The sequence below is a fragment of the Columba livia genome, chromosome 1, assembly GCF_036013475.1.
Source record: "Columba livia isolate bColLiv1 breed racing homer chromosome 1, bColLiv1.pat.W.v2, whole genome shotgun sequence".
Taxonomy (NCBI): domain Eukaryota; kingdom Metazoa; phylum Chordata; class Aves; order Columbiformes; family Columbidae; genus Columba; species Columba livia.
Window position 1 is genome coordinate 144285747 of NC_088602.1, and position 144179 is coordinate 144429925.

Consider the following 144179-nt stretch of genomic DNA (forward strand, 5'->3'; position numbering starts at 1 on the left):
GTTGGGCATCTGGGCATGAGAGGATGATGCACATGGGGCAAATGAAGTGACCATGGAGCAGAAAACTGGTATCAAATCAGTGGATCACTGCTCCTCTTGATTTTCTGGTACCATCCCTTCTTAGTCTCATCTTTTTACACAGGCACAGCACAAGAAAGGCCATGTAGGCAACTCAAATTTCTGGCTGGTCTGACCTTTGCCTTGACAATCTGCCCCAATGCATGTTGCATATAAAGTATAAAAGAAAGAAATATGAAAGGCAGAAGGGCCTCGAAGAGCACGATGAACAAAGAAAGGGGCTAAGGAAGGATGGAAAACCAGTGGTGCAAGTGAGCATGAAATGAATGTAGGTCCCTGAAATGGGGATGCAAAAATGGGATAAGAGAGAAAATAAATTCAAGAAAATAAACTCATAAAGGAATAATCATCATGTGAGAGGTCACAAAAAGAAGTCAAAGTGTATTGCACAGCATGCTGAATAGCAAGGTGGGAAGGAAGCAGGTTGGAGAAGAGACAGGCATTGCATAGGCAGCAAGTTCTTTTTGGCAAGCATAATTTCTGAGCTATTTTATATCTTCTCAGTGGGATGCAGAAAGTGGAAGAACATGCTTCCATCCTGGCTGGGACTCTTGGGTGCCATTATCATAATAAGACTTAATAATATTAATAATAGTCATTATGGTTGTTTTCCCATCAAACACCACACTTGCTGGGCTTTGAGAGAGCCTGAAAATTCGTCATAAAAATGCAAGCTCTGTGTGCTTTAGTTCAACTGCTTTTGATTGAAAACTGACATCCTCTACAGGCTTTCAGTGTTCCTAAATTATTATGGAAGAAATAAGAGGAAAAAGGCTAACCTTTCTGCATGAACAGGAGCAAAAGTTTAACAAGACTCAGGTGGTTTTGCAAGTATTCACTGTGGTACTGGTGCAGCATGTGTCCCTGCAGTGTCCCTGCAGAGTGATCACTGCTGACTGACCTGCAGCTTAGTTTTAACAGCCATTCCTTTTTCCTGAAAGAAATCAGCACACTATTCACACAGCTCAGCATGCTTCAAATTCAGAGTGTTTAAGTGTGTCTCACCATGAATAAACAGTGATTTGTACTTGGAAAAGGGAATTTAGTAATTGCAATAGGCATGCCTTAGTGTCCTCTGACAGATAAACAAGTGGCGCATGTGACATAAGATGTCTGTGATGGGTGCCACAGTAAGAAATAGTATTTCTTTTCACTCTTTCACCTTAAATATTAAAACAAATTCTGATGCCTCTAAAATACTGAAGTTCAGCAAAAACAGACTGAGTTCCATGCAATGAAGTAGTACTAGTTACAAACATTCTCTATAAAACATCCATGTCCAGGAAAGGCTCTTGTCACTAAAATGTTACAAAAAGCCCCTCAAAATCTTCAAACCAGCTGTTCACAGATGAAAGATATGAGAAGCAGACTTTACAGCATATGCTAAAGGAATGAGGTCAAGACTTTACCAGACCCAGGAATCTCAAAATTGTCTTTCTTAAACCATGTGAAAAGGCTGAAGCTTGTAGCTTCAGCAAGGACAGACTCTTTTGTTTCTCAGGGAGGCCAATTTTCCTTCTGTCCCTGCCACTGACTGGCTCTGTGACTTGGAGGAACTCACTGAACTTTTCTGGTTCCACAGTTGGCCTGACTACAAAATAAAGACACTTAGAGCACTGCTTTCCTTCAGGCTGCAAGGCTTTATTTTTCAAGACCTGTAAATAAGTCTCAGCTTGTAATAGAGGTTTGTTTATTAATTATGATCTATTTTTATTGACTAGTACTTTTTGTAATCAGTTGAGGACAACATTAGCTCTCTAATATGAACATGGAAAAGGTAGAGAAAATAAGATCTCCCTCTCAGGTGGCATTCCAAGACACTTATTTTTAGGTCCAGAAGTACTTGACTGGGGATAGGAGAGTGAGACATAGTTGCCAAGCCTCATGCTGCAATAAGGCTTCCACAGAAAGTAGAGAGCTTTGTACTTCTCCTCCAGAGACTTAGAATAAATGTGGAGGGTCCTGAAGAATTCCACAAGCAGAAGGGCGATTGAGTAAAATGCAGCAAGCTAGTGGAAGGAGAGATGTGCAGATACTTCCCTGAAGTAAAGAAACATTAAAAAGCTTCAGTAACCTAAAATGTACTCTAAGTACATAACTATCATAGGATACACATCTCATTTTCCACCTGAATCACTTTTTCCACTTGAATACCATAGGCACCATTCAACACAGCTTTACAATTGCTTGCCATTATCTACATCTGCATGTAAATAAATGTTCTACACATCAAAATAGATCCAGCATATGCCTGCTTTGCACAGGTGGATAGAAATGACTGTTAAGTGCAAGCCAGAGGAGAGCAGTTCTCTCTCAGAGAATATCTCTGTATGAAAACTACAAAAGCTTACACAGTCAGTAAGAGAAATATAAAACTGCACTTTCCATTATGAATACGTGGCTTGCTAATATATTGTGCACAGCTGGAGCTGTGGTTGTATAGCCATCACCACCCATCAGTGGAGTCTCTCTCCGGTGGTTAGTATTTTTCTTAAATCTCAGACCACAACAGTGGAAATTGTTAGGAAGCATCTACTATACTCTCAGCCCATTCAGTGATGCCTTCTAAAACGTTTACTCCAACCTCTGTCAGTCCTCCTACTCTACTTCTTAAGCATCACCTGGACCTGCTGAGAAATCATTTAGGGAACTGTTATGCTGTGCTCTTGTAGGAATAAAAAAAAACTAAAAATGGAACTATCTGGAAAAAGGGCCCTGTGTAGGATGAAGAATTAAGTGTCACAAAGTAAGTGGTGCATAATAGATCAGCTTTTAAATCCTGAGTTCCACCATTCACTAGTGCCATTAGCTGTGGCTGTACACAGGACTTGCCTCCAAGCTTTTGATGTTGCATAGCTTTCCTTTTATTTATGTTTTTCTGCACTACTCCTTTTACCGCTTTGCTTTTAGGATATGTGTTTCTATACTTCATTAAATGTCCCAGTCCTTCACAGTTCTCAGGGCTGGTTTATACATAGTTCATAAATGAATGAGGTCTGTCCTCTCTTTCTGAGACTTTTTTAACTGTGAAAATTTGAAACACATCTTGTGTTCCTGACTGCAGTATAGAAGTAAGTATAAGTCCTTTAAAAAAACCCAAAATGTTCATTAGCCAGCCACTAAAGCTGTCAGCAACGACACTGCTTTGACCAGTATTGTCTTCCTCTGTCCTTTCAGCAGCACTACCTTGTAGAGTAGACACTAGGAAGTCTGGGATATAATTACCAAAGCAGGTGAAAGCATCGCATCAGTTTGAGGGAGGTAATCCTTCTCCTCTGTTCACTGCTGGTGCAACCATATCTAGAGTGCTTAGTACAGTTCTGGGCTCACCAGTAGTACAAGAGGGACATAGACATGTGGAGTGAGTCCTGCCAAGGGCCACAAAGGTGATTAAGTGACAGGAACATCTCTCATACAAACTGAGAGAGCTGGGATGTTCAGCCTGAAGAAGAGAAACCTCAGGGGAGATCTTACATATGTGTATAAATACTTGATTGAGACGAGTAAAGAAGACAGAGCTAGACTCTTCTCATTAGTGCCTAGGAAAATGACAGGCACAAACTAAAATGCAGGTAATTATTTTTAAACATTGAAACTACTCTTCTTTACTGTGACAGTGGTCGGATACTGGGACAGGTTGCCCAGAGACTTTGTGAAGTCTCCACTGCTGGAGATTTTTAAAACTCAACTGGACAGTAGCGGAGACAGACTAGAAACCTCCTGGGCTAGAGGTGCCTTTACAGCTCATCAGTTCTGTCATTTTATGATTCTGTGATCAAGGAAAATATTTTTCAGGTTTTATGGAGACAAAATAACTAGACTGACAGGTAAAGAAAACAGATGCTGCAGAAAAACATCATTTTTTAAAAAAATAATATTCTCTCTGCACTTGATTTGCATTCAGTTAAACTGAGGCATGAAAAAGTTGTCAAAAGAAAATATTCATTAGTAGATCATTGCAGGAAAACCTCAAGAACAAATTCACACACATTTATCCAACAACCCACTAATCTGTGTTCATTAACCATCAAAACAGCTTTCAATGAGCTTGGCTTTTATCTAGACCTCTGGATTTCACCTTGAGAGAAAAAGATTGTTTTACTTGGTGTGTTTGTCAACTATTTGGAATTAGAAAATACAAGAAATCTCTCAAGAATTCTTGGTCAAGAGATCCGAACCCTTATTTATGACACATGAGAGTCTCAGATTAAAGTTTAAGGCTACATCACAAAAGAATAATTCACTGAATCACACCAAGCTCTCTGTTGTGTGTTATGTGTTTTATAGCCGATAACATCCTTATCCTAAACTTTGACCAGGCGTGGTACACTCCAGTTCCTGCCTAGCACTCCTGGGATTTCAGTGGGACTGTGAACCAGTGTAAGAGATCAGGCTGAAGGGTAGTCTCAGTAGTTATCCAGGTGTCATGCTAGTGTCCCCTGACTCAGAAGTGCTCAGGACATCCCAGTCTCCACAGCATATAGAGCCATGAGAGTGGGTAGCCAGCTGGCAACCTGGCACATCACCCATTAGGGGACACATCAGACTTTTTCAGTATTGCAGTGCGCATGCTCGCCAGAAGGGGTCAAAATGTCAGCAGAAGATGAGGGACAGAAGCACTGGATCAACAAGATGAAGGGCAAGGAAAGCCAGAGCCAGGGATATATCAAGTATGTTTTGCCCTCATTTTTGGTTCTGTCTTGTTTTGCATTTTTTGGGGGTAGGCTAATCTCATTATTTCTTGTAAAGACAGCGTTAATGAATACAGCATTGGGAGGCAGCCCATAGCTTGGATTGGAGATTTGAAACTGGGAGGAAGGTTGGGTTAGGGCCCCTTAATTTTGTTTATGCTATTCTTACCGAAAAATATTTTTCACGAGGTTTCCACATCTTTCTCTGCATGCTTTAATGGATGAAGAAGGAAATGGGGAGTACATAATATTCTCTGACCGGAATCTGAGAATTCTTACAGGGCTCTAGAGATAATTTAAATATTTGTTGGCTTCCAATACGTCTATACATTTTCATAAATTGTCACTAGGCAACAAGCTCAAGTACTAAATGTGTGGTCAGCCACATTATGTAATTTTGGGGGCATTATCAAATTCTCTTTTGGTATCATTCAGTTAGCCTTCATTAAAATGAAACTTGGAAATCATTTGACCCATTAAATGAAAGCGTGTATCCAACAAATGACCAAGTACATGTGGGTATGACTTTTTCCATGTGGAACAGATTGAGAAGGACTTAATAAAGCAGAAGGTAATGGCCAGCTTTGGACCATGGGAAGGGCCTGGGGACAAGTGACCTGTTTCTCAAAGAACAGTGTCAGTTCATTGCATTAAGCATACATGTGATCTTATGCGTGTTAAACTTAGCAGCCTGTTGGCAGCCCAAATACGGATTTATGTCCCTCTGACCTTTTTTTTGCATTTGACTGACATTATAAATGATAAGTTCTCCGTAATTATATTTATCTGTGTATTTCAAGTTTATAATATGCTTGCTTTAATGCTGTGTTAATTACAAATGAAGCATCAGGACCCTGATATGCAGATGTTACACAATAACTGAATTACTCTGATGAAATATTATAGTTATGTATTTGAGTTAAACTAAACACTTCATGCTTGTTTTAGTAAACTTTGTGCATTTGTAGGATTTCTAAAGTCTCATTATGTTAACTGATTATTCAAATAACAAAGCAGCAGGGGATCACACAATGTAACGACCATCTTCCAGTTAATGAGTAAAAAAAAATAGTGTTGGTTTCAGATATACTAAGGCTCTGGTTTTTGGCCTTCCACATCAAATAAGAAATGTTCCATATTCTCTGAAGTATGGACAATTTTGAAACCAGCATACAAGACCAACGGATGAGAGGACATATTTTAAATACAAATACAGGTTTTAATTACAGCTAAGCCTAGATGCATGCATATGTTTAAACACAAACACAGGCACCCAACACACAAAAATGCACTTTCACTGAGTTAGCACTGTTGCAATCCTTTTTTTTAAGGATGTTGTGTATGTAAGCTTTCTGCGTCCAGCTACCTCAGACTCACAGTTCACAACCCCATGCCTCCTATCCGGGAACCCATCTAGGTTTGACAAGTGAGGGCAAGTTAATAATTATGCTATGCTTTCTGAATTAATCTGAATGAAAAAAATTATCATGTAGACAGATATGTGACTTATTTTTCTTGTTTCATGAAATAGCATCGTGGACTTGCAGTAAAAGGGAACACGTATCATCTCAAATAAAGCAAAAAACGTATTAGTTGAAAAAGCCAATTTACTCCACATTAAACTCTTTTTTATGATAGTGCAACACTTAGGAAACCTTGAGCAGGGGCTTAGATGAGGTGTACTGAAAGCTCTCCCTGTTTACCTGATGTTGAGTCACTATGGTTTCCCTGTCTCACTCTTATTAGCAGTTGCAATGGGGAAAGGCTCCAAGAGTTTGTTGCAGAAGTCAAACAACGCAAGACTTCAGGAATGATCAATAGGTTCAAAAAAGTACTGTGGCTAGAAAAAGGCTGCAGTTTTGGTCAGAAAGGGGCTGTTGGAAATTTATTTGTGGTGTGAGAAGACAGGAAGCTGGAGTGGAGGGTAGAAAGAAAATTCAAATTCTCAAGGACAGGTATGAACCAAGAGGATGGAAGATGAGACCCTTTATGAACACAGCATACAAGACGATCTGAAGTAATTTTCATGTTGTTGAAGTGGTTTTTGTTTTTGGTTGGGGGTGTGTGTGGTGTTTTGTTTTGCTTTTTTCCCAAGTTTTATCAAAATAAACAAATGTAATTGGGTGTGACTAATTATGTTAGTGTAACTAACATGCCTTAATTCACTATAGTTCTATCCGTCACAACATCTGCAATGCCACTGAAGTTTGGGAACACTTGCTGCTTAAAGTTCTACGCTGGCTGCTAAATTAATGAAGTGAAGATGTTTTATAAATTCTTGCAGCTATTAGAAAAATTTAATTATTGAAAAATATTACCAAAACAGAGAGGTGTTCTGTATGAGCACTGAGGCACCAGGGGATTTAAATAATTTTGCTGAGTACACATAAAATATCATTTTGCTTCTTCAGAATTGCCTCAGAGCAATCAGTGAACTGAATGACTTTTCAATGAACATTGGAAACGAGCGGACCTACTAGGTCCTCTGTTGATGTCCCTTGCTGGTACAGGTGAGCATATCAACTAATATTTTCACGTATTTACCAAGTTCTCAATTAAAATAAGTTAGATTTTCACTGTAGGAAGGATATTTCAGAACATCTCGCAGTCTCAGAAGCTGTAAACTAACTCAATATAGCTGTATTTGTAGTTATTTAGCTTCTGTTTTCTTCAGACCAGTATTAATTAACATAAATGAGTCTTTTCCCTCTCTCTTGTTTAGCCCATGCAGTTTTAAAAATTTACTCACTCAGCTAATTAAAACTTAAATGCTTTCTGTTCCTCCAAAATTTTGACCAGTCTTTCTCTGAGCTCCTTAGCCTGAATTTATCTTTTTCATTCATTGCATTTTGGTAAATCAGAACTCCAAAATCCAATTTGCTAGTGCCTCCTATGAATGCCAAGACTTACATCTTGACTGATTATCTACTGCCAGGTTGACACAGAAGTACCTTCTTTTCCCTGTCCCACATCACAGCAGGAGTTGCAGAGAGATGGGAAATTGAGAGTCACCTTCTGATCGACATTCTGATTCACCGATACCCCCACATCTCTCAGCACTTTTGTATTTTCTAACTGGTAGCCTCTCAGTTTTCATTATTAATTCCCTGATGGAGGTATTTTCATGTTACAGTATGAAATTTCATCCTGTTTCTCGAATGACTGTCTTTAAGGCATCTAATTCTTCTTGACTGTGCTGTATCTTGAACAAATGCCATATTCTTTAATAGTTATTCTAATTAAAATATTAAAGAAAAAATTGTCAGAATTGTATAATACAAAAACTTCCTTCTAGCAAAGTAGTTCCTATTTCAATGCAGTATTAACACCTTCCCTTTGGTCTACTTCTTGCTTGCTTTGCTACTCGTGTAATAACCCTCATGTTCTCCAGTTTCACTAACGATTTCCTGTATTCTTGTATTAGATATAAACTGAATGAATAGTTTAAATCTGCTGTATTTGCTTGTCTAGAAAATATGCACTGTTCAAACAGGGAGATACCAGACTAGCCACGTATTCTGTGTCATTGCTGCTTTCTAGCTTATTTGTTTCCACATCTTTACTTATTCTCTCTCGCAGTCTTCTGGTTTCTGATCCCTGGCTTCAAAGGCCTAGCACAGAATGTATCAAGAAAGAAACAGTCCCTGGGTTCATGGCAGCTGGTACACTGTTGATGTAGCTTACTTTATACTGCAGTGAGCCAGTACCCGTGATACAGGCAGCAATACATATGTGGATACTAAAAAACTGGATGCAAATTGTTTTGCCTGATGTCCATCTGCATGACACATAGTCATTAAAAATTCCTGAGCCATAAACACTAGTGTAATATACATCACATAAATTGAGTTTTTAAGTATTATACTTACGTGTTGCTCGTTCTTCATCATTAAGAGAAGAATTAATGAAAGCTGTATAAACTACAAAGGCAGTTTGAGGTATTCCATCATGTTGCTGTGTGGGATTTTTCAAAGGAATCAGGGAAGCAAGGTCTAATGAATCACAGTGAGATTTGGGTAGCTAGTCTAACCCAGTGCCTTTGAAAAATCCATCTTTAACAAGATCACTGAAGTTAAGTCTTTGTGGCAGATTATATCAATGGGAAGAGCTATTCCACATATCCTTCAGGCTCACTGCTCCGCAGGAAGAGCAGTAACTTTCATTATTACCCTGTCTAGAGGGCACAGTCAGCCTCCATCTATTAAAAATGCAGACTACGGAGAGCTGTGGTCGATCTCAGAAGGCATGATTACCATTTTCTTTAACATTATTGGTACACTGTTTCTGGGCTTTTAAGAACTAGGCATAAAAAGATCTGGTTTAATTTGGAACTAAAAAATATCTACTCTGCTTGCATCATATCATTGGAGGAGGTACCAATTAGCAGTAATGGACAATCATACTCTGAAATTCTTTAATAATTTGTTTTAGATAGTAAATATCTGTATGTCTACTGTCTTGCTCACATATATAAAGGACCTGTTATTTGTGAGTCTACAATAATAACTTAATAAAAAAGACAAGAAGTAGATGACTTGTTTATGATGTGATTATTAGGAAGGACATATATTGTATAAATAGTATTGCTGGGAATAGTTCTGTATTAATGGAAGATGTGTCATAATTTAATTTAATTTAATTTCATAATGTAATTCTTCCCCACCACCATCCTTAAAACTACTACAGATAACTTTGTATGTTATAAAATACTTTCTTACTGAAAAATATCATAGAAACACATTGCCTGTTTCTCTAAACTTTCTTTGGGAAAAGTAGAAGATCTGAAAATTTAACTTCCTAGCTGAATATTTTTTTCCTTTTCAGTAACAGGATTTTATGGATTTGTTCTCCCCTAACATATTTTAACATATGAAGGCTATTCATAGATAAACTAAATAAGTGATTTTTAAAACAGTTAAACATTATTAACAGCTGTATGCCAAATTGTACAATAGAAAGTTCAATTTCACACTTGAGAAAAAATATTTTGTCAAATGACATAAGACAATGTAGAAAATATTCCTATATTATATAAACAGTGTATTATTTAAGTCTATCTTTGCATTAGCGGATTAAAAATTTCTATCTATATTGGGTAATATAGGTTTTAGGATGAAATTGTAGACTAAGAAAGGCCAAAGGTTCAGTTTCAGAAGGTACGTATTAATATATTTGTCTTCCCCTCATAAAGCTGCTGGCAAACTGAAAAAAAAAATAGACCAGTAGGTAAAATACATGGCTAGTAAGGACAGAATAAAAGACAAAGTAGAAGCTAAGGAATTAAAGTAGTTCTGGTCTGAAAGTAATTTTAGACTTGGTTTTGTTATGTATTTACTGACTCCAGCGACAAAATGAAGGGCAGCCTCACAAAATAAGAGCAGCTGTGCTGAAGTGAATGAAGCCTGAATCCTTCATGCACATCATCAAATAGTTGATTGCTAAATCCTCATCTGTAACTTCTAGACAATCTCTCTGCTCTTGATGGATCACACCGGTTGTTACTGGGAATGTAGTTTTAAGAAAATCTAAGTGCACAATACTATCTACTGTCTAGTTTGGACTACACTGCTTTTATTAGTCGTGACATCTGAGGAAGACAAGTCTCAGTTGCATTTGTGTATCTGATATCCTGATGTCTGGCCAGGCAGAGTTGTTTCTCTAAACATAAGAGATTTGATTCCCAGATACATCAAATTTCATTATGCCAATTAAATAGTTTCTTTTCCAGGAAGAACTGCATTTTAAACACTGTACCACTATCAATTATTCTTTGTAAATTATATGATATTTTATTGCAGATTCAATATCTTCAATATCCTCCCACAGATTTTTTTCATAGATAATGGAGCAACTGAAGCACATCTATTGAATTGGCATAAACATTATAAACTGTTTCCGTTTGTCTTTCTTTGGAAGGTGGCAGGTGTAAGATAAAGTCAGGGGAAGCCTACATTAGAATTTGGTTGAGATCAACAGTGAGTGATTTTGAATTTCTTCTTCCGGTCATTCCCATCTCATAACAGAGTTTCTGAGTGCATGACCTGGTTTCTTTCCAGATGAACCCACGAACTCATGAGATGAACTTATTCTTTTCAGATAACTGGAAGACACTCACCAACTCTTAATGGGCCATGGGTTAATTGTGCCTTGAGACAAGGCCACAGGACCAGGCTGGAGCTCAGCTTTCAGAGTTCCCCACAAAACCCATGTCTGATGTGTTCGCTGCATTCTCAGCACTGACGGTTTAACCATTAACATCTGCTCCTTTTTTGCTATGGTACTTTCTAGTGTGGATATAACCTCTTTTGTGAATGTAACCTTTTATTGAAGGTATTGGAGTTCATGTGCTGGCCAGTTACAGACTGGTTTACCGTACAAAGGAGTACACTGCAAAAATCAGCTGCAATACATTTTCCTGTACCGTCCAGTGTATCTTAAATGGAAAGGACACTCTGAAGAATCTCACTGCTTTATTTTTTTATTCTTAGTTTTAATATATAGATATATATTTATGCTTATCATTTATTGTCTTCTCAGAATCTTGAAAAATACTACCACTTTGTCTGAAAAATCGGTTTCCTTATTTATCGTCAGTTGGAAGCTTCTGATAAACACACCATGTATTTCTTTATATTTCCTTCTTGGTAGCAGGTCATCAATTTGTGGGTCTGTTAGTTGAGCTTTACTTCCTTTTCTGTGCCTAGGATTAACATTTACAAGATATTTTGAGATCTGCAAGGCTGGTATCAATTCTAAAAGATTAGGTGCAGAATTCCCTTTTAGACGTAATTTATTCTAGTCTAACAGTAATTTTGAAAAATTACACATTGAGCTGCTTCAAATTTCAAATTTGTTTTGTTATGAAACATAAATCAGTGTATTCCAATTTCCCTCTTTTCAGTAAATTTTAGTGATGCTGAATATTTGAGATTGATAATACGTATTACATTCAGAATTAATGATAACTTGTCATATAAGATTAGGGTTGGCACAGACACGTGATTAGTTCATGGCTCCTCTGAGACAAGAACTTTTTTCAAAGGAAACAGCTCTCACTACAAAGTGCTGAAAAACTAGAGCAAGACAAGCAGAACATCATCACTGCTTACAGCCAAAGGACAGGAATGAAAGATATAGTGCTCCATCTCATTTACTCAAAAATGGTCAGTGAACTCCAAACCAAAAATCTTATTCCAAACTCTCAGGCTATCTCATTTCCTATTGAGCTATCTAGGTGAACGCAGCACTTGGTATAAAAAGATAGAAATTATGATAAAGAACGGATATGGGTTTCAAGCACTGTTCCTCTTGCCCGAATTTTTGTAGCTTGTTTAGGATTGTGAAAGGTGAATGCAGTATTTGGTTTAATGTGATATGATCTGCTTTTGCAGACCAGTAATACAAATAGTTGTTATATAAAAGCAGAGGTGGAATGAAGAAGCAAGGAACATGGCACCACAAATCTCACACTTACTGCGGCAGAAAAATTGTTTATTCTACACATCTACTATTTAATTACTGAAAAGAAAAAAAAAGGAATACTAGTAAATATCTACAATCCTGTGGTTTGCAGAGGACCAATGTAGTATTTTTTTTTGTGACAAGTCAATCTTTAGACAAAAGAATAACTTGTTCTCAAAATGCATTGTAAGGCTTTTGAATCCTAAAAGTTCAAAGAAACAGAACAAAACAACTACTATTCAGTAGGAAATAAGTGTTGACAGCCATTCTTTCAGGTTAAGACTGCATTAGAGCTACTGCCCTGACTGATGTTTGCATAGATTTAAATGAGCAAGCATCGCACTGACTGGCCATGAGTATTTCCTTTAGTATTTTCATAGCAGTATGGAATTCAGTATGGTCCTGAAAATCTAAGCAAGAAATGGAGCTTCTGTGTAACCCATACTGAGCTTTCTGCTACTAGAGTTAGCTGCTTTCAGTAAGAATCAAGGAGTTTAGATTTGTAGATAGAGGTGATGAAAATATCAGAGCCTCTTATCAAAACAAAAGTTTGTTAATCTTAACTGTGTTTAGCACTCAGAAATCACAAGGATAAATGCCCTGAACACTACAGATAGAAAAAGCAAATATTCAGTTATATTCTGTTTGTCTCACTGTCAAAACACTCTTAATTCCAAGAATTATTTAAAGTTTGTTGATATTTGCATTTATAAACCTTTGTTAAATAATTAGGGAAGTTAGTGTATGCTTCAGCAACTGCTTTTTGTGACTAAAAGCCTCATTTAGTTACTTTCACTATACATGTGATCTCTTGTTGTGTTTCCTTTACATTCATCTGGAGAAATTAATCTCTACAATGTAATTTTCATCAATAATTTAGCATAATGTTAATATAATAACACTTTGTTATAATAACCCTTGATCAATCACCATTTCCCTATGCTGTCATTGCCATTCTTCTCCCTAAAATTTGTCTAGTATTCATCTATGAATAAAAACCTGAAAAAACAGACATGAAGGATCTATTCCAAGTCTTTCTACTGAGAAGCTGAAATTTGTTCAGATATAAGGGAAAAGCAGAGATATTCTTCAAAGAATTAAGAGTTTTCTGTGAATGGTACATTAAAGCAATATTCTCAAGTACAAAAAAGTCTCAAACAATGCTCCCCCATCACCTCCCCAGTCCCTGCAAAACAAAAGAAAATAAAACAATAAACCCCGAATTTTAAAAATAAATAAATAATGCAAGACCAAACCTATATACTGAGTCTTCTAAAGAAAAATGTTAGTGCCATACTCCCATGCATGTTTGAACACTCACATCTTCTCATCCTTTCTTTCAAATTGGAATATCAGTGAATAGTATTAATACAGTTTCTTATGAGTTTGTAATTCATCATGTACCTTTAGTGCCACTGTAATTTTTGAGACTCCGTGGCCCTTTTCTCCAATCAGATGCCATTTCAGAAGGTAACTAAGCTGCCCAAACATGGCCTGAACTATTCTGTGTCTGTTATCCAAAAAAAGGTAGCTGAAATGTTGAGAAGGAAAACTATATTCTACTTGCTGTGTTCCCTTAATACAATCTTGATATCCACATAGATCAAGGATTTGAAACTCACCACTGCCAGAGCCTCTCATCTCAGAGACACACCTGCGGGCTTTCTACAAAACACAAACCTCTGAAACATTACAATTCTTCATTTTGATCTCATGATAGAAAGTGGTTATGAAATCTAGAAGAAGATTTCAACACAGTGTCTGCCTAGCAACCCACTGTCTGCTGATTTTGGACTTGAGGGGAAGAAGGTTCTCGTCTTGACTGATGAGAAATGGTCCATAAACCAGAGACTGGAAAAGCATGGCCTTGTAGTGCAGCACTTGGTTTGATATAGTAAATTAAAATACCTAGCTAGCTGGATTTACCAGAAGATCTATTAAAAGGCTACTGGCCCTGCCCAGGAAAAGCAGCTTCCAGCCTGCTGGCTGTGGACAGTAGGAAAGTCATGGAGTGGGAATTTTTAGGGGTACAGAGGTATTTGGTTACATTTTTTTTAACAGGCTGGTGAATTACCTTCTTTTCCATGTGTCAATATCACCAGTCACACACATAGTCAACTTTTAGCTTCCTTTAAGCTGGCATTGTGTGCTATGTGTTAATATGGGTTCTCGTCTGAAAACAGTATTTGTCATCAAGAAACAGTTTTCTATTTAAACGTATTTTCAGACTCTAAAATCCATCTGAAAAAAAATTTCCTTGAAATTCTTTTAAATGAAAAGGTTTCCTCTAACTGATTGATTTGTAAAATACTGAAATGTGTTGAATTCAAAACTTAATTTTGTCTCTTAATATTTTTACATTGCTTCTCATGAAATGTTAGCATTCTGCATTGCTATTTTTACTAGTGAAAAGGATGGTTAGTAAAATAACTGGAATATGATTTTACTAGTTTATTTTATTTTTAAAATCATAATAGGCAATTTCAGCATTTAAATATCTTCTCAGTCATTATTCTACTTATATTTTAATGAAGCAGCTTGACACTAGCAAAACAGAGAACACATAGGAGACACTTCACGATATACTGCATTACTGAAATAGTAGAAAAAAACCTGAAATAATAATTGCAATCATTATAAAATTAAAAATTATGCTAAATTAAACTTTTGATTATCCTAAAGGACATGCTGGGCACTCAGGTACAAATGTCCTTGGAAAGTCATTTTGCAGGGAGGACAAAAACATTTAATTCAGGTTCAGCTTAAAGTAGAAGCAATTTTAAGAGCTATTTCCTGCAGAACAGAAATTACAAGTTTTGATGGATTTAATCAAAACATGATCTCATCAAAATATAACCCCATTATCTTTTTTTTTTTTTTTTTTTTAAAGTATAAAAAACCACAACACCTCAATATTCTTGCTGTCTATTCCCATTAGGATATACTTTAATTAGGTCTTGACTGACTGGGTATAGCTAGCCTGTCTACTGACTCAGTCTTGATTCAGTCACAGATAGAGAAGAAGCTGTCATTTCAGTCTAAAATAGAACCTTTCGCCTGAGCTCAAACAAAACTGGACACTTGAAGGCATGTAGAAGTGTTACTTAATTAGTTTTTTATGGTATTTAATTTTTAAATGCCTTTGCATGTCTGAATGCTGTTTGGATTACAACGAGGGGCAAGGGGCAGGGAGGAGGAGTGTGAAGGAAGTAAATGAGAAAGGAATCTCATACTATGGTGCTTCTAATTTGAATGCAGCCAGAGTGAACTGTACATGTCATGTGAAAGTTTTAAGATATTGTAATCTGATGGTAATGCTAAGGACCTAAGTGTTGAATAGCTGTTTTGGCAAAATTAATCTGAACAAAACCTCCAAAGTTTTTATGGGTTCCTCGGAGCAGTTTAAATCATATTGGTTTAAAAGAAGTAGATCGAGAGAGGTACTCCTTCCCCTCTACTCCGCCCTGGTGAGACCACATCTAGAATATTGTGTCCAGTTCTGGGCCCCTCAGTTCCAGAAGGACAGGGAACTGCTGGAGAGGGTCCAGCGTAGGGCAACGAAGATGATTAAGAGAGTGGAGCACCTCCCTTATGAAGAAAGGCTGAGGGAGCTGGTTCTCTTTAGTTTGGAGAAGAGGAGACTAAGGGGGGACCTTATTAATATTTATAAATATGTAAAGGGTGAGTGCCAAGAGGATGGAGCCAGGCTCTTCTCGGTGGCAAACAATGATAGGACAAGGGGTAATGGGATCAAGCTGGAACACAAGAGGTTCCACTTAAATTTGAGAAAATGCTTCTTCTCAGTGAGGGTGACAGAGCACTGGAACAGGCTGCCCAGGGAGGTTGTGGAGTCTCCTTCTCTGGAGACATTCAAAACCCGCCTGGACATGTTCCTGTGCGACCTCACTTAGGCGTTCCTGCTCCAGCAGGGGGATTGGACTAGATGATCTTTTGAGGTCCCTTCCAATCCCAAACATACTGTGATACTGTGACTGTGAAAAGTCAAAAGCCCAAACACTGTGTTTTGGAGGGATATCAACAAATTAATACTGTCAAGAATTTATAGGTTTTCCTATATGGTCACAGTTTCTTCATAGGAAATATATAGTTCCATTTGTAATAGGTCATCTTTTACTAAATGATAAATTGACTCTTTCAGAGGAAATATTGTCCTTCACTGGTCCTGTGAAACAAACCTAAGTCTTCAAAATTGTATTTCGACTAGCAGTTCGTGTTACGAAAAGGGGCAAGGAGAGCCATGGAGACATCAACTTACCAGAGGTAAGCGCATGTGCAAAATGAAGACATTTTGAGAATGTCTCTGTGAAAATTTATCCCTTGGCCAACTTACTGAAAGTAAGATAATTCCTTCAATAAATGTTCATATATCTGACCTTTTTAAAAAATAATATTTAGCCATTCCTAATTGGAAGGTAGAAGGCTTACAATTTTTATTTTTTTGTTTTCAGCAAAATATCTGGAAAAGTCCAGAAGATTACGGAAACAACGAGAATGCTAAAGAAATTGAGGAAGTTACGACGCCTTGAGCCCAAAAACAACAGATCTGTCTGAAATCTGAAGAAAGCAACAAAGGGCTTTAAATCAAACCTGGTGGTAAAGAAATCTTTATGACATCTGAGGCAAGTGGAGACAACTTTTGAAATTCTCCTTCCCTGGGGAAGGAGGAATGACATGATTTAGCTGAGGACTGGGACACCTCAGTCAAGGGAATGGCAGTACACAGATCCTGCCATTAAGTACACTAGATGAACATGACATGTCACCATTTGCTCTTCTGCGCATACTCCAGCAATAAAATGAGGCTGTAGTATTTGGAAAAGATGGCTCTGAATTGAGTGTTTACATAGTGCAAACTTACAATAAGATTTTTCAAGGCTAAATATTTCTATTTGAACCTGTAAGTGGAGAACAAGGAGGGAAAAGGGCGCTTTATGTACCTGAATATTGTGTGTGGTATATTTGCATGGGACTTCATAGGCAAGGTACATATTGTTTACTTTCAGTGGCATATGCCACTTTGTAAAATAAAAATATACCAACCAAGAGTAAATATTAATGTCTCTGAATGTGGTTAGAGTATTAAAAAGTAAGTGCTATAATTAAACTCTGCAGAAGCCAGATCACAAGAGCTTTCCAAACTCAGACGCTACTATCAGAATATAACCCACTTTGGTTCAAGAAGCTTAAATCTAAAGCTAAAAATGGAAAACCAACCTCAACTCATGCTTCCTTGGGATCCTACAAGCAAGAATAAGCAAATATATACATCTTAAAAACAGCAGTATGGCTTTTTACCCTGATGCATATTCCCCAGTTCAAACAATATCTTCCCTCAGATAGTTCAATGGGCAACGATCAAGATGGTCCAGTTTTATTGACTTAGTGACTCCTGCCCAAACACTAATGTAGCTTCAGGGCTAACTAAAAAGTAGTGAGCTCAGACTGCAATCTTTTCCACAGGACATATTAATACATTCATAGCTGGCTGCCTGTTTTTACTTTGTCGCAGGAATGCACCACATATGAAACTTGTATTCCCTTGACAAATCTGATTTAAACCAGCAAAAGAATTCACAATTTATTACAGACAACAGATATGTGTGTTTGCAGACACAGAGGATAGGAAACTAGACTGAAAAATAACAAATCAAAAACTGCAATAAAAGCATAGCTTTAATGTCAGTTGGAAATTTCTCTTCGGCTGGTGTTATTCATGACAAAGTAAGGCTTTAGTTTCTTTGCTTTGGTTTGTTGTTATTTGGTTTTGTGGGAAATTTCTGTTTTTTGTTGTTGCTTTTTATTTTCTTGGGGGGGGTTAGGTTTGGGGTTTTTTTGATTGGCTAGTTGGTTTGGGTTTTTTTATACCACTTTTTCTTCCTTCTTGAGCAAACAAAAGCTTTAACCCCTCTTATCAGTGAAAGAAGCCCCATCCTGTAACCTCTGCAAATCTTCATCTGATTGCAATTGATCAACACAACTCTTCATTATCTTCCCCTTTGATCTCTGCTAAACAGATTACAAGCAACACAGTGTGCTTTAAGCTATTTTCTCCACTCTGTTCTTCCTCTGTAACAGTATACCAGCACTGCCCACCTTGTGCAGATATTCCCAGAATGCATACTACGATTTTTTCAGTATTCAGAGATTTTATTTCTTACTTGTTCATGCTTCAGTACTTTTGATAAGCCAGGTCTTAGTAATTAAATCTTGTCTGCAGCTGGCATCTTAAAAGCAATACCACTGTCACTGGCTGCAGCGTGAATTTATGCGGAAGCAGGATATTTTCGTCGCAATGTCTTGTCTCACTTTTGACCAGAGCTCCTGTCAATGTTTGCCCAAAACACTTTCCCAGCTCATACAACATTAGGTGGTAGACAGTAGATCTCCGGTGTTATGCTGAGTTCCGCAACGTGTAAGTAGTATGTAAAGTTGACCGGGTTTTAGATGTCTCCATAGCAGAGGTGGCTATTATATGCACCACTTCTGGCTATGGGGAGTAGACCTCAGCCCTCAGCCATGGCTAAGTGCATTTTATTATTTTCTTTATTCTTTTTTTTTTTTTTTTGCATAGCCAAATTGCTGCTGTTCCTGGGGCTCTGTAGCACATTGCCATGGATGACAGGTTCTGCTTCTGGCATAGCCTCTACATAAGTCATATCCAACACTTTCATTTTGTAGCCTGCTGGCCCAAGGAAATAACTTTGAATTTTCCATACTTTCATTATTGTACCTTGATGCTACACACAGAACACTGTTAGTCACCTTCCTAGCAAATTTTTGTTACTATTATTTGAATTCCTGCAGCAAACAGACATTTCCAGGGTTAACTCAAGTTTCCTGTTCTAGTAAAGCATAATTTGGTCTTTGTGGTTTGCTTGGTTGGTTGGTTGGTTGTCTCAAAAGTTCATAAAGTACCTTACCTGTAACAAAGCTTTTCCTCATTTCCCAGGTCTTCCTCAGCTGTCAGAGGAAGATCATTAGGAAAAAATCCTGCAGGCACTGAACTTCACTGTCTTTACACTCCTTAGAGAGATGCAAGCAGAACATTACAAATTCACTGGACTGTTTTTTTTTTCCAATGGCTGACAGCAAATGTGCCACTGCCAGGGCTAAAATCAAGAACACAGTCTTAAGGCTGGCTGCTGCCAAAATCCTCATTTATGGTTCCAACATTTTAACTGTAATTTATGACCTGTACTGAAGTAACTGTTCCTGAATGGATATCCATGAAATGTAGTTATATCCTCTTTCTCCAAGTTCCCCAAGCAATACCTAAAGCTTCTGTTTCTGTACGGGGTTATTTTTCCAGAGCTCTTTAGAATGTTCTGAAAACAAATACTAGGGAGATTTCACTGCCATCTTTGCAATTAACAGCTGTCAGCATTTATCCCTCTTTTTCTTGCTTCATTATTCTCTGAAACACGGAAACTTTACCTGATTTCTGCCTTTCAGAGCTTGTTAGGCAGGTTGGGTATGTTCACTGTCAGGAGCCTCTCTGGCTCCAGTTCACGCTACCTGCTAGCAGACGTAGGACAAGTTCAGTTGAGGAAATTCTGTCTCCTTGCCTGTCTACTGATGCAATTTTTCATTTAGGAACAAAATGTAGATCCATTTCTGGCCAGAACTTTAGCACTGTTTAATGCTATTCCCCTTTTACAACACTTCTAATTGCTCTAGAGAACACACACATCCAAATGAACTTTACTGAATCATTCCATGATTTTGCAGTTCATTCAGCTGAAATTCAGAGCCTTAGATTCTTGCTGCGCTGCTGCGTATATGACAGGGACTTAGCTTTAAGTTCACCACTTCTCTGCCAAGTCCAGGTTTTTGTTTTCATTCTGAAATCCTCACTTGAAAGCGAAATCCTTAGTTTAAACTAATAGAAGCAGTACATGCCCACCACAGAGTGGAGGGGCAGACCATTGCTCTTCATTTATCTGCTGACAGATGTCTGCAGGTTGCAGTCATTAAGGAAACCACTCTGCACACTATCTTGTTTGTTGGGAGTTATGAAAAAGTGTTATTTCATTTTTATCTTAATATAAAACTTTTTTTTTTTTTCATATATCCTCAAAACTAGAAGTAGCTGGTCTCACATCTACTCCCATTTTCAGCATTTGGTGTTTGGGATCCTTAAAGATGATGTCCATAAACAGAATTTACAGTCAGAAACTTTATTACAGCTATAAAAAAATATGAGTAGAGTCCATTGACTTGAATTCACTCTTCTGAAAAGTATTCAGCCTCTTCACTTTGCTCTTCATTTTATAACTCTTAAGGGAACACATATTTCTTGTGTTCCCTTTTTATGTATAGAAATTTTTCCCATAATGGTCTATTATATCGTACAAATAAGAAACACACCCAACTATCTACACCATTAAATGGTGTCCAGTCAGTCTTTTTTTCTGAGTAAAATGTATTTTTGCTCATCCTCAAAGATGTATCTCATTCGCTACCTATTTCTGCCTGTATCTGATCTTCAGTGGGTCTGCATGGTCCTCAGTTTACTTGTAGAGGCTGTTTCTTCAGATTACTCTTTCCTATACCATCACACTAACCTACATACAGCATCACACAGCACCTTCATTTTCCATGCACACATGTGTTACTCCTCACTTCTCACTATCACCCCCATGAGAACCAGCACCTGCCTCTCCGTGTGCTGTCGGCAGTGCACCAGCTGGCAGGGACCACCCCCTTTCTTCGTGTTGTTCTTGCACCAACACTTATAAACGTTGCTCAGCTTCCTGTCATGTCTCAGACCACTTGGCTGGAATCCGTGTGTTGATCAGAGCTCAGTCACTGTGCTCTTCACCTGGGGCCCTTTGCTGCATCTGAACAGTTTGTTCCCAAGTGTCGGGACTTTTCCTTTGTGAATTCAAATGACATGACTGTCACTTTGACTCAGCATAGTAACAATTCTTTCTGATAGACAGTGTTTAACAGCTTCTCTCCAGCTGTACCACACCCTCAAAAAGTTAAATTTAAAAGCAGAATATTTAAATATTTTAAAATATAGTATTTTGAAGGCTATCAAAACACAAGACAGACGTTTCATTGTATCTACATGAAGTATTTATAGGTCTTTATATGTTTAAAAAAAAAAATCATAGGTATGTGTTTTTTCTTAGTGGTTAATTACATCTTTCTGCTTTGTCTCATGGATGAAGTCTTTAAGTCATTGGAAATGGCATGTTTCAGACTACAAAGCCAGAAATTCACCCTTTGTTTGTCCATATCTTCTGTAAAATTTGTGCACAAGTATTGTTACAGTCTCTAAATATAAACTGGAAGCATCCTGTTTTTCTTTAAATAGTTACTTTCCAAAATTATAGCTATTTAACTTGTGGGCTTTTTTTCTTTTAAATCTTCTTCCTCATGATAAGTTTTATCTTTTTGCAGTTTTGCCAGACACAGGAAAAACATAAAACAAAACAAAATGAACAACAGCAGCAACAATAACAAAACATACTTCCTAAAGAGGGATTGACAAAACAATCTTACATTTGAACAGAGTTCTAAGCAATAACTTCCACCATCTCTAAATGAAATGCAGCACTGCACCAATCCAAAATATGACCGAAGCTAAAAACCTGGCCCTTGCAATATGCTTCCCCAGAACTCTTTAAATTGTAAGGAGGACACAGACAACTTCTTAAAATGTTAATTGTTATCTCTGTTTTTTCTCAATCTAGCAGTGGACAGACACTGTGATTTATGAAGGCTTTTTGATAGAGTCATTTCATTACTTCTGTCACACAGATTTCAATGTAGTCTGGCTCTGTAATTATTTTCATGGACTTCTCTTATCTGCTGTTCAAACTAATAAAAAGCTGCTTCTATTTCTTTGGAGGGAAACATCTTTTATCTCCTGAAAATAGCTGAAACATCCAACAGGAAGGGGAGGAAAATAACTAACATGTTGAACTGAGTGAAACTAAAACAATTGGAAAGTAATTTACACTAAATTATTGGTTATATTGAACTTCTGTTTCTTTCATCTTTGGAAAAAAAAAAAGAATCAAAGTGCTTCATATCTTTCCAAGGTACCTCTGGCATCGCATATTGCGTTATCATGCAATCATTCCATTCAGTTTAGATGCCTCCTTTTCCCCTGCAAAACCCCAGGGAGGGTTTATGTCTGGGGTACTGTGAAGTGTAGTATAGTCATATCAGCCCTTCACACATGGTGCACAAACTGTGCCTGCTCATTGCTTTGCCACTGTGCTTCGGTAGCAGCTGTGGCCAGGCTCTGGAGCACAACTGTATGCAGGCTATATTTCAGGCTAGACATGAGGAAGAAATTTTTTACAAGGAGGGTGGTGAAACACTGGCACAGGTCGTCCAGAGAGGTGGTAGATGTCCCATCCCTGGAGACATTCAAGGCCGGGCTGGACAGGCCTCTGAGCAACCTGATCTAGTTGAAGATGTCCCTGCTCATGGCAGGGGGTTGGACTAGATGACCTTTGAAGGTCTCCTCTAACCCAAGCTATTCTATGATTCTATGCAGTGGAGTTCCAGGGGCTCTGGGAGGTCCCTTCACCCAAATGTGGTGCTGTGTTTCCTTTCACCGGGCAATAAAGGCACCTTCGGCAAGCAGCTCTGTAATTCTTGATCCGTTATGCCTCAGGGATGAGTGAAGTTTAATATCTGCTCTTGAATGTTTGATGGCCTATTGAAAACAAGCTGATGCTTTTCATTCTTTAGGTACGAGATGTGTATCACATAATTGGCATTAAATCAGTCACCTTTGCAGACACATCAGGTCCTCGGTAGGCATGCAGATATCTGCTGCTGTATTCTTAAGGATTGCCCCCTTCACCTTAGATCTGAAATAGGTCAAGATTGCTATGAAAAACCCTTCTGCTGTTCTCGAAGCACTTTTCCTAAGGTGAAACACAGTATTTGCCTCAAGGCTACTGGAGATTGAATGCTGCTTTGGCTTTTAAAGGAACTGAGTATTGGTCAAGGTTTCCAAAAGACAGCTCTGCATTTCATAGGAGGGATTGTAGACCAGTTTTTATTTTCTGTTATAATTAGAAGCAAGCTAACTGAAGAGCCTCAGTTAGCAAATAAAGTTGGTTTTAATCTCAGGGAACAGTGCACAGACTGTTGCTGACCAAGAGACTCCTCGTCATGCCCTGGTGAACTGCAGAAATTATTTTTAAGGGAAAATTTCTTGCCATAGTGAATATGTACAGTTTTGTGAATGGCTTAGGATAGTTGTTCTCTCCCACATGGAAGTACTGAGAGACAAGCTGTGTCCAGTTGTTCTGAACAAAGAGAGCTGACACAATTAATTTCTCCTTGTTTTTGCTGAGATAGGGTTTATTTTCCTCTTAGTAGCTGTTATAGTGCTGTGATTGGGTTTAGTAAAAGGCTCTAGTAGACACCAGTGGCACAGTGTACCTGAATGCCACCAAGCTATAAAAAGACAGAACCCACCTGTATTTCTGGAATGATGGGGATGCTCAGAGTGATGATGTCTGTCTTCCAAAGTAACAGTTATGTGTGACTGAGCCCTGCTTTCCTGGAACATGGGCCTGACCATGGGAAGTAGTGAATGAATTCCTTGTTTTCCTTTGCTTGAGTGTGTGGCTTTTGCTTTACTTATTAAACTGTTTTTATCTCAATCCATGAGTTTTCTCACTTTCACTCTTCTGATTCTTTCCCTCATTTCACCAGGAGGTAATGATTGAGTAGCTGTGTGGTGCTTAGTTGCTGGCTGGGGTTAAACCACTGAAGTCCCTAAACAGGACAGCAGGGCAAAGGATCTATCTTTATAGACAGGATCAAGCTTTAATGGCTTGAGGCATGGTAAACAGACCTGTAAAAAGACATTTCTGCAGAACTGGATAAGTAGTTAGTATTGCTGGCAATCAGCTATCACCGGTTTGCAGGGTTGATTATAAGTGATGGTCCTGTGATTTATACTATGTAATTTAATGAATTCAATCAAAACAACTTGTAATTCTGTAACAGGCAGGAAGAAATCATATTTTTGTCAATGAAACCATCTTCTTCTTTCAGGTCAGATAATAAAATATTAAGCCAACATGACCTCCATATACTTTGAATCACCCATGCACACACTCTCTTGATGGCTGCTCCTTGCAGTAGTCTCTACTTTCTCATTTTTCATCTGTATTGCTAGTTTATACCCCTCTTGCAACCACTATGCCACTGTATTTTTTAAAATACTTTGTTTGAGTGGCCACTCTTGCAAATACTGTTAGAATATAGTCATGTCCCTATAAAGGAGAATATGTGGCAGACAGGAAATTCTACATTTACCTCAGTCCTTATTAGGAAATTTATTTATTTTAAGGAGAAGCAAATGCTGAAACACCTCAGAACACAATAGTTAGAAGTACTTTCAGTTGGAGAATTAATTCTACATTGAGTATTGCACAGCTGTTGAGCTAAAAGACTGAAAAGATCAGTCTGTTTCAGTATTGTCCTCCTTCTTAAAAGTCTTCTTTTTTTCCAAAAAAACTATACTCCTCCTCAGTATTTGAAGATACCATAGTTAAAACTGTTCCATCATAGATGTGAGAGTGTGGACAGGCATTATCAAAACGATTTTACAAATGAATAACCTCAAACATGAAGTGTCTAAAATTCACTGCAATAAAAGCTGAGAGAATTACCTGGTTCTCATAATAACCAAGTTAATGTCATACCCATTGAACCGTACTGCTTCTTTGAGACACTAGTGAATCAGAGCTCTTAAGGTGCTTCTGTAATTATACATTCACATGTTTTCATCTGAAATGTTTTGTTTGATAATTATACAAAGGATGATGTGTCTGTTGCAAAATCCATTTGGATGTTTCTGTCAACGTTACATCATTGACATATGGTATTGATGGCATTTAAAGCAACTGTGAAGTTATATGTTTTTCTTTTAAATAATAGAGTGCAGGTTGATATTTTTCCCATTTTAAGACTTAGATACTAAAACGATTTTCTCACCAATAGTAATTATTTTTAAAGGTATACTCTGAGAAACTAACAAGCACTTACTATAGAGAGTTTCAAGCTTAAAGCCATTCATGAACTTTTTTTTGCGAGAACAGGAAAAAAATATTTTACAAATATAAACATAACTTGCAGAAATGCAGAGCAGTTCTGTTTCTGTTTATTATTGCTCTTTGGTACTTTTCCTGTGCAAGTACCTAAAGACTAAGAGTGGTAATAAAACAAAAATGAAGAGAGCAAGGTGAGTAATGGAAGGGACAGAGGGAGAAAGAAGTAGTTGAATTAATAAGGACAAGACTCAAGCTACTGGATTCCCATGATTAATGATTTGATATAATATAGAATGTCAAGTATCAGAGTATTCATACAGGTTAGTTCTTGTCAAGAGGATATTCTTCTTTATTACAAGAGTTCTTATCTCCAGGTTAACTCACAGGAAGAAAGAGGAGGTTGTTTTCCCCATCATATATGCAGGAAAGAGACCCCTAAAACATTAGTAGACTGTGGTTTTTTATCTCTTTATTATCATAATTTAATCAAAATTGATCAAAAGCAGGTAATACATCAGATATTTATAAGATCTCTTGTGGTGAAAAAGACAGTTTAAAAATGTTTGCTTGAAAAATACATGAATAAACTTTCTTAATTGTTCAAAGTGACAGTCGTATTTTATCATAATCTGAGTTTTGCTGGAAGATGGAAGTTGTGCAGAATTCAGACTCTCTGGAGATGGAGCTCTGTAGAAAGTTTGCTTTGCTTTTCTTGGCAGTTGATTGATACCTGCAGAGTTAATCACATTTTAATGCAATTTATAGAGTCGTGCATGTCACAGAAAGCTCAAAAATTTATTAAGAAAACATCTAAAATACAAATTAGATAAATAATGAATTTATTAACTGATATATTGTTCCTTTAAATTATTAAAAAAAAAAAAAACAAAACACAACACAAACCCCACAAAAATGTGTCATAAGACCGTGCTTGTTCCTGGTTTCAGAGACAAACTGACATTTTTTCCTCCTCCACTTCTTTCTTTTTTAATTGAAGCAAGTTACTTGTGAAAGTGTTCTGGTTGATGGAACTCTGCCAGCCTATTTTATTATAGCACATTTTTATTCACAAAGAAAGAATGGGTTATTGTACATGTCATATCTTTATTATACTTGACAAGCTGTAAAGCATGTATCCTAAAAGGAAATAGAAAGTAATATATCAGATTACCTTTCCATTATCCACAACAAGAGCCGAGATGCTGGATGGGGAAACAGTGCTGAGTGGATACTGACATTCCATGGTAATTGGCTATTTTTGCATTTAATTCACAGAAGAAAGAACATTAAATACACAGTTCCACAGGAAAGCTTAGAGACTGATGTAAGTGGTGTCTTCATCAGTGAGGAAAGTTCTTACACCATTGTTGGACTTCCTCACCCAACTTGAACTGGAGACGAACTCTGTAAAAATAAGCAAATCCTTGTTACTCTGACCAAAGCCTTTATCCGTATGTAGTGTGGCTGAACACAAGTTTAACAAATATTGTGGGGGAAAAAAAAAGTTGAAATCCTTTTCCCAAAATATGTGAATGGAAAGATGTTTTGGATTTTAAAAGAATTTCCAATTAGTAATGTGCATGTGTTTATGCGACAGTATAACAAAGACCTCTTTTGATTAAGATCTCTGAATACTACAATAATATTATTATTTTCTATGTATTTTTCGCTTTGATGGTAACTGGCAGATATAATTCAAATACTGCAGGGTAAATGTAATCTCCATACATATTCACCCTGTGCCATGCAAAGAGAAAGCATGCAGGTACCAAGCAAACTCATAAATTAAAAATTATTAGGTGTGTAAATTGTTCAGGACACTGGGGTGTGATATGCTAATTGGGCTCCCTTTGTACTCAGAAGACCTTTTATTTGGTCTCAAAATGTTATTTCTACCTACGGCCAAAAAATATAATGAAAAATTATATATTACAACGTTTAATGCTCGATCAGGAGAAACTGATAAAACTATGAGGCAGAAAAAGTTATTAGATCTGAATTTGGGGAGAATATATGATTTTTTTAAAAGAAAAAATTAACGGCAAAGACAAGCAAGCATGGTATGTAGTTTTAGGATTGACAGACACCCACAAAAAAGAGGAAATAAAGCCTGCAATATTTCATCTGTGCAGTAGAACATTTTATTAGCTGAGTTTTATGACCCTGTTTGCAATAATGAGCAGGAACAGCATAGTGTCCAGATTAGCAGGCATCAGTGCTACCATAAATCGTTTTAAAACATGACAATTCTTCAAAGAAACATTAAACTTGTCAGTGGTCCACCTTTTAAATAACATTTTGTATTACTTTTAGTGCCACAGGAAGAGCTCTTAGAAGCAGGTATTTCTGCATGAAGAATCATATTTAAGATAATACATCCAGAATAGAATTTGGAGAAAAAAAATCTATAGCCCTGTTATGTGAACAAGCCAAACCATAATGATCTCTTTTGTACTAGAAGGAAATAGAAAGGAATTAGACGATTTTGCCATTTGTTTTGTTTGTCTTGGCAACAAGGTACCCTGTCATATCACCAGGAAAAGAGATTCATAAATATGCAAGATTTTAAATAAAAAATGGGAACATACATGTTGTGTATAGATTGAAAGCACTGCAGAAAGTTCCAGGAAACATCTGCATCAATATGTTTATCATTATGTGAACCTGCTGTTGCAGGATGCTGAAAAAAGCAGGAGATTCATTTTGATTATGGTTATTTGTACAGTTCAATTGATTTCATGGTAAATGTTTATTAACAAGCAATAAAATTGGTACAATGAAGTTTCAAAAAGCCAGGATCCACAAACCCAGTGCAAATATCGCACTAACATATGATACATGATGACAGGAGACAGGGCCTAGAACTATAAAAATGCTGAAGGAAATAACATACAGAGTTTCTTCCTGCCCTTTTGGATTTGTGGAAAGGCCATTCAAAGACATTTTGTGTGAACGATCAAAACAGAATTAGTGACTTTATGTTTTTTTCTCCCCGCAGAACACAAAAGGCAAAATTAATAAACATTTAAAATGCCTTTCTTTGTGAAAACTGATTCATTTTGGTAGCTAGGATTATTCCTTAAGAACTTTTAACCTGGAATAAGCTTCAAAAAATCAAAAAGAAAGAGAAATTTGTGCCTTTGAGTTATTCTTTTGGTCAGCCTTCATCTTCTGGCTTTTTCAACGTGCTACAAAGTCTTCAAACACTTGAATGCTGCATCTGTAGCATCTGAGGGACTGGACCTGTCAACCCTGTTCAATCACATAGCTGTCAAATAGACCTCAGGCACTGTTGTTCTTGGCTTTTGGATATTTATTTTCATGTGAAAGGACAAACTTGGCCTCTGTATATGCAAGATTCTGCATGCTATAATTTATAGACACACTTCATAACATTTGCATTTGCAAACCAGATACCAGCATTGAGCAAATAAATGACCTTTAATACCAGTAACTTCGTCATCTACCTGCTGGTTTCCACCACTTTTTTTTTTTTTTAACCTGATGAATGTAACTATATATAGTTATGTTCACATTTTCAAAGGTCTCCTTACTCCTGTTTCTATTTATGGAGTAAGAGAAGATTTGATGGACTACAAGACCTTTTATGTGAGGAACCAAGCTGTGTTCCTGTACAATGTCAACTTCTTTGATCAGCAGAGAAGCAAATGGAAGGCTGATTAGATGGAAATTGCCTATTTTCAGATGGTGAGAACCCATTTTGAAATGGCTTATCTGACTGGCCTACTTTGGCTGATGCTCATGTCCTTCAGTACGATTGTCACTGTATCTGTACCCATGGATTAGGATTTGTTTCTCCACGTACTATGTTTGCTGCTACTTTAATCCACTGGGCATATATGAGTATACCCTACAACAAGTCCTCAGCAGATGTCAATTGACTGTAGCCAACTGAGTTGCAATGTGCTGAACCTGCTGATCCTTTACCTTTATTACCCACTTAGCAGCATAGACTCCAAAAAGCCTGACAGCCACAAATCTGGAAGCTGAGCAAAGTACACAGATCTTGTTCTAATGCCTCTGAAAAGGAAGACCTTTCAGTATTGACACTGTAATGTAAGATAATTTTATACCAGCTTTGTGCTGACACAATGAGTACCTGTAGTGCTTGACAGGAGAAAATTTCTTTGGACCTGGCAAGTGTCTCATCTCTCCCTTTATTCTACTTGGGGATGGAAGCTGTGAATGTTTTTCCAATTTCATAGAGTGTACTGAACCTTCTATAACAAAAATATTTAGATCACTAATAACCTGAGAGTTTGGGATGCCTCCCCTCAGCAATAGTTATAATTAACCTTCACCTGCAAGTAAGCATCACTCATTTGTGGCAATATTTTGGAAAATGTGCATGGTAACCACAGTGCTAATGTATTGCAATTGTCCTTATTAATTTGTTGATTTTGAAAATCTTTGTTACCTAAATCTCTGATGTTTTCTGCTGGCACATCTTGGTTCAGGTGTTTGAAGTGTTACTGGCTGAAGAAGTTTATGTTCTGCCAAAGCTGCATGGGATGGTTGCCTGGTAACCATACTTGTGGCATAAAAATTATTGCATCAGGCATATGCTTGTTCCCATTTTTAGGGGACAGCGAAGAGTTATAGAGGAGATATATTTTATTTAAGGAGCTTCGAAAATCTAGAAGAACTGTTACCTGAGAGAAGAAGCTGAAAACGAAATGCTGTGAAACCAATATATCATTGGAGACTGCCTTCAGTAAACCAGTGCAGATTAAATTAACTTCCATTTTAACAGTCCAGATAGCTGCTAAGGGAAAATTACCTGTGTCCAGCTGCTTACTGGGAGTCTCAGCCTAGCAAGGCAGCCAAGTGCTTTGAAGAACAGTTAGGTATAAAGTCTTCTGTGCTTTGGCCTTTGGGGGCCTTCCAATGTGTTTACACATCAACCAGCTAGACCATATGTTGTTATCTGCAGCTGAAAAACTCACCGGGCACTACACCAGTCTTGAGGTAAGACACAACACCACACAGCAGTCTGAGAACTTGGTGACAGGTTCTGCACAACTCCCATTGCTCCCATGACACATGCAGATCTCTGTGGCAAGACAAAATTACTGCCTCTTATTGACAGTGAATCCACAAACTTGGCCCAAATCCTCTTAGTGACCCAAATCCACAAACTGACAAAAACAGTATCAGTTGACCAGACAAGACCTTTATTAAGTCTCTGTCAGGGCTGGATGGGACCTCTGTTATTGCATCCTCATGTTCTAAGCTGTTCCACCATTTTATTAGTACATTTATTCCTGTGTCTATCCGCTTGTTGGGGGAGGGAAATGAGGAGGAATTTACATTCTTTAGTAACTAATAAAGGCTAAACAACGAATAAGTGACAGAAATGCTCAGATTGAAGGTGTATTTTTCCTGCCCACTTAATGGCATCATAGGCTATTACCATGGGTGTCAAGCTGCAATCTGGAAAACAGTGAGCATCTGTGAAAGGTTTGCCGGCCCTTGTTAAAGAAAGACCCCTACAGCATTCCAAGCTCCACTTTGAGGACAGGCAGGGGTCTGCTGGTTCCAAAGGGTTAAAGATTGAGCTTGGAAAAAAATGTACAAAACCACAGAATAGCTGAGGTGGGAAGGGACCTCTGGTAATTTTCTAGTCCAACCCCACCACTCAGGGCAGGGTCAGCTAGAGCATATTGCCCAGTACTTTGTCTAGTCATCTCAGAGGAACTCTGGTCCACAGCTTTAACTCTTTTCAAGTATCTCTGGAGCCCTTAAAGGCTTGTTCTGACTGACACCTTAAAGCTAGATGTGGTAAGGTCAAAAGGAAGATATAAGGTCTTCTAGATAAATTTCCTGTTTATCAGTCAGAGATGTTTGCCTGTTAATTGTGGCATCAAGTCAAATAACCTGTGGTTGATTATGGCAAAAATCTCAGGCTGACATTTTAATCTTGACTTTAAAACTCCAAGTGACAGAGAAACCAGAATATCCCCTGGACAAATTATTCTACTTATTGATTAATTACTCTTTTTATTAAAAAAAAAAAAAAAAAAAAAGAAAAAAAAAAGTGCAGTATCTGAATTTTTCCATGGATGGATCTTGATATGCATATCAGCTAGATTAAAAATAATTCTGTTGTCAGGATTTTTACCTCAGATAGATATTTATGGACCATTATATTCACATTTTATATGCTCTTGCATAAGATATATCTACTAGCAGTCATGGCATAGTATTCTATTGAATTTTAATAATTATTGAATCACTATTTTGCTGTGCTACTACTTAAGTAGATGTGATATGATCCATCACAGCATATTCTATAAAGAACTGAAAGAAAAGTAAGCAGTGCTGGTTAGCTACCGTGAAGTAGTGAAAAAAAAGAAAAAAAAATCTAGCTCTTGCAGTGAAGTTTATCCTCAAATCTCCTGTGGCCAGAGTTCACAATATCTACATTTCATTGTCATTAAATGGAATCTTAACCTTGGGCATAAAATGATTTCAAATAAACAGCTGCTAAACACTAAAGAGGCAGAAAGTTGTACAATACTTGTGTGCTCAACTCTTGCAAAGTTGTTTTATTTTTTTTATTGCTAACCCAGTTGAATCTAGCCTTACTCATATTTTACAATTTCATAACCTGAAGGGTAATAATAACCCATTCAAGAAGGGCCCAGAATCTGTCATACTCTAGCACCTGTCACTCCCCTCTTTCCTGACTCCCTCCCAATGCCAAAATACTTCAATCACATCAACAGAAACCTGAAAAAGAGCGAGCCTAGAAGTATGTTAAAGTTACAACAGAAGACTTCCTCACATGATCTGCTCTTTCCTTCTGAATTAGCTAACCGTAGTTCTATCAGTTCCGACTGCAGATCTATGGCACCAGCATTTTGTTTGCTTTTAGAGAGCTGGAGGCTTTACACATCAACAATAGTAATTCATTCCTTCTGGAAACAACACCAGGTGTAGAACATTGGCTAGCTGCATTCTTCAGAAATTTGTAACATCTGAATAATGTTGAAATTATGACAATCACTCAAATTGCTTTCTTATTTGCATGCAAGACCTACACCCTTCTAGCTAAGAACAGATGCGGAAGGTCTTCATGGAGTTTGTCCCTAAACATCCACAAGCAAATAAAGATCACACATTAAGCCAAAACTGGGAAACTCAATATCAGACAGTGAATATATCTGGCAGTGATCATTCTGTCAATCCTCCCTCCATGCTTGAATACTAAGTGGTAATAGCTACGCTGCATGTCTCTGGAACACACTTCCACAGCCAGTTCTTGTGAGAGAAAATTCTCCAGCACCTCCCACTACTTGTTGCTGGAGGCAGGTGACGGGGCTGGATGGGATGCTCAGAGACATGAAAGTACATCCACCTTCTTAGAAAGGCCGCTTAAAAATAGTTTTCTGAATAAATATGTCTAGTAGCATTCCAAAACTCACTGAAGGCTCTGAAATTTCACGTTAGTCTCAGTGTTTATAATTTTTAAGAAAATTTACCTTCCTCTGGGCCAGTCTCCAATGAGCACTACCTGATGAGCTGCACTGGTAGGATGCTTGCAGCCATAGCCTGCCTGCCTCTCCTCTAGCTGCATCAGCCACATGTAGCATCACAGGCAGGCAAACACTTACCTTTGAGAAATCAACACCAGCTAATTAGTATTTACTTTTTCAATTACAGGTGAGTAGGAGTGAATTACTCTTCTCTTTGCAAATCCTTAGATTATAATTAAAATATCAGCACCATTTTTAAGAGCTTCTGTCTCCAGTCACTGTACCAAGCCTAGTAGATAACCACTATCATTTCTCAGGTGATCACATGTTCCCCTCACAGCTGTGCTCTCTGTGGTATGTGGTGGAGGTGGTTTAAACAAAAAACACAGGAGAGGAACTCTGTAACCAGCCTGGAATAATACGCAGTTGGCTGGAACACCCGAGGCACTTGACACTGCCTGGGCTGCAAAAGCAGATATAAACACTAACATAACTAAGGTCTTCTTTGAGGCAGAATAGAGGGACACACTGGGAAAAGGTCTATAAAAGACAGCCTTCTAAGAGACCCACTTGCAGATGTTTGTTCAAGCCAGAGATGGATATTTCATGAATCACAGAATCGAAGAATCACAGAATGTTAGGAATTGGAAGGGACCTCGAAAGGTCATCTGGTCCAATCCCCCTGCCGGAGCAGGAACACTTAGATGAGGCTACACAGGAATGTGTCCAGGTGGGTTTTGAATGTCTCCAGAGAAGGAGACTACAAAACCTCCCTGGGCAGCCTGTTCCAGTGTTCTGTCACTCTTACTGTGAACTGTTTATTCTCTCCCTGTTTTTTTCACACACACACATGTGGACTCAACTTTTGCCTGGCCTCAAACCCATTTCCAGTTACTCGTATTTGGACTCATCCTTAATGAACTTTCTCCTTCTTCACTGACCATGGTGCTTACTAACATGGTGGTATGATACCTGAAGAGGGAGACTTGATCCCTCATCAGAAGATTCATTAAAGAAGACAAGAGTTGCCCGTTTCAAAGGAAAAAGTACAACTGTGCTTCTCCTTGCCACCGCCCCTCTACTTTTCCTTCCAATCTTCCTGATTACCCACAGATAATCTTTAGGCATGTGCTTCCCTGACACTGGGGAACTGTCACTCATAAGATGTGCCTCTGCTTTATATATACAATTATACCCTATATTGTTGACTAGTAGCAGAAATGTGTGCAAATAGACAGAGGTGAATGTCCATGTTTCAGTCTTCTTCAGCAGGAAAAGCAGAGGATTTCCTCAGAGTAGTTGGGAGAAAAGAAGCAGCAAACTAATAGGAGAAGTAATTTACTAGTAATAAGGAGAAGGATCCAGAAATGCTCAATCTCCATGTGGGCATAGAAAACAAAATATGAAAATGCTGCAATTTCCTCATTCTCAAGAGAAAATTCATCAAGTTATTATTTTTTTGCTTTATATAAATACAAAAATCCTGCCTTTGCTTTATTTTAGCAGAACATAAACAACAGAAACTATGTCATGACTCGTCTGGAATCATCCTCAAAATGAACTGTCTAGAGAAAAGTACTGTGTGCTGTACTAAAATCTGTGTTTTTTTCTACTTCAGAATATTGCAGCAAATATCCATGCAAAAGATCTAAAGCCAGCTCCCACTCCATAATGCTGTCCTTGTTCATGGAGAGTTTTATTTCAGAATTTCCAACCTCTATCAGAACTACAGCATCAGAAACTTTATATTATATGTAATAATTTGTTAGCACCATAAGTTTACGTCTTTGTTGATGTCACATCAGTAATACATTAGGAGAAACTTCTAAAGGACTGATGTTGATGCTGAGAGTTGTCAATTTTTTATTTCTTCTTGACAGCTGAATGTGTAATTCACATAAGTTAAGATTCTTGATTTCTGAGTCCTCCTAAAAAAACCCTGACATTAGAAAGTTGTTTCCTGTTTAGATGTTTACTTTTACTCAGAAAAATAGGTAGGTGGATGTGTTTGTATATAAAGGTTATTTAAATGCATGTATATATATATATAAAATATGCATATATTTTTCCATCTGTATAAATAAACATTTTAATCAACATTTTGGTTGTAACGTTTTGGTTATATATTATCTATCACTGTTTGTGCTTCTTCAGTGTTTTGTCTTACAATATTTATAAAACTTGACTATCCAACCTTGCTTCAATGGTTTAACAGAGCTAATGCTGTTGTTGGCACTACTGACAACCAAAAGCAGATGGGTCCTTGCTGTTTACTGAGACAGCGGCACAAGACTATCACAGATCAAGGTTATTACAGAGTCATACCAGCACAAGCAATGCTTTTTGTATCTGTAGCTGCCTGAGCCGGCTGGTGAGATGGAGTTTCTGGCTTCAAATCTTCTTGGTGTGTCCTATATGAAAACAAGCTGCCCACAAAAGCACACTTGGCTCATATAATTACTTTCCCTTTCCATCAGAAACAGTAGAAAAACATCTAACTATTAACTAAGACTGTGTTTTTCCTTGTTTTGGTTTTAGACGGATAAACAAGCAAAGATGACAAACTGCATTGTCAACAGGAGGAATTTTCCATCCAGCAAACCAGTACAGGAAAATCCAGCAAAGTTCTCCCTAAAGAATTCTTGCTCTAGACAGCTGAGAGCTCAATGAAGTAAAGTGAAAACTGGCTGGTGTTATCACAGGTTGTTTACAGGATAATAAAGATGAGATTCCCTTTTCGTCCTTTCATCCTTCCATTTCTGTTACTTCTTTTTAAGGCCAGGCTGACAGGCAAATGAGTTCTTAACCTTACTCTCTCCTTTTTGTCCTCCACCCCCTTATATATAAATATATATATATATGTATTTGTTTACGTTATTTCCAGGTTAAAAACAGGAGAAGTGAGCAACCCCAGTGGCTGCTATGCTAGGTACTGTGCAGAGACTTGAAAGAGACAGACCCTAACTCAGGCTATCCATGAAAGATGGATAAAAGAGTAGGTAGAAAAGAAATAGTTTCCTCCTCCAAGCTGTGTGTGTGCATGTGTTTGTCCTGAGGTGTAGACAGCTCTGAAACTGTAATGGTTTTCCTAAGCCTATGCAGCAAATGTATTGCAGAACCATAGACTAATGCAAGATCCAGTGTCCCACTCTTAGACTTGAATCATGAACCAATCCTTCGCTTCTTAGTCTATTTCTTTTGAAAAAGATCTTCAGTGATCACAACATAGGCACAGCCACCCAGGCACATTTCTTCTCCTCATGACAGATAAATGTTGTGAAAATATATACATATGGAATTTAAGTTTGCTTTTGCTCAAAGACTAATATGATAAGGGATTGGATTAGGCTGCTTTCCTTCAAAAGAGCTTCAGGCTAAACCCCAGGACTGAGGTACCCCAGAGACATTGTGAGACAGCAAGGAAGAACAAATTCTGGAAAGCAAGCTATTAAAGCCACAAGATTGTTCTGGTTTTCTGTTGGCCTTTATCTGCATTTATTAGTGTTTTTTTAGAGATTAACTACAAGGATCAAATTGTCCAGCAGACTCAGATTCCTTTGGGGCTTTGCAACTTACATATGAAGGTAAATCACCACTCTCCCAACCTAAAACAATTTCCGTGCAAAACGAGATAACTTTTCCTACATCTGATTGCTTTGCCCCGTTTCTTGTTTTGTGAGGTCTTCTTGTTTGTTTTTCTTTTCCATCCAAACCTGTTTATTTCACTGACATTCTTAAGGATGTAAGGCTTGCCCTTAGGATAGTTTTGAGGTCTGTCTAACCCAAATAGTCTGTCTTTTCAACAGCAGATGCCTCATTAAAAGGGACAAGAAACCCACTAATCTATTCTTCCTTATTTATGTTAGAATTTGGTTAAATCCTCTAACATAAAATTTGTATCCTTGTTAAAAATTTCTTTCCCTCTGTAGCTTCCAAGAGTTCTGAATACTGGTTTAACTTTTTATTCCTGGTTAAAAAAAAAAAACAAAAACGTACACCAGAAGTAAGAATTTCCTGTCAGTTTTAATCCTCTCTCGCTGTTTCCATTTTTCATATATGTAGCTTTTGTATATATATATATATTTATATATATAAAACAGCTTTTCTTTCTCTAATAAAGGGAGATGAAACTAATGATAATATAAACATTTTCACCTAGAGAAAAACGAAGTAAGGTAGGAGCAGGATTTCTCTAGGTGAATATCCTGAATTCATAAAATTGCTCTTTAGCTTTCTAAACAATAAATTGCCAAAGTGCAATTTTAAAGAAGCTCTACAGGAAGAAATTGGCATAATTACTCCTTCTTAAACAAATAGCACAGGCACTTCAGCCTTTATTTAGTTATGGAGGCTTTAAGCAATGTACTTTTCTACATTCGTTAAACAGAACCTGAAGATCATGCATTTCCTGCCCAGAAGCAATCAGAATCATAACAACTAAACTGTATCTTTGAAAGCTAATCATCCAGATACCCATGAATTAAACAAAAATTCAGTAGTCACAGATTTCCTTTGTCCTTCATTAAGATGCAAGTGAGATACAATTTGTTTTTAAGTAATTGCATTCACTTGAAGTGATTTTTAAAGATTTTTTTCTAAAGTAAGAAGTCCATTCATAAACTTCATCAAAATTGATAGACATAAATTCCCTGGTGACACAGATCTTGGTCAACAACTGAAGTTTTATATTCATTTAGAAAATCGGTTTCTACCTAAAATCATGGAGCAGCCTAGATGAAATAAACTGAATCAGCAAACAAAACTTGCTATTACTGAATGAATTATTGATTATTACTCTTCCTTTAAGAGGTGTTTATTTATTCTTTTCATATTAGTTATATGTGTATGAATTAAAGACAATGCACACCCTTCTGTTTGCATAAGAAGTGCATCATAACAGGTCCGGTACATAACAGCTTCCCTAGAGCATCTGTGTGTACTCCAGACATTTACCATTCCCTAGGCCACCACACAGCATTCCTTCTTTGCCTGTAACCCAATTTGGGTGCAAATTCAATGAATTTAACCTCATCTCTAAAATCCTGAATGAATCAGTGGTAAATCAATGAGGGATTATGTCTCATCTCTCCACTTGCATGAGCATAGAGAATATGCCTGATAACTTCTGTGTGTTATTTATAAGGATTGAGGTAACAAAGCTTTCATCAAACAGTTATGTAATGGGAGAATAACACATGAGGACTCCCACATAACACACACCCTTAAGAGACCTGGCTTAAAACAGCATTTTCCCATGTGATTATACCAAGGACTCATTGCAGGGGAATCAATTGTTAGTCTTTCTTTCCCACTCTCATTTCTCTCTCTTGAGAACATACAGTGTTGAAATGGTATTATTTCCCTTAGAAATGTAAGATCCCACAAATGGGTGGGCATGCCTCCACCAACACATGTAAGAGGCCAAGGATCTCAATAAATAAGTTGTTAATACCAGTTCCACTCTATAGTTACTCTAGGTAGGAATGTCATAGCAGTTTCTGGGAAAAAAAAAAAAAAAAAGAAAAATAAATCAATTATGGGTTAAAAGGAAGTGTACTTGAAGTTATTAGAAATGATGATGAACATCTGCCAGTCACAAAAATGGATTTATGATGCTTCACTTCTGTCTTTAAAATGCAATTTACAACACCATTCTGCATACCAGAAATTAGTAATTTGTATGTATCTTTAGCTTGTCTAACCTTTTGATCCAAGAGGCCATTAATTAAAGCAATTATTTCCATTACCATTTCAAATGGTTTTGTACATGAAAAAGGACAGCTGAATAATTTTTTTTTAATACAGCCAGTATTCAAAATAATTTATGACTTTATGGCTTTATGAGATAAATACACTGATATTAATCTCTACCCAGAAATTAATTGTACATCAATACAGTCTGTAAGATCTTCAGTACAGCTTTCTGATCTGGGAACACTTTGAATGATTCTAGCCTCATGTCCTTCTCTACTGATTCATATGTACTTTGCAGGTTTTTAGAAAGTTCTAGTTTCAGTTCTTTCTTGGGAAAACTTTGCTCTTAAGGATACACGACAAATATAGGAGTAGATCTGTTCTTTATCTAAATCAGCAAAGCTCCAATAGTTCAATAGGCAGTATGTTGATTTATCAGAGCTGGGCACATCCTGTAGTCCCTGAATTTGTCTTCTTTGTATGATCTAAAGACAAATCAGAGTTAATGCGCAGTAGATATGTCTGAAAGCTAAATTTGTCCCTTTATCCTGACATACATCACCACTTACTACACCCTGTGCACCTTAGCATTGTTTCCAGATTCCATTAAGTCCAGCAAAATGTGTAGTTAATGATTGATTCCATTTGTTTTCTGGGACTGTATCTGTAGGGCTGCTGTCAAATGAGTGTTGCTGAATTACACTTTTACTTATTCATTTACTTGTTTCAATCTCAGTGGTTTAATGAGCCTGCATCACCTCCAGAAAACTGATGACAGGACAGTAGAAAAAATATCTGCTTTGAGGGACACAGCTTGTAGTATTTGGTAACCCTGCCCTTGCAATGTATGCATGCTCATGGAAAGAGCCAAACATCTGAGCATAAAATTATGGCAACTTTAGGAATATTTTTTTTTTAACTGAACTATATTTTTACCTTTTTTTAAAAAAAGCACAACGGTATTTAAACTAGTTTAGAAATGAAGAGTGGCTGCTTTCCCTACCCATACACAGCCTGCACTTAGTAAGAGTACATTCCAGTTCTCCATAGATGTTAGGAAAATAATATGTGCCTTAATATAACATGTGAGACTAGAAAAAGTAATGTATATTCTGCTCTCTCACAGATTCAGTTTTCCAGAGAGGCTAAGCCAGCATTTCCAGTGAATGTACTCAATGCCCAAGGCCAGATCTTCAACAGCTATAAAGGGATGTTCCTTTGCCTCAGTTTCTCATATATCTCTCTAAAATCTTCTGAAAACTTGCCTACCCACAATTATGTAGCTGGAATTTTTCTTTCACAGGATGTCTGAAGTGTAACTATAAGCAGAGGTCATTCATGCCTTTCGTAAAACATGTCGTCCTCAACAGCATTCGTAGGAAAGGTCTTAAGAAGAGTTTTAGTATACTCCTTAAGTGATGGCTTAATTTATTTAACATGCCCACTGTGAAATTACATATTAACTCTGATTATTTCTATAAAAGTACATGTTTTAAGGGATTTAAATATTGGCTAATTTTATATTGAAGCTGAGAGTAACACATTTTTTCTATTGTAAAAACAATGAGTTGACAAAGCACAATCTAAATAACAGTATTATAGAATTCATACAATCTTATATTTGATAAAACCCTAACATATATATTTACAGTATTATTCATACATGACAGTTTGACATGTTCACAACTGAAGGACGAGCTAGTGAAAAGTTTAAATTTGAAAACACAAATGATAACTAAGATGTATCTGCAGCCCACATTCTGATCACAGTGTTCTTCTCCTTTTCTCAAAGAACTGTCTCTGCATATCAGCCACAAAACAAATGGTAGCTGAATATTTTGTTCCATTTAAGAAAAGGCAATAAACACACACAGAGTCACTGTGAGAATATATAGGTTGATGCAATGTCCCAACCCACTGATGAAGCTATGGAAGTAACAGGCAACTTAGCCTGCTAAGAACCTCTGAGGCACCCACAGCCCCAGGAAGGAGCTGCAGCTAGTGAGCATAAAAGGGACGTGCCTCAGCAAATGCAAAGTATTTTCAAAGTGTGTTGGGGACTTAAGTGCTCAAGAGATTCCCTCATCTTTTCTCTGAAGTGGAATGGAGTACCATTCCCATTTATCCCTCTGTATCTTTGTAGTGGCTTTTAGGCATAGCATTAGGGCAACCACTATAAAAGATACGAAATAATGAAGAACTGGAGGTGGTAGCAGTTGCCCTATAAGGGACCTTATCCTACACTCATGACCTTGAGCTCTCCAGTTCATGACAATTAGTTGTATATGAAATGCTGAGTTCTTATTTTATGGGAGGAAAATTCTCTAATGGAGAAATGAGAGAAAGCACCATTAGTTCAAACTCATAATTTCCATTCCTCTGCATGAAAATTACCTGTCAAGGGAATAATAAGGCCCGTCATTGTGCCTGTAGAAGTATACTGTTGCCAGGAATTTAAGGAGGAAAGCTGAACAAGCTGACCTCATTTAAACTTCTGTCTGCCTAAATTCTGAAAAGCACTTTCATCTATAAAATGACATTCGGTGGATAAAAGGGGAAAAGACTGGAGGAAAGAGGTTTTCCTGTCTTTTCCTCTAAAATGCCAATTATTGCTCAGATCGCACATTATTTTCAAACCTGGCTACTCATAACTTTGAATATCCAAATGTTCACCGCATGGCTGCAAAGACTTGCTTTGTAATGGACTACATAAAGGAGTCTAGTCAAAACCCAGGCTTAATTTAGATTCTACCACTGACTTGATTTAAGACTTTCCTCCACTAGTCCTAGAAAAACTGTACATAAGCAAATCTGGAAATAATGTATGAGGACTGAACAGAGAAAAGAAATCAAAGGTCCAGCTCGACAGTATTCAGAGCAGTCCCCCTCCAGAAGAGTATCACTCTTGGGTTATGCCAAGCAAACCTGGCACCAAATTCCTGAATTTTGTGCTTTGACCTTTTTGTTTAGAAATTCAATGTGATGTTTCTGTGCTTGTCATGGAGAAACCAGGAGTGAAAAGGAAAATGCTGACAGCTCTGACTTCATTCATAACTCTTGTGTTGTCTGTAAAGTCAGGCTATTCACCATGTTAGTGCAGGTGTGTATGCAGACTTCCATATTGATAACAGAAGGCGAGAAACCTGTGATCTCCTAAGAGACAGGAGTTAAACCTCTTAGATTTACATGACCTTTATACAACAGTGTGCACTGAATCAAATCAACTGAGCCTTATCTTATTCATGGCCTTAATTATTCAATGGGGAGTCTACACAGGAGAAAACAAATACACTTTCTTATTAATAACCAGTCATACTGAGATAGTGGGACTGCCACTCATACCTCATCAGGACATGCTTTAAGTTTTCAGAATTTCATTGACCACTATATGATTATCATTTCTATGGAGTTACTTAATGGAATAGTCCTTGCTGTGATCAAGCGTATTTATTATTAATTATGTGAATGTTTCTTTTGTTCACTCTTTTGTTCAAGTGGCTCTAAATCCCGATAATAGAAAACACAGTTGGTCAAATTCTGGTCTCAGTGAGACTATCATAACCCAACATATTTAACGACATGGAAGCTAAAGAAGCATTCCAACTTTATGAAGGCACAGAATAAAAATCTGGCCAACTATATCAAAGGTAACCAAGCATAATATTCATTGCTACATCCTCCTGAAAACACAGCAAAGCATAAGGATCAGTGGACTTTCTTGGGGATAAGATGAATCAGTGGGTAATTGATCCAGAAACAAAACAAAATGAAACCAACCTTTACCAACAAACATTTAAAAAGTGCTGAACTACCCAGAACATAAAGAATATTGCACACAGACAACATCTTCACTTCAAATGAAAAACCTATGAAATCAAAGCCCCATGTGAATAAAAAGCAGCTAAAAAGTAAACAAATCCCAGTCCTGCCAGAATAAGGCAAGATATTGAACAGATTTAGGGAAGCAGGTAGACTCCGGAGGTTAGGCGAAACATTAGTAAAATTAAACATAATTTTGAAAAGATTAATTTCTAAACTTCAAAATTTTTTAGTGCATACTTCTTAAAATAAAAAGAAACTGCTGCTTCTGAACAACTGTAAGCAGTTAGTTTTTTTTCTTCCAAGACAAAAATTGTATATAAAAAAAAGGTTCTGAAGCTGAAAAGCGTGGCTGTTCTTCTTCCCCCCACCCATTTCCTCCACCATCAAAATAAACTAAATACAGACATTTGTTTTCTTTGAAACTATTCAGATAATGGTTGGGTTTGTAATCTTTTCTAGCACATACTTCCACCCAAATTTTAACCCACTGTGTTTGTGTGTTATCTGAACTTTGGGACATCATCTGTGTGCTGCTGTATGTAAAAAGCAATAGCAGATTGATGTGGACTCTTCTGATAACTACGGCACTTAAAAGATAAAATACTATTCAGCTGCCTATGGTTCTCAGGAAAAATCACACCAGAGCTAATGCCACTCATAGATGCCTTCCTTTCTTCAGCTTGGAACTGTCAGGTGAGGAGTTTTATGTACAGACATATAAAACAAAGTCTGTGAAATGCTGATCTTCCTGTATTGGTTAGACTGGTAACCCATTTTCCAAGATCATATTCTTGACCTTCTCTGTCACTTAGCATAGACTAAAAGACAGTAATAAAGTCACAGTTCTACCAGTGAATTTCTTTGAATTCCTGGCACTGTAGATGTGCAGACAGAAGCTTCTTACTAGCTCTCAAAGCCAATCAAGACTCCCTGAAGTAGAGCCCTTTCTTGCTAGTGGGCTGTACATCAGAGGGTAATATGGTCAACGTGTCTTCCTAATTGTCTAGAAATAGTTGACTGCTCTTGGTTGCAGACAGTAAGGTAAGAACATTACAGGTTGCAGAAGGTAAGGACTCTCCTTTGGATACTGCAGGTTATCTCAGCGTGAGCAATTTTTCTGCCACCAAGGTCACCGTGCTTTGATGGATTTTTTAGTCTCTAACACTTAACCTCTTCTGGGAAATCTTCAGATGGACAGTTATCTTGACTTTTCAGGTTCCTTGTTTCACCACAATCTTTCAAAGAGAAGCAAAAATCAGTTCTCTGACCACTTAGTATTGCTCACTGTGGTGAGCATTTGAATTTTGCATTTGAACATTGCTTCTTCACTTTTTTCCTAATGTGTTTTTAAGTGCTTTCTTTCATTCAACGAATATTATTTCCTTGTTTCTCAAATCTACTCATATTTTAATATTTAATGTTTTCTAGCTTTGAAGAAATTAGATAGAAATTAAATAGTATAGTAGAAGTATTGTTTTGTTATTAAAAGTCAGTCTATCATGTTATGCATGTTTTGAACTGTTAAGAAGGCATAATGCTACCCAAAAGTCATTAAATTATTGTGTTTAATGCCCTACACAAGCTTTTCAGTCTGGCTGTTGCTAACTCTGATATTACAGTATGTTCTATTTTTTCCTGTACAGCGTAATGCAGATTATACTGCAATTCTATCATTCCAGATCTAAGAGGAACATTTTTTGAAGCTGTCACTTTATTAATCATTTTATAGAAGCTATCGAAACAGAGAGAATTTTTTTTCAGCTGATTGTGACAGACATAATGAATTACCATTTATGCATAACCTTTTCATCAGCAATATTACAACAACTTAAAATCAAGTTATAGCATATATTATCTAATGCCTGCACCTGGGTTTTCAGGCAAAGCTGTCCTGACCATTCTTCACTTGCAGAAAAACCCAAATGATGTGATTGTGCTTTCATCATCATCCAGCTGTAGTGGAATGGACTCGATGATCTCTGAGGTCTTTTCCAACCCAGTCGATTCTGTGATTCTGTGATTCTGTGATTCTGTGATTCTGTGAATAAAGAGGTGAAAGTCAGGCCTACACAGAACCATCTTGGAGACCCCTCATGCACTCTAGTTCAGTATGGTGTGATTCATCTGTAATGTTACAGAAATTGAGACTTTATTAACAGGTTATCAGCCTCATCTCTGCATGGCTTGTGCTACATGTACAAGGTAGGTAGCAGGCAGAGGACAAGCTGACTACCTTTTCTTATCTTTTCCCTTAGGAAGAGTGTTATTCAAAAGATCTAGGCTGGTGCTCAGAGCAAAACTAAGGGAAAGAGAAAAGTTCCTCAATTCATCATTTTCCTGTCATAATGCATGGAAAGAGAAGAATTATTTGTAATTTGCATTTAAAAGGATTTATCCCAGATATAAACTTGGATCATGTTGGAGAAATGATGACAAAACAGTGGATGAGGTCTGTCTTAATTTCAGTAAAGCATTTGACACAGTCTCCCACAGTATCCTTGCTGCTAAACAGAGGAAGTGTGGTCTGGACGATCAGTTAGCGAGGTCGACTGCGAACTGGCTGAAGGAAAGAAGCCAGAGATTTCTGGTCAACGGGGCAGAGTCTAGTTGGAGGCCTGTATCTAGTGGAGTGCCTCAAGGGTCAGTACTGGAACCAGTACTATTCAATGTATTCATCAATGACTTGAAGGAGTGAATAGAGTGTACTATCCGCAAGTTTGCTGATGACACCAAGCTGGGAGGAGTGGCTGACACGCCAGAAGGCTGTGCTCCCATCCAGCGGGACCTGGACAAGCTGGAGAGTTGAGCGAGGAGAAATTCAATGAAATATAACAAGGGCAAGCATAGAGTATTGCATCTGGGCAGGAACAAGCCCAGGTTCCAGTATAAGTTGGGGAATGAGCTATCAGAGAGCAGCATAGGGGAAAGGGACCTGGGGGTCCTGGTGGACAGCAGGATGACCGTGAGCCAGCACTGTGCCCTTGTGGTGTATTAGAAGGTGTGTGGTTAGTAGGTCGAGAGAGGTTCTCCTTCCCCTCTACTCTGCCCTGGTGAGACAACATCTGGAATTTTGTGTCCAGTTCTGGGCCCCTCAGTTCTAGAATGTCAGCTTGAGAGAGTCCAGCACAGAGCCACATAGATGCTGAAGGGAGTGGAGCATCTCCCTTATAAGGAAAGGCTGAGGTAGCTGGGTCTCATTAGCTTGGAGAAGAGGAGATTGAGGGGTGACCTCATCAATGTTTATAAACATGTAAAGGGTAAGTGTTTCGAGGATGGAGGCAGGCTGTTCTCAGTGACAACCAATGATAGGACAAGGTGCAACGGGTACAATATGGAACACAGGATGTTCTCCTTAAATATGAGAAGAAACTTCTTCACAGTGAGGGTGACAGAACACCAGAACAGGCTGCCCAGGGAGGTTGTGGAGTCTCCTTCTCTGGAGACATTCAAAACGCGCCTGGACACCTTCCTGTGTAACCTCATCTAGGTGTTCCTGCCAGAGCAGGGGGATTGGACTAGATGATCTTTTGAGATCCCTTCCAATCCCTAACATTCTGTGATTCTGTGATTCTCTGTGATTCTATGTAGTTGCTAAAATGTCTGAAGAACAATGGACCCTCACTAGGTCTTCATACAGAAATTATATATAATCCATTTTCACCTATTCTGCTTTTGTTTCCAAATATATTCTACTGAAGATCTCATTCTGCCACCATGTCCTGTGTGTTATACTTCCTTTTCCGACTGCTTGTCCCAGAAGATCTGGTCACAAGAAAAGTAACACATAACATGGGAATATGTGGCTCTGTTAAGCACTAAATATCCAAGTTTACCCTACATTTTCTCCCATTTGATTAGTGCCAAATGCTGCCAGTGTTGGCCAGATTCTGCCAACATCATTCTTACTAAAATGTGACATATCTCAGACAATGGCCACATTGATTTTCTCATTGCAAAATCTGAATGTACTTCAGGAGTGACAGAATCTGGTGCTTCCTGTGTGTAACCAGCAATATCTTTTGCAGAAATCCTGCAGAATGGAGCAATCTTATTCCTCAAGTCTGGGGCAAAACACTGGTAATAAAGATCAGTAGTTGAAAGTTGTTGCTAATTAATAGATTAGAAATAGATCAATTTCATAGTGTTATTTAGCAGACATTGCATCTGGATAGACCTAAGTTTAGGGCAAAAAATGTACAGCTTTAGGATTAAAATCTCTGCCCTGGGATAGGCAGTCCTAGTAGCAAATCAGAGGTGCAAGTAACATGGCATCAAGGTCTTTGCTGGGTTCCGTGGAGCTGGTCTCAAAGCTCATTGCAGTCACCCTACTGCCTTTCGAAATGAGAAGACAGGCTTAGATTTTTTACTCCCTTATTTGACTGGTATTCATAACTGGATTATTCACTGCAGTATACTCTCCATTCTGTAGCTGGAGTCTTGTAAAAATGTTCTATTTCCTAGCCACTGACAATTAGCAGTTTAATTGTTTTGCTGAAATAGTATTAAGCTAGATAGCCACAGAGCTCATGTTATGACTCTGCTGCCAGTCCCCTCAGTGTTTATTTCAGCTCCAAAGTCCCTTACATCATTTGGTCTTTGTTCCTAAAGAATGGTCAAGGAAATAGTTTGCTACATTACCAAAATGAAGAAATTGTTTTAATAATTCAACGGTAAGAAGCCCTTGAAAGACACTCATTTGCTTGCACTGGTGCAGTCTGCCAGGGATGGCTGGGATCTGCCAATCTTCTGGTCACTGTCCTCTCCTTGTTAATAACACTGGTATATGGAGCCAGATCTACAAAGAGTCCTAATATTTGCAAGGTTCAGTACATTAATACTTTCAATGCTTCAGGGCTTGGCCTACAGAGAAGGATCAACAGTCCTGACTTAGGCCCCTGAGTTCCATTTATAATAGAAAAAGGGAATCAACCGCAACATCTCTAATTTCAGAAAAACCTTCATTTTCCATTTTTAATGCATTTATCCTATGACCCAGTTTCATAGGAACAATATCTTCTGTGAAGGAGCAGAAGGAAAAAGAAATGTTAAAGTGCTAAATTTTAAGGAGAGCTCTACTTTCTTTACATTTCTGAAGAAGTGCACTAGACTCCTGTACATGGCCACAGAAAGTATTAAAGGAAGCCATTACTGATGCAGCTGGAAGTCTCCATACAAAGAAAGAAGTGAGTTCCAAAAGTAGAAGCTCTGCAGACTTTCTTGTCCTGACTCTGGGGAAATTTAACCTCCTTACTAGCACTGCCTAGTTCAAAATGTACTCTCACATCTATAACACAATTTTAACCATGCAGCTGCACACTATTCTCCCCTTTTCTTTTTTTGCATCCTGATCAGAATGGCATCCACCTGGTATTATGAATAACAAGTACCTCACACAGAAACACATACTCCATTTTTCATTCATTTAAGCATAGTACTTTGTTCCTGTATCAAGAAGAATAATGAATTCTGGAACTCATGTAGAAAATCCTGCTATTTTCTGTAAAAGGAAAATCTCATGCTATATCACCTGTGTGCATAATAATCTTGTTACCTCATCAAACCAGAGCTGATAGCAACCTTTTTGACTACATTTCTCAGCAGTGGAAAGGATAGGTAAGCTTTGGCAGATCTTGCTGCAGTAGTTTAAGGCATGACACTGTCTACAATTATACGTAATTCAGTCTTTTAAAGTTCTTGCTTTCTTCCCTCAAGCCTTTCAACAAAGATGCCATGGGGGTGGTCATGATTCATATTCTTCCAGTCACTGTTCAGCATCAATGTTGAAGGTGAGTTTGCAGTGTGCTGCCATGCCGCAGTTCAAAGTGGGTGGACTACAAGTACACAAGACTGGTGTGACCTTGCTCTGCCTAGTGCTTTGCACCAGCACAAAGCTGGATCTGATTGCTTTGGTGCTGTGATTTAAAGTTTTGTCTTGGAAATACATGAAAAAAAAAAAAAGTACATACTAAAGATTTTTATTATGAGCCTAAAATATGATCTTCTGGAGAAAAATATCTTAATTTCTTTTTTCTTTTTTTTTCTTTTTCAAATAAGAGGTATGGAGCTAACTGACCTGAAGGGTCCTGACACTAGATCTGGATGAGAAAAATTCAGGAAGGAGAAGTCCTTTAGTGGCTATTAACACAGTAAATTGGATGCAAACCTTAGATCAGGAAGGTGGCAAGAACCTGGCAGATGGTGAACAATCATACTGCTTTTGACATGTTTCTTCCACTCTTTCTCAAAGCATCAAATACTGGCTACTGTCAGAAAGTAGACATGGAGCTAGATGGACACTGGTATTAAGCAGCTTAACAGTGCTGTGACTGCATTCCTTTTTCTTCCTTATCATGCATATGCTGGTATGATTAGGCTAATATGAATATGCACAAAAAAATACACTTTTTTTTTTCTTTATTTCTGCTGAAATGTTTGCACTGATTTGTGTCAATAAGGGAATGTAAAAAGTTACAGCATAGTCAAATATAATTCAAACATAGGAAAGGTTACAAATGCTTAATATCTACTCTGGAGGTATAAAAATGCACTCAGGCCCATTGTCTCTTCCCCAGAGCCTGCAAAAGGCATAACCCATTCTAGGACCGATGTTATTTTAATTCTGTTACTAGAAATTAAGAAATAGGATGACTAGTTGAGATAGACTTGAAACTACAAGCATTTATTTGGATATATCTAATTTGAATGTCCTAAAAACCTTTCTTCCAGAATGTATTATTTCAAGGCAAGCTCTAAATAGAATTATAAAAGGCAAGACTAAAAAAATATGTATATGAGTAATGGGCACATTCATTCATCACACAAGAACTTAAGGTGTGTATTTTTTTCAGGTACGTCAGCAAAAGTTGGTGTGACAACAATTCTATCTGAATGCTGGAAAATAGAAGGTGATAAACAACACATGACTGATTTTATATAGCTTGGTAATTGTTCTGCTTTATGCGTACCATTGATAAACTGAGCCATTCAACCTCTAAATCTCTTGAATATGGATTAGGTGAAAAGATCACTTTCTTTAAAGCAGTGCAAAGACCACAGCTCTGCAAAAGGCTTTGTGCTGGCGAGCTACTTTACCTACACAGAGACCCAGCAACAAAGCATCATGTAAAACAAAATTGCAGGATAGTGTTTGCTCTTCTGCCAATACATTTTGTTCAAGAACTAAGATTAAATTAAAATGTATCCATATAAAGAATGTTCCTTGCGATGCCTATAACTCCTTGTGAGGCCTAAAAAATCCATGCTTTTGTGGCATCCATTAAAACTTGTGCGCATTTGGAAACTTTTTGATGGGAACAGGCAGTTACAGTTTCTCCTGCATTCCCACTTTTATTCATTTATCTAAGCAGGTATGGTGTCTTAATAGAAAAATACCCATAAGACAGTTTACAACTGTGTTTGGATGAGGGATATGACATATAAAGTTAAATGGGAACAGACATTTTGAAAAATAGTATTTTCAACAATGTAAGATGTGTTGTGTTAGAAAAAAATGTTTTAAAAAGTCTTCTCTTTTGGTATTTTATTTTGTGGCTACAGTTCATGCCATTATGCAAAAAGACAACGATTCCTCCAGCCGTCATTAACGTTTTATTTTTTGAAGTAAAGATAATCAGTTTTCCTGTGGTTATTAATATACTAACATTATAAATTTCTATTAAAATAGTCAAAACTATGTTTTATGTTGCTGAAAAAGCATGCAGAACAAATTAGTCCTGGCCAAAGAATGTTAAACTGTTTCTAAGAAGATTATTTTTCTCTCACATGGCTTATAATCATAAACCTTTTTGGTTTTGACTATTAGAACAAACTTGCTTTTTGACAGAAATATATAAAACAATGAACTTTAAGTGACCACTGGAGAATATTTGTGGAAAACAAACTGTGAATTTATAAACATAAATATTCCATTCCCATCCTCAGTTAATCAGGATACGAAGCTTACCATCTGATCTGAATACACATTCTAAATCAACCAACACAGCACAAATTTCAGCTTTCAAATGTTTGTGATAAACTGCCTCTGCACAGTTTGTGAACCAAAAAATACTAACAAGAATTTTTAAGATGTCTGAAGTATATAGATTTTGGGTTGTTTTGGCACTGCCTGTGTTAGCAAACAGCGCATCACAATAGGAGAGACCAACAGGGTGGAACCTATGGTACTGAGAGCCCAATACCCATGTCATTTGTTTCAGGAGGTTTAAGCTGATGAATGAAGGACTAATGAGTACTCATTAGTGACTGAAGTGTGCTGAACACACTTCTGGATCTCTTCTTCCAAGTTCATTTCTTTGGAAAGGAACTCAATCCACAGTTCTGAGACCACCCCAAGATGCAAACCAAAGCACAGAGAAAGGGGACAGCTAGAATTGCACTTCTGATCTGCACAAAAACAGGGCTGTAGGTGCATCCTGTGGGAGTTGCTTGTTGTTAGAATTTATAAAGTAAGGTACTTCTATGCAAAATAAAACAAAAAATACTCAATTTTTCTATTTAGTATGTGAATTCCCAAAGCAGTCTTACGTGTCCTAGTGGGAATCTAAAATACTAGCACATATGCATAAAATACTATATACAAATACATATTTCAAAGATGTATAAATTATTTATTTTCAGGTCACAATTGACGCACAGAAACAACTTTACAACCTGTAAAGTCATAAAACTTCACAACTCACAAGGTTATAAAGCAGATATGTTTATTTGACATTGGGGGCAAGGGCGGTTGTTCCACCATTCATTGCCACCTTCTAACAATAGGAGGTGTGTTTAAATACAATATCACAGTATCACAGTATCACAGTATGTTTGCGATTGGAAGGGACCTCAAAAGATCATCTAGTCCAATCCCCCTGCTGGAGCAGGAACGCCTAGGTGAGGTCGCACAGGAACATGTCCAGGTGGGTTTTGAATGTCTCCAGAGAAGGAGACTCCACAACCTCCCTGGGCAGCCTGTTCCAGTGCTCTGTCACCCTCACTGAGAAGAAGTTTTTTCTCAAATTTAAGCGTAACCTCTTGTGTTCCAGCTTGATCCCATTACCCCTTGTCCTATCATTGTTTGCCACCAAGAAGAGCCTGGCTTCATCCTCATGGCACTCACCCTTTATATATTTATAAACATTAATAAGGTCCCCCCTTAGTCTCCTCTTCTCCAAACTAAAGAGGCCCAGCTCCCTCAGCCTTTCTTCATAAGGGAGGTGCTCCACTCCCTTAATCATCTTCGTTGCCCTACGCTGGACCCTCTCCAGCAGTTCCCTGTCCTTCTGGAACTGAGGGGCCCAGAACTGGACACAATATTCCAGATGGGGTCTCACCAGGGCGGAGTAGAGGGGAAGGAGGACCTCTCTTGATCTACTAGCCACCCCCCTTCTAATACACCCCAGGATGCCATTGGCCTTCCTGGCCACAAGGGCACAGTGCTGGCTCATGGTCATCCTGTTGTCCACCAGGACCCCCAGGTCCCTTCCCTCTACACTGCTCTCTAATATGTAATTTCCCAACCTATACTGGAACCTGGGGTTGTTCCTGCCCAGATGCAGGACTCTACACTTTCCCTTGTTAAATTTCATCGGGTTATTCCCCGCCCAAATCTCCAGCCTGTAAAGGTGTAAGGTGTTACATATTCATAATAACCCCAGGAATGCCTATACATATTCATAACCTTTCCCCGCTTCTTCTTAAAATGGGTCCCAGGTAATAATTTCCATAGTCTCCTCCTTGACCCCTCCCTGTTGCGCCTGCGCAGTGTCACTTGGTCTCGAGGAGGGGTCTTTGGGGGTCTTTGGATGAAGGCTCCTTTAGCTTCGTCACAGTCAACTTTTTACCTTTATCTCATTATGTTGAATTGACTGGAACCCAAGCTGCCAAGTCGATTGAAAGCAGACTGGTTCCCCCCTTTTGCTGTAAATCTTCGTTATCTCGTCTTCTCAAGTTTACAGCTAGGTGCCTCAAGTTTACATCTAGGTGCTATAAAACTTCTTATCTTGGCATTCGATGAGGTTCTGTTTTTTCTTAACATAATTGGTTACATAAACCTCTAAACTAGGCACCCTTAAAGTGTTAGTTAGTTAGTTCCCTCTATCACAATCTTCTTCAAACACAACATGTACATTTATAAAACATATTAGATGACTTTGTGATAAAGATTCCCCCCCCCCCGCCTCCTAAAGCCAGAGCACAGACTAGCTTCTTTTTCTGAGAAATGGTGTGTTACTTTAATTTCACAGTATGTACTTTTCTGACATGAAGGAGAGATAATATAATAAATTTTCTTCTAGGAAGATCTTTAAAGTCAATATCTAAATCACCAGAGTTATACATTTAAAAAAAAATTAAAAGCCTTGAATTATGTCACACAGCGATACAGCACTGGCTAAACCTTCAGAGTTAGCAGTATGGTAGATTAGCTTTCTAGCTTTTTACTTCTACAGAAGCAGCTTCAGTTTCTGGTGCCAGTTCAGTTCAGAAATAAAATGAGTTTGCAGTTTTCCTGCTAATACCTAGTGGTTAGTCGCTAAGAACTGATGCCTGGTTCCAGATGATTACCATTGCTAGTTTAATAGAAACTTATCACTAGCACAGCAAGGGTAGTGCAGTATTAGTGAGGTGCATTACATGGTAAAATAAATTCATAGCATCCATAGCTAAAGTCAGTACTTCTAGTCACTGACTCTCAAAAATCATGAGCTAACGATTCACCTTAGCATGGCCATTTTTCAAGAAGTCACGCCCCAGTAAAAAATTAGCCTGCAGATGGAATTTCCTTCTCCTTCAGCAGATAAAATTCGAATTACGCTTTGGGAAAAGTATAAGAAAATTTACTGCCTTGATGTATCCCTTTTGTAGGTAAACTGTAGCAGTTTAACATTCCACAAGGACAGAAAATGTATAAAAAAGGTATAAAATCATCATTTGAAGAAATAATTAAAATTCTGTGAGTGACGTTTATTTCTATGTAGATACAGACCTCACACACACCTCAGTTTCTAGATTTAATCCAGACATAGTAGATGATAGATGTTAATCTCCATGTAAGCATGGAAGCCCTTCCTGAACAAAAACTAACTAAACCATATGTTTATGGAACATATACCATATGCATATGTTAATATAATAAATTCGCAAAGCATTAACTTCATTGAATACCGATACATATTCTAAGTTTATATGTTTGTACAAATATGAAAACCCCAAAGAAACATAGTTGTTATTTTCTATTTCTAGAATCAAATGGAGCTCTTATATAACTGTATGAAAGGTATCAAGAGTTTTCATTCCTGAAATTTGTTATGTTTTACATCCCCTTGGAAATGTCTTCTAAGTGACAAAGGTTGATTCTTTTCTTGAATGTTATTTTAAATATTAGCATTTTCTGAAAAGCTCATTTGACTCTGCAGTGTTTCTTTACAAAATGTAATATAATCAAATTGCTTATCCAGATCCACACTGTATTACTCTTTTTATAATGGTGTGATAGCTGCATTCATTAGACATATACTGGTATAAAAGCTAGATAAAAACAGCCAGGAATCGGGACCCTATTTTCTTTATTAACAGATCAGATTTTGCTGAAAACAAAGCCTGAATGTTTTCTACTTTGCATATTTTAAATTATCTGTACCAAAAAGAGAATCATGCCTATTGCCAAGACCTATACACACTATTCATTATGTCTGGAAAGAGAGGACAGGCTTAGTTCATTAAAAAGTTGTTAAATTTTTTATTAGACCCCGACTAGTTAATCCATAAAAATGAACAAACCACTCTTTCTCAGAGTTTAATAGCTTGCTTACATCATGCTGTGAAATACGTAAGAATATGCACAAGCGACAGCTCAAGTGTTGTGAAGTTTTGTCTTTTCATACAGTTGCTTATCATATAAAACATATGTAAATATAGTAGTTGTTTAAGACACAGGAGTCTTTTTAATAAATATCTTGAATTATGTTTAGTGTCTTTTCTACATTATTTTGATATATGATTTGTTCTGAGTGCCCTCTACTGAAGAGTAAGATGAAGTGATGAATTATTTAGTACCCAAAGATATAATGCCTTCAAAACATGTTAGACAGTTGTACATTATTAAAAGGTATATGTATTGAGATATTAAAGGCCTTAGAGTAAATTTACTATTTCAAAGATAGGTGTATTACGTGTATGTGGACACATATATATTAAAAAATGTTGTGTTTCTTCCTTCTGTTTCTGCTTTTCTGAATAAGATTTTTTTAATGACCTAGGATTATATAACAGCAGAAATCCAGAGCATTTGTTGAGCAACAAACATCTCTTGAGATCTTCCTCCGAAACCCCTAGAAGTCGATAAGAACCTTTTCATTAGTTCAAGTGGCCTTTTATTGGTCCTAAGTACATACTGTATCATATTTATCAGTTTCACAGACAACTTCTAATACTATAGGACAATAATAAATTAGGGAAAGCAAAAGCAGTGGGTGGTCGAAACTTGGACACTGAGAAACCAGTTATAGATACAGATAGATACAGAAAGATATAGATAGTTGTATATGTATGCATATATATATCTCTGCAACAGTCAAAATGAGATGTCCATCTTGAATGCCAATTGAATTCTTACAGTTCAGCAAACTTGTCATCAACCATGAACTATCATGGTTCTATTCAATTGAGATTAAATAAAATACATACTTTACAGCCCTGTATTATTGTATTTTTTAAGTGTCAAATATATCATTGTGTATAGTATTTTAATCAGTGCTAAAAAAAATTGGTCAAGAACTGTAGGCATACATACTGTTTTATTTGGATAGTATAGGCATGTTTGTGTTTCAAAGTAACCAGGTCATCTCTGATATGATCTAACATTGCTCCCATCCAAAGGATGTACAGATCTTTTGGTTGAGATGATTGATAAAAACAGCTAAACATGATGCTTCCTCAGCATACTTTTTACTAAGTGTGGGTAAGCATGAAAGCTATCTGGTATCGCCAACCAAAATGAATGAGTTAGACATCTCCTGCCAATAGAATGTAACCCCAAACTCTCTCCATACTGTAATAAATATGTTGTGTCACCAGCTCTTGAATCAAAACTAAGCACTTCTGAATTTTATTAGTCAGCTTCACTAATTCTCTCTCTACTCAACACGCTGTTCCCTAATACATTGGTATTAACCTCGGCCTCCTGTTCCAGCCTGCCTTTCTGCTTTATTTTGTGTCTTATAATTCCCTTTTAAGCAATGTTTGCTGCTTATTTTGATGTATTGGTGTTTTTTGGTAGTCAGAGCAGGCATAACTTCATGCATTGCTTTTTCTTTTATTTCCCCAGTTTACCCACCTTTTGTTTGGTTCTGTCTTTTCAATGGCATCTTTTCAAATGTTTTTGCTCAGTTGCTCTGAAGAATCTCTTCTGGTTGGTAAGTCTCACCACTCAAGTAGCTGACTGACTACCACTCATACTCATGACACTTTCTTCTGTTTTACACTTTATTTTAATCAGATTTGTTCACCATATATCACATAAACATTGTGTACTGCAAGTTTTTCTAAATTTTTTATGACAGATTCCTGAGATTGCAATTTCCATTAAGTCTGCATGCTGATTTTCCCAGGAAAACCACTTTCAGTTCATGAATTTCACCATCACTTCCACAAAAAATACCAATATAAAATAATTAGTTCGCTACCTACCAGTCTTACTGCCCTCTCTAATGAACTCAGATTGTTACTATTTAGAAATGATATTATCTTATTTATGATGTAGAAAATTGCAGCAAAGGTAATTACAACTTAGCTTTGTTCCTCATATGCAATGCATGTAACACGCATACAAGTGCAGGCACACGCATTTGCTTTGTGGGTCAGTTCTCATCTTCAGTCCAAATTCTGCTGTCATTCAGGCAGCTTAACAGCCTAAGGAATTCCTGGTTCTTCCTCATTGCTCTAACACACTGTCATGCAACGCTTAGAATGTGTGGCTTCAGCGAAAATAACAGATTCCCTAAGAAGGTAGTTCCCCTTTGTAAGCAAGGGTTGTAATTGCAAAGCCACTGTATAAACAGTGGGGTCTCTACACATCTCGGAGCTGCCAATTGTAACATGTGCAGCCCATGTGGGCCCATTTATATGCAGGAATTCTGTTACTTTTTGACTGTTAAGCTCATGAGACCTGCATGGATCAACCGTTCATCTCACAGACAGCTAGCCATTGCTAGGGAGCTTTAGAAACCCTGTGGTCTCAATCATGTTTCGTAAGGGACCAAACCCTGCTCCTGCATGACAGATCTATTAGAGCTTGTTTTCTTTTGCTCAAGCAACTTAAAAAGGAGAGTGTTTCCTGGTGAGGATGGGCACTATACAAATATCATATCAGTACTTAATAATCTAGTTGCTATAACAATCTTAGGACCCACAATGGAGCCTCTGTATATTCCTTCCAGTCCCAATCACACCTTCCATAAATGAAGTATGTTTGCTCCAGAGAAGAGAGGTTAGGCAGGGAGACCATAAATTGTTTTAGTCCTCCACCCCAAACCAGTCCCATTTCCACCCCACTTCCAGCCATACCACCGAGAAGCTATTCTTCTGCCTTTCTATGGCTGTGGCAGTCTGTCAAAGCAGACACTGTGTGCAGGAGATCAGTGGAAGGATTTTGGCTTCCCAGAAGATGAGTAGCTGAAGGAGGAGGTTGTGCAAGGGGACAGAGGGACTGTCCTGGCCTGTGGCTTCCATCATGGATTATGTTTATCAGGAAACAAATCCAAGCCCCGCCATGAGATCAAACTGTGTGAGGAACTGAGATGCTAGTGAAAGCCAAGTCACTTTCCCCAGAACATCTTGGTTCTACGGTTTCATGGTTCAATGCAACATTTTGATGATTTCTACAAGTGCCAGTAGCTCAGAAAACTGACATTCTAAATCACAGCACTGGACTTATTACCCTGTACTTGGATTCATGTGCCTGTCTGAGCTTGTCATCCCTTTCACAGTCACTGGAAAAGAATAGGTATGCTAAGGAACAAATTTACCTCATCTTAAGGTAAACAAGTAAGAGGGCTCAGATAAATCATGGTACAGTATCCACTTCTGTCCATAAGCTATAAACAAATGACAGGTGAAATACATGCATTTACACTGCAGATAATTAAATGTAGGTAAGATTAATCCTACCCATAAATTCTTCTACAGTCTTCTTTTATAGACCTAGGTCTTAAGCACTCATGAGCTGTGAATTCCAACTGATCTTTAGCTGATGGACTGGCACAATAGTGTCATAATCTGTTAATGTATTTTTAAAAAGCTTTTAGGCTGTTCTGAAATAGAGCAAAAACTCAAAACCTCATCAAAACCTGAATATAGTAGCAGTCTCACGACTAGACCTAGAAGTGGGTTCTTTGCAGGCTCCTTTCCATTAAATCAAATGATTACTAGATATAGAGAGGAGCTTGGCCATATTTTTATCTTTACTGGGAGGAGAGATTGCTGCCTCCAGTGCCAGATTCAGAATTTGTGTAAAAATTTTTAAGTTTACAAAAAATCTTGCTTTTATTTTTTTCTCCTTTTGCTTTAAAGCCTGCATTTTTAAAGTTCACTTTCTCAGAGTTTTCTCCCCAAGGGCATCATTCACCGTTAAGTAGGGAACACTAAACACTTAGTGTTCACAGTTATTTGGCAATGTTTCTACCCTGAAACTGTGACTTGATTTCTGAGTTTTACAGTGAATGGGAGGGTGCTGTATTTAGAGTACTACAGAAGTTTTTTCTCAGTCATTTAATATATGACTGATTTAAATAATAATTTCATTATTTTATCATTATATTTATTGCCTTTCAGTGTGTGCCTTGTAAACTATTTGGGAAAAGCTCAGATTTTTAAAATAAAAAGTACTTGTGAAAACTAATTCTGAAAAAATGTAGGAGTGCCATTTTGCAGGTATGGATTTTCTTAAGGGACTTTGAAATGGTAAAGCATCCTCCACAGTTCTGTCATGTTCCTTCTCAGATAGGTATTTTGTGAATGAATTACATATTACGACACCTTTCTCTAGGGACACAGACACCAGATATCAAGAGAAGTTGCCTGTGAAAGTTAGTGAATCACATGGTTTAGAGACCAAGATGTACTAGCAAGAATGTTTGTCTCTGCTCACACCCTTTTAACTATGTGCCTCACCAGCATTTGTTTATTTAAATACTACTCATATATATACTCAACAATTAAATTGCAAGTTAGAAATCCTGATATAAAAACTTGATACGAATATTTGTGATTCAGCCACATTTCAAACATTGGCTTACTTGCTTGAGTTGTTACTATGGGTATACTGTCCTATATCCAGATGTACTCCTAATCTGTGTATACATCACAGAAATCCTATCATTGTGGTGGGCCAATATGACAGCAAATTCAAAATAACTGAAAAAAATATTTTTCCACAAACATGAATACATATATATATATATATATATATATATATACACACACACACACATACAGTGCACTTAAATTAAAACACCCCTGAGATAGCCTTCACAATTTTTGTGACCTCTGGGCAGGTTCTGCTGCTGTTAGTTTCCTCAGTGCTCGCATACTAGATCAAGAAAATTGTAATTATTATACATTGTGATATGATAATTAATTGAAGATGGGTAACCAGAGTTTCGGGTGGAGTGGAAGGAATCAGCATTCCTTGCATTCATTTATGCCATTTGCAAAACTACAATTACTATATAAGGATGAGTCCACCAGGAAATTTGACTTCCCTCAGGCCAAGTGGAAATTAAAAGTCAACCTTTCAAAGAGGTGCAGCAGTGCACCAGACTTTTTGTCAATCAGTACTGGACAGACATTTTGTCAATCAGTACTGGAGGAAAAACTGATGCCATGGCCCTGTGTGCTCCATTCCCAACCCTTCTGGGAAGCCATACACACTGCCAGCCCCTATCCCTACCAAATTCTTCAGTCAGTTGCAATTGCATGTTTCTTGCTAATGAAAGACCCCATAAACATGGCTCCACATTTGCTAATACAGTGTCTCAAAGCATTGTTTCTGGTTTATTCCCCTGACTGTAAACTAAAGGGAGAGCAGTGATTACGGGCTAGGAAGAAATCCCTGAAATGACTGATTATGCAAAATTGAAGTTGTGTCAATTAGAATTATGAGAGATTAGTTCCTTTCTCTCACTGAACAAAAAAAAAAAATACAAATTATTAGAGAATAGAAAACATCCTTCTAAGCCTAACAGAATTTATTTACCGTGACCTAGGTGGAAAACAGGCTCTCTCATATTCATGATTGGGCACATTATTATGGTCCCATGATCTAGCCAAAATATTGTTCAGCATTTTTTTAAGTACAAAATATTTAGGCACAGCAGCAGGGAGAACGTAATTAATTTTTAATTACCTAAGGGACTGCTTTGGTTGAGGATGACTGAGGAGTACTGCATTCCTGTTGCCACAATCAGACCTTCAAAGAACAGATCTCACCATGCAAACAGCACACCTGGCTTGTAGGATGTCAGACACCCTTTTAGGGCAGCTTTCCTTTTTCTCCATCAGAATAAGGACAGGCAGCAAGGAGGAAGATAGCAGGGTAAGGCTGATCCACAGATGTGTATTGAACAGCATATTCTAACTGTAAAAATTAGTTTTCTAAGTACATTTTCCAGCATCTGCTGTGAACAAGGAAAGTAAATCATGAGGTACTGGTTAAGAGCTGAGAACTGAGAATTAAGGTCAGTACTGACACAAATGGATATAATTTCTGTTGTGAGTAAATGGGATTGTACCCACTTAAGCCAAAACTGAATTTGGCCAGTAACATATCACAAGCCCCAAACTAGTGATGACAGAGACAATTAAGAAATCATTGCGGTGGAATAGAACAATGTCACAGGATAAAGGTCTCCTGCCGCTCAACAAATGCTGAAATGAGGCTCATTTATCATGAATGAATGTCGAGGCAGAGCTGGTGTCTTTTAAAACCGTGAAGCTTTACTCTTTTGACAATGCTGAGTAGCAATTATTTGTTTCTGTTATGTGGAACTAAATGATTGATATAGATGTAATAATTTTGTTCAATGGCTATTGGTAGCATAGATGAACAGGTGTTCACTTTATAAATTGTTGACCTATTTTATTCTAATTAGCTTAGACAGTAGATATCTTAATGTATTGTAGCAAATGAGTGCAGTCCTCCAAAATAAATGTTTTTGCTGAATTTCCACTACCACAAATTATTACAGTGAGTTTTGTACTGCTCCATTAGGACCTAATCATACATTCACCAAATAGTGTTGCTGTGAGAGGAGGATACAACATAGTGGGCCAAAAAATCCTTAATTTATTAGACTTTTTAATGAAATATTTTGAAAGCAAAACTTTGAGCTGTTATAGGAGGCACTCTACCATGAAATTATCAAGTACATAGGAACAAAACCAGAACAAAACTTATAGTCACCAAACAAACTGCTTGTGGCTGGATTCAGGTTGATAATAGCTTTTGAAAATCAATAAGGAGCATGCCATCTCACCAGAAGGCACACAGAGACACAAATTCAATAGACGCAGATGAATAGCTCAGATTTATCAGTAAAATCTGGCTGCACTGAACCATTCCAGTAGCAAAGCATACCTTATTTCATCAAGACTTATGGTTGGCTTGTATCACCAGAGGTAGTCCATTTTGAAGAAGCTGACTTAGAGGAAAAATTTTGAAAAGTCTGCTGAGGAATAAAAAAAAAAAAAAGAAAAAAAAAAATTTCTATTATTCTGAATTCTTCACATCCACCTACTTCGCAAATCACAAGGTTATTTCAGCATGACTTCTTATCTACAGCTGAAGAAACCTTTCTAATGCCAGTCACAACCTCATTCCTTAGTAAGTGAAACTAAGAGAAAGAAAGGAAGGTAATAGGAGGGAAAAAAGGCAACAGAGGTTATTAACATTCTACCATTCAATAAAATGTGTCCTTTTAAGGCACCATGTCACACACACTCAAACACGTTGCATCTCTGTGACCTTACCTTTCCTCTGTTTCAAAAAGTAGGTGAAAAATGAGAAAAAAAAATGAGAGGCTGTGTGATGCAGGTGATACAGTCAGCTGTCACAGAGTGGAGACAAGAAAGCCCTTCAAATGAGAGATGGCAGATATAAAAGGCTTATTACCCTCAAAAATACATTCTCTCCAGTTGGTTCTTCTCACCTCTTCCAACATGCAATTAGCCATCATACAACAGGAGACACTGCTACCTTGCTCCACTGTCTGTTGCCAGCCGGGAGCCACCTCCTCGCAGTGCACCACATCTTCAACCCACCCTGTTTAGAACTGAAGATTAGTCTGATGAGGTTTTCTAAGCACCCTCTACTTCTTTCTCATAACAACTATGACCTCTTATGTACCCAGTGTAAGCGCCCTGAGGGCACTGCCAGGCCAGACCACCCCTACCCATGCTCTGGAGTTCACCTCACCCTGCCCACATCCCAGGACTCCATTTCAGTCCCTGGGGCCGTCAGGGACACTGCAGCAGGACCAGCCTCCACCTTCCCACAGCCCTGCCCTGCTTCACTATGGGCCTTGCCAAGTCAGGCCCATGTCCTGGCCCAGCCTCAGCCCACCCCTGTCCCCAAGGAGGTCCCGTATGTCCAGGGCTGTGGCTGCTGCTGGTGCCCTCCAGCTGCCCTGCTACTGGATGGGGGCTGGGGTGGGCCCTGGCTGCCAGGGTCTACCCTGCTGCCACCCACACAGGGAACCACGATCGCTCCCAGCTCCATGGCCCTCAGTGAGCTATCTGCCCTTCCCGCACTCTGGCATCAACATACTTGTTCATTTTGTGGTCACTAATCAATGAACGTTCACAGGTCCTTTGCACGTAATTGGGTAGGAAGACCTAAAATCTTCATAGGGGACAAATGGCATGCCAAACCACACAGTCATTCCCTGAAGTGGCCAGGATGAGCTCTCAGCATCTACTGGCTTCCCAGTTAATTGTTGCATTTGCTCAAATACCCACAGAAAAGACCATAGTACGTGTTTATGACTTTGCAGTGGGAAGAAAAAAAAAAAAAGGAAAAATAAAAAAGAAAGAAAAGAAAAAGTATTTTATTTAATTAACAGCTAGTAGCTGAAAAGCAAACAACTCGCAGTGGATTCAGGACTCTGAGACACCAAAAACTTCCCCATCTCGTGTACCACGTACTAAGCATGATTTGAAATAAAATAGAATAGTAATCACTTTGCCCTTTATCCCTAACCAATTATTCTCGAGGAATTATAACATCTTAAATCTGCATAAATTATTCCATACCATACATCTTTTTTAAAATAGAAAACTTTTCCACAAAACTGCCGCTTCTCAAAAGTTTCTTCAGGAGTCTGTGCAGGTTCTGTAGGGCTCCCTTTGCTCAAATTTATAGTCTTTAGTATCAACTACATCAAATTAGGGAAAAAAAAAATGCAATGGTTGTTCAGCATTTCTGAAAATTGAGAAAGCATTTGTTTGGACCAAATGTTGGGGGGCTCTCTGTATGATTATGTTTTTTGTTCATAGTGCAGTAGAAGTCGGAAAATGCAGATATGTACGCATAGATACTGAGATAGTATGGAAGTGAGAAGAGCACATTGAGAAGAATGATAAGGAAAATAAAGGAAATATTAACTTTTCTTTAATTACTTCTAAAACTATGATAAGGTTCCTGTTCATAAGTGGTCAAATCTTACTTAGACAAGAAATATAAAGGACACCAGAGAGAGTTACTGTCCTCACGTTACATTTTGTGACTTAGAGAAATTAAAGGTCTCTCTCAAAGTCATAAGGACAGCCTGAAGACTGTCAGAAAATAGGAATGCACACCATAGCCCTTCACGGCTGTAGCCACAAGGCTTTGGTCCTTTTCCAGTGAGGCAGTTCTGAATATTCAAAAAGCTGGAAGCTCTCTCCCAACCTGTTCAATATTTGCTCTGATGATGCCAAGCAGTTACCTTTTCATGTCACAAGAAGGAAGAGTATGATTTCATGCATTGGATTCCTATGCTATTGTCTCATTTCATGAGCAGCAGCTTAATTCGGACCAAAATGATCTCATCTTCATTCAATTAGGATGCAAAGAACCACAGTATCCCCATATCCAGGTAACATAATGTTTCGATCTATTATTATGGGCACCTTTACACAGTTGATGGCACCCTTCCTCTCTAATTTGCACATTAGGAATGTTCCACTTTGATTGTCTCCTGGTTTGCTGTATAACTGTAATAATGCCTGTCAGACAGCTCCTCTTTTTTTTTTTTCTTTTTTTTAATTTTAATGTTGGGAGTGAAAGGCACTTCTTAATCAAAATTAGAGGGTTAAAAACATGCTGTTGGAGTAAAGCAATCTTTAATGTATAAGGGTTTATTTTGCTGTTTGAAAGGGATTTAAAAGTTAAGGAAATTCTATCAAGAGAAAAAATACATTCGCAACCTTGTTACAAACAAAAACTGTATTTGTAACCACTGTTTTCACTTTCTTTTTTTTTTCTCGTAGCTTCTTAAAAGTTGAATGCTGAAATGTTTATTTCCCCCCAACTTTGTTGTCTTTTTGGTTTTGATTAATACTAAATCAACGGACCAAAGTCAAACTCTCAGCTGAGGTACAAACATACAGAAATACCTGGAGGTTCTGACTAAGACCCAGGTGCCATCTTGTTAAAAATACAGACTGAGTCCTTATACAAAAAAAGTGAAGAGGCATGATGTACAAGCAGCACAGTGACTGCAAAAGGCAGGAGCAGATCATGGTTCTCCCTGGCTATATCCATCATACAAAGCCTCCATTTAGCTGTGCTCAGCAGTGCCCTCAGAGCCAGCCTCTGCTTGGAAGCATGGCTACAAATGCAGTTGGGGACTACCTTTGTTGCAGATGTCTTTGTTATTGTACACAGCCACTCTAGTGGAATTTCAGACAGAAATTCACTTCAGAAAGTGATCAAAAGCTATGAACTGTGGAGTATACCATTACCATGGCTATTCTTACATCTGCTTATCACCTGCAGCAGAGAGACCACTTTTGACTTGATACTCACTAGACCAATCCATTCTTCCTTTGCAAATTACTGGACCTTCACTCATTTGCACTGTATAATTTGTGGCTTTACACACAGTACTGCAGCTTAACTCTGAAAGACATATGAACCTTATCTGCCTTTAGGCTACCCACTAAACTTCAAAAATCCGAACACAGTATTTGTTAAAGGATACATCTTACAAAATCGGTTATTTTTCCCACATTTTTCCAGTCCAAAGCATAGTACCTTAATCACTGGTTGGATATTGCACAGACAACAGGAGGATGTGAATACATTCAATTAATGTGAAAAAAAAATGACATTTCCTCCTTAGTCAACAGCAATTGACCTAAAGTGGTCAAGCCAGTATGGACTCAGTAATGACCAGCAGTCATCACAGCAAGAGTGGATAAGGTCTGGTGTGATCCCAAAAGCTGAAAACCATGAGGCATGAGTCCACTGTGTCCTAGCAAATCACATGTGGTGAGACAGCCTGAGAGCACTTCCAAGGGGGAAATGGTCTTTGTGGATACAAAGGCACACAGTGCAACTGCATATTCATTTTAAAACTACCAGGCTATTGAAAATCCAAACAGTGGGAGCTGAAGCTAGAAAACAAGCTTTTATATCCTTTCACATGCAGAAAAAGTAGTTTTCCACTAAAAGAACACATTGGAGAAAATGCCATGACTCCTAGTCTGAATTCACATTTTGGACTAAACTCCTTAATACAAAAGTTAAGAATTTTTTTTATCAATAACTTGACCCCAACAACAAAAGATATGTCTGAATCTGGTTTATGACAAAACTGTCAGCATACCTCACCAGAAGAATCTTTCGTCTCCTAGTGAAACTCATCTCATAGTACTTAGGCTGATAAAAACTATTCTGTTGATGAATTAAAGTTTATATCCACGCTGCTTACTGAATAACAGGATTTAGATGGTGATCCATATGATAAACAGTGATACTACTTATTGTGACTGGTATTTTCCATATACCTGAAAGCATTTTTAGAAGTACTAGAACAGCTAAGAGAGGTATCAGTTGGGTACCTGTCTACAGACATCTACCTGAACATCTCAGTCTTTGTTTTGATTTGTTTTGTTTTTTAAAATTACTAATGTAGAGTATATCTGTTTGTGATTTTCTGTATCTATTTACTTATCAATACTATCAATGGTAATACTAATAAGGTGGTACAATCTTCACTGAAAGGAAGATCTTGTGTGCAAAGGTGAAGGATATAAGAATGTACCAAAGTCTCACTACATAAGTAAACATAAGTAAACAAGTAGGGTGGCAATCTATATGTGAAATTTTGACTCTATTACAATCAAGGTCAAAACTGCTAGTAACTTCAGAGACAAAATATTTCACTCATGTACTGCATGATATATTCAAGGGCACAACAATATTCTGTAGAAGGGTTTAAAAATGTTAAGAGCTTGGGTCTCAGCCTTTAAATGCAGTGCTTACTTCATTAAAACCAATCTCTGTTTAAGACCCTTCCTTCATTCGTCTGTAAATGCATCTCCTGTTAGCTTCTGCTGGAGCTCTGAATATGTCTCAAAGATAAACAGACTGCTTAATTATTAGTTGGTGGTGCATGACAGAATTTTGGGAACAGAACTGTAAATGTCACATGAACAGTAAATATGTTCATATTTTGAAGTCTGGAAGTAGGCATCAGTTGCCTTCACTGTAATGAAAATATGTACATACCTTATCATTGCTCACAAGCCTATTTTCATGAGATAATTGTAGAGATTTAGGTCCCTATGAGGGTGAAATGAGTCTTCAAATAGTACTACACAGTTCTATGCCCTGACTAGTTATAGTCTAAACATTCTAGGATTTGTCAGAACATTTTGCAGAAATAACACAGAGTTTTGACAATGCTAGTCTCAGGAAATGCATTGAATGGGGAATGATTTCTTTAGTAGCATCTGATACTTCTGAAAATGTCTGCTGTGTCTGTGAAAAAGCTTTATGGAACAGAATTTCTGTTGATGTTACAGTTTGTATACAACAGTCTATTCCTTTCCTAAGATTTTGAAACATACATGTGTATGACTTCATATGTATAAACACGTGAGCCTTGAAAATGCCAAAAGGCTGATTTTTAGAAATATCAGCTTGTGTTTTTTATGAGTAGCTATACTATATAAAGTACAGAATTTCAGAATCAAAACTGGAATAAACATTTCTGTATTATTTCATAATTTACAGTTATTGATGGCTATAAAGTTTTCAAATGTTAAATTTGCATTTTTTTCAAAAGTGATTAATCTTTAGGTAACAGATAAAAAATTCAAAATCTGGAGGAAAAAAGAAAAACAAAAGAAACAAGCAAAAAGCACAGCAGTGCACAAGTTAACTTCTCATGCTTATGAAACCAAAACACCCTAGCAGCAGATTACAGGCAGTGCCGTTTAGCAAATGGCTAGCAGACTTCCTTTCAGCTATGCCTAATTAGAATTAAGTATTGAAAGACATACATATGCCACCTAAGTAGAAACATTTTGCTTCACAAATATAAAAATGTATCAGAATTTCAGTAAGTATATGAACAAATTAACAACTTAAGTCTTGTTCCGCTGCGCAGCCAATAACTGAAACAACCACCAGCAGCATATGCTGTACCGATTTTTAGAAGTATTTGCAAGTACACCCAGTACCTGGAACTTTTATATCTATAAAACAAACAAACAAACAAACAAGAAAACCCGACAATTTTACAGAACTTGTTGAGGAAATAGACCGGACAACCCTAGGGCTAGTCTAACTCCCTTACAAGTTAGAGAAATAGCCAAAGTCAACTATTCCATAACTCTACTGCTGAAAAGTGTAGTGGAGATGGTGATTTGGTTAATGAAGTTATCTGACGTTGCCCGGTAGACTGTATTGACCATTAACTGCCCAGGTCACCTAAGAAACAGCGTTTCGGGGAAAACGATCAGAGTGTTGGGGTCTAACCTCTGCTTCGTTCTGCCGACACGACGAGCGACCGAAAAGCTCCGCACGGAGCGCGCCGCTGCTATCGGGGGTCCTGGCATGGGAATGGGGCAGGACTCGGCCCGCCGGCACCAGTGCAACACCCGCACCGCTCCGCTCGTCGCTGCGCAGCCCCTGACCAAGGCCGCCGCCCGCCCGTCTCCCCAGGAGCCGTCCCGACCGCCGCCGCCCCTCGCCCGGCCGTGGGGCGGGGGAAGGAAAAGTTTCCCCGGGGGATGCGAGAAGCCCTCCCGCTACCTGCCCCCCTGCGCTGGGCTGCCATTGGCCGAGCCGCCTACCGAAGCCCGCTAGGCACAAAAGGCGTTGCTAAGTGGATGCTTATCCCCCCCCCCCGCTTTGTATTTTTTTCCTCTCCCCCCCCCCTTTTTTTTGTCTCTCCCTTCCCCCCCTTCACTACTTCTTCGGATGAGAGCGCGGGTTCACTCGCGCCGCGCCCGCCGCTCCGCTCCCGCCGCCGCCGCTCCGCCCCGCTCCGCTCCCCGCGGGAGGCTGCGCGGATCGGGTGCGGAGCCGTCCCGCGCCGGGCATGGCTTAGCGGGCGGCCGGGACAGAAGATGAGTTTCTCCGCGGAGGACGGCGTGGGCAGCCTCTGCCACAAAGCGCTACAGATCATCTCGGAGCTATGCCTGGGCGGACAGGTGGAAAGGGAGAAGTGCGCCGGCATCTTCCCCCTGGAGACCGCCCGTCAGGGCATTGGTGGCACAGGTACCCGTACCGGCCCTGCCGCCCCCGGTCCCGGTCCCGGCCGCTGCCGCGCTCGTCCTGCCGCCACCGTGGGGCGGACAGCGCCGGCGTGGGCGGCCGAAGAGCGCAACTTTTTCCTTTGCTTTCCGTGCGTGCGGAGGGGGCGGAGGGGGGGGACGGCAGGCACACAGCTCGCTTTAAAATCGTCTCCCTTTCGGAGCCCGCGAATACTCCCGCGACCGGGAAGCAGCGAGGGAAGCCCCGGGACCGCTGAGCCGCCGCCACGGGTTGATCCCCAAGGCTGGGGTGGGGACCATCGCCCTGGAGGCGAAGGGGGAGACGTGGGGCCTCGGGCAGGGGTGCAGGCGGGTGGACGGGGAGCACTGAGAGGCTCCGAGGGGAGAGAAGTCGCCTCCGACGTGCGATCCCCGCCGTCGGCTGGAGCCGCGCCGCCAGAGGCGGCCCCTTGCCCCTCGCAGCTCGCTCGTTTGCCTCCCGCAGCTGCGCTTCAGCACTGTTTTCCCCGCGGTGGGAGTTTCCCTTTATGCAAAGCTCAGACCCATTCAGTTGCATGTGTTTGTGGGGCCGTGTGTGCGGGGAGCGGCGGAGAGGGCTGCGCTTGCTGCTCTTGTCACGGGTGGGCAGCATTTCCGTGCGACGGGCGCGCCGCGCATGGTTTGCGCCTGGTTACTCTCTTCTCCCCAGCCGTCGTTCTGTGTTTGGCGTGTGGCGCTGGCGGCCCCGAGCACAGGGCTGGCGGCGCCTTGTGGGGAGGTGCGGCGGGGAGCGGTGGGCGAGGCGGCCTGGCGACCCTGCGGGGGGCGGTGGGGCCGGCGGAGGGGAGGACGGGCAGATGTCGCCACAGCTCGGGGCGCAGCCCGGGCTCGGGGCACAGCCAAGCCATGGCTTAGAGTATCCGTGCGATGAAACTTGACAGAGCCCCCGTGGCCCTTTCTGAGCGGGGCTTGAGATATTTTACATCCTCTCTGTTAATCGCTGAGGACGGCAGGAGAGCCTTCTGACAGCCGGTGGGAACCTGTGGAGTCAGGGCAGCCCTCTGGTCCGGTCCAGCACTCGTCCAGAACTGAGGGGGAGAGAGGGGGGAGGGAATTCGGGTTAATTTAAATATTCCGAAGGCAGAAAAAATTGTCGGGATCCAAACCATGATTTGGCTTCCTAACGGTGGTATATTTGGTCACCAATTTCTGGATTGGCAGGATCTTCAGGGATTGGCTCTGCCCTGTTGCGTTACTCTGTGTAATACACTCTGGACCCGTTGCTTTCCATGGTATTTGTTTTTAGGACAGGGCTAGAAAATTAGTCCAAGGTCTGTGCTTAATTTCTTCCAGAATGGATTGGTAACCTGTCTGTCCATAAATGCAAATAGACAGCTTGCATTGTGGTCAGCAAATGACAAGCGTACAGTGCAAATTAAATAAATTAACACCAAGTCATGAAAAGCAGCAGGTCCTCAGCATGTGCTCCAGCTGCCACCACCGCAGCTGTTACTTTTGTTGTTGTTGTTGTTCTCTTACTGCTCACAGATTTTACTAGAAATTCCAGGATATTTGTAGCACCTCAGAGCAAATAACTGTTGTCTGAAAGAGCAGCGATTCTTCTTTCAGACTCTGGTACCTTCACGGTTCTCCCAGAGCTTTGCACTTGAGGCGGGTGCGTCCAGGAGCAGCAGCGTGGGCTGAGTGGGGCAACTCTGCCCACCCCAGCCCGGCCCGGCCCAGTGGGGCTCGGTCTGCTACGGGGGCCCCTTACCCCGCCAGCCCCGCAACTGGGGCAGCAGGGTTCAGGGATGGCCGGGGGTCCTAGAGTACTTCCACCAGCACGGATCCTGGAGTTGTGCTTTGTAATGCAAACTACCGAGCGTATTCCTGTCGCACACTGTGTTAGTTCTTTTGGTTCGAATTGTAGAAGGTTGCATGAACATAAAAACATCTTTAAAAGCCTGGGAAATTTGGCTCTGAAAATAATAGTTTCTCTATATGACTTTTAGAGAGTACTGTACAGGGAGCCAGTATTAGGTGTCATATAAAAACAAAGTGGATATATTAACAGGTGGGATGTGAAGGATGCAAAAATCTCCCACGAGGTAAATCAAGGTTTGCTGTTTGTGAAGTCTGAAATTTCAACATTTGCCTTGATATTGCACTGTGTACAGTAACAGGATCTTCTTTTCAGACATTTCTTCAAAGTCAACCATCTTCCCATTTTTTCGTTTGTAAACCCTCATTAATTTGCAAATGTTGGATTAGAAAAAACCTGATCATTAACAGACCAGGGGCTTCAACCACTGGGTCCCACATCTCAGCTGAGTTCCTAAATCTCACCTCTTCCTCCGTAAAAGGAAACTACTGTTAGATGATCAGTGTCAACTTTATTGGCACACAAATTAAACATTAATAACACTGCCAGTGAGCATATATTAACACTTTCTGGTTCCAGACAAGGAGCAGATACACTGTCGTTCTTGATAACTAACAACCTTTTAATATGTGAACACTTGGATAGACAAGACATAAATATCAGTCACATGAATTTTATGAACTGTAAGATTGTAAACAGTGTCTATGCTGAGACAAATGTGGTCATTGAAAGGTGAAGCATCCCATCTCTTCTGCTCTTTAAATGCACAAAGAGTTCATTATCATCACTATGGATAAAGTTAAAGTTGTCCACAGTGCTGAACATCCACAGTTCCTATTAATTAAACGTAGAAACATTAAGTGTTCTCCATCATCATTCTGAGTGGGAAGCCATAAAAGTTTATATTTTCTTGAAACATCTGCATCTCATAAATAGGGTGGTAGCATTTGGTGTTAGAGTCCTTATCATGTCACGATATCCTTCTGTGGCTGAGTAAATTCTGCACAGTTCTAGTGTCGTGTGACTGCAGCTGTAATGTAGAGAGGAGGAATGGCTAATTTAGTCCTATCGGTTTTGCTGTATCTCCCAAATGATGATGCGGGAAGCACTTTCCCAGCATATGCCCACAGTGGGTGACACGCCATCGTGGAACCAGTTCAGTTACTTGGTCAGTGGGGCTTCAGCTATAGCAGTGTATTGGGAATTAGCTCCTGCAACAAGCACTGAAGTGTATGGAGAAGGAACTACTATAGTAAGAGTAAGAAGATACCTGAGTTGTGAGGAGGACTTCTGGAAGACGTGGAGAAGATAGAAGATTGTGAGAGGTTTATTACAGAATAATGCTTTATTATTGCATGTCATTATGTTATAGAATCACAGGTAAAAATTCCATGAAAGTCCAAAAAGTAAATAGTCCAGGAGGTAGTATAAAGAAGACAGAAAATAATAGTTGGCCATATAGGGATAGCATGTTCTCTCTTCAAATGGTGGGTTTATTCAGTTTTCCACATCTCAAAAAGAACATGCCTAAAAGTGTCACAAAGGTAGCATAAGTAAAAATCAGTAATGGGATTTCATTGGAGAAAAGAAGTCTAAGAGATGAGGAGACTCATATTTGGAAAGCAAAGAACAGTGCAAGAAACACTTCATGAAGTAAAAGAATATATGATGAAAAGGAAAGTAGACCTTTTCTGTTTAATAAAATAATAGATATAAAATAAAATAATAGAATAAAAACAAGCTTTGGAAGTTGAAAACATTAAAAAAGGCAGCTAGATCTGTTGTGATATGGTTATGTTGGTGGGTGTGACAATTGCTTTCTGTTCAGCTAGACCGTGAAAAGCAGCCAGGCTCCTCACAGGAATCAGCTACTTGAGACAAAAGATGCACCACCCAATCACAGACTCAAAGCAAAATATGAGACAATATTAACCTGGTGACCCAAGAAGGTTTATTGGCAAGCAGAAAGGCTGGGTACTGATTTTTTTTTTGATAGTGTAGTTGTCTAGGTATGACAAAGAAGAATAACAGGCATTAAAGAATCAAACACAAAGAAGAGAGAGCCAGAAACACGACCAGGACAAAAAAAATTATTACTATGGGTTTGGTAAGGCAGAGTACAACAAAATGAAGCAACAAAGCAGAAAGAAGAGCTATTCAGGTTTGCTGCTAACAATAAAAAATAACCTCCATGTGTTTGATTCCTCTTGTTCTCAGAGAACATTATTTGGACATTAATTATGGACAAGCAGGATAACAACAAATAAATGCCTGATTCTTCAGTAGTTTCCTCTCAGTGACACCACCACCACCTTAAGACCCTCAATTAACACTCACTGCTTGGGTCAAGAAGGGGTAATCATACTTAGTGTAGTGGAAAATTAATCTATGGAACTCACAGCAAAGAATCTTAGTGAGATAAATTGTTTTGTAAATTTCTAAGAGCTTTAGACAGTTAGTGAAGATACGACATCTGCTGTTATATTTTCTGCCCTGGTAATTACAAGGACTATTAATTCTCTCATCTCAGCAGAATGCTCAAGAGAAAAAATTAGGAAGCTGTTTACATTTATGGCACCTTTATATAGTTATGTGACTATGTGAGCTTTCTTCTGAAGGGTTTAACTTTTTTTTTTGACAAAATGCTGAATTAGTTGTGCAACTGTTTTGTTTGTTTGTTTGTTTGTTTTACACCTTCTTTATTTCTAGTAGATTTGAGCAGAATGATTAAGATATTTGTCAAATAATAGGATGAGTTCAGGTGGAAAATTAATGGGAGCTCAATGGGCAATGTTGCACCTAACAAAATTTATCTCTAATCCAAGTAAATTATTTTCTAGAAGTGTCCAAAATTCATCTGTGCAGCTTGGTTATACCTGTATTTTGGTTGAGGTTATCTGATTAATAAAGGACTCTAGTTCATTTTGGCAGTTAATCATCCCTCCTCATTTTCAATGGAACCAAGCACATCAAAGTCCCAGTTGGGAGTATTTCCGAAGGTTAAGCCAATTGCATAATGTAATGAGAGAAGCTTCAGCATCCCGCTCTAGGGACACATACTTAAAATTCTTTGTATGTCCCCTGCACTTTCAGCTGGTGGGCACTTTCAGCTATCTTTGGTTTTTTTTGAGGCCTGTTGGTCCTGCAGAACTTCACTATCTCATTATCAGTTCTCATGGGGAACTGATGTTTATAACAGAGCTGGGAACTCAGTTGCGTTCCTGCCAGGAGGGCATATTTCAGCCCTCTAGAGTGACAAGAGAGTTCTAGAGAGTAATGTTCTCTTTTTGCTTGTCAGACAATGAATTATTTAAAGTTGACCATACAAAGGGCTTCAGCTTCTACAGGACTGTTTTTTATTAATCTAAATATTTTACTCATTTTATTACCATAAAAGTTTAACCTAGCAAGTTTGTAACCCTACCCCTCATTGACAGTTTACTACAGAAGTACAGAGGGAGTAAGAAAATGCTGGAGCATCCAGTACATGGCCATTCTGTAATACAGTCTCTCATTGTTCCCTAAAGAGTAATGTCGTGGGTCCTCCTGCTGTAGTTGACATTAGTCTCCCATTGACTGTCAGCTGCTTCCCCGACAGCTCTCAACCTCCTGATGGCAACTGATAGTTTACATTTAGCCTTGGTTCCTTTAAACAAACACACACATGTGCACAGAGCATAAGCTGTAGGTATACTTACACTGCTTGGATACATTTAGGAAGGAGAAAGGACAGATTTACCCAGCCATATGCTTGAAAGTTCTTCTCAACTGTGCCAAAGCAAGCATGAAGGGGACCAGAAATGGCTTGAAGGAATGTGAAGACATCAGTGTAGGACTGTCATACAAGAAGGGAACATTTTTCTTCATGAGAAAGTAACTATTGTGTGAAACAATTGAACGTTCTGTTACAGAGAAACATGATGGAAATTAAATAATAAACATCTGAACAGTTCACAGACTTATTGAATTATTTATGATATAGCTCGTCACCTGGTCAGAACAAAGTTATTACCAGAGAGAAATACAGGGTTCTTTTGGGGGGGAAAGTAATGGGTTACTGAAAAATATGCTTTGCAAAGCCAGTGTTAACAAACTGTGAAAACAAGAAATGCACCTAATTCAGCAGAGACATCCTCACAAGTGTGAGAGCAGCATGGGACCAAGCCCAAAGCTATTTGTTTAATGGAAGGCAAGGCGGGCAGACATGGGTTGAGCAGAGATGGGAGTTACCTCCTATTGAAATTAAGTGAGAGCTGACAAGTAGGAAAGTGGGTAGGCCAGAAAAAACCTTGGAAGTGGAGCCAAATAATTTATATGTGGTGTGTTAAAGAGGAGAGGCCAATGTTCAGTGCAACATCTTTTGCTTCCTACACTGCACACGAAACACGATGGCCCAGTCAGGCAAAAGTTATGAGCTCCTTTAGCTACATACAGCACATAAATAATGTACTGAGACTCATGAATACAGAGCTGTTGTCGCAAATTCCTTCAGATTTCTAGATAACAGGAGGTTATGTGGTCTAGAAGAAGACTGATAAGCTTTTGGGAAATACCTGGCATGTGCTGTACATCACATAAGCTAAAGTCCTGTACCTGGAGTTTGAAATGGCAAAAGAGGGCATTCCATTTGTGGTTGGTCAGATATAGATTATCAGATGCATTAATAAATAATATAACTTAAATAAAATAGTTTTGACAAGAGATGAACAATTTTATATTCTGTAATCATGTTGTAAATCACAGTGATACCTGGCTTCATTTGATCCCCTGACTCTCAAGAAACATGCTAACATAAAGCTCTCTTACCACTAAAAGTGATATACCAGCCAGTAGATGGCTGTTTCGAACAAATTCAGACATCAGACTGAATTAATAGCATAGGAGGGAACACATTCACAATTGGGCTATAGTCAAAAGAGTTGAAGAAGATCTTCAAAGTATATTTCTCCATGAGAACAGGAGAGGAGATCACACATAGGCTTCTAAGTGAAAGGCTATTTTTGCCATATGAAATTTGAGTCAGGTGTTTTGACAGGTTCACGTTATGAGAGAGAATACAAGACTCTGCACCTGTTGCTTTCTGAGGCACACTAAAACATTATATCCCCATCTTAAAGGATTTGGTTGAGACAAAGGTAGTAGTGGAAGACCTGCTAATGCTGAAGAAAAATGAGCACTGGTGACTTTTTGTGTTCTTTAAATTTCCCCAAGGAAAGCTGAACAGCAGAAATGATGGGTTGGACCAACCAGTTCATACACATGGGGACAAGGGGAATTTATCACACTCAGACCTTTTATAATTGATAGACCTGCTGCTTCCCTCCACATCCTAGAAAATCAGAGATGTATTAATTTATCTGATTGAGCTGACAAGAGGTCCCTCTAGAGTGGTTGCAATGGGTGAAGTTCCTTATGGCTGATCAACAAGAGAATAAATTAAAAGTTAAAGAAAAAATATGTCTGAAAAAAAGTTAGAGAGACATACTTTAAATGTTTAAGAGAATCAAGATCAGATAGAGACCAAGAGGTGGGTTGAAATGGAATATAACCCTTTTTTCCTAAGCATTCCTTTCCCCTTGTTCCTTTTCTGGCAAGAGTACATTCTCTTTAGCATGGTCCACATCAGACATGTGCCTGCCCCTTATACACATGGGCAGTACAGCTACATCATGGCAGTATCTGGTCTCTTTCTCCATTCAAGATTATGGATTTGTGGACTATGTCTTTCCAAAGTTAAGTATCAAGGGGCATATGGTCTCAGGGGACTGACTAAAATGTAACTGAACTTAATTTGGTTTGGAAATGGAAGTCTGCCAATGTGCATGTTTGTGAATGGATTCATGTGCAGAACTTTTCTAATGCAAGTTTCAAGCAACAAATTGTTGGAAGTCATAGTACAGAAACCATTGCTTAAAACATTGCCCAGCATCCAGGAAAAAAAATGGGGGGAAGTTTCTGAAGTACTTGCCAAATATGAAAGACTGGCTGTCAAAGGGTCTCTTATGGTGGTAACATTTCTGAGGATTTATGTAAAAAATTCAGGGATAAGATTTTCAGGTAGGTGGAATTCACAAACTTCCCAACTAGACATGACTTGTCCAAAATTGCCCAAAATCTTGTATCTTCAAAGAGTAGTTTTAAACAGAAAATCATGAGGAAACAGGATACATTCTTTCAGTTATGATATTTTATCAAGACTATGAAAATGATATTAAAGACAAAGGTCAGTGAAGGAATATCACCAGGAATTAAATGGTAACTCCTTTGTAGTCAGTGGAAGATTTTTCCACTGATCAGAAGAGGGTGTTTGATAAAGAAGATTTTCTTCATATTCCTGAGTTTACCCATCATGTGAACAGGAATGGCAAAAGCATAATGCTACATGTCCAGATTAATAATCAGGAAGATGTCCTGTTTGTGGAAACATAGCATTGAAGACAAGCTACCATTATCAGTTCAGAAAAAGAGTTGTCAAACAACTGCTTGTAGTTCAAGATTATTTTTCTCTCCCTTTGTACCAGAGACGAGTGAGAACATTGTTTACAATGTTGGCAATTAAAATCCCAGCAGAGTGAGTGTATCTCCTTTTGCCTCTAAAAACTCAGGCAGTCTTTCAATTTGTTACCAGTTCTGCATCTTTAAATAATACTTACATCTGTACAGTGAAACCTGGGTCTGATGACACATCCATCTTTCAGTACCCATTTTCCTTCCCAACCAAGTTTCCTTGACAGAGAAGTGAAGAAAATCCTAGTCTGCACAACTGTCAGTGTTTTGTATTCTTAAGCCAAATTTCCTATAAAAAAGTAATAAAAGAGATATCCAGTCTAACATGCAAAGCATCTGCGAAGTTCGGTTTGACTGCTCTTCTGCAGATGATTGCAGTCTTCACATAACAGCAAATCTCATGCAATTTCTCAGTTGAGTGACTGTCAGAAGTGAGGAAATGAAGCAATATGCTTTTTATGTCAACTTGTATGGCATACTAATTGCTTTTTAGCAATTATGGCAGTAAGTAGTATTAACTTTTTTTTAATGAACTATTTTTTAAATCAAATTCCTGGCAACTACAATTACTTCATGTTTCTGTTTAAGTGTTTGTTGTATTTTGAAGTGCAATATATGAGGTTGTTTAATTTATTAGTAAAATAGCAAAAATGAAGACTATAATTTGTACAACTGTTTGTTGATTTAGCTTCTACATTTTTGCTCTTGAGACTTCAAATGTTTCATGTGTGGGTTTTTTTAGGGCTATAAAACATACTTTTTTGTAAAGATTTTGAGTCTGATTTTGAATTTGAAATAGTTTAATGGAAATACAGAAAAAAGATCTTAGTGAATGTTGAAATACAGGAGTAGGTATTGAAAAGAAACACCAAGTTATCTGAAGGCTTGAAAAATGCCTTGCAGTGAAAAACTTATAATAAGATCAGCTAGAAATGCTTTGATGGGATGTTTTTCAGCTAATAGTATCTATTTATCAAATTGAAACTCTGCTGGAAGGGATCAAGTTTCATATTTCTGGTTTTGAAAGGTTTCTAGCAGTTTCAAAGTTGTTAAAAACACCCTGTTTCAACATTTTCTACATTAAAAACAAAATACAATTTTCAGTTCTAAAAGCTTTCCTCTCAAATTGTAACCTAATTATGCCAACCATCTCTAAAATGAGCTGATAATGTTGTAAATGCCTCACAACTGAATTTCCTTTTTTTTTTTTTTTTTTTTTTTTTTTTTAAATTTCTGGTAGATCACAAACATTTTCAAGAGTTCTACATTTTGTCAGGCTGTGAGAATGGAAAAATATTTTTGTCCAGCTTGATTGAAAATTCAGCTTGTTCAATTTATCCAAAAAAGTTTCTTCAGTGGGACATACCTTAGTATTAATAGATTAAATTCACTTATGACTATTCTCTGACACTGAGACCAACTGGCATGTAAAAGCCTCTCTCCATGCTATTAAAGCCTGTCACCTGCTGAAACAGAAGGGCCACAACGAGACTGCCTATTAAGAATGATCACTGACCTGCTCTAGTACCTGATATTTTCCCTAAAATTCACTGGAAGAGTATGAACTGGCCCAGTTTAAAACCATCCCAGGGACTGATATAGGCAATTGAGTTTCAAGTCCTGGGTTTGTTTCCTGGAACTGTTTAGTTTATTTGTATTTTGCATAGGCATGTCTTACGAAGCCTATCATGAAAGAAGTGATGACTGTAAATTAGAGCTACAAAAACAAAAATCAGAAATACAAATGAGCAACAAGGTGATTAGCCATTGAAACAAGTTGTAAACTCAGCATCTGTTAATGTCTTCTCTTATTGTCAAGTTCAGACAATCTGCTAAAGAACATGCACAAGCCAAATAAAAAATCCTGGGCTCAGGAAGAATATCAGTGTGAAGAGTAGATTAAGCCAAATAGCCTAATAACCCCTACTGGGCATACATTGTTTGCTTCTTGTGTTACATTGTTATTAGATGCAATCATGCATCCATTTGTTGTATGGAACCATCTTAAATCAGAATTTGCCATATGAATTTCTCATTAAGCTGACATGCATATTCCAAGGGCTACATTTTGTTATTTAACTACTGGCAGAAAAGGAGGACACCTTTCTCAGGACTGTCAGGAAAAGGTCAAGGAGGCACACTTCTGTTCAAGGCAGGGCAGCAGCTTGTGTCAAACTCAAATCACGAAACACATTCTCTGTCAGTTGCCCATGACACTGGCCAGGATGTAGATGAAGTAAGATCGAGCAGAACTGTATCTATCAGATCTCCAGTCTATGAACATTTTCTATTTGCTTTTGCTAATTCTCATGTATTTTCATGTTGAATGGGCCTTAAGCTCAGTGTTTGTTACTGAGAGAGATATCTGGATATTATATATTAACAAAGAAAGTGCTCCCAAATTTTCTACTGGAATCTTCATCTTTCAAAGGGACCTGTGAGCTACATACTCTTCCATGGAGCTAATACACACCTAGAGGGCTATTTTTCTTCCTGTGATCCTCTAGAAAAAATACACTCAAACTCTTGTTGCACTTTTCCATTGGTTCAGTTTAGTAGCCTGTAGCCTGGAGCTATGGATACAGAATATTAGCTGTTAAACTGTCAAAACTTGTTGTACTAAGCAGCAGTAACCATTGCTTGAGGGATATTTAAACAGAATTTATTGAATACTTTTAAAGCACACAAAAGGCTCTTTTCAAAAGGAAAGGGATGTTTTTAGTTATATTTTATAATATTACATGATACTGGAAAAATCAAACTGAAACATGTCACATAGAATAAAACTCCTAATTAGGGCTCAACTGGCATTTCTGGTGATCCACCATCTCCTAAAATACAAGTCTGTTCACAGAATTTGGTTGGTATGAAACCTCTTCTCCTATCTTTGGCAGTGCTATTGGATATGCTAACTAATTGTGGCAGAAAAAGTCACATACAGGGCAGCAGGGGTAGCTAAGTGTACAGTATGATCTTTGTACAACTCAGGGCATTGTATAGTATACTCTGAAGCTAGTTGCATTTTCAGAGCAGAATTTTAGATACTGATGTGTATGTGCTGGCTTTGCCTAACACAGTCTTGGTCCAGAGCTTAAGATTTAACCCTAGAAATTTCTTAGTTATGACAGACTATGTCCTATCCCTATTTATGTAACTTAAACATTAGGTTTTAACGTGTTTCTGAAGCAGTTATCACATAAACAAAAGTTTGGCAAGTCCTGAAGAAATTTGTGTCAGCCTAGCATTTTAGAACTGGTCAGTCTGCGTGTGCACTTATAGAAAATGTTATTGTGGTTTAGCTTTTTCAGCAAGATGTGTTCCTGAGTGGACACCCTTTGACAACAATGTCTGGGTGTATTTGGGACCATTTGGGTAGTCCCTTGCTTCCTGAGAAGTCTGACTGAGTGCATGCCTAGTGGTACAGACACTGCCCCCTGGCCTGAATAACAATATATGGAGTATTTGTGAAACAGGTATTAGACAATGATAACATTTAAAAGGTATAGGCTTAGATATTTAGAAGGAAAAAAAAAGAAAAAAATAAATAGGACTTTAAAGGTCTACACAAGATAATGTTCAAAATGCTTCTATCTTCTTACCTGTGTCATTTTTTTTTTTCTCTCCATGTTCATCTGTCATGATGATCTTTGTTTCTAATTCCTTACAGACATCTCAGTCAGTCTATTAGCAGTAGTCGTCAGCTTCTGTGGGCTCGCCTTGCTGGTAGTCTCCCTTTTTGTCTTTTGGAAGCTGTGTTGGCCCTGCTGGAGAAGCAAACCTCTCGCTTCCAATGCCAGTAATGTCCCTCAGAGCAACTCCAGCGCTCCTACGGAGGTTTTTGAGACCAGTGAGAAAAAAGAAGTTAAAGAAAATGGGAAACCTACAACAAAGGTACTTGAAGCTGCATTGAAAATTAGCCACACTTCACCTGATATACCAGCAGAGGTCCAGAACGCACTGAAAGAGCATCTGATCAGACATGCACGCATGCAGAGGCAGATCACTGAGCCCACATCGTCCTCAAGGTAAGCCAGGGGTACTCACACTTGTGGCACATTTTATGGGAATAGGTAGAGCCAGAACACTGCTGAAAATTTCCAGGGTCCTGGTTTATTCACTGACTTCTTAGCAGTTATGGGTGAAACAGCAGTCAAGCGAAGGTGAAGTCTCAGTGTCATTTGAACAGAATATTCTGAAACATACCCTGTACCTTCAGTTACATAATTATTTTAACATATGAACATCAAATCAGTATCTCCTGCTACTTTGTAAATACGTATGTTGCTTCTCCAAGCAGTTCCATTTTAGGTTTTGTGTAGAGGAAAATCCATTTCAGTGTTATTTTTTAAGGTACTGCAAGTCTGGCTTTTCACAGAGATATATTTAACAGACACAGCAGTTACTTTTGCAGATGGGAGTTTCCCTCTCCACTAAATAAATGACAGATTTGTTGTTGATGGCACATTTCTTTAAGATGTGGCTTGCCACTTATAAAGTAATTAAAATCCCAGTCTAAGAATGCAGATCCTTATGGACTGATCTTGAAGTAGTACAGATTTTATATAAATCCTTAAATAAATTACAAGCATGTAGTATTGCTGAAGTGATTTCTTTTGTATTAAAGTGGAGGACAGTCTTTTATTTTGTCTGAGGTACTGGTTTATGTTGAAAAGTAGTGAGATGTGTGCAGTGACTTACAGTTTCAAACAAGGTTTTCTTCAAATACTGTCAGCAAATTTAATGCATGGAAAACAAACAGTGAATTGTAAAGATCACTTTCTACATCAGAAAAAAAAAAAAAAGGTTGGGGGAATGTTTTATAAACAAAGAGTGGGACAATGAAGGCTAAAGGAGGCATCTGAAGTGTTGCATAATGCCATACGTAAGAATACAAACACTGTTTAGGAAGTAGCTTTTCCTCAATAAAACGTTTGCTAAATGAACACATGCAGGGAAAAGGCAAAAAAGCTCTCATTTATAATGATTCTTGAAGGCATAAGATTGGAGAGGACACATGCTTTACATATAGTGGGCACATACCTTGCTGCCCTCTGTGAGTCTCTAAGACGGTGTTTTGCCAGCTCAGTGCCCTGATGGTGGTGGCAAGTGCTGAAGGGCTTTTTCCCAGATATTTCAACAGTGTGTAACAGCCAAGAGGGAACCACAGGAGGCTCCCAAAAACAAGAGCACTACAACCAGGGGAGGTCTAACTGACTTCAGCAGCTGAACCATCCCCTGAATTATGAGACTGTACAGCTGGATTTAAGCCACATTGCCCTGGCTGTGCCTGGCTCCAGCTACTGTATCCATCTGCTGAGAGAGGGAGCACAGTATCCAAGCCACTCAGAGGAACAGTTCCAAAATCCTGGGAAGACAACTTGGAAATTGTAGCTGTTACACTAAACACAGAGGGACTAAAATTGATACAGCTTAGCATGACAAGGATATTACACAACTTGCTATTACCTAATAGGATATTAACTGGAGGAGTTTTATCCATCACGTACAGGTAAACCTGTAGGTAGTCAGACTGTCTGACTTGCTGAACAGACAGGAGAAATAGCTGGCTGCTAAATGGGCTTGAATACTCCCTGTGGTACTATAGGGGAAGAAAGAAGTTCCAGGGACATGATCCAGAGCTGCTTCAGGCTGTGAAAGCATTTCCACAGACCTCTAGAGTGATTTGGACTGTGATCCAAATGCATATAAAATATTCATGAAGCCAAGGGCAGTTTTACAAAATTAAAACCTGCCATCAATTCTGCTCTTTCTGCTCATGTTGGTAACTTTGTAAGGGAGCTTTTTCTTTTTATTCTCTCTAGATTATCAGTGTTAAATCTCTCCTCAGAGGGACAGTTCCTTTGCTTTGAGTAACCCTGGTTGTCCCACTTTATCCAATTTGGGTGTTTGGAAACATCACCTTCCTTTACAGTTTGCTGAAAAACTCCGTACCGTTGCTACAAAACATGTTTAGAATTAGATGTGTCTTAAAAATTACCCAGAAATGGTCCTTTCTATGTTTGTTAATACATTTTTTCTGTACCTGTGCCAGCCTTAAGTGAGTTATTCTTTCCACAGCCCTTATTAATTATTACTGCCAAGAATGTCATGTAGGAGATGAAGGCTGGACATTTAGACCTGCTTTCTGGATTAGTCCTCCTCCTTTGTGTCACAGAATATTGGATCATGAAATGACTAAAAACTGTCTCTGGTGTCCTTCATTGGGAACCTCTAAATAAAGGAGAGCCATTAGCAGTCACAGAGGTAGCATAGCTTTCTCTTGTACAGTCTTTGACATGGCTTTGTTGTACTCAGAAGTCCTGAGTGACCCAAATGCACTGTTTCTTAACTGTATTCAGTTGACAGAGGATTTAAGAGAAATATTTGCTGTCTGGATTGTCTCCTCTACACTGATCTCCCATGAGCTGGGTCAAAGAAAAGGGTGTAATCACTTCTGTGATGGGTTCTTGCAGCCATCAGCTCTTAATAAAAGGAATTAAATCATATTTAGTTATTGTAATTGAAGCATAAGGATTTTAAGAAACTATTCAGAGCAATAATAAAATGTGCCTGATCACTTTTTGTGGACTGTGTATTTAACATGGAGATATATGTAGGGAAATGATGAATTTCTGCTTGATTAGAACTATATAATTTTCATAGTCCCCAATAATATGAAAAGACCTGCTTGTTAAAAAAACAAACAAACCAAACAAACAAAAAAAAAACCACAACAAACCCAACTCTTTAGTCCTTGATCCCAATGAACCAGTAAGCTATGATAGAAGTCCTGCGTCAATTGTGTTCATTTACATTTTTTTTTCCTCTGTGTTATTGAGAACTACACTTCCCAATAAATTTTGAAAGTATTCTGTAATATAGTTTGTTTCTTCTATGATATTCCTTCCTTCAGATGTTCACCTGTATTTTCAAAGGACTTGCTTTTTGCTCTTTAGCATTAGGTGCGAGAGAGAGGAGCTTGTTCAGCTCTTCAAAGAGTAAGTCAGTTCCCAAGAGGCACAAGGGCAAAAAGTGAGTTGCTTAGGAATGTTAAGGCTAAAGAAAAACAAGTCAGTCTGTTGACCTTAGTGACTGCAGGGAGGAGACAGCAGCCTCTGTTCTGTTTAAATACCACAAGTGACGATGTCCATTCCTGGATTTGGTTGAAAAGATTATTTTAATGTCATCCAGGAAAGCTGTACCAGAGCCACCCCTCATAATTTTCAAGTAATGTCATAAATCAGCATCCTATCTTTTTCTTTTATCTTACATATGGCAGCCTTACTGAGTTAGAAATCAGCTTGGTACTATCGTTATTATTTTGTAAGTGCAATTTTATATCATAATAGAAAATTACATACAGATTTACTGTCACTCAAAATGCATATGTTCTAAGTTATCAAAGGCATGTCTGTTATACGACTGTTATAACAACAGCCAGAGGGATAGGAGAGCCAGCAGGGGTAGAAGAACCTGGAGTTGCACACATTGGTAGCTTTGCAGCATTTTCACAACCTGGTTGCCTGACATCCTTGTACTTCATTACCACACTCATTAATTCCTTTGTCACTGCAGAACAAAGGAAGATAAATATGTTGCCATGACAGCAATGAAACATCTTAATAATTAACAGAACAATTAGCTATCTTGGTGAAATGCTGTGACTCAGAACAGACACTAGGCGCTATGTAATTAGGACTTTGGCTTACTAGAGCAAAAGCACTGCAGGTTCCCATGGGGAATAGCCATACAGCTGCACTGTTTTACTTAGTGACAGATCACAACAATGACTATGTTCACTAGAGGATCTTATGTGCATAAAGTTTGAAAATTTGAAAGAAGGTTGGTACCTCAGAAATCGTCAATTTTGGGGATTCTATTTTACTTTTACAAGTATTAACTCAGATCCTCATAAATGCAAGAGAATTCAAGGAAAAGAGAGTTTTTCATTTATCTGTTTTGACTCAAACTGGAAATGCCATACAGTCAGCTTCACAGTTTCCTCTGCATAAGCAGGTTTTTTTACAGCTTATCTACGGTAGAGTTTGAACATGATTATCTGGCCATCCCAGTACTACAGCTGCAGGTGTGAGGAGCACTCAGGAAGGCTTACCTGCACAGTTTTCATTAGCACAGATAGAAGTAGCAGTAACACGGGTCCTCCTGGACTTTTTTATTAGTCAAAAATACTAGAGAGCTAGTGCCTCGGTTGCTGCATGTCTAAACTTCTATTGCCATTACATTTTGGGTGGAGTTCATTTCCTTCCCCATGTTTAGCATATTTATGAGGCCGGACTTCTTGGAGGACAAGTGCACAAGGACAGCCCTGAAACTCCCTGAGGGCAATATTTTACTTTTCTGACTAGTTATGGGCCTTTCTGCTCCTCACTCCATTCGAATGTAGACATCATATACTATGAATTTGGCAAGTTTTAACATATAAGAGAAAAGAAAATCTTTCAACTCATCTGTAAAAAAAAAAAAGAGAGATGGTAGAATGTGCTACAAGAGGAGTCTATTGTTCATCTAAATTTAAGATCAAAGCACCTGGGTTTTTTGGAGCTACTTCAAATCTAGACTATGAAGTTCTCCCACTCCTGTTCTTGTGTTACAACAGGACTGCTCCTTGCACCTACCAGTAGTGAAACAGCCGAACAGGGAAACGTTCTTGTCTATTATTTAATGGCTGCAGATTACCCTCTTGTATCTCTGCTGAGCTGAACTGCAGTAGTTTTGTGCTTCATGCTTTCTGCAACCACTTCACTTACAGCAAAAGTACAAATAATATCTATGAAATGAGTCCTGTTTGCTTTCAAATGGACAATTTGCATTTCTGATTTAAAGAAAGAAACACACAGCTGTGACACCTCTTGTTTTCAGAACACAACACCACAGGGAAACTAAGCAATAAGGCAAGGCTGCATTTGGCATTAATAAGCAATTGATTGCAAAAAGCAGAGGAAATTCTGACAATTAAAGTGTTTTTTAATGGGAACTCAGTATGCTCACAGGAGGAGGTAGTGAGCTTTTCCAGTACAGATTGTTGGAGTAGTGAAGTACCAAGGAAATGTGAAAATGTCCAAAAATAAACTGGACAGTGTGGTCATAATGGCATCTACTGATTATTAATTCTGTGGAGCTTTTCGACCAGTGTTTTTATTCTACCACAAAGCTGTATGGCATACCAGGGGTTTGATTTCACTCTTAGCAGGAAAGGCACAGATTTCCATTTATGTTCATGAGTCAAGATAAGCCCATAAAGACATATGCTTATGCAACACTATTCAGAATTACAAGGATTTAAACATATTGTTTCTTGCTAGGAGTCTAGGAATCAGTTTTCTAATGCACTACACAGCAGAGTGTGAGGACAAAAGGAAAAACCCAGTCACAGAAAAATGTTGACAAGAACTTTGAAATGTATTGCAGTCAAAACAAAATGTTCGCAGTATGATTGGAGAAGGAGCCTGTACCTCAGTGTAGCAAATACCAAGCAGGTGTATCTAAAATGTTGTAGGATGGCAAAGAACTATGCTGAAAACCTCCAGACATCGCTTTGCATGAGCTTTTCAGGTGCCTTTCACAGTGATCACTGTGAAGCTTGGTAAATATTTGATTGGAAAACTAGCAAGGAATGCCTCCATAAACCAGGGAGTACTGATGACAGTTCTGCAAATGATTTTCTTTTTCTTTTTTTTTTTTTTTTTCCTGCCTGGCTATAGTTTATTCAGGGCCTAGCACAGTGGGATCAAGCAATGTTGGAACTGTGAACTTGTTCCGTGAAAGAACCTGAATTCAGTTTTAGCTCCATAGCCTGACAAGAAGGTTATGAATATATGTATTGCCAGAACACTGGGTGTCTCTCTGGCAAGAAATTAATTTTGAACAAGCATTTCCTCTCAAGGGTGTTTTACCACTTGCAAAACATTGGGGGTGGTTATTTTAAAATTATTTTAAAGAGAGGAACCCTTACTAATTTGGTGTTCTTGTATTTTCTACTTAGCAATAGCCAGGTGTTTTCCTGGAGATAACCATGGCTCATTTTGTGTGTGTGTGTGTGTGTGTATGTGTGCAGGCACAATTCTTTCAGGAGGCACTTGCCAAGGCAAATGCAAGTGTCCAGTGTTGATTTTAACATGGGGACAGACCCAATTTTGCAAAGGGGAGAGACGACGACCAGCATTGGGAGAATAAAACCAGAACTCTACAAGCAGAAGTCGGTGGATTCTGATGGGCAACAAGAAGATGTGAAAACATGTGGAAAACTTAACTTCACTCTCCGGTATGATTATGAGAATGAGCTTCTGGCTGTCACAATTGTCAAAGCCTTAGATCTGCCTGCTAAAGACTTCACAGGAACATCCGACCCCTACGTTAAGATTTATCTGCTTCCAGATAGGAAAAAGAAGTTTCAGACACGAGTTCACAGAAAGACATTAAATCCTGTCTTTGATGAAACCTTTCAGTTTCCTGTAGCCTATGACCAACTCAGCAACAGAAAAATGCATTTCAGTGTTTATGATTTTGACAGATTTTCTAGACATGACATGATTGGGGAAGTTATTCTTGATAACCTTTTTGAAGTCTCAGATCTCTCCAGGGAAGCCAATGTATGGAAAGACATCCACTGTGCCACCACAGTAAGTAATGTGTTCCAAAAGCATTAACATGGTATTTTCATTTCTCTTTCGTAGTTTGTGGCAGAGCATCCTGTTTATCAGCAGAATCTGGAAGGAAAAAAAAATGTTGTCAATATTTTCCTTTGTACTTAGGAACATATAAAATTTAATTACCTAAAAAAAATCTTCTGGGAACATACTGTCATCCTTATGGCTCACTGTACAAATATGAATTAGGTTTATTAATTAAATAGTATGTCACAAAAGACACTGCTTAACAAGAACAATTAACATTTTCCTGTTAGCAAAATACCTTGTCCTTCAGAATGACCATCTATTGAGCAACAGGGCCCATCGTGCGTTTGTTAGGAGATTTTCATATGTTTGGAATCTTGTGAAGGACGAGAGTCTAAAAATCATTGAAATCTAAAATGTTCTTTGCTGGCTGCCCTGTGCTTAGGTTCCCCAGTAGATGTATTTTTGTTGCTCCTGGTTACTAGCAAAACTCACAAGACACAAGCAAGTAGAGTTAGGAGATAAAAATTATTTGTTTATTGTTGCAAGCAAGAAAAGGAGGCCTGTGCATGGATGACAGGATGGATGTCAGGCTACCATCAGAAAACTCAACAGTCCCTAAACATTATCTTTGTTAATACTGAAATCCAAACTCATCCTCTCTGGTTGGAATTTGAGGTGAAAAAACAAATGAGTTGTGGGTTGTTAGGGTTTTGGTTTAGTTTGGGTTTTTGGTGTGTGTGTGTGGGGGGGGTGTTGTTGTTTTGGTTTGGGTTTGTTTTGCTTGTTTGATTTGGTTTGTGGTTTTTGTTGTTGTTTGTTTGGGTTTTTTTTTTGTTTGTTTGGGGTTTTTTTGGTTTTTTTTAACTACTATGGTATTTACATAGAAATTTTCCCAACCTTGGTTCTGTGGAGATATCCAAGACAGTCTGAGTCAACCTTTGACTGAACATGGACTGGACTTCTATAGTGGCAATAAACAGAGGACAGAGCAATACCAGACACTGCTTCAGATACAGAAATTTCATACCATCCCTTCAATAGAGCCAGACACTTCCCATGCCTCTTTTCCCAAATGTTTTCATGCTGTTCATACCTGCTAGACAGGGAAGTCTAGGTCTGCATGGCTAGGAGGACAAAGAGGTCTGATATTTCCTTACCAGTTTGAGCATGAGCACTGTGTTTCCCAAAAAATGAGAAATATTAGGGAACAGAGCATAGTGGAGACAGTTTTTGAATGTGAATTCACAAAAACAGCTATTTATTTTAACTGGTGGGTCTACTAAACTGGCTGAACAGCCTCCGACACACCTCCAGAAAATGGTATCTGTGTGTACTTAGTTCTCTCAAGCTCAGATTTGAGCTAAATTTATGAACTGTGTTCTCATCTTAAAATTGAATCTGTGTTTATGGTCTTGGAGTAATAGCCCAGTAACAATTTTTTACATATCTCCTAGCTTTGATATTGTCTTTAATACATTAGTAATTATTTGAACACTCACTGGTCCTTTGCAACCAGCATGTGTGTGTGATTTTTAGCTGATAACTAGAATGGTTTCAGCAAATTAGGATCCCTGGACTGTCCATTACTAGTTTTGAGCAGATTGAAGTGACATACTAAAATATGCAATTGGGAGATATACTAATATACACCTGGATGAAAGTGGTAACTAATCTTGGTACCGAATCTTAATTCAAGTGTCTGCCTCGCTAAGGGGAGTACATGCAGTTATAGTGCTCAGTTCACTCCGCTGGTGTTTTACTATGTATGAAGTTTAACTGAAAACATTATGGATTTGGATTTCAGCTTTTCCACTAGTATAGTTTACAGTATTTAATGTGTGTGAATAAGTTGTCTCCACTTAAACCATTAACAATAAACACATCAAAATGAAATATCTTCTAGTACTGAGTGATCACATCAGCTTTCACAAGACTTGCACTATTCTCAGAAACTCATGTAAGAAACTGTTTAAATTCCTTTTTTCTGCTAAGATGAAACCCTCCTGTAAGATGTCCTGTTAGTATACGTGCAATGTGCTGCCTGCTTGTTTATTTCAGCTGTTTCATATAGGTTGAAATTGGTTAGTAATAAAGATTTCTAGTTCTGCCATTTCAGAAACTGTAAGATGAGGAAGCCAATCCTGCACAGGAATAAACAGTGCATAAGATGTCAGTTAATGGGGAATTACAGTCTTAAGCACCAGATCTAAAGTTTACCAAAGCCATGATCTGTCAATTAAATAACTAACTAATGCATGCCAGAGTCAATTGGACTTGGATTAAGCCTTGAAATTAAAAGATCCAGCTGGTTCGACCATTAGTGAAAAATAACTGTACTCCTGGCAAGCATGCTTTGGTGTTCATAAAGAATCTTTAAAAAACAAACCAGCTGCCTTGGTGGGAGGGTCCTTACACAGTAGAGTATGGGAACCAATATGCCATTATGCAAATTTATTTCTTTTATGCTTTTTCCTTCTTTATCTCTGTTCTGTTTTGTTGTATGTTCTATGAAATTTTTTTCAGCCTTCTGTTCAGACATGCTTCCTGCACCTAGTGGCTTGCTCCTGCTGTTGCTAAATGATAAATGATGGAGGAGGGTAGAAGTGATAGAAGAAAGGATTGGTCCAGAACTTAAAAAACATCCAGAACTTAAAAAACATAGCAGAAGTAGCCTCCCCTCAGCTTTGAATCTTTTATATCTCTTCCGTAGTCAATAATTTTCTATTCAGAAGATAGAGTGAGGATAAATATCATCCATATTGCCTCCTTGGAAAGAACCTATTTTTATGACACTAGGCTCTTCAGGAAATGAACTGCAACATTGTACCAGTGAAGGAAGTTACCACGGGAGTTTGGGAGATTCTCTGCTATGCAAACACACTGTCAGTAGTTAACATATGTTTTGAAAGATTTGCTTGCACATCCGTAGAGTTTTTATTTGGTACAGGAAATACATAATCTGGGGAAAATCAGGCTGGATGGTAGCTCTGAGTCTTTTTGACTGTAAAACCAATGAGACTGTGGGAATGCACAGTTTTAATACTTTTTTTTTTTTTTGCAATGATATTAATTTGAAACTATTTTATACAAGTGCAGGATTGGCCTCCCCACTTGCTCATTTTTATTCTTATAGTTTTCAACTGTTGATATTTATTCATCTTTTGTAGTTTGTATTTTGTTCCTTTATTTTTTCATTCTTATCATTGTTTCTCTGTTATATGTTATGTTGAAAACCTGCAGCTATTGTATATTATGTAGCGTGTACCTGTTGTAAGTGCTAAAGCATTTTTATTTCTTAATGTTAAATTATCAAGGTAAATTTGGTGTAAAATCAGTTGTGGAAAAGAAGTATCCTAGATATCTGATGATATAAATATCCCCAAATTTTGCTTATGCATGGGTGATTGAATTTTCAATAAATGGTCCATCATTTACTTCTGTTCGCTTTATTAATTAAAAAAAAAAAACCCAAACAAACAAACTCTAAAGGCAGCTTTGGACAACCTGTGAAGGTTGTTCAGTATGTTGCAATATTCATAATAATTCAAAATTCATAATACACTTTAGGAAATCAACTCATAACATCAGATGCAAACAAATAATATCAAGCAGATTGTTTGGTCAACATATCTAGCTTCTGGTTTTTGCAAAGTGCTTGTGAGTTTTGCCTACATTTCTGAGGTTCTGTTACTGTCAAAATATAGCACATACTTAAAAAAAAAAACCCAAACCACTCATTTTTTGGATTTGCTAACAAGCACTTAAGTGCAAATATTCAATGTTGCAAAATTATATAGGCAAAAAATAAAAAACCCTCTTATCATCTAACACTTTCTGGATGCACATGTTTATTAACTTCCTCTTATACTTTTCAAAATGATTGATTGCTTTGGAAACCACTGCTTCTAACATCATTTTCTAAAAAAAATTGGCAAGTGACTGTCAGAAACGTTTTTTTCATAATGTATTCTGTGAACTCTATTAGTGTAACTAATTATGGGAAACTATGCAATTGGGGAAAAAAAACAGGGCTTAGAATTTAGATGAAAGCCGTTTCCAGCACAGTGATAGTCTCTTGGGGATGTTAGTTGTGGAACTGTCATATATTTGTAATCTCTTGAATTATCTCATGTAGACAGATGATGCAACTTGATCATCATTTCATTTTCTGACACCAGGCCTTTCAGTACTGCTGTTTTTTCATTTCTGAAGTGGGATATGAAATAAAGTTTTGTAAGGACACAGACTTCATGTGATGCCCATGATCACTTGGACTATAAGTGAATACTATTGTTGGAAAAGACAGAAGTGCTGAAATACTTCTTTTTTTCTTTTTTTAAGTAAGTGGGACAGTAACATTGTCTCAGTTTATTTATCTCAAACACTTACCAGAGTAGGATGTCACACAGGTAATCCTGCCGGCTGTTGGCCTTTTATGGAAAGAGATTCTTCTGAATTCCTGATGAAACTAGAATGAAGCCTATCTCTGCAGCTGGCCCAGAGCAATTGCAGGCATTTTATTTGCTTAGTTTTCTCTACAGTTTGCTTGTTCATAAAAGGACAAAAAATGGCACACTAGACCTTACTGAGTAAGGCAGTAGTGGTATAGAGCTAACAAAGAGATCAGAGAGTTTTAGAATAGTTTGGGTTGGAAGGGACCTTCACAGCTCATCTAGTGCAACCTTCTGCCATGAGCAGGGACATCTTCAACTAGAACAGGTTGCTCAGAGCCCCGTCCAGCCTGGCCTTGAATGTCTCCAGGGATGGGGCATCTACCACCTGTCTGGGCAACCTGGGCCAGTGTTTCACCTTCCCCACTGTAAAAACTTTCTCCCTCATGTCTAGCCAGAATCTCCTCTCCTTTAGTTTAAAACCATCACCCCTTGTCCAGTCCCAACAGGCCCCGCTACAAAGTCTGTCCTCACCTCTCTTATAGGCTCCTTTTAAGTATTGAAAGGCCACAATAAGGTCTTCCCGGAGCCTTCTATTCTCCATGCTGAACAACCCAAACTCTCTCAGCCTGTCCTCATAGAAGAGGTGTCCCACCCCTCTGATATCTTGCTGATCTCCTCTGGAGCCTCTCCAACAGCTCCATGTCTTTCCTGTACTGAGGGCTCCAGAGCTGGATGCAATTCTCCAGTTGGGATCTCACCAGAGCAGACTAGAGGGGCAGAATCACTTCCCTCAGTGTGCCATGCTTCTTTTGATGAAGCCAAAGATACAATTCAGCCTCTGGGCTGCATATGTCTTATGCTAGTCAAACTCTGAGGTCACATTATAAAGATCATCCTTTTTTTTTAGTGTTCAAGGAGCAGCACTATCAGGAAATGTTTTTTTCACTAGTAATGTAGTGGACTATGCCCTACAGTTAGCCATTCTAACCAGAATGGACTTAGACTATTAGTGTTTCTGGAAATACACATAGAAGCTTTAACATAATGTTAAGTATGTGTGAAAGAGTAAAAGCTTGCCAATATAGAAACATTTATCATCTCTATAGTGGGAACAACCTTTCTAAAGCCAACAGCAGCTGGCACTTGTCATTTCTGGTCAGGGTTTGTGATATATGATTCACGTGATCATCTGCTGCTGAGTAGAAGAGAATACTCTGGGTCAGTCTTTACAGGAAATGTGTTGAGGTTTTTCGTTTAGGTATGGGATTGCTTCAGTTTTGGGTGATAACTAGAAAAAATTATGGAGAAAGGGTGGGTTTCTGTCCAGTTACTGAAAGCAGGGAAGGTTTCTATTATTACTGAATGTTTCTTTTTATTTGAAATGACAAATTATTTGAATATTCTGCTTTGCTAGAGGCAAACTGCTGCTTTCAGCCTACTTTAAAAGTAATAAATATTAGATAAACAAAGAATATGGTTTCCCCAAGGGAAGTTAATATTTCTGCATCCAGGCAGTGTCATGCTAGCTATGTTAAGGTGCACGGCTTGACTGATTTGCTGTTCCCTAAGTGCTCTCTGAGTTTCCCACTGCGGATAGTCTCTTTGCAGTCAATGCATTGCTGCTTCAGAAGAGCATCTCTGTACGGGAAGCCACATGCATCTTGGTTCGCTCGTGTGCTGGTAGATGCCATGGTTAGTTCACAGAAGTACATCTGTTCTCAGCTGTTCTGAAGCAGTAATAGGCTTCCTTACTGCCTGGCAAAATGAAACTGCTCTGCTAGTGCCCAAGACAGCTGGTTATGTGCAGAGGCAGTGACAAAAGAAGCACCCAGGAGGCTTCCTGGGGTGCTATTGAGAGCCTTCAGCCTGCTGGACGCAGCATGCTATCTCAGGGAGTCCTCTCTTAGTAATCAGCCCTACAATCAGCAGCTGCACTTACCCAGGACAATCAAGATGTCAGGCTAAAACAAGCACTAGGCGTCCACAAGTGGAAGATGTAGTCATTATAGATCAACAGTTCCCACTGCTTCCATACTGGCTTCCACAGAGGCAAGAACAAACACAAACCTCATTGATTCATGTCCCAGGACAACAGCTCAATTGATAAGCAGTGCTGGGAGGAAGAAAAAGCTGGATTCGATATGCAAAGGATAACAGGAGAGGAAAATAAAAACTACCTGTGCGGACAAAGTTTCAAAAATACAATCCCCTTGAGAGGTGGCAGAATTAGGTCTCCAGTTCAAGCTTCATGTAACTTTTGGCAATTTCTGTGATAACGTAAATGCTACCAAATTGTAAATGCATAGATGAGAAAACAGACAGTCTGGTAAATTTCTGTTCTGCTCTTTCCTATCACTCTTCTAACTCTTAATCTATACCTCAAAATCATAATTGCCTTCATACATTCTTAACTAACTGTCTGAGGGGACAAACTTCTCGCTTCTTTCCATCCAACTTCCAACATTTATCATTATGTTTTATTATGTTTTATTTTATCCCTTATTCTTGAAGCTTGAGGTCAGTAGTTTTTATTGAAAACCAGGAATATATGTGTGTTTCTGAACAGGACAAGGAAACGAGAGATAAATCTGTCCATTGCAGGAATTGTTATCCTGTGTATTCAAGTAACCTAAAGGTCTGATTCTGCCAGTGTATTTTTCAATTTACATATTATATAGAAAAGGAATTTTCAGCATGACCAAAGGAAGCAGCTAAAAGTTTGGGAATGCAAATGTTTGAATAACTTCTTTGATATCTAGAAAAACATTATTACTTTGTACAGATGATTATTCTAAATACAGCAGGAAAATTAAGAGAAAAAAATTTGTAAATCACTTGTTTAGGAACCAAGCACAAAATAAATTCATGCCACCCTTTGTTTTTTTACTATGCTAGTGTCACACGCAGTCTTTAAAACATCATTTATATTACAATTAATAGAAAATTAGTACCAGATATTGAAATTGAGATTAAGAATTAAAATTATTAATTGTTGTGGATTATGATCATCTGAATTATAACAAAAGTAACAACAACTTTTTTTTAGAGAATTCCATTTTGAATACAGTATTAATTGTTCAAATACTTGTTATTTTAACCATGGAAATTGATGACATTCCAGTAACAATAAAAGTATATAATTTTTTTCATTCCAGTAAAGTTCACATAGCTTTTTGCAAGAATCCATTTTCAATTGTTCTTTTAAGACTTTGTTTGAATTGCAAAGCTTCAACAACCAAAGGAAAAGAAAAAGAAACAATAATCAGTAATAAAAATGGCCTAGAGTTCATTTGCAATTGAAAAAAGATGCAAAACCGACACCTTATTTCACATATCAGCTCCCTATAAGCTTTTCATTCTTGCTGGCATATGAAATCAGTGAAGATATTGGATTATAGGAAGGAGATTATGCAAATTCTTACACTGTCAGTGAATATTTTTTCCCATTCAGTTTAGAATTATAAGTGGTGATATGTGAGAAGAAACCACCCTGAACACAGAAAGATATCTGCCTAACTTCACTAAATTTGGAGAGGTTTCTGGCTAAAAGTTTTCTCTTCAGTTGAATTTACTGGAAACAACTGGGAAAATTAAAAGGAGTAAGAAACAGCAAAGTTTTCTCCTGCAACAGTGGCTCTGAAAATTTGATCAGATTAATCGATGTTCCCCTACAAGGGCTCAGACTCCTCCTCACATCCCTCCGCTATTTATCCATATTGCGAGTAGGGAGCCCAGCCCTTGTAGAAATGCTGCTACTTCTTCTACAGGTGTAAGTGTTAAAATGAGAGCACTGGTGTCAAGTGGGTCAAATAGAATAAGGACTATTTTTTTAATCTGAATTTGCCAGCCTCTGGACTGATTTCCCAAGAGCCCATAAAGCAGGCCATGTAGACAGATCCTTTGTAACCTAATGGCAAAAATGATTAGCACGACCATTCAGGTGTGGTTGCTAATGTGGGGTGAGAATTATGCTATTTGAAGAACCTGTATGCTGTAGTGTAGCTAAAAAAGCCCAAGTTCTTCTGAATAGCTGACATACACATTTGAGGTTGTTTTTTTATTGTTTTATTAGTCTTTTTTTGTTCTAGCATTGCTGTACCAGAAAGTGGATTGGATAGTGAGGTAAACTGGGAGCCATAAAAATAACTGAAGTTGGTATAGCACTTAACATCGTTCCAGTTCCTTAGTTCTGTACAATGGCTACAGCGCACAAAAGGGAAATAAATTAAAAAGAGATACACAGTGCCAAAAATGCTTCCTTTTGCTTTAGGGCAGCTGTACTTGATACTGTTTTTTCTTCTCTCTGTATTGGAAGTCAGTGGGGGTAGTATCATTACAAACATATGTAAAGTTAGCTGTTAATTGAAATCTACATTTAATTTAAGAAGAAAAATAAAACCTCAAAATAGAGATAAAATTTCATGGGAGTTACCTAAGTAATGTGCAATTCCAGTTGAATATATGAAACACATAAGACAATCTGAAGCATAGTTAAAAATTCGCATGAATGCCAACATCTGGGTCCAGGCTTATGTCTTCTGAACCATGTGTTGTTTTGAAGTGGATTGTAATACAGATGTGATTCTTGGGGACAGTCTGTACCTTGACTTCCTCAGATTTGCTTGTGTTGAAGGGTTCCTGACACATAAGTTGCATGAATTCAGTTATCTAGTGTATTATAAAGTGAGAGAAATATTAATTTTCTAGAGCACAGGGATTCTGAAGTAAATTAAATCCTGCTTTTAAATCTCAGTTAAAATCAATAATGCTTAAGAATCCAGGGCATTTGAAAATATTACTTGTGATAATCAATGTGGTAGACAAAGACTACCGTGAGAAGTTTAAATGCTGAGTCTTGCTTTGTTCATTATCTAGGTCTGAAGCTGTGTTTTCAGCTCCAATTTCATGACCCTGTAGTGCTCAAGTCAACAAAAAAGTGTGTGCGTGAGAATGGGATACTCCAGACATTTTACGCAGTCTCTGATGCTATCATAAATATATATGCGTAATTTTAATCTTAATCCCTTAAAACATTTAAAAATTCATAAATCTTGCACTTAACCCTGTGTCATTGAATTCCAAAGAATATTTATTTTAATGATGCATTTTTTATCTTAATCCTGAGTTGCCCTATGATCTCTAGAGCTCCTAACAAAATGTACTCAGTTCACACAAGTATGAAGAAAGACCACCAGTCTTGATAGTTACTTAAAGTAGAAACCGATTAAAAGTACTAAGACTTTCTATTCCTTAGTAACCAAAAAGATAGTCTACCAAACATCAGATGCCACAACTAGTACAAAATTACATTAAAAAGATAAAATCATCAGAGTTGTTTCAAAGGATTCTGAAAGGACTTGTATTTGAATTTGATTTGAGGAATATGGGAACTCCTAGTCTGTAGTGGCAATACAGGACAGCCAGTCATTGCCACCAGAGGGAAAGTTAAGTGATATCTGTGTACTAGCACATGGTAGCTACTAATTTTATTTCTAGCCCTTTGATCTTACAATGTGTGACTCACAAATGACTTTGATATAGACAAGAGTGTTTATTTGAAATAGTATCTATTCTAGTGTACTGCAGAATTTACCTGTTGAAATAGTGCATAGAGCAACATCAGTGCTTTTCCGCAAAATGAAAATCAGACATTTCAGGGCAGCACAAGCCACATTTTTTTTGAGTTAGAGGTGGTAGGTGTCAGAAAATGACTGCATAAACAGTGGAGCAGCAGAGAGGCTTTTTCTAATCCTAAAACCATCGCTTTCCATTTCAGAGAAGACAGTACACAAGTCACAGATATCTGGTAACTTCAATACATCTGCCCTTTGGACAGTCTGCTGCGCAGAGTGAAAAAATTCCTCTCGTTTGCTGTCAAAACATTTATTTTTGCATTAAGGCATCTTGCAGGAGATTTTCCAAGCTGTTTTTTCAATATAATTTCAATACATGGTGTTCAGAAGGGAAAGAAAAAAGACTGAGGATTAGCCCCAAACCACTGCCATTTTGTTAAGTGCTGATGCCTTTCTCTGGTCTTCAGAAAAGTAGGGTAGAGCAATCACTACATGGAGTTTTGCAAGTATTTTGAGCAATGTTTCTTTTAAAGTATTTCAGTCATGGGAAATAGTCCTGTCTGTCTTTTCATTCATCATTTGAGCTCACCCAAACCTTTGAGTGTCTATCCAATTTCTCTTCAAAAAGAAATAATAGAATACTCAAGTTCATACTCCCATCTTGCAAAAATGGTTTTTTCTCTATTCACCTACACAAGTCATGTCTGAAGAACAAAGCATTAGTCCCTTTTATGAGCTGCCCACTGTGGTTTTGATCCAACTCATCTTCATCACCTCTCTCAACACAGACCTTAAACTTTGAAGCACTGGATAGGGGAGGAGGACTATAATATAGCTCCTTTTCAAACAAAAGAGTGAGATCTCTTTCACATGTGGACATGAAAAACAATGATCAAACTCTGAATTCAGAAAGTAATGCTAGCAACAGAAGCTATGCTTAAAACGGATTTCAGATGTGGCCAAAACTAAAAGATAAGAGAGGCTATTTGCTGCTTTAACAAATGAGTGACAAGAATAGCACTTCATTTGTTCAAGTTTTATTTATACTTTCTAAATAATAAAAGTATGTTTGTTAATGTGCTCTGTGGCACGAAATTCTGTGCTCAGTGTTTCAAGTAAGGGGTTGGGCTAAGGAGGTGTCAAATAGCTGTATTTATACTATGTGGACTGAATAAGCTAAATAATTTAGAAACCCTGAGAAATCTGAAATGCTGACAAGCATGAAATTTGCCCACAGTGCATGTTCACATGCTTATCAATCTGTTAATTCTCTGAACAGAATCCCAGCAAAATGACTGAACATGTGAATTGACCGGCTTACACAAAATTCAATATTTTATTAACAGTGCAACAGATAATTCAGATAATTTAAAGCTATTCCAAAAGTGCATTCTTCAATCTAGAGTCTACAATGCAGGAAAACGAACAAACAAACAAAACCCCTGAAGCATGTGACTAAGTCTATCTTTACTCAAGAAAGATCTGAAGTACCTATTTCAATTTAGACAGAGTGTTAACCCAAAGGAAGTCAATAAAATTGTTCATATAAAGAACTGAAAAATGCGAACAAGAAGCCCCAGTTTGTCTCAGAACTATAAGCGATGTATTTGTTGACTACACAGCAATCATTATTTTAGTATGTACTGTTTAAAAATACATCATGCTTGCTTTCTCATGCTAGAAAAGATGTACCATAAATCCAGCGGTTCTCAAACAAATTTGTACTCTTGGGGTAGCTGTAGGTTTAACAGATAAGATATTAAAGCTGGGATATTAAAAATGAGCTTTTTAGTAGTAGTCAAAGAAAGTCCTTTGAGATCACATGAGAGTGCTTGAGAATGGCTGCCTTACAGAAGTGACTTTCTTACATGCTCCTTAGAAGCTCATACTTAAAAATCCTGAGTTATTCTTACTGAGCAATTTTCTTTGGACTTTTTTGGGTGACATTTTTAAAACCTTAGAAGAACAGATATTATGAATTTGTAACACACCTAGCATCTCATAATTTAATCTTTGGTGGTATTAGGATAAGAATATAACTGTGAGGAAAGAAAAAACAAGAATTGATGGAATCTCCCTTAGATTACATTTCTCAAGTGTTGTAGCATCTGAACTGTATAGCAACCTCATATTTCACTGATTTAAAGAACATTATGTCAACATAGAAACTGTCTTTCAGGATTATTAAGATGGACCTTATGCATCTCTTTAGTTTGGAGAAGAGGAGGCTGAGGGGTGACCTTATTAGTGTTTATAAACATATAAAGGGTGAGTGGCACAAGGATGGATGCAGGCTCTTCTCAGTGGCAAACAATGACAGGACAAGGGGTAATGGGATCAAGCTGGAACACAAGAGGTTCCACTTAAATTTGAGAAAAAACTTCTTCTCAGTAGGGGTGCCAGAGCACTGGAACAGGCTGCCCAGGGAGGTTGTGGAGTCTCCTTCTCTGGAGACATTCAAAACCCGCCTGGACATGTTCCTGTGCAACCTCACCTAGGTGTTCCTGCTCCAGCAGGGGGATTAGACTAGATGATCTTTTGAGGTCCCTTCCAATCCCAAACATACTGTGATACTGTGATCTTTCTAAGTATATTATCCTCCAAAAAGTTGCCCTTGAGCCAGGAAAGTTATAGGTGCTACTCCTTTACTTAGCTTTTTCTAAAACAGAGCAACCCTTCAAAGAACAGTAACAGCAATAAAGCTAGCAACTTTTACAAGCACATTTGTCTTTTCAAAACACTTAGACAATACAAACTTTTCATACACATACACATGCTCAGAAATAAATCTCATACATAAATTATTTTGGCTAAAAATAACATAAATGTGTGTGATTTAAATATTCCACCATATTTTTTTCTACTGGGGAAGATGGAGTCTGAGTCTTTTCACCATCAGAATTTGATATTCTACATTGAGGACCTGTTCATTTATGTGAATTCAACACAAACATATCGGGAATCCAGGAAGTTTTGGTTCTGCTTTTGTTTTATTTCTTTTTTTCAGTTTAGTAATTCTAGATCCTGTCACAGAAATATTATCCTGTTTGTATTCTTTCTGTGTTTTATAGAAATATTTTCCGAAAATTGTTTGTGACCTCCTTGAAAGCATATGAGGCTGCAAAAGAAGTCTCACCATGTAAAAAAACAAAACAAAACAAAACAAAACAAAAAACAAAACAAAACAAAACTTTTGAATGATCTGAACTGAATTGTTGGAAATACGGTCGAATTTTAGTCATTGCTTTTCTTTTTTCAGGAAAGCGTAGATTTGGGTGAGATCATGTTTTCCCTCTGTTATTTGCCAACTGCTGGGAGAATGACTTTAACAGTCATCAAATGCAGGAATCTCAAAGCAATGGATATAACTGGTGCATCAGGTGAATCTACTTCTTTTTTTAAATAACAAGGTGGTCTATCCATGAAGGGGGAAAATAACTCCTTGTTTTTTGTATATTTAGCATGGTTGAGAAATGGAAGTAGCAGGACAATGAGTATAGACCTTGTTCAGATCTGCTGACTATCTTTGGTCTAGCAGCTCAGTATGCCTATGCCTTTCCTTTGTATTGAAAGCGTATTGAAAGCAGTGTTTGCCAGGGTCACTGAAATATTTGTAATTTTTTGTCTTATCAATGTGACATCCCTACAAAAAATATTGCTCTTATGTTACACATCTGAATGATGTTGAGTCCAAATGCCCACAACTGATTATCTGTTACTCAGATCCATATGTCAAAGTGTCACTCATGTGTGAGGGCCGAAGACTGAAAAAGCGGAAAACAACCACAAAGAAGAACACGCTAAATCCTGTTTATAATGAGGCCATCATCTTTGATATCCCTCCAGAGAATGTGGACCAGGTCAGCCTCTCCATTGCAGTGATGGATTACGATAGGTAAGCACAGCTTGCTTCTGAAACCTTAATCTTCATTGAGAGGTTACCTGATCATTGAAAGGCTCTGCTTTCTGCTTCCCTGAACTTTTAAGTTGGTTTATTGTTACAAAAGATAAAGCCTTTGGGTCTTTTCTTGTAGAGGTTTAAGGTTTCCACACCTTTAAGAGCTCAGACCATTTTATTTGCATTGTAAATAACTGTGATAAGGAAGAAACACAGCTCAATCTTCTTGTGGACCACTAGCATTGGCATACATTTCTGTCCCCATCTGGTGGCCAGATTGTGTAAAAGCTTATAAATCAGTTATGTCTCAGTTAAAAAAAAATAACCCTTACAATTCTAATTTCTATTTAAATGCCAGATATTTGAAATTAAAGATAATTTGGATGACTAAAAAATAATTAAATGCTAATTACCTCACTGAATTAAGTAATAATTAATCCTTTGGTTGACTTAATAAAGAAGCTTTGTAACCTTTGGGTTCAGTGCTCACTGGTAACACATCTGAGCCTCAATTACCTGTGTCTTCACCGATAACTGACAGGAAGAGACTTCTGCTTAGAGTAGCTCAAGTACTGCAGGTTAAACTAGACAGTGAATTGCAGAATCATGCCTGAGCCAAGTCTGCTTTGTTCAAGTGCTATTAGTAATGGGCTCCTGAGACTGCAGGGTGAATAAACAGTGCAAGTCCATTTTAGTAACGTGGGCTTTCAGATTATTTTTCCTTGACATGAGATTTCTGATCGTCCTTCAGCTTCTGTCAGGAAGACTTTCTCAGTCAGATGTGAAAGGGACATGGTGATGCTGTTAGGGGGAGAAAGACACAGCAGCTTGCATACTGTCAGTCCTCTTCAGCTTCTCTTTTCAAAGTATTTTCTAACAGGAAACATTATTCTGAGGTCCATATAGATAAGGTATAGAAAATTAGTTTCTGGAGCCCTTTAACAACTCTATGATGCTGCCAGGAGTATGAAGTATTAAGGTATAGCCTATTATGCTTATACTACTCTCTTCCACATTGTTGGCTGAAGTTCCAATGACCACAAGAATTAGAGCTGGGAAATATAGTGTGAAATGACATCTGAAGCACTTGCAACAGGAAAAGTACTCCCCACCATCTTCACCTTCTGCTTGCACAAAATATAAACATTTTCCTTCTAGATTATTTGGTGTATTATGATCTTTTTCTGTTCTTGTGCCATTTGGGTTGTAACCTTTTAATGGCAAGGGTTGTGTCTCCATCACTATTTTTATAACTGCTAGAAGCACTCTAGTAGTGGATGGAGGTTTTTGATGCTACCATTACAGAACATAATATTACTGTACTACCACTAAAACTAATATCTGTAATAAACAATGTGAAAACTTTTGGCATGTATTCTGTGCTTCACTAAACCAGTAAACTGAATTATACATCAGATGTTATTAAAACTATTTTTATTTTAAAAAATTCTGCCTCTCTGCAATTCTCAGAGTAGGGCACAATGAGGTCATTGGAGTATGTCGGACAGGAATCGATGCTGAAGGGCTTGGAAGAGATCATTGGAATGAAATGTTGGCTTACCCACGTAAACCTATAACTCACTGGCATCCACTAGTAGAGGTAAGAAGCAAAATTATCTCCTCAGTATATTGAATGTTTTTGTCTTTCACTACTGTGCTTCTGGGAATCATGAAAGCCCATGCAGCATCTGTAGAGCAGCTATAAGATCCTTAGCACAACCTAAATCTAGTTGCATGGGTCTATTGATTACTTAATTGCATCACTTCAAAAGTTTCCATGATATCCTAACAGCATTGTACTGCTAAACAATCAACACATTTGAAATTTCCGGAGATTGTGATAAGGAGCTTACATCCACTTAGTAAAGATCACTTGCAAGTATTTCAAAAGCAATCATTTCCTATTGAAAATCTTTAACATGATCAGTTATGTAGCTGAAACATTAATCTGAAACTGGTGTGCTAATTAGGCTAAGTTTAGGCAACGTACCAACAACTATCTCCAGAGCTACTCAAGCAGACACTTACTGGATGTTTATACAAATGCATAGCCAATTATACCTACAAGTTCCTGGGCTTGAACTCCCTCTTCAACCTGCTGTAGTCACATCTTGGTTTTCTGTATACAAAATGCTCACAGCTTTGGGTTCAGAAAGATTCATATTGAAGCCTCAAGAAATAGCAGATCCTTCTTTGGGACAGAGAGGACACACTCTTTAGCCCTCCCCAAACCCAGCCTCTGTAGAAAAATAAGTTGCTGTTTGAGGCATCATGGGCCATTTAGTTTCCCTCTGTGTGTAGTACATGGTTGCACAGCATCTCCAGTGACAGGTAGAAAAAGCCTAATAGCAAGGCTAAAACCCATAGAGAAGACAGTGAAGGCAGAGAAACAGAGTGAGTGCAACAGAGAAATCTCTTTTCAGAGGTTCATGACTTTATCTGGATTGTGTATCAGCCCTGATTGGCAAAATAAACGCACTCCAGTGGAACAAGTCAGAGGCATTTTTAGGAGCAAACTTTAGGAATTTTCTTTTCATTATTAGTTCTGCCAGAGACTTTGATCCAGAAAGGGTCTAGCTATGATTCATGTTCTTCTTTCAGAGAGTCTCTTGTCCTCTGAAATGAGTGTGATGAATGGTCAGATATGATGATGTTTGTAAAAATAACACTTTTCTTGCAGTTACCTGGCCGAGCAACCAGTTTTGATAGCCAGGGGTCTTGTTCATCACCAAAACCACCACTTACACCATAGGGAACAGAAGTGGATTCATCGTGTTCAGTGTCCAAAGCTCCTAGTAACTCACGTCTACATAAACAGAAGGTTTGGCTTCCGCAGGTGAACTGTATCCATATTTTTTATTAAAATACATTTTTCCTATTCCAAATCATATATTACAGTTTATAACAATTTCTTAATGTGTGAATGAAATTGACTTGAGCCAAATATAACCCTTCCTTATACAAATTCATTCACCTGTTTTCATGCTGGCATATATCCCGTATCATATCCAAGCAGTGTTTTTATATGACCTATATCTTTGTATAGACAAAGAAATCAGAAAGAAAAAATCCCTTAAGCAATTCAAAACCACTGCAGCTTGTAATTCCTGATTCTTTCTAGGGAGAGCAAATAGTCATTTCTAGCTCTTGTAGTAAACTTCTTCTAAATTGCACTAAATCCTGTATAATTTCTCAACACTGAATGTTGCATGAAAACAAAACAAAACAAAACAAAACCAAGCCAAAACAAAACAAAAAAACAAAACAAAAACAAATGTTGTCATGTTCTGAGTATTTGGAAAGTCACTTCATCTCTTGAGCAGGGAGGAAGGGCTGATTGAAAGCCCACTGAAGCTGATGAGAATGACCCTACTGGCTTCACTGAGTTTTAGTTCAGCCTTTATGGAACAGGTCTCACAACTGGAGCTATGCAGTTGTAATCTTCCAGCAATGAAAACACCAGCTTCACTCACAGGAACTCATTAGCTTGTCCAGCAAAATGACCAGAAATGTGTGTCCAGGCAGGTGGCTTTACTCAACAGTTGTTTTGCTTCAACTACCCACCAGCTGATGAAGACCCAGCTTGGATGTCTCTTGGGTGTCTAAGTTTGTCACTTGGGTGGAATAGTTTCTGGTTCCTGGATGGATGCCTCTAGAATTATATTCTAAATATGAATTTTTTACAATATATGGAGAGACAAATTGAAATGTAACAAGTATATAAACTAGTAAGCTCATTTATTAGAATACATAATGACAACAAAGGCAAAAAAGTATAGGTTAAAGTGAACTGTTTTAAAAACTACATATTATTTTGTGGATTTAGCTCTTTTTAACACTGCAGTTTACTTCAATGGGATAGTTATTTTATTTTTTAAGTTTTTGTTTTGTTTTGGCTTGGTTTTGTTGTGTTTTTTTTTTTTCTTTCTATGAAAAGCATAGCAAAGAGTGCATGATTGGGACTGAGATTGTGAAAGCTGAACTGTAACTTGAAAAAGGTGGAACGGTGGTTCTTTTTGTATCTTTGTAACGTGTGAAGAAAACTGAGAAGATACTATTTTCTAAAAAATGTATTTTTACAGAAGAAAAGTGTTGTACATGAGAAAAATGCCAATGGAAGATCTGTTTAAAATAATGGAAGAATCTAGTTATGAAGGGAAAAGTCAGGTTAGGCAGACTTCTGAAGAACAATTTTGACTTGGTTAGTTTGGCCTGGTTGACACAGAATATGTTTATGAATATCCAGTCCCTTCATTCCACTAACTGGTCTCTAAGACAGTCAAATATGCCTTGAAGTGTCTTAACTGCTCCAGGAAATTTAAGAAGGCTGGTTTTAACATTACAGGTATTTCTACGGTAAAAAAGGAGGCAGGCTTTATACCTTGCCTTCTATGCCTACAAACACATCAAGCAAGCAAACAATGAATCTTTCAAACATTCTTTACAAATTGGGGGAAAAAAAAAAAGAAAAGAAGAAGAAAAATAAAAGGCTCCAGCCCAAGTTTTTGCATGCCTGTTCCAGGTTGTTCTTCATGGCCTCTAGGTGGAAATAGTTTTTCCCAGAGAGGCTTGGTAAAGGTGAACACTGACCCTTCCTGCTCAAGATTGTATTTTCATCACCGTAAATACAGAACAGCCTTGCAGAATTTCATTCCTCTATTTGCTCTGGGTGAATAATTTTTTAAATAGGAGAACAAGCTCTCCTCTGTGGAGTTTTTTTTCCTGCCATCATTGTTATCCTCATGAGATTCTGTGGCCTAGGTCATTTTCATCATGATTTTGCAAGGTTGACATAAAACCAGATAAATATATATATGTGGAGATTGAAAAACTATTTTGTGTATACATTTATCGTAATATAAATTATATCAGCAGTGGCCTTTGTGGTCTAGAAAATACTTTTTGTAATGTGATACTGTAACAGTTAACTAAATATTCTTTGCACTTTTTTGCACCTAATATCCAAAAAGCTAACAATTTCATGATCAAATGTAGCATAAGTGTTCAGCAATGAGCATCTTTTTAACTATTTCATTATTCTCTATGAGTATCCTCTGTGTTTCATCATAAGTACTGAGGTATTTCAAGATTTATTTTCTTAAATTTAAATTGTTGTGAAACACCAAAGGAATAATAGCTCAGTTCATTCCCTCTTGTGTTATTTTTGGTTTTGTTAATAACAATACTAAATTATTTCTGTGTCTAAACTTGATTTATGGGTGCTCTGCATCTGGGAAAAATCAGGCTGCAAGATTATCAGGACATCTAGCTTCAAAAATGATCCCCTGTTTAATTATTTTTAGTCCCTTATCAGTGATCAATAGAATTGATACAAAATACATTTTTTCCCCACTGCTTTCACAGTTATCATCTCATGAGACAGGGTATATATTTAGTATAACCAGCCCACTGGATTTAGAGCCTGGTTCACAAGTTAGTTTCTGAGTGTAGTCACAGAAGCACCGAATATAAACTTAGTATAGTTTTAGTCAATGAATATGTTGCTTTATGTATCTCTTCATTAAGATATTTAAAATATGTTAATTTGGAGAAGTTGTAAACTCCCTGCTCACATCCTGAATATTTTTGTTGCTTATCCATATTTCTGCCTTATCATAAACATTAGCCTATTTTGAGTAAAATCAAATCTAGCAAATGGTTGGTGTAAAATATATTGTAGTAATTTTGCAACAGTTTGAAAAACTCACATTCCTAAGAGCCTGAGTTATTTTTATTGAAAAGATTTACTGGAAACAGTAATAGTACTTAATAAGAATTGTATTTTGCACTGCAGAGCTTTTTTATACTTTCACAAGAGTAAAACACAGAACTGTACAGCGAAAGTACATGATGGATTAAGTGGTTGCAGGGGAGCTGTTAAATTTTTGTATTTATTTTCAATAATGCACTGTAAAGTGAAAAACCCACATACAAATGTATCTAATGAGCCATTCTGGTCTTTTGGGTAAATAGTGTTTTGAAGCAATTGTTTCCCTTCCCCACATTAAATAAGTTTTCAGGGACCATTAGATTTGCTCTAAGCAACCATAAAATTGTTATTAGGTCTATGCAAAATGTTAAGTAGGAACCTAAGCTGCAGGTAGATTTAGATTTCTAGAGGCACTGCAGACAGTAGCATAGGTGAACTCAATAAGATTTAAGTCATGTGCTATACTCCATGATCTCAACTTTAGAACACTGCATTGTATACTTCTGCTGATATAACGCTTCCCCTCACACTCCCATCGAGCAACCATCTCTTTCCCCACCATCTATTGTCTATGCTGGGTTTCTATTCAAGCAGTAGAGTCCTGACCTTTACTTTTGTCTACAATGCTGAAAGCTGACTCCTAGCCTTAAAATACTAGTAATATGAAACCCATGGGGTCCTGACCAAAAGGTGTAGGATAGGTATTAATAAATCTCTCATATACATTCTACAAACAACTGTCAAGGAAGTAACTTCGTTTCCCTGCAGTCCCTTATGGTCACCAGACATTCAGAAATCAGTAATGCTGTTGTTTTTTTGCATCTAGCAAGTATTAAAAGAACAATATACATATCTTGGAGATATGCATATTTGTCAGGGACAGAGAGAGTAGCTCAAACCAATAATATAAAGCAAAACTTAGTATATCAGGACAGAAGTTCCCTTGCAAAATTTCTTCTTCAATATCTGGAATTGTTTTGACTTCTTATGTTTAAATAACAGAACTACAATTTTTTCTCAAAGAATCACAACCACATTCAATATTTTTGAAGAAAACATTGAGCTAACATGGAACATTTTCATTCAGTTGATTTTTTCCGAGGTAAAAAGCAATTACTTCCCAATTTCCTTCTATGGATGCATTTTTGGAGCAATACTAAGAAAACTGTACATTTCCAAAAAAAGTCTTATTTGATTCATCCATTTCTTCTATTTTTCAGGTTTTTAATTGGTTTCAATGTAATAATTTTGAAAGTTTTTAACATTATGACACACAACAAATACATGATAGTATAGTTCCAAGATTATTTTTAATCAATTAACTGCTTGTATCTTAAAAACTTTTTTATGTACTAAATTTTTACTAGACTCAATTAATTTAACAAGCTTTATACATATGAAAGCATTTGACTATATTTTTAAAGTGTGTAATCATTTAAAAGGAGTTCTGCTGAAAATGTCAAATTTTTCACAGATCCATAAATGTGCCTGCAAAAATTAAAAAACACCTTATTAGAGCCTGCAAAAACCTAGATTTGCATATACAAATATTTGCACTTGCAAAATGTATAATCATCATTATTTAGCATTTCTATTAGAAAAGAACACTCAACGCCTAATCAGAAATATGTTTCAGTTTGTGATAAATACTGAACAAATCTATATTGAGTGGCAGTTCCTTGGACTCAAAAGTTCATATGACTTTATTTCTACAAACAAATATACTTGAAAATTCTGTAGGTGTTAAAATATGTCTTATATGTTAATTAGACATTGAGGTGACTTTTGGACAAAGCTCAATAAAAATCTGTTAGGCTATCCAACATATGGCTTAAAAGTAGCATATATAACAGGAATAGTAACACGTTTTGATGGAAAGCTTTCTCTTTCACACCACAGCTGGGGTTCAATTTTACCCTTTACTCAAGATTCACTTTACCTTAGTTTCTGAGGCTTGCCAGTTTAAACTGAGCTCTCTGGTGTCAGAAAATAGCTAAATCATGTCACAGAATAGGCTGCAGAGATACAAAAGACAAAGGAAAATGTGGCAGTAGATGCACAGCTGTTCAGTGCAACAGAAAACACTCTGAAATTAAAAGCCTCTTTTCAAAACTGATAATCATTACAATATTCATATCACTTGTGCTTTCTTTCTATACTGTAAAACAGGAAGAAAGGAGGGCATTCCTGAAGAAGAGGCAGCATTACACATAGGAGTTAATTGAGTTGCTGATCACAGACATTTGCCATTTCCAAGGCAATTAATACCTTAAGTTCAAAAAGTCTCTTTTGCTTACTTATCCAAATGAATAAATATCTCCTACAAAATTCCCCTTTTCCTTAGCCCCAGCTAGGAACTGGCAGTTTTTAACAGCACGCAGAAAACCAAGCACTGGACCTCTAAGAGAAAGTGAAGCTGCAGGTAGAATTTAAATATCACAGGGGAATTTGTTCTGGAAAATGGGACTAACACCTTCAGTCTTGTGCTGAGTGCTAGAGGATGCTTGATGATAGCAAGTGCTCAGAGCTGTGATTTTATGTTTTATCTGATAGTACCTCCACAATGTTGCTGTTGCTGGGAAACTTCTTCTTTGCTGACTCGGAGAGGAGAATGCCTCTGGTATGGCTATGTAAAATTTTTCCACCCAGTTATAGGCTGCAACTTACGTTACATGGGACTCAGTCCTCTGGAAGGGCACAAAGCATGTTAAATTTGCAGAACGGGAAAAGTCAATTAAAGCTTTTAACATCATGAGGACTATTCACTCTGTTGATACTAAGGACAAGCATTGGTGCTTACTGATCTAAAAGAAGGCATTTCATATAGTACCCTGTATTGCTAAGCCCGTGCCAGTGAACCATGGTAGCATTATTGAAGACTCTCAGTATCAACATTGTCAAAATATAACTAAAAAATATAAGTACAGGTTATATAGGTTATCAGAGTACCAAAGCTCTCTTGGGTGAGAAAGACATAAAGAGTCTCTGATATATAATTCAAGATAGTGCTCTGAAAGTTGCATCTGCAGGAGGTCACATAACTGCTGTGATGAAAGTGGAGCTTCTCTGTAATAATTTATGAATACAATATGTTGACTTGGCTATTGGTCTCAAATTAGGTGAGTCCTGTAAGTAGACGTTAGGGAACAAAAAGAACAAGAGAGTGTCTCTTAGGAGAAAGTGAGATTTGAAAAACATTAATGTCTGTACTGGTGGCCCAGGAGATTCTACCAAGGCTGCAATTAGTCTGAAAAACACACCTCACCCGAAATGTTGAAAGTCCAAGCAGGCATAGGAAAAAAAGCATAGAAAAGATCAAGAGGTCTGTTTCAGGACAGACAAGATTTATGTCTGAGCAGGCTGGGATGCAAGCTGTTGCTATGGTTTACAGATAACTTAGTTTGGATTAATCTCCCGTTAATGGATGGGAAAGCTCGAGGTAGGATGGATATGCATATAGACCGTTATTTTCAAATCCACTTATTTGAAATATTTAAGCTTACATATCTAAGCTTAAATATTTAAATAGCATTCTGTTTTTAATGCAGCAGAATATTCACAGACTCCCTGAAATAAAAGTTGCCAATCTATTCAGACTGTCTGGGTTAGCACAGTTGCTACAGACACAGAATGTGTACCAGAGCCCAGCATAATTATAGGAGAATTGTGAAATTCTGCTTCTCCCCTGGAGAGGTGAAGTCAGGAAGCCTGATATGAAGGGAGAATTGAAGACAGACCAAGGAAAGGATGGATATACAGCTATTTCATGACAACTTCAGAGTTCAGAGAGAGTGTTGGCCACTCATTTATTATGCAGGGCATAGCATGACAGCAATCTAGCCTGCATAGACAGTTTTACAGTTTTACTCTCCCTCGAAATACAATCATATGAATGTTTTGGAGAGATTGTTTTTTTAAAAATAGTTTAGGACCTTTTCATATCTTTTAAATTCAAACCCCTGAAGTAAAAAAAAATTATCAGAAAGGAACCTGTTTTCTGGGACACTTTGTAGGTTAATTTCAAAGGAGGAGAGAGGTTATGGGTTGTTTTTATGAAGCAGATCTATTATTATAAATACAGCCTGCAAGAGGAGAGAGATAAAGGGTGGAGTTTTTTTCAATATACTATGAGTTGAAGCTGATAATTGCATCAGAAGTGAAGAGGACTGAAAAAGAAGATATTTTAAATATTTCGTGGCCTCTGAGTTATGGACATGAGAGAGGATGGAGAAAGCCTATTGAGCACGTAAAGAGCTCTCTAGAAAAAAACTTTTTAAAAGAAAAGTGGAAAATATAGAAAGGGGGTAAATTGAGAGCACTTTCAGTAGTCAAAAATGCATGCATAGAAAGCACTTTCAACAGAAAGATATTTTTGATGTAATTCCCCTACTTCTTCTCTTGTACAGCCATTTGAAAGCTTACAAGGGTAGTGGGAGCCATGTTGCAGAACTGTCGAGTTCTGTAAGAGTCTTTTCTTCAAATAAAACCAGCCCTCTGCCTCGCAGATCCTGACTCCAGAGGATTCACAGTGTGAAGAGCACTAGTAGTTGCTCATGGCATGTCCTTCCCCTCCAGTCTTTCTTTTGCAGCATAACTGAGGCAAAAAAGGCACATTGCCAGCATATGTTCAGATGCACTCCTCTCTAGATACTGTAATGGCCTCCTATTTATTTGCACCTGGTATATACTGGAAAGTCTCCAATAGGTATAAAAATAATTTTTTATAATGTCATCTCTTCACATTTTCAAAGCTTCTGACAATCAGTACTTGAATTACCAATAGAGGAAGCACCTCTGAAAATGCTGCTGTCTTACACAAGCTACTGGTTTTGTTTTCAAGTCAAGCCTAAACTAATGTCACACAATGGTGGAAAAGTCATTGGGCTGTTGCAGGTGCTAATTCTCTGATGACTCACAAAACTGAAGTCATAATTATGGTGTATTTCTCACTTAATATCCCACAGGTCTTTGTATATGAATAGGGTCCTGGAATTGATGTTCCAGGCAAATCCCATCTCCTCCTGTTCTTCCTATTCATGCAGGCTCAGCTGAATAATGAATTCCTATTCCTTTGTCCTAAATTGTTACAAAGTACTGGGTGTACAGTGATTGTTTCACCCTGGGAGTGACTGCCTGTTACTGAAAATGGGAGTAATCAATAGACAACCATTACTTGCCTCACCATGGTTTTCTGAGAGGCTAAATTGCATAGTAATACTTATGAGAGAAATGACTGCATAGCTGAACAAGACATAGAATTTCCAGTTGTAATTATTTTTGGCAAATGGATATATGTGGATGAGTGTGTCTTTCTTCATTATGTAAATGGAGATTTGGCTACCGCAGAAAATGAAAAAGGCGATTTTGGTAGACTCTCCAAAGAGCACTTTATACTCTAACATTTATTCTTTTCAGGCTTTATGTAGCGTAAGTGTTTAATGATCTTAATTATCCTTATAGCACAATAACTTGATTCATATATTTAAACTTACAATCTTTTCAGTTCTTAGTCCACCAAGGTGACTTTGGGCCAGAGAATCAAAATCACTAAAGAAAAAGTATAGCTTTATCTTAGCCAGCATCTGTATCTGCACAGCTAGACCTTTATTATTCTGAAAGGGAGCCTGGCACTATTGCACTTTAGCTACTTGCCAGTAGCAGACAAACAATTGTAGGTCATAGCCAGGTTTCAGAGAAGCTCTGGGGATTAACCTCTAAAATCTTGGGTCTAATTCTGCATGTCAAAAGTCAAAGAACAGTCCTACCTAAAGAGGGCTTGTTAATGAGGAATTCCTGCTGAGAAAAGAGATTTCGCTCAAATAATTCCAAGGCATCTTTTAGAATATTTTGCCTTATTTTCTGTACTGTTCTTAAAAATGAACTTTTCTTTTAAAGACAAAACTTTATAATTTAATCTCTAGCAGGGCAAAAATTGGTACTAAAGTACTAATGTACTCATGCACTGAAAATAATATTGAGGCAAAAAAAAAAAAAATTAAGAGCCTTTTAGCAAAAATACCTGTGGCAGCAAAATACAAAAAATGCTTACGAAAATACATTTTGCTTTTTCTGCATTTTTTTTTTGAATATAGAATTGTAATACTTCAGCTCTGTTTTTTTCGGCTAGCTCAAGAAAAACACTAAATTTTAAATGTATCTACTGTAGCTTTAATATTTATTGAAACAATAGAGCACAAAAAAGTGATTCAAATCAGCCTTTTAGGGTGTAGTTCTAAGAATACACATTTGTATATTTTTCATTACTACAAAAGCTTACCAAAATCTATTCATTACTTACTTCCAACATACGAAATTATGACATGCTTTCAAGAGAAGGTTTCTTTTAGGTTTATCACTTGCTACTTTATATGGTGATTGTTCTTGTGTTAATTAAAATGGAAATATTTTTTTTTAATATCATGGCAATAGACCATTAAATATATCCAGCAAAATTACTCTGTAGGTCTTTTGAATATGTCATTTCATTTCAAAGCACAGAATTATGTACTTGACCAGTTCACCAGTGAAATCAAGCAGAAGCACTGCTCTTAACTTCAATTGGCTTTGCATCAGGTTGCATGTGATGAAATATTGTAGCATCTTGTAAAATGAACCCAGCAAGGAATCTCAAGGTGAGCAGAATGAATTGTCTTACACCCACCATGGATTTTTGTGGCTTGCTGACAATTCAGACTATATTAGAAGTCTTCAGTGCATCTCTAGGGTATGAACTATTTTTGCAAATGCTGTTTTTACTATTATGAGTAAGAAATATGACTGTAAGCTGCCTGTTTTGGTAAATAAAAATGTCTGGTCTCTTTAGCCAGGCATGGAGGTCAAATGTATTTTTACTGGATTTTTCTTTTTTAATAGTGTCCTATAGTTTTCCACATGATGTCATCTCGCTATTAAAGCTCAGAGATACCCTGTGTACAGACTAAATCTTTAATATGTAAGATTTAGATAGTCCTGTTGCACATCAGATATAAAGCACTTCTTTTGACTCTATATTTCTATGGAAAAGTATTGAACAAAATTTACTTTTGTTAAATAAATAGAAAACTATTTCTTGAGAAAAGGAAAAATATAGATATATATTTCATATTGTTTCCTGTTTCTTTTTGTTTCAAATGTGAGTCTAAATTCTTTCTATTCTTCTCTATGTGAGTAGTCTCAGAAGGATATGTTGTACTTAAATGCACATGTCTAAGGACAGGATATGGCTAGTTCTCTACCCTACAAGTTGGCACTGTTGGTGTCCTGATTTTGAGATGCACTTCTGACTTGTGCTTTCTCCCTTTTCTGGTGGAGATCACAAGGGCCTCTGTTCAGCAAACCATGTGAAACATTTTTTTAAATATGACTTGCTGATCAAGTCCCCATGAAGTCATGATGGCTTGAGTGCACACCCTGAAGAGCGCAGTTGCTCTGGTGCTTTTCTGACTGGGAATGGAGTGATGTGGGGAGTCTCATGGTTAGACAATGCTAAAAACACATCTTGGCATCCTTCATGTCCACATAGCTGTAGTAGCTGGGATGAGAGTGAGCAAAGCCAAATTGTGTTTCTTCATTGTCCTGCTCTGCCCAGTCCTCACCACCTTAGACAGGAGAACTGTAGTGCTGGCTCCTCTGCATGCCAGCCAGATGCTCCTCTAGCTACTGCAAGGGGAGTCCCAAAAAATTTCTCCTTTCTTCTCATGAGCTTGCAGTTTGCACTATGTTTAATCCAACTGGCTTTGGTGTGCTACCCATGAGAAATGAAACAAGGAGAGTAGAATACAGAAATTAGCCACATCTTTTCTTCAGCATTACTTTTTTCTGGTATATGCTTGTTTGTGGAGAAGATGTTCTCCAGAGTGTATGCTTCAAAAGGTAGGAAGTTAAATTGGAGTTCCTGGCCATGGGAAACATTGACAGCTAAAAAAATACCCACTCAATATTTAGACAGTTAGTATTTTGAAATATCAAATAAAGCATCCAATACAATGTCTGCCAGAATAAACATCTTTGCTGTGACAATATGGGTTCTGGATTAGGCCCTAACTGTCCCAAACTCTAACAGAACTCCCTACCTTTAAAATAATATTTATGATTAGATCAGAAATGTTGCCAAGTCTATGTAGCTTACAAAGAACTGTAGAGTTCTTCTAAGATTTTGTCTCTTCTTGCTATGTGATGTTGGCTGACTGAGATCTAATGTTAAATACCTGACTGTTTTAGTACCCTTTATTCAGTGTTCATGATGTGACTTTTTAAAAGAAGTCTGTGATTTGATACCTAGCCATTGTTCAAGTCAATATCCTTGGCTTCTGCGTTATAGAAACAACACAAACTTTTTGAACTTGTGTTACTGGCTTTTCGTATGCGCTAAATGGCCATTTGTGAAACTTGACAGCATAAAATTGTACTACTGAGAGTAAATGTTTTTTTTGCACTAGCCTTTGAGAGCTGTAACACATTTCAGTATTTTTACAATGTATTCTCTAGAAAGTGTGAACTTATTTGTCAGTTCTGAAAAAAATCTGTAACAATGAAACCTCAAAAGATGTTATGAAGTGTACAGTTTGTGATAATTTTATATTAAAAAGGACAAGAAAAAGAAAAGAACATATTTGAAATAATTTTATTCTAATTGTTTAATATGTATTTTGAACAAGAAATAAAGTGATTAAAATTAATCATTTTTTTGTCTTTCTTACAAAAGCAAACTGTTCAAAAGTAAATAGAAGTCAGTGGGTTTTAGCTGCGTTTTGCATTCTGTTTTACCAGAAAACAATACTGGACAATACCAGGAAAAATTGCTAGTGATCAACTTCTACATTCAGAACTATACCTTAGTAGATATAGAGATCATCTTTTCCCATTTATTCTCTTTCTTTTCTATGCCAGAATTCCTGGTGGACCTACAGCATATTTCCATTTACTTGATGCCTTAAGATAAACTCTAAAATTGAAAAGTCAATTCACTTTCCATTGGTGGGAACAGAGGTCTTCTTAAGCTTTTGGCCCCAGGTTGAGCACCCCTGACTGTATCCAAATATCATTACAAAATATTTTCTCTTCATGAATATTACTTTAAAATTCTACACCATGAAGAGGTGTAGGACATTTTTTCCAGCAGTTTTGCAGGGCTGAAGACAGAATATCTTTGAATGAAAATAATAAAATCAAGCAGCTCTATTATTAACTAATACTTTGTGTAATGCTTTTCACATGATATTCCATTTCTTGCTATGATATTGTTTAGTGTAATATTCAAAGTGATTATACCATATTTTAAATAATGGGTTAATTATTGAATTTAAGATTCTTAAAGTATTTAATATTATTGAAGTATTTCACTTAAGAAACATAAGTCTAATTTCAAGCTTCCTTGTGCCTAGTTGCCTAATCATCAGACAAGAACTTCATCACCATTCAAAGAAACCAAAACAAAATAAAACAAAACAACAATCAACAAACAAAAAACCAAAACAAAACAACAAAACAAAACAAAACAAACACAAAACCCACCAGATGTTCACATGGCTTAATTTATGCTGAAATTAAGTTGAACTGTTGATAATGACAACATGTTATGAAGCAATGGTGATCAAGGCTAGATAGGCTCAAGCACGTCAAATACTTTGTTGGCACTTAGCAGGACAGCACTGTTTAAAAAGGAAACCTAAGCTGCGATCTTCAGTTTCAGCTGGATGTGATCTTTTTTCATTCTACCAACTGCTTAATTCCATCTGATAAAAACTGGGAAAACACATCACTCTAGTATATGTCTGCAACACTGGAGAATATTGTCTGAAGAAAAATATTATCCAAGTTCAACATAACAAGCAATTGCCCCTTGGCAGGCTTTTGTAATTCTGCCAAAGTGAAATTAGATATATAGTACTGAGGTTCTGATCCTGTTTCTCATCTTTGCTGGCTGAACATTAATCTATCCTAAGTCAAATTTCTGCAAAGATATTAAATGTAATTCTGTTCTCCACTTCAATTCGGGGTCTTGGTTTACATCTGGGATTGAAAGATTCAGTTTTCTTTGAAAAACTGCTTGTCTTTATATAGCAAGGGTAATGTCATTCCTGTTTGCCATTGCCTTAATCTTAGTATTTCCTCTTTAATATATAAAATACTAATTTTTGTTAGAGGAAATGGTTTTCATGGTTGTGAGTAGTGTAGTTTATTTTGGAATATTAACTGTAATTTACATAGATACAATACCACCTTCTCTAAGATTTTGTTGCAGTCTGTGCAATACAATTTCCTCTTAAAATTCTAGTTCTTCTACTTAAATCATTCTTGAATGTTTCTGCATTCCTTACAATAATCAAATTTACTAGCCCGTAAAGGAGATGGAAAACATGCAACTAAAAATGGTGCAAGAACAAAAGGAAATCCAGGAGCATATTTGTCAGGAAATGAGAAGAAAGGAGTGCAAGCAAAGCTCTGGGAGATTCAGCCTTTCTATTCATTCTACTCCAGTCACAAAGCAAAAAATGGGTGTTCTCCAGGGCAGCATTGTGGCTTCTCCTCAGCTCCCAAGGCAGGCTGCATGGGGAGGGGTGTCAGTGTGGGGAAACAGGTGTCTCTCCTGTTCTTCAGTGCCACCTCCCCAGCCTGGCTCTAGTGTGGAGCTCAGGTCACTCTGCACAGTGGGAGGTTTTGCCCCTACCCCTCTCCTGAACCTGCTCCTGAAGGTGAAAGGGCTCACGATGCACCATGATATGTTGTTTACAGACTTCCATGTGTTTTCAAACAACCTTGTCATTTGGGCAAACTTTTGGTGGCTGTCGCCTCCCTTTCCAGCTTGACTGAGAATTACAACCAATTAACTTCAAGAATGGTTCCTGTAAAAAGCCACACTGTTCTACCCTTTATCCCAGTAAAAAAAATAAACGTGAGATAATTTCACAAATTATTAAATATCCTTACATGCAAAGAAGAGCACTCAGCCAATGCACACTATTAGTACAACATTAAAACTGATGCAGAGAAAATCGGGGGTCAGAACTAAATCCAGATCTCCTGTCTTCTAGGCCACAAAGCTGCCATTCCTCTGGACGGATTTGTACTTTGCCTGGAATATATGAGAGTCTACCAAAGGAAAAGTTGTTTTGCATATGGAGGCAGAAAATGATTGGTTTTTATATGTTTGTATACACATAGTGTCCTTTAATCCTGCTAAACCGCATTGGTTCAGATAAGGAAACAGAAATATTATTTTCTCACAATATTGCCTGCTGTGCCATTTTGATAGTTGAGTAAAAGCCCTCCTGCTGCTGCCATTGTAGATAACAGAATCTGTTGTTTAACTCAAATGACAGAATAAAGTATTTTTAGAACAAAAGGTCCTGCATGAGCTCCATTCTCTTTGCTGCTTATAGTCATACAAAGATTATATTAAAGCTTTAAGTCTATGGCAGTTAAAAGACAGAAATCTTTATCACTTGTCACATTCTGAAGGTGGTATTTTGGGAGCAGCGCAAGTACTCTGATTTGCACATGCAAAAATTTTCTTAATGTGCCCACCATGCATAAATTTCTCAATTACTTTCTCTTTTGGAATTTTAAAATGCAGCAATTGCAGCCTAAGTCCTTCTGCTGAAGTGGTGAGCCTACTCACTCCCACTCAGGTGCTTTTTTGCCTTCTCCAGAATACATCTTGTATGTCCTCAGGCTTCACACTATACCTCTTCAAATACCAGCAGTTCTCTCTGTGTCACTATCACACATCCCATGGAGTAGTGCATTTCCAGTTAAGATGACCAGCCACTGTTTACCATTTTAATTTCTTTAGTAGCTTTTCAAAATAATTTCTCATTGCTTTAATGCTGCTTCTCAAATAAAATGGTAAAAAAAAAATGCTTTGCTCCAAAGAGTGAGAGTGACAAGAGTTTGTTGCCCATCCCAACTCTAACAGAGTTTCAAACATAGAGCCTTTAAGGATCAAAATCTTATTTGGAGTGATTGAAGAAGACTTTCTGCAAGGTTTGCTGTTATGAAGCACTCACTGAGATTCAAGAATCAAGTCAAGAACTCAGACTTCACATATTAAATAACATATGTGATGTTATATTAAAAAAACCCCAATTTGCAAAGTCTTTGCAATAGTGGGATTGGGTAGACATACTTTATGCAAAGCTGACTGTGTTTTACTCATTGAATATTAATTTTTTCAATAATACTAAAAAACTCCTAAAATATTGAAACATGATAATGGTTTTCTACTTAAATACAGATGAAACTAGCAAAACAGAAGCATGTCTCACTTATACTCAGATTTTGTTTAACTTAGAATTTATCTTTGGGAATTCTTGACCTTTGAGCTCTTTATTTCTGATCTCTGAGTCAATTAAATCCAGAAAAAAACCTTCCTAATAAACTTCTCTGCCCTTTAGTCTTGTTCTTCAGGATATGTTTCTTAAAGCTATCTTGTTAAAACCACATCATAACTATCAGTTTCAGACATCCCTGAATTAAAAATAATGGAAGCGTTTTTGTTAAGAAAACATCCTACCAAAATCCCTCTGATACCAAGTCAGTCTGAAACAAGATAGCTAACTGTTTTAGTCATCCACTGTATTTTTTGTCATTAACAAATTACAGCAAAACAGAAAAGTACCTATGCCCAGGTCCTTAAGGCCAGAGCCCTGACCAGCACAGCAGCCAGTCTCTCAAAACCAGAAGGTATCCAGAGAGACAGCATCTCTGATTTTCCTTTGTGGATCATGCTACTGACTTATATGTGCTGAGAAGTATACAAATAATGTCAGGCCTTCTAACTGGTGAGGTGGGCATGTGAGAAACCTGGCTAGAGGGTATTGCCTCCACACAGCTCACTAGCACAGGAAACTGGCAGCTTATTTTCTTGTGTACATACAATCAGAAGGAGAAGTGTTTCCCAGGAGGAAGTTGTAGCTAAAATTGGATGTAGATGTTCTACGAAATGTACGTCTGTTATTTATTGCTAAAACTTTATTCCTGAACTGTTGATCAGTTCTTTATTCTTAAAACCTGATGAAATCAATCCACTAAGGTTAAAGTTTGGAAATTGAACCAATCACACAAGTATGCAACAGTGGCAAGTATCTGAAAAAACATTGCCTAATCTTCTTCCCAAGCTCCATGAAATCACTTATGTATTCAAAATGACCATCCATTGCAGTAACAAGGGTGATTTTTCCCATTGTCTCAACCGTTTTCACTGGCACCACAAGCTGGCTGACATGCTCTGGATGTAGCACAAATGTGCTTTAATGAGATCAGCATAACCATAAATTCAACTACCATTCAGGATGTTTCACAGAAGCAGCCTTTGGAGTGAGATGGAAAAAAGAAATCCAGGACAGATAAGAAAAGGAAAACAAAATGTACTGTCAAACTACACAATGTTTGGTTGCTTTCAGCTGACTCCCATTAGTTCCCTTGGCCTGATTTTAAAAGGACTTTACATAAATATCTCTAGGAGGAAAACAAATGTCAGTCAGGCAGATAGAACCATTTATCTGAATAGCAGTAGAGCACGGTTTCTAATGCTTTCAGATGACAGAAGGAAAGCTGTCTGACATTACCCATCCATGGTGCCACATGGGCTTTTAGCTAGCTGATTGTGATAACCTGTCTACAGTGTGGTAATACAAACTCTTTTTTTTATATCCATTTTATTGCATAAAGAACTCACAAGCTCACATAAAGTCTGATTGCCTTCCAAGTGAAGCAAATAATGTGTAATTTTGACTGGCATTGTCTGGTAATATTTATCTGTGTGCTTGCCTGCTAGTAATAATTAGATTTAAATATTTACATTGAGTTCTAATTGAATTCAGATATTTAAGTTATATTTTGCAGGCAAATACAGGCTGTATATTCAAGTAAAATGATATCACATATAGCTTTCATAAATCTAATTGAAAATTTGTAAGTAATTTTTTAAAAGTGCATGCTTTATGACTGTCTGTGTAAGCATATTATGAAATTAAATTATTTTTAAAGTGTTTATTTTTTTCTCCTGCCTCAGGAAATCTACATGTGGCTAGGAAGCTCATGTCTAGATTCTTTCCTGTTTACAAGTGAACATACACTTCTATTTTGTTTTGCCTACAGACCCTACCACAGCAAGCTGTGGGATGGTCCTGAAAGGAACTATTCTCTTTCAGGCATGTCACCCAAAAGCCTTCCTAACTGTTAAATTGGCTCCTTTCCTTCACCCTTCATGGTTGACATTTAAGATTGAGCCTCACTTCTACCTCCCCGGAAGCAAAATTTACAAAATCCAGGATCAGCCTAAAGAAGTGTAATCTGTGACATTTCACTGCCTTCATGGTTTCTCTTTTTGCTTCAGGAAGGAAAGCACATGCAACAATTCTCCACATAACAGGTTATTCTCTCCTCAATCCAAGTCATTTCCATTTGAAATTATACTTTGAAAAAAGCCAAAGCTTAGCCCTTTTCCTGTCTTCTCTACCTCCCTACCAGCATAAAGAGGAAGAACATGACATAGAACCCTCACTTTCCTTCAAATGACCACAGCCCTGACATACAGCAATTGTAGAAGATAGTGTGGGATGTTGGTCTGTCTTCCTTCACTGTGTAAGAAAGACCATGTCTTGTTCTCAAACAAACTGGCTACACCCTCTACACAACTCCTCCACACAAAAGTGGAGTCTGACCAGCACAGTCTGGAAATGTTGTTTCCCATCAACATCATTTTCAGTTGCAAGGGTCTGCCTTGCAAGTCTTCAGTTGCAAGTCTGCCTTGCCTATCAGTATCTGCTTGTGTTAAACAAAATTTCCAACCTAACTAGAATGATGTAGAGTTGCCAAAAAAGGGGAAGGGAAGGAAATGGAACATACTAAATTATAGTGAAAGTCATGTAGTTTTGATTATGTAATCATAGCTGGTGTTGCTTGGCTTTGTTCATACAACTTCATGGGATCAGCATTGCATACTGTCAGATATTTCTAAATAATTGATTTGTCCAAAGAAGTTAAATTTAAAAACTGAGCTATCTTTAAAACTGATTGTGCAAGGTGAGATGGTAAAGAGTAAGAATATATTATTTCATATCTTCAAAAGATTTCAGAGTTACAGCTGATTATCTGGTGAGTGATGACTCTTGCCAAGTGCTGGTTTCAGTCCTAGACTCAGAGAAATCCATTAAAAATATTTTTCTATGTTGAATTCAGACTGCCTGCTGCTGTCAGCATTGCATTAGTCACCAGAATATGTTATTCTTCTTTTGGTCCACTGGCACAGGGCTTGATGATGTCAATATTAATCAAAATGCTCCAGGGCAAGAATAGGGGAACAGACACATTTCCTTCAGTTGTTTACCTAGGAAACAGAAAAACTCAATGAGTTTTATCATCCGTCTTCAGTAGCAATGCTTAGTGACAGCAGCTGGACAAATTACTTGAAGTGTTTAGTGCCACTTTGTATTATTTAGAATTAATAAACCAATGAAGCTTCTTATTTTGGAACACACATTCAAATTGCAAGCATTTTGATACAAATAAAACTGTGCCTTCCAGATAAACAAATGAGATATACCAAAAAAATATAAAATCTCTCTACATACAAGTGCTTATTTTCCCCTGGAAGGGGAGTGTTCTTGTTCCCTGCATCCAAAGGAGAGTTTCTGGCTATACAGGTGGATACATTACAGTTCACAGCCCTCACTGTTTCCAGAAAAATTCCATTGCCCTCTGTGATGAATAAGACCAACCCAACATTTTCTAGTTCTTGTTTCTGAGCACTGGTGCACAGCATTGGATGCTGTAGGCAATCTGTAAAAGGTTTTCAAACTGATAGGTTTAATTATTGTCTATCAAGATTACTCAACCTTTGTTTTAACCTTGGTATAGGGCTTTTGTCTGTACGAGGTACAAATGAAAACACAGACCCAGTCCTTTTGAAATGTGAGTCGTCAGATATCTCAGAATTCTTAAGAATCCTACAGTATTTGTTTTGAGTGTTTTTATTTTGTTTTGCTTCTCAAAACCTCAGCTTTTGGCTCCACAAGAAGGTGCTATGTTTTAAGTTTTTATTAAAGCAAATGTTATCATTGCAATTGGGCTGTAAATTTAAAAATGCAGCTGAAGCGTACCTAGAAGACTGCAAGTTCGGATACATGTAGATGTTGACATTCACCACCTACAAGTACACACCACATACGTTTTTAAACAGTCCTGTGAATTTCTGACTATTGGGATTAGTAGTATTACATTTACACTCCTGAAAAGTCTGTAGTTTCCTTCACTTTTTAAGTAATATGGCAATTAAAGCCAAGGATTTTTTGGGTGGCTTGCTAGAGAGATCATGTGCAAGAGTTTGTAGGATAACCCATTCTTTAAGAAAGGCAAAACTAACCTTCCTGAGCTGTAAAGAGTGTGAGCAAAGCCAAGGTTAACTTATTAATTCCCTGTCCTACCCATCTGCATGGATAAGTAGTTTCTGTTCTGCTCATCCCTGAAAATCTGAAACTATTTCTCACAGTGGCAGTCTCTGAAGCCCCTCAGTGCCCCTCTGCCTCCCTCAGCTACATCAACTTCATATTCTTCAACCTCCTGCACACTTATTTAACAAGTAAAAGAGTAGCATCTACCCTTTTTTTTTACAGAAAAAAATAAAATTTTCCCTTTCCTTTTGCTCTAGCTTCCCTTGTATGCAAACATTGGAACACCACAAGGACAAGACAGTCTGTCCCATACTTTTCCTCATGCACTACAATCATCTGAACAGGCATATGCAGATGAAAGTAACTTGTGTCATGCTGTAATTAGGAGGAAGAAATCATTGCTTCATTTTCTGAGAATATATGTGTAAAATCAAACCATCACCATAACTACTGACTAGCTTTGTTTTGTGGGGTTTTTTTTCTTTACTTTACTTGTCCCCATACTCTGAGCATGACATGTTGATTTCTAAACTTGTGACACTTAAATCCTATGTTCTTTGTGACCTCTTGCTGTTTAAAATATTGTTTACTTTATTGAATCTGAATGAATGCCACAGCTGAAAAAACTCTTTCAAACTCCTTTTTTCCATCTCATTTAATATGACAAACTATTTGTTACTAATAAATAACTGTTTTCTTCGTTTCACACGTACATTCTTAGAACAATCTGTTTCCATTAAAATGATTCTGAATCTTCCTATACAGTGAATCTCTGAATACTAGAAATGGAAACTGTAGACATGACTGTTAGAGACATGGCCTTTCTACTAGTCTCTTCCTTGAGGATTCTAAACATCAGGTGTTACAGGACAAGGTAGGGCATACCCTATTCTTAGTTGACTCATGGTTACACTTGACACCCCACAATTGGCTGCCACTGCCAATGATGCTCATGGTCGGGTTGTCTGAAAGGGTCTTGACACTTTTGCAGCATTCACAGCGATTAACAGATTGTTTATGCTTCAATTACTCCTCTGTTCTCATAACTAAGCTACTCCCTGATTCTAAGGTGTTTGCTAGACCTCATCTACTTATGCTGACACTTTTGTTCACCTAGGCTTAATTTATGCTAACCCCGGTACTCAGGTGCACACTTCAGTCATTCAACGAATTTCAGTACTTTTTTATTGCTTTTCTTCTTACATTTTTTTTACTTTTCACTAAAGTTTTCAATGTAAGAGTGTCCTGCAAAAATATTGTATTCAAGTTTACCTTAAAAATAAGATCCTGTGAACAACACATAGTATGGAACTAGTTGTCAACTAGTATACCTGGTGGTCCCTCCACCAGCTCAAACAACAGTGACCAATTTCACCTGCTAAATTGCACCAAAATGACCATATGTGGAAGTAGAAGACACAAGGACTATGTATAGATGAATACATCCTAATATTCAGAACAAGTCATAATCTTACTTTTGTACATGTCAGTAGTAAAAACCTGAATAGTTCAGTTCACAGTGGCTACCTGGGCTAGGAATAGGAGTATAACTATATTCCAGATGCAGAAATAATTCTTGAATGAACAATGAGAACATTTGCAGTAGTGAGAATCTGGAGGCACACAGTACTCCCACTGCCAATTTATAAAATGGAGACTAGCAGAGAGCCAAAAAAAAAGAATCAAAATAGAAACAGCAGGAAGAGAGAAGTTCTTGAGAAGTAAAAAGAATGCAATACTTTCTGAAGAGAATTTTTCCCCTGAAGAGGATTAGATTTCCCCTGTGGTTCCTCCTTACACATAAACTATAATTCCACATTCAGTCTGCAGTTCTATGTGTTTATGCACAAAATATACTGCCATTTGTGCCAGCAAGTACTACATAGTGATACAGAGACATTCCCAATAGATGACTGGTCCAAGAACACTTTATCTAAGACTATCAAAGTTCATTTGATTTGGTCAATAAGAGGAAAACAAGTTATCTGAAAAACAACTAAGCTGACTGGAGCCCCAGTGGTCTAATAGATAAGGCTAACGCAGGGATTTGTAGGTTTGAGTCCCAGCTCACTCACCACCCTCCCAGCAGGTGCCTCTGTTCAACAGGCATGAGGTCCTGCATGGGAAATGCAGCGACTTGAGGAACAGGGGGCAATGGCAGCACCTTGCCGCCTAGCCTAAAAAGAGGAACCTAGGTATGAGGCCTTGCAAGCAATACCAAACTGCATCAAGAGAGGTGGTAAGCAGTAACAGCATCACGCTGCATCCTCCATCAAAAACAACTTCTGCAAAGTAAAAAAGGCAGGTTGTAATCGCAAGGATACTCCTTTCTAAAGGGAACAGAAACCTCAATAGGCAAGCCCGACACACATCTGAGGGAAGTGCTGCCTTACTGGGACCAAGGTTTAAAGTCATAAAAAACTTACTGTCCTGGGTAAATCCTCAAACCATTTAGTGCTAGAGTTAGGTTGTGGTTGGACTCAATGATCCTGAGGGTCTCTTCTGACTGAAATGGTTCTATGATTCGATGCCTATTGCCTTTAGATATCTTCTTCAGACCCCCATATATACCCAGACTTTCTTCATTTAATCAGTAACAGATTCAGGTAATATGCTGCTTTTTCCACAATTAGCCTTGGGATATATGCCTAGTCTTGATAATCACAATTGACATTTTACTGTGTGCCTAAAATCAGATTTATTTTTTTTCTATCTGATAAAAATAATCTCTCCATTCATGCATGTAGAAATGTTTGATAAGCCTTTTCTATTACTTAGTCTATAGGGAGTTTTATCTAAGACTAGCATCTTGGAAAAGGTGATATGCATGTTTTACAGCCATGGACCAATGTAAAGGCCTCTTTATCAAAAGTGCTATTTTAGCAATGAGTTTTTGTTAGTATCCCCAATGCACAAGGGTCTGCCATGCACTTGTGACCTTACTATTACACAGACTGATCTAGTGAATGTTGATGGATAATTCAATTCTGAACCTGCTGTCACATCTGAGCTGACATGTAATTACTTCTATGATCAGATCTGTCATTCATATTGTGTTAACTGAGCAAGTGGTATCCTTGAGTACACAGGGACATATAGTCTTTTTGAGGACTCAAATAATTACCCTCAGTGTAAATCTTATGGAAAGCAATATTTGGAAAGAAGACTGGACCCCAGGCAAGAATTTCCTTTCAACAGTCTGACTTTTGTTGTGTTTCATTTCTACCAGACAAAAATAACATGGTTGTCCTTGATCTCAGGTTGTCCAGTGTGAGTACAGAGGCTGATTTGCCTCCAGCTTGTCATTGACAATTGGGACCTAAGTGTAATTCCTTGTAACAATTTCCTTACCTTGGCATTACTCTGCATGGTGTCTTGTATTACACCTGTATTTTCATGATTAACTGATTCAGATGAATTGTTTCTTGACTCATCTGAAGAACATGGGGTCTTAAACAAAATGGTATGAGATATTACTATATTTGTCTATATCATCACTGCAAGGCATAGGATCAGATCCAGCGATCCCCATATCTACTGCTTTAGAGAGGATGGGCTAATGCACAAGCTAGAACTGTGATTAACCACTGTCCTCGGCCCATTTATTCTGAAACAAACAAACAAACAAACCAACAAACAAACAAAAAACCCAACAAAACAAAACAAAACAAACAAACAAAAAAAACCACAAGCCAATGTAAGATAATATGACTGTAAAAAACATTTCAATGAATTTAATCTTCTTTTTGAAAGGAAGGGAGAAATGTCATTTTGCATTCTAATTTATTTAGATGAATTTGTATGTTCTTTCTCCTTAGATAAATGGTGTCAAACAACCATCCCTGTAATGTACTTTAGTCCCATACTGCAGCTATTTGCAGTGACTAATATCTTGTTGCCCATCGCCCAAGCTATTACGATGCTAGATATGTTAATTACTTCCTCGAATGTGCAGTACAAAATGTGCTTGGCTTGAAACCATTCTTTAGAGAAGCAAAGCACAGGTTTTGTTGTCGTTTTGTTTTTTTTCCTGGCAGTTTAATTGCACAACTGTCAGCTGGATCACAGTAGACAACTTTTCCTTCCTCATCTTTCATGCCCTAATCTGTCTTCTTGCAGTGTCTTTGCAATTGCTAAGTAGGAAAAAAAATAAAGAAGAAAGAACATTTACAGCTTACAAAGCTACATATGTGGCCTTCTAAACACATGTATAAATATAAGTGAGTAACATAGTCCTCAGGAAAACGAGTGAGAAGCCATTGAAAATAAGTCAGGCTTCCCTGATCATTGTTGGTATGCCCATCCTATGGAATTCTACGAAGGCCATTGGCATAAAAGGGAATATTTACGCTGACAGAGGTAGTGTTTAATCTGCCTACAGAAATACAAGATACATTGCATCCACCTAGTGAAGGCCTTCCACAGCATTTGAGAACTACTTTGCCAGTGGGTGGGCATGGAGGTCAACCGAATGGCTGGCTGTTCAAGTGTCATGAAGAACTATCACGGAAGCTAGACCAGGAAGATGGATCATGGAAGGGCAGGGGAAAATGTCAAACAGGGGCAGGGTGGAGTAATCCAAAATGTTCCTGTTTTTTATAAATGTTAAAAAATATAGGCTCACTAGTTAGAAATTTTAATTTTTTAGAAATTTTTAATTTTTGATGCTCAGGATAATAGCTTCAACTCAAAAAAAAATACACTTCTGTTATTTTAAACTAGATTTGGTTTAAAAGAAATCCTACTTTACCTTTGAAAAACTACCTCCCTTACTCCTCCAGATAAAAATAGGAAGCCCTCAGAGTTCAAACTCAGCTTAAAGTAAGAGTAATTTCTGACTTCTACATCTCTGTGTTAGAAAACTTCAAAGATCAAGGCCAAATTCTTAATCCACTTTATCTACCTCCAGGAGCACCCTTGGTCCACAGGAAAACACTCTCCATGGGCAAAATACCCAAACTGGTTTTCACTCTCTGTCTGGCCAAACAACTTTCATCTAAACTCTCTGTCTGTGTGCTGCTGCCCTGTGACCAATTCCAGGTGGACAAGGCAGTTTGATGTGCCTTCCTGCTAGAATAGACCAGTGGTGAGGGCTAAAAAGATGCATGGGATCGGTAATCTTCTGAAATTCAAACTGAACAACGTTTGCCAATAAGGTCAAAAGGTTATGAGATGCCAACTATCCAGAGTATGCTAGGTGTTTAAACTGCTTTGGAGACCAGCTGTCTCAGGTGTAATATGGACATAGACTTGACATTTTGTTTTGTTCATGCATACAGAGGCCAAGAAAGCCCTTAATATTTATCCATTAGAAAAGTATTATTTTAAATTTCATAATTTTCTTTATTTCACTTTGCTTCTGTGTTGTGATAGGAATGATATTTGGACTTTTTTTCTTACGAGCATTAGGATCTCTGCAGCCAGACTGAATCATCTCAGTTGTTGATCATATCCTCTGTAAGGTACAATGTGGCCTTGTCTGGAATTTAAATATTCAATGTAAATGTCAAAGTAAGCTTTGATTGAATCATAGAATATCCCAGGTTGGAAAGGACCTCAAAAGATCATCTCATCCAGAATTTTGTGGGAAAGGGAGCCTAGAATCAATTATCTGTCACCTTGTCCAATTGCATCTTGAAAACCTCCAGGAAAGGGGACCATACCACATGCCTGAGGATGTTGTTCCAGTCAGTGATTGTTCTTACCATAAAAACATTTATGTTGAGATGAAACATTTCCCATTGTGACTTGTACCCATTGCCCCTTGTTTTCTCCTTGTGGCTTCTTGTAAAGAGAGAACCTCCATCCTTTCAGTAGCTAACTTTCAAGTATTGGGATACTGTGATTGGTGTTTACTTGTTATTAACACTGTTCTTTTTGATAATTTGTTATATGTACCACATCTTTGTGACATTTGAAAAAGTATCAGCCTTTCAATCTCACCAAAGATTTCCTGAGCATTGAGCTAAAATTTAAGAAATATTCCCAAACAGTTTATTATAATTCAATAGAAAGACAAAAATCACTTGAAACTGTTTATTGTAAGGAGTGATACTGTTTTGTGTGCATGGAAAACTTTAAAAACCACTGTGTTGCTGTAACGCTTCACCTACTAGTACGACTGATACCTGCAATTTCTTTGAATTTCTTTTCAAAACAGGTCAATACCCTTCTGCAGTTTTTATTTAGTCATGTTGCTTTAATGATAAGATTCTAGTTTCCTCATGATACTGAAATAGAGACCTCAGCCTTGGGTAGTTAACATGGAAAAACACAGACTGAAGTTAGACCCCTGGTGTTAATTATAACTAAATTAAGGGTCTTTAGAAAGGATTATAAAAATCATATATTATAGACATAGCAACCTCTGCCTGCAAAAGTATCCTGAAATAATAGTAATGTAAAAAAGCAGTGAGAAATTGAGAGGAGAAAAGACTATGACTTGCCACTGAGTCTGTAAACCCATCAGTTGGCAGACATAGCCATAACAAGTACATGGAGTTGTATTCCAGCTGACTACAGGAAATGAGCAACATGGCATTTTTTCTGCAATAACCTCTGAAAATAATCCTTTCCCTTCAGCCAGACCCACCATAACCAAACCAACTATTTAAAAACTGTGACAGCATCTTAAATATCTTGTAGTTTTTTAAGGGAAATGGAGGGATTGCTAAAAGAGAGAACATATTTTATTAGTCCAATGCACATACGTAAGGTTGTTGTCATCTGTGTTTGTGCCTTTTTTATTTTTCAATGATTTTGAGCCTTCAAGGCTTACATTCTACATTTTTTCTGCATTCAGAAATGTTTGGGGTTTTTAAATTAAAAATAGCTTCTTATGTATTTTACTGAAAAATTAAAATAACACTATCCTTTATATAGGTCACTGAGAGAGAAAACAGCAAGACTGTGAGCATGGTTGAAAGACACTAAAAATGGAAACCCCAGTGATTCCTATTAAAAATATATCTATAATTGTAAATTGTTGTGCAATGTGCAAGATTTTTCACAACAACCTGAAAAAAAAATGACAATCTGAAGGTTTTTGTTTTTTTAATAGAATTTCAATGGTATTCTACAGTTCAAGGGTTTGCACCTTTTTAGGTATGGTATTTAACATTTGTTACACTGAAATACAAAAGCAGTGGGTTTGAATTCAAGATTTTTAATCTGAGCTCTACCCTGTCAATCCAAGGATTTCAATGTCCTTTTTTCTTTAGTTGTATGGAAAGCACAAAGTGACTGCAGGCTTGCTGTACAGAAGCCTACCCTTCCCCAGCTCATGTGCCACCCAAACCACATACACTTGCAAAAGGTCATCGCCATCTGATGGCCCCTGTATTCTGGATCATTGAAAATTCCATCTATAATTTTACTGAAGGGCTTGTAGGTATCTTCTGAACTGTTTTTTTCTTTGAAGTCAGTGTATATTTCTCATATGCTGCATGCTGATAGACTGACAGTACACATCTTGCCTCAGGCAATTCTCACATTGCCTTCAGCTAACCAACAGCATAAAGGTAGGCTAGCAGTTCTCTCAACCTGACAAAATCCACAAAACCAAAGAAACTACAGAATGCTATTTTGCGGGGGGGTGAGGGGAAGTAAGGTGAGAAATGGCTCTTGTCGCCACTTTCCCTCTCAGTAATCATCCCTTGCAAGCCACATGAGCAATGGTCAGTCAGGCTGGCACATTAATGTCATTTGAAACAGCTATGACTGTACAGCTGCACAGCAAAGCTAGATGGATGAAGCCTGCACTCAGTCCAGAAGTCTCACATTTCAAACACTTCCAGTTTCACCCAGAATTTTTCTTTTAATGTAAAATGGTTAAAGATCTATAAATAAATAAATAAAACCTCAAAAAGGAGGTGAAGGGATATGTTTGTTATTCCCTTGTAGTCAATTAGATTTTGGATTTATGTTGAGTCTGTCATGCTCCTGAATTCCAGAGATAAAATGCTGGGTTAACAGGAACAAAGAAAATGCCAAAAGGCTAAAATGAAGGAATTAAGAGAGAAAAGGTATACTAGTGTGGTTGCCCTGATGCATTTTGTGATCTAAACTAACACACATCAATCAGAATAAGAGAAGGTTGTTATTTCTGCTTCTGCCATTGTTAAGTCGCTAAGAAGACACTAAGCATGAACCCCTTGCGTTCAACATCGGAAGTGTGACTCATTAGGGGAACTTTACATTTGTCACTTTTGTTTGTTACAGTGTCATCTTGGAAAGTTTCCCATTGTGTACTTTCAAAAAGATGATTGTTGGATGTAGAAGAACAAAGAATAAGCTTCAGCTAATGCATGCTCACACATCCAAACTATAGGCTTGACTATAATTCAAGGGAAGAGGCAAGAAGAAATGAGCTTGCATTAATATAATTTAAGGTTCTGCAGAAGGCTGACCTATGTAGAACTGAAGTTTTCTGTTTACATGAAGTCTCATGCCTCAGAAAAAGCCAGGCACTGTGTGAGTCAGTGGTCAACCAAGTCAACACTGTGTGGGGTTTAGGAGCACTGTGTTGCCAGACGTGTTAAAGAAAATCCTTCATTGCACCCAAGCGCTGCTCAAGTGTAAAATTCTGGGGGTCAGTTCTCTTCATCTTTGTTCCACAGTGATGGTAAAGCATCCAGAAGCACTTGGTTGACCACTGACTCACACAGTGCCTGGCTTTTTCTGAGGCATGAGACTTCATGATTTTCTCACAGCCTTTGGCCACTTCTTGAGCACCTTCCTCCCTGGAAAGTTTTCCAGGTGGAAGATGGAGAGTGACTGGCAAGCAGCTAAGATGTCATATCTCAGATAGTGGTTCTCTGCTAAGAAAAGATGGGCATTTTGCCATATCTGAATTGTACAAAGGGTGTGTGTTAGAAATGAGATCCCGTCCATCTTCTCCATCTCAAATAGATGTACTTATCTTACTATGCAGAAAATGTGCTACATCTTGCCTGATGGCCAAGTGGAAGAGGTATTTGATTTTTGCCTGGGTTTATGTCCTTATAATTAGAAGGTCTACCTGTACCTGAATCTCTTCTGTGTACCATGAAATATGGTATAGACTTGACTGAGTGGGAGGAACAGCTGTGATAATAAATGTTGAACAAAGTGATCAAGAAAACAGCCAGGAAAAATGATACAAATTAACACTGGGAGTAGGTGGACAATAAGGCACCTGAAAGAACTGGACAGACAAAATGCAACTGCATTGGATAGGAAGGCTTTCATCATGTGAAAGAAGTGCTTGAATCAGATTAACCTGATTCATCAGAAGTGGTCATTTGTACCTCTCCTCAGCAACTGTCACCCTGCAGGATCACAGGGAACCCTGACACGGGAGACTTCTCTCCACTCATAGGACTCTATGACACAAGCTCAAGTTTACCAGTAATCTGAGTGGTTTAACAAAGAAAACGGATACATTTCCAAAACAAGTTGTTAACAGTTATGAGGAGAGATGTTTACAAGCAACACAGGCTTATCACTGATACTGGATCACCTTCAAGGTGACCATCCCTAAAATTATGAATTTATGTCAGTGTTTTGCTACATGTAGCATGTCTAAATTACTTCTGTTTCTCCTCTTCTCTAGAGAAAAAATCCAGCAATGAATTTTTTAGTATAATTTTGAGTTGTAAGAGTTCCAGTCCAGTCTTGCCTCTTTGGCAGATTGATGAGGAACACTTTAACATCCCTCTCTGCTGGTTTGCTGTACATCCATTTTGTGGTGTTTATTACCATTTGCTTTAAAATCAAATGAAAATAATTTTTGCGTTGTCCCTTTCTATTGGTTTCTGTGTCATCAGTTTTACTGTTCGATTGTCATGAGCCTGAATATAATCCTAAGTTTTGGGGCTGGGCTTTTCATTTTATTTTATAAATCGCATCATGAAACCAAGTTCTATTCCATAACCCACTCAAAGCCGCTGACTGGAGTGAACAATTGGCCATAAGTCACAGTAGAAATTAACCCACAAAGATGAAGATGACATACTATGTATCTTAGCTGAAATGCTTTTATTTGACAGCTCCTGCAGACACTTTCTTTGCTAGAGGTCAAACAATAAACTTAGTAAACAACTGATCTGAAAATTAACTGCATAATTTTCAGTTTGGGTGCATTATAAATAATGGTTAACTTCCAACAAAAATAGCTTTAATTGACATGAATTTTCATAATCATCTGTAAGAAAACACAGAACTGATGTGACTAGAAACTAATAAGTGACTGAGAAGGATGGGCAGAAATGTCGAAGGAAAAGGTCCTTATCCATCAACAGCTTGAGAGTGCTAATCATTACAATCACACAAACTTTCATTTTGCCAATCTGGGAACTACTAGACATGGACTCCATTAACTTCTTTTTTCTTTTTACAGTTAGTCATCTCTATACTAAATGTCCTCTCAGTTACTAGTTCCAGGATGCTGACCCTACAAGGCTTCCATTGGAGGTTCACATCTCTGTATGCTAAATTCAAGCCAGCAGGCTTGTCTTTCTTACGTCCTTTTTCTACTCCAGGTGCCCTTGAGCGTCCATTGCCTTAGTAACTTGAAAGCACATCTCTAAACATGCTGGGGAATTCTCAAATAATTAGTCTAGAAGGAAATCCTGGAGGTCTTCTGATCCAAATCTCATCAAACAAGAGGACAAACTCTGAAGTCAGATCTAGCTTTGAAATTAGAGCCAGTGCTCAGGGTCATATCCAGCTGGAGATCCTTCTCCCTGTTGACTTAAGGATATGAGGATGAGGTTTAGGATCAAGTCAGCTTAGGAAAGTTGCTGCTCAAGTCAAAATCACAGCCTTTCTTTCACAGACCAACAGAAACATGTTTTGCATTGCTGTAGTAAGTCAGTTCCAATAAAAACACATAAACCAGAATACATCAGTTCAATCAAGTTTGCAACTTCCTGTGCATTTAAAATTCAAAGAAGTTATAGTCATTATACTTACAGGAGAAAAAAAAAAAAAAAAAGGACCTTTGGATGTGACCCAGACCAGCCCTTGCTCAAAGCATGTTTTGACTATGCCTGTGTTAGGCAGCTTCAGCTGTCCCAGTAGCTGGGACAAGGGGAAGAGAGATGGGGCAGAGCTCAGGTATCACCCACTCTTTCCCTCCTGGGCACTTTACTCCCTGATTAATGTCTTTGAAGTAAATTTCTGGACTCACTTATGTGTAGAAACTGAAAATTTATTCAGTCTTTTTATGAAGACAAATGAAGGCTACAGCTTCATTGCAGAATGCCTGCTGCTTTCTCCGCAAAGCCTAAGGAAAATCTGAAACTTAAAGGAATATTTCTAAAAACTATAGTTCCATGATGTTTTACAGTATTTTACCAGGATGTTAATCACTAAACCAAAGAGTTTGCCTAGAGACCAGATATTGAAAAACATAGTGGCATATGATGGAATTTACCCAAGACAGCCTGAAGTCATAAACTTCAAAACATGGAGACATGTGTGCTAAAATTTAAATTGCCTAATATGAACTTTCTTCCACTCTTTTGATTTCAGTTTTACTTTATTTTCAAATTCTGATTTCAATGTGACAGAAAATTCATGGAAAACAGACATTTTCTTAAAATGCTGGATTTGTTTATAACAAATGCTGGTTTGTTTATAACAAACACATCCTAAATTGCTCTTGTACTTTCTTAGCATTAGGGATAGAAATTTTGAGAAACAGCAACCTTGACCCTGAAGTCCAAATTTAATTATGCAGTGATTTTAGATCTGGATTGTTGTTTTAGCTGTAATGCAATTGTGGATTCTAATATTCTTTTCTTGGCCCAATATTTGAGAACCATTTGAACAGATTCCCTGGCAGAACAAGTGGATAAGCCTAGCTGAAGTCAGTCATACTATGTGAGGTGACACCAAGCAAAAGTTGCTGTCAGCAGTGAAGCTGTTCTTGATTGCTTATGTTTTCCAAATAACTGAAAATCAAGGGAAAGTGGATATCTGACGTCATGAGGCATCTATATTTTCCCTTGGAAAAATCATCAGCTTTTTAAAGACAGGAGGAAAAAAAAAAAAGAAAAAGAAAAAGTAATCAGACAAACAAACAAAATCAAAATAAAAAATCAATGTGTGGGGGCATTTCCAGTTTTGCAAAGTATTTCCTTAAAAATAACATACATTGAAAAATATATGTGTAAGCTTTTATTCTTTCGGGATTTTTTTTGTTTGTCTATTATATATGGGCTTTTGGTGTTCCTTCAAGAGTTGTCAGTACTGTTTTCTGTTATTTTCTATTTAAATTTGCAGGTTTTCCCCAAGAGATCTGTAACATTTTTGTTGTTGTTGTTGAAGTCAGAAAGCAATATTGTAGTAGGTTCCTTGGCTGTTTGTATAATAAATTAAGTAAAATTTATATACAGCTTCTATAAAATAAATAAACTTTTAAAACACAGGACTCAGTGGTATATGCATATTTTTACAGCAATTTAGCTTTCAAAACAAAGAACTCTCTCCTCAAGTCAACCACTTTCAAGTACAGTGGTTTAATTTACACATAGAAGGACCCTTTAGGGAAGAAAATTCTTGTCGAAACTGACTGGATAGATGCTATCTTCTTTCTCTTTTACTTCCCCATGGAATTTCAGATTTATCTTCCACAGAGTAAGTAGACTTTTATCAAGTTTTCTTGTGTTAAATTGATTTCTTTAGAACTAACCTGCAGTTTTTAAAGAACAGACTTTGAAATATTACTTTCCCCCTCTCAGCAGGACATTTCATATTCATGTACCTCTAAAAAAACCCTGTTGATAAGGATACATTCTTCTCTTCAGCAAGCCAGGTAAGAGAATTCCCAAGTCTATAAAGGTGGTCTGTAAGATGCAGAAACAAGAAACAACATGTGAGAGAGACCCACCCAGGGGTATCTGCTGCCTTGGCACTGGAGGAAAATATACTTACATTCATATGATAACCTGCTCAGCGGGAATAACACAAGCTGCATGCCTCTGACATTGCATCTTGTGCTTTGTTAAGCTGGGCCCTGCATATATGATGGAAGAATACATATTAATAAGTATAGCTCTGTACATATAAATGCATATATATTTCATATACACTTATATGTATGTGCAGCCAAAAAGGTAGAGCATTTTCAGAGAGCTATTGATTTGTCATGCCAAGAGTCTCTTGATGATCATAAGAAAGCTTATTAGCAGCAGAGCAGAACTCTGCCATAAGCATTTTCCTCCCACCTGCCTGGTCCCTACCTGCTCTTCTGAGACAATTGTGCTCACATTTATCTGGAGATTAATGCTCTGTTATGAATTTAGTACCACGTGTGATTTTCCCAAGATCACTGCAGTTATGAGTAGGAGCCTGGCATGAGTGGCCCCATGGAGATAGTAACCATTCATTATGTCATCTAGGGAGCTAGATATTCACACCTAGAGGTGAGTGGTGCCACCCTGTGCCTGGAGGACAACATGGCCACAGGCAGTAGCTCCTGCACATACGGACTCAATGTTTCTGTTGTCAATTTTCTTACAGGATTCAGAGCTCTGAAGTGAGACACCACTGCCCAGTGCATCAGTGCTCTGCACTGGAGCCTCAGGATAAATTACTGAGTAACTCTAAATATATGTCTGCAAGACACTGGTTAACATTACACAGGCAGAATGAGCATATTTCACTGTTTTATTGTAAAGATTTTTCTAATACCTGCTCAAAAAAATGTTTTGTCTGCCTTTAAATGCTTTTCATCATCTTTGTTTGCAATCCATATAGACACACAGATGACCTTTTTTACTGTAGACACTAACTTTTCCTGTAATGTGGCTACATATTCTTCCATTGTCTCTCAGTAAGTGCTAACAATTTTAAGTTTTAATATAACCTTGTAATAGCTACAATTTCAATACTATTTGTAATTTCTTTATGTTTCCTGAATGACATGAAATTTTGGTGTTTATTATCCAATTATTTCTGCAATAAATTTGTATCATTTTTGTTTTGCTTGATCTCCATGTGAACACTTTTTTATGTATGTATGAACAAGCAACAGAAATGTATGCTGTCTTCTCTAATCGCCAGCACCCCAAAGTGCACTGAGGTCTATAGGAAACCAGGGAAGACTGCTACTAAGAAAAGAACCACTATAAAAAAGGGACAGCTGATCTGATGCATGATTTGTCTACCCAAAGTGTTCTATATTAATACTTACAGAATTTTTTGATATTATTAAGGTTACATATTTGCTTTATATCAAAGGGTTGTCAGTGAAGCTACATCACAAAACTCAAACCCTGACCCAGCAGCCAGTAATAACAGTATCTAATTTCTAAACAAGCTCCTCCAGATATATCAGTCTAATTTTCTGCTTGCCCGCCCTCGTAATTTCTTTATTGAGTGGTTCCATTGTTAGAAACTAGGAGTCTTTGGTGCTATTCTTCTGTCCTTATGGTTTCTCAGTTTGGATACCCAAACTGCCAGTTATCATTGGGGAAAAAAAAAAAAAAAAAAGTAATTGCAGTGATAAGTCTCAGACACAGAAAAAGGAGAAACATATCATTGCCCAGACCAAAAAAGGGCCACTGAGTACAGTTAACAGGACACACACAGAGAAAATATAATTACTGATAACACAGTGTACAGGTCTTCTGCTACCATTCTCTGTGCTTCTCTGATGACTGGCTATCTGGGATATTTTCAAAGCTTCTCCAGACTGATTTTCCTCTAGTTCCTTTTTAATTCTTGCTATACACACAGTCCATGAGCCATTGCCTCACTTTCTAATGCTGTCATCATCTTTGAGTGAACAATATGTTCCTCAGCCTGTAGGTAAGCTAAAGCTGTGTCTTATAATGGTCCTTTGTAAGGACTAGAGATAACCTGACCTTGGCCATATTACCTTTCTTCTTCAAGCTATAAAATAAACAAGCAAGCAATAAATAATAGAATATATAACATCAAAGACTAGCTAGACTAAAGAATGAAATAAGAAGATGACGAGGCATTTTAGGCAATGAGAAATGTGCAAGTTTTTGTTAGACATGATCATTTGAATCACTGTGTAATAGGATAAGAAAAACAGATAAATCAGTTTTCGGTATGTGTAATTCATAGAATTGTAGTAATTATTTTAAAAATAATTAGCCAGGCACATCATCTATTTTTGACATAAAATTGGACCAGAAATTTTTGTCTTCTGAAAGAGAATTGGTGGAGTTCTGGAAATAGAGATTTATCTCAGTGTATTTTTTTCATTCTGACATTACCACAATAAAGTCAGCTGATCGGAGTCAGCCCAGCGAGAGCCGGAGCCGGTGGGGTTCAGCCGACCACGAGGTTCAGCCGAGATTAGGAAGCTCAGAGGGAAACGTACAGGGATAGCGTGATTCCCGGCGAGTCCCGACCCCTGCAGCCCCGGCAGCTATTGCGAGAGAGCTGCTAACGTGGCGGGGGGCGTTCCCACGGTGACCACACCCCCTCCTCTTGCCTTGAAAAAGCCTTTTTGGGGGCAGCCACTAGTCGCTGCCCACCAGGTGCAAGGGAGGAGCAACCAGCTTGTGTCACAGTCACAGGCCCTGGTTGTTGTGGGGGATTTTAACTTTCCTGATGTTTGCTGGAAGGACCATTCAGCCAGCCAGCCACAGTCCAGGAGGTTCCTCCAGTGCATTGATGATAACTTCCTCATGCAGATGGTGGAGGAGCTGACTAGGAGAGGTGCACTGCTGGATCTCATCCTCACTAACAAGGAGGGTCTGGTCGAAGCAGTAAAGGTTGAGGGCTGCCTGGGTTGCAGTGACCACGAGATGGTGGAGTTCAGCATCTTGTGTGGCAGGAACAGAATAGCAAATAGAATTGCAACCCTGGACTTTAGCAGGGCTAACTTTGGCCTTCTCAAGCAATTGCTGGGGGAAATCCCGTGGGCAAGACTGCTTGAAGGAAAAGGGGCCAAAGATAGCTGGATTGCATTCAGAGATTGCTTCTTCCACGCTCAGGATCAGAGCATCTCCACACGAAGGAAGTCAAGGAAGGGAGCCAGGAGGCCTGCGTGGTTGAATAGGGATCTGTTGGGTATGCTCAAGCAGAAGAGGAGAGTTTACTGGTCATGGAAGCAGGGGCTGGCCACTTGGGAAGAATATAAGGCTGCTGTTAGAGGATGTAGGAAGGCAGCTAGGATAGCCAAGGCCTCCTTAGAATTACAGCTGGCGAGAGGGGTCAAGGACAGCAAAAAGAACTTTTTCAAATACATAGCAGATAAAACTAATACCAGAGGCAATGTAGGCCCACTGATGAATGGGGTGGGTGCCCTGGTGGCAGAAGATACAGAAAAGGCAGAATTACTGAATGCCTTCTTTGTCTCTGTCTACTCTGCCGGAGGCTGTCCTGGGGAGCACTGTACCCCTGAGACCCCGGATGAAGCCAGGTCAATGGAAGAGTTTGCTTTAGTCGATGAGGACTGGGTTAGGGAGCAATTAAATAGTCTGGACATCCATAAATCCATGGGTCCAGATGGGATGCATCCGTGGGTGCTGAGGGAGCTGGCCAAAGTCATTGCTGGACCGCTCTCCATCATCTTTGCCAAGTCTTGGGAAACGGGGGAGGTGCCCAAGGATTGGAGGAAAGCAAATGTCACTCCAGTCTTCAAAAAGGGCAAGAAGGAGGACCCAGGTAATTATAGACCGGTCAGCCTCACCTCTGTCCCTGGGAAAGTAATGGAACAGCTTATTCTTGGTGCCATCTCAAGGCATATCAACGATAAGAGGGTTATTAGGGGCAGTCAGCATGGCTTTACCAAGGGTAAGTCATGCTTGACCAACCTCATAGCCTTTTATGAGAATGTAACAAGGTGGATGGATGATGGCAGAGCGGTGGATGTGGTCTACCTTGACTTCAGTAAAGCCTTTGACACAGTCTCCCACAGCATCCTCACAGCTAAGTTGAGGAGGTGTGGTTTAGACAATAGAGTAGTGAGGTGGGTTGCAAACTGGCTTAAGGAGAGAAGCCAGAGAATGGTAGTCAATGGTGCAGAGTCTAGTTGGAGGCCAGTATCTAGTGGAGTGACTCAGGGGTCAGTACTGGGGCCAATATTATTCAATATATTTGTTAACGATTTGGACGAGGGAATAGAGTGTACTATCAGCAAGTTTGCTGATGACACTAAGCTGGGAGGGGTGGCTGACACGCCAGAAGGCTGTGCTACCATCCAGCAGGACCTGGACAGGCTGGAGAGTTGGGCGGGGAATAACCTAATGAAATTTAACAAGGGAAAGTGTAGAGTCCTGCATCTGGGCAGGAACAACCCCAGGTTCCAGTATAGGTTGAGAAATTACATATTAGGGAGCAGTGTAGGGGAAAGGGACCTGGGGGTCCTGGTGGACAACAGGATGACCATGAGCCAGCACTGTGCCCTTGTGGCCAGGAAGGCCAATGGCATCCTGGGGTGTATTAGAAGGGGGGTGGTTAGTAGATCAAGAGAGGTCCTCCTTCCCCTCTACTCCGCCCTGGTGAGACCCCATCTGGAATATTGTGTCCAGTTCTGGGCCCCTCAGTTCAAGAAGGACAGGGAGCTGCTGGAGAGGGTCCAGCGTAGGGCAACCAAGATGATTAAGGGAGTGGAGTACCTCCCTTATGAAGAAAGGCTGAGGGAGCTGGGTCTCTTTACTTTGGAGAAGAGGAGACTAAGGGGGGGCCTTATTAATGTTTATAAATATATAAAGGGTGAGTGCCATGAGGATGGAGCCAGGCTCTTCTCAGTGGCAAACAATGATAGGACAAGGGGTAATGGGATCAAGCTGGAACACAAGAGGTTCCGCTTAAATTTGAGAAAAAACTTCTTCTCAGTGAGGGTAACAGAGCACTGGAACAGGCTGCCCAGGGAGGTGGTGGAGTCTCCTTCTCTGGAGACATTCAGAACCCGCCCGAACATGTTCCTGTGCGACCTCACCTAGGCGTTCCTGCTCCAGCAGGGGGATTGGACTAGATGATCTTTTGAGGTCCCTTCCAATCCCAAACATACCGTGATACCGTGATACCGTGATACCGTGATACCTTATTTCTTCATTTTCAAACAGCAGTTAACCAATTAACCAATTAATGTTGTGTATGTGTATATATATATATATTTAAAAAGGAAGATAATTGAACAGGTAAACTAAAAGAAAATACTCTGTTTCAGATTTTTCTGATTAAAAAAATATTCACATTCTTGAAAAATTAAACTTTAGGCAAGATTTCATTCTTTCAATCATAATCAGTGTAGTTCAGTGTAGTTTCCTTTTGTTTCATTTTAGTTGGGTTTGGTTTTGTTGTTTGTTTTTGATTATTTTTTTTGTGGGGGGTGTTTCTTTTCTTTTTTTTGAGTCATTGAGACATCCATTATTTGCTCAGTTCCAGTTACACATCAGTTCTGCAGTTATGTATTCTGCCTCTGATCCATGGAAATCACTTGCCCCTAGCTGTTTATTTTAGGGTTTGTCCAATTCTTAAGTCACAAAAGTTCATGTCTTCAGCTGTGAAGATTCAGACCCCAGTCACAGCCAACAAGGAAGCAATTACAGGTATTTGTGACTAGCATGATGAAGCAACTCAGGTCATATGTGCTATAATTTAGAATGCTTAATTAATTCATAAATGCAGCTGCTTTTTCTGCTTCCACACACCTCTCACTTGGCATATCTTCTCCTGTATGCACTAGAGTAGTTCTTGCCACTACAGGGGACTGGCAACACTATAAATAAATAAATACCCAGAAATGTTCCTGTAAATATTGTTTAAGAGTCATTAACTGCATGTCTTGAATGCATAAAGTGCAGTTATATAATAGGAAGGTTTCAGAAAACATTAAAACTGTGAAGTGGAAATGTAGCATAATCTGGCAGAATAAACACACCAAAAACATGCCCATGTTCTGCCCCTGCCTTATATTCCTTTGTGTCACTAAGCACTTCACCTTTACTGTCTCAGTTCCCCAGAATGCAATGTGGGCAGTAACAGCTGTGTCTCTCTCCCTTCAGTCACTGCTTTTAGGACTCACCAGTGACTGTATTTTTGGGGTATTCACACATATAAACTCTTACTGAATCAAAGAGCCCTTCTTCTTCTCATTAACAGGTAGAGCCTCCCATTAAAGTCATCATAAAAAAAGGCACTTCCTAAAGATTTATCATGATAGTGACAATTCTTTAACCATTCAGTATCCATTTTCTAATTCTATATAACCTCAGAAATCTCTGTGGGTGCCAAGTTCCTCACACTTCTAAAAATTAAGCCCTTCTGAACTTGGACTGATGTCAGACAGAATGACAGCAACTTCAAAGGTAATCTTGTCCATCACCTTTGTCCACAACAGGACTAACCATATCTGTCAGATACTTGTCTAGACTGTTTTTTAAAGTCTCTTGGGTAAGACTTCATGACAACCTCAAGCAATTTTCTCCAAAGTTTCACAATTCTTACAATTATAAAATCATTCTAATGTTTGACCTAAAATTTCTTTTCCAAAAATTGGCATGTTCTTTTTGTCTAATTCAATGTGAACACAGAGAAAAGGTTATTACATTCTTCTCAGCTGTCTCCTTTTCAGATATTTAAGACTGACATAATTTCCCTGTTTAGCTTTTATCTAGGCTCAGCAATATGCTTCAAATTTTTCTTCCCAGGTCGTATTATATCCTGACCTTTCCTCACTAGCTTCTCTAGACTGCCTCTGATTAGTCCAGTTTGTCAAAACTAGTCTTCTCCCCTGGATTTCTAACCAGCACTGCTAAGCAGACATAGTGGTTTGGGGTGACCAAGGTGGGACTATGATGCACTTGTGGACTTCCATGGAATTGAGGTGGCAGCTGAGCAAGAGTCTGCTTCCCTCCACTTCTGCTCATCAGAATAAGCAGATCCAAAAGAGACAGATTTATCCCTTGTCAAAGGAGATGGGATTCAGTTTTTCTACTGCCAAATCTGGGAAACAGTTTGACTTATGACATTTGTTCATGTCACTACTAATATGGGGTATTTTAGCTAATAGTAGCTAATTATTCTCCGAGATATATGAGATTTTTTCCTCTCCTTTGAGGAAAACTAGTGAATCTGTCATGCTGTTTTCATGGAAAAATAAATTCTTGCTTCCTCCAGCAGGAGCAGTCATAACTGTTAGTCAAGATTTTTGTTCCTCACAGAAACTTGAGTTTCCGCATAGGTGTATGTATCCAAAGCACTAAAATAAAACGTCCATTCTTTTGCCCTTGTTTTCCAGAATGTCTTTCCTTTTTGTCTTATCTTTTTGATATAGACTGCATAGATCAACTGTATGTTAATGACTAGCACAGTGCAATAGGAGAGAATCTGAAGCTGAGGACTCAGTGTCCACCCTGTATGTTCTCAAGAGCATTACTTTAGACTAGGTCTAATCTGGTCCCATGTACAGGATGCTCATCAATAATAGAAAAAAAAAAAATAAATGCAACCTTGGGGTACATCTCCTGGTTTAGTGTCATCCAAAAGAGATCCAGTTCTCCTGTTCTATACTTGTTCCACGATACAATCAGAAGCACAGGAACAAGAGATATCTGGGTCATGTGCTTTAAAAGATCTGAACAAAAATGTGATGTTAAACATATCCAGTGATCTTTTTAGATGTGTGTTAGGATTCTTGTAGTAAAAATGCCCTATAGCTTTCCAAATGAAAATTTCGGACTTCAATGCATGGGCTGATTGCCCTAGCCCGAAAAGCTTGAAGCAGGTGAATAAAACCAGCAATGGAGCATGCTCAGAAGGTTAGATTTCTACTTTTTTCCTGAGTGAAGAAGAGGGAAGGGGAAACTAAGCTCATTGGTATCTTTGTTGTGCTTTATTGTGTTTTTTTGCTAAATTTCTTTTAAGCATCAGAAGGTGAAATGTTAACTGCAATCAAACTAAAATGTGTTGTAGATATTTTTTCATAAGATTTGTTTTGATATTCTAGTGTGGCTTTAGAAGAAAGACTTTTCAGGCTCTTAAAGACATAATCTTATAGCTGCACAACACTTACCTCTTGTGTTGGAGGTACAAAGTTAGTAGTTTAATTTGAAGTTTGAATAAACCAATAAATTCTGGAAACATGAAGGAGGCCTTTCTTTGAGAGGAAAGGTTTTGTCCTTTGAAATACCACTTGCAACTCAGAAAAGGAGCACAACACAGATT

General features: G+C 38.1%; 1 protein-coding gene and 1 long non-coding RNA gene across 7 annotated transcripts; one reads left to right on the forward strand and one right to left on the reverse strand.

The window, feature by feature from the left end:
• Window positions 1-25740: 25740 nt before the first annotated feature.
• LOC110359264 (uncharacterized) lies at window positions 25741-67679 on the reverse strand. 5 transcript variants are annotated; one of them, XR_010467030.1, is made up of 5 exons: window positions 67328-67679; window positions 60938-61028; window positions 30256-30362; window positions 26460-26692; window positions 25741-26018 (listed from the first exon to the last, which is right to left on the reverse strand). It is a non-coding gene; the product is annotated as an uncharacterized LOC110359264 (long non-coding RNA). The 5 variants fall into 5 exon arrangements; XR_010467028.1 differs by having other exon boundaries at window positions 60938-61025; window positions 67328-67678; XR_010467031.1 differs by lacking the exon at window positions 30256-30362 and having other exon boundaries at window positions 60938-61025; window positions 67328-67675.
• Window positions 67680-67760: 81 nt separating this feature from the next.
• SYT10 (synaptotagmin 10) lies at window positions 67761-115325 on the forward strand. Of its 2 annotated transcripts, XM_065034722.1 has the most exons (7): window positions 67761-68071; window positions 80103-80460; window positions 86511-87075; window positions 100299-100419; window positions 100763-100934; window positions 102408-102537; window positions 103618-115325. In XM_065034722.1, the coding sequence occupies exons 1-7, from the start codon at window positions 67921-67923 to the stop codon at window positions 103687-103689; spliced, it is 1569 nt and encodes a 522-aa protein (XP_064890794.1). In that variant the 5' UTR covers window positions 67761-67920; the 3' UTR covers window positions 103690-115325. The 2 variants fall into 2 exon arrangements, with proteins under 2 accessions (XP_064890794.1, XP_064890805.1); XM_065034733.1 differs by lacking the exons at window positions 100299-100419; window positions 100763-100934; window positions 102408-102537; window positions 103618-115325 and adding an exon at window positions 87957-90506.
• The last annotated feature ends 28854 nt before the right edge of the window (window positions 115326-144179 follow it).

Excerpts from the sequence above, each read along its gene's own strand:
- SYT10 (XM_065034722.1), top strand. The coding sequence starts at position 67,921 with ATGAGTTTCTCCGCGGAGGACGGCGTGGGCAGCCTCTGCCACAAAGCG. Across the intron at positions 100,420-100,762 it reads GGATATAACTGGTGCATCAG|ATCCATATGTCAAAGTGTCA; the intron begins GTGAATCTACTT and ends TCTGTTACTCAG. Across the intron at positions 102,538-103,617 it reads ACTGGCATCCACTAGTAGAG|TTACCTGGCCGAGCAACCAG; the intron begins GTAAGAAGCAAA and ends CTTTTCTTGCAG.